The sequence below is a fragment of the Taudactylus pleione genome, unplaced genomic scaffold (assembly GCF_031769625.1).
Source record: "Taudactylus pleione unplaced genomic scaffold, aTauple2 ptg000274l, whole genome shotgun sequence".
Taxonomy (NCBI): domain Eukaryota; kingdom Metazoa; phylum Chordata; class Amphibia; order Anura; family Myobatrachidae; genus Taudactylus; species Taudactylus pleione.
Genome location: NW_028284676.1, coordinates 4,158,551 through 4,273,083, shown reverse-complemented (window position 1 = coordinate 4,273,083; position 114,533 = coordinate 4,158,551). Strand labels below are relative to the sequence as shown.

Below are 114,533 nucleotides of genomic sequence, written 5' to 3'. Positions count from 1 at the left end.
GGTGGAGTTCAGGCCCCGGTGGAAATGGTAAAAACTTTGCTGCAGAGTCCATGTTGCTACCGCTGTGTCTTCAATACATTTTAATTTTTCATTTTTTTCCCCCCTCCTACAATTCCTCTCGAATGAGCTATGTTTATTTATTCAATAGAGAGTGAGGTGACATTGAGACTGTATTTATTTTCAGTTACTGTGATATATAGATTAATGTATTTAGTGCCATTACTACGTGTGCCCGTAAATTATTATTCCTTATTTTTGTGGCGCCACCAGGTTTCTGCAGCGCCTTACAAATTAGCAAAACAATAAAACAGTGACGTACAGTACAAGACAATGCAGGACACGGACATGATTTATAAACATAGCTGCATCCGCAATCGTAACACTCAAATAAGCAGCAGGGTGGCAGCAAACAAGGGTTAGGTGTCATTGTAGGGAGTATATGATGGTATTAGTATGGGAAAGGGGAAGAGGGCCTTGCTCGTGAAAGCTTACACTTACAGGGCAAAATAAATGCACTTTCACATACAAGGTTCTTCTGGGAATTACAAAAGACAATTCAGAGGACATGTAAAAAAGTAAGTGGTTTTCCCGGACCACTAAATAAAAGGGTAACACCTCTACAATTTAAACTTGGGACGTGAATGGAGTAAGTGCACTGTGAGTGCCAGGGCTGGGGGTTTGTTTGGTAGGTTGCTTGGTACACCCAAGGAACACCAGTGCCCCTAGTCTGCATACAGCAAGTTAAAGACCAAACCTTCCAGCTGCTGGGTGGCACAGAGTTATACCTGCCATCTCCATAAACCAATGCATAGGCTGTACAGCTACTCTGGAGCTAGTGCAGGAACAACACGTGTCAGCAATAAGAGGTAAATGCAGCTGACAGTAATATAATGGAATCTATGACTCAGAACTGACTAATGTAAGGGCAAGCACTGGCAGTATGTATGCATCTCTCCAACGGATTCCTTCCCTGGTGCGGACAGGTCTGGGTGCTTTACTACAGGAATAGCAGGATAGGTAGGGTGAAGAGGGACAATGTAGGTTCTTCTGCGCTGCCATAAATCCTGGCAATACAGTGGACCTGTAACCTACACATCATCGCGGCATCCACTTTGACCGCAAAATCTGGAAAGACCACTCTGCGTTAAAAGTATCAAATTAGCTGTATGTTCTATAAATGTCATTTTTATTGCAGCTCTCCGATTATTGCCGACCCTAAACATTAAAGAAAAAAAAACTGAGCAGCGCTGATAAATTCCAATTAATAAATAAATCCACAATATAAAGAGTAATATTTAAAACATAAATCCCTGTCGGGATATGAGAAGCAGCTTGCGTTGCTACCAATTTTCTTTGGTTTCTTTCTTCATACTGCTGTTAATAATTTACAATTCTGCAGATGTTATGTGATTACTATCAGTGGCAAACGCAGGATTTCTAGAGGGGGGTTTCCAAATGCCTGATTTTAGAGCGAGTGTGGCCAATCCATGAAGAGGGCATAATTAGCACTTATCCAGCTTTAATATGAGTCATACAAACTGTATTGTGTGTCATAATTCCAGCATATAGAGGACCAGCAATCACAGTAAGCCATTAAATGCAGCAGTAGGGCCATCCTGTCTGAGCTGAATGGTTTTACTTTAGATGTGGGCACTATTCCAGAGTATTGGAGCAAGTCCGGGAGTCTGGGGGAGCAGCAGAAGAACCTAGCACTGCCCTGGACATATATGTAAATATTGGGCTTTATAGCAGTGCATCCCTAACAGTGCATGTTTTCCAAATCCCCTAATTGGTGCACAGATTATTTATTACTGGCTGATACATGTTAAAAGATCCACAGGTGGTTCTAATTATTTCATTATGATACTGAGAAGAACATGCAGCGCTAGTAAAATTCCATTATATTACTATTTCTATTGTGGTCATGGTGTGAGCTGGGGAGGGGGTTTCCAGGCAGATGGAAACCCCCCCTGCGTTTGCCTATGACTATGGCAACCGCAGGCACATGTTGCAGAGAGTCTTTGGAACACTCCTCTGAGCTCTGCATGTTTTAAATATTCAACAACTTAACTTTCCTTGCAGATTCATACAGTCGTATCAAGCACTAAATACAATCAAATGTATTCTCAGCCATATTTAAAAAAAAAAGTGACCATGAGGTTGACACATTTCTCCACATTCAGTTGTGGTTTCATCAGTTATAGATTTTCTTGCGCTGCCACACACACACCATTAAATAAAGTCTGTTTACAGCTCAACCAATTATTGGGAACCAATACCCTGCATCCTGCTGAATGGATAGGTTGCATACTCATGACTATTGGATACACACAAAATGGTGGAGGTGATAGACGCGCTAGAATAAAAAACAATTTCCGTCCAGCTAACAGACTAGCAATATATTATATATCAAGGTTGGAAATAATGATTTTTATTTGAAATAATAATTTTGTCCTTTAAACTTTGCTTTTGTCAAAGAATGCTCCTTTTGCAGCAATTACAGCATTGCAGATCTTTGTCATTCTAGCTGTTAATTTGTTGAGGTAATCCTGAAGAAATTTCACCCCACGCTTCCTGGAGCACCTCCCACAAGTTGGATTGGCTTAATAGGCACTTCTTGCGTACCATACGGTCAAGATGCTCCCACAACAGCTCAATGGGGTTGAGATCCGGTGACTGCGCTGGCCATTCCATTACAGACAGAATACCAGCTGCCTGCTTCATCCCTAAATAGTTCTTACATAATTTGGAGGTGTGCTTTGGGTCATTGTCCTGTTGGAGGAGGAAATTGGCTCCAATCAAGCGCTGTCCACAGGGTATGGCATGGCGTTGCAAAATGGAGTGATAGCCTTCCTTATTCAAAATCCCTTTTTTCCTTGTACAAATCTCCCACTTTACCAGCGCCAAAGCAGCCCCAGACCATCACATTACCTCCACCATGCTTGACAGATGGCGTCAGGCACTCTTCCAGCATTTTTTCACTTGTTCTGCGTCTCACAAATGTTCTTCTGTGTGATCCAAACACCTCAAACTTCGATTTGTCTGTCCATAACACTTTTTTCCAATCTTCCTCTGTCCAATGTCTGTGTTCTTTTGCCCATATTAGTCTTTTCTTTTTATTGGCCAGTCTCAGATATGGCTTTTTCTTTGCCACTCTGTCTAGAAGGCCAGCATCCCATACTCTCCTCTTCACTGCAGACGTTGACACTGGTGTTTTGCGGGTACCATTTAATGAAGCTACCAGTTGAGGACTTGTGAAGCGTCTATTTCTCAAACTAGAGACTCTAATGTACTTGTCTTCTTGCACAGTTGTGCATCGGGGCCTTCCACTTCTCTATCTACTCTGGTTAACGCCTGTTTGGCTGTTCTCAGAAGGGAGAAGTACACACCGTTGTAGGAAATGTTCAGTTTCTTGGCAATTTCTCGCATGGAATAACCTTCATTTCTAAGAGCAACAATAGACTGTCGAGTTTCACATGAAAGTTCTCTTTTTCTGGCCATTTGGAGAGTATAATCGAACCCACAAATGTGATGCTCCTAATACTCAATTAGCTCAAAGGAAAGACAGTTTTATGTCTTCTCTAATGAGCAAACCTGTTTTCAGCTGTGCTAACATAATTGCACAAGGGATTTCAAGGGTTTTCTAATCATCCATTAGTCTACTAAAGCGCTTAGCAAACACAATGTACCATTAGAACATTGGAGTGATGGTTGGTGGAAATGGGCCTTTATACACCTATTCCTTTAAAAACCAGACGTTTGCAGCTAGTATAGTCAATTACCACATTAACAATGTATAAAGTGTATTTCTGATTAATTTAATGTTATCTTCAATGAAAAAAAACAGTGCTTTTCTTTCAAAAATAAGGAAATTTCTAAGCGACCCCAAACGTTTGAACGGTAGTGTGTGTGTGTGTGTATATGTATATATATATATATATATATATATACACACACACAAAGAAACAGTGCACTCACACAGTGTAGATATAAATTCTTTTTATTAATTATTTCATTTCTGTCTTCTTTCAAGATACCATAATCATTATGTAAGATGGCAGATTTCTGAAAAGAGAAATAGAGAATATATTTAGTACAGTCATTGCCAGTTACTGGACACACTACTACACCATGACATGTATACACAGCACAGGTACAGTACATACAGCAGCAGTGCCAGTCTCCTCCTCACACACTACTACACCATGACATGTATACACAGCACAGGTACAGTACAGACAGCAGCAGTGCCAGTCTCCTCCTCACACACTACTACACCATGACATGTATACACAGCACAGGTACAGTACAGACAGCAGCAGTGCCAGTCTCCTCCTCCTCACACTACTACACCATGACATGTATACACAGCACAGGTACAGTACAGACAGCAGCAGTGCCAGTCTCCTCCTCCTCACACTACTACACCATGACATGTATACACAGCACAGGTACAGTACAGACAGCAGCAGTGCCAGTCTCCTCCTCACACACTACTACACCATGACATGTATACACAGCACAGGTACAGTACAGACAGCAGCAGTGACAGTCTTCTCCTCCTCACACTACTACACCATGACATGTATACACAGCATAGGTACCGTACAGACAGCAGCAGTGCCAGTCTCCTCACACACTACTACACCATGACATGTATACACAGCACAGATACAGTACAGACAGCAGAAGTGCCAGTCTCCTCACACACTACTACACCATGACATGTATACACAGCACAGGTACAGTACAGACAGCAGCAGTGCCAGTCTCCTCCTCACACACTACTACACCATGACATATATACACAGCACAGGTACGGTACAGACAGCAGCAGTGCCAGTCTCCTCACACACTACTACACCATGACATGTATACACAGCACAGGTACAGTACAGACAGCAGCAGTGCCAGTCTCCTCCTCACACACTACTACACCATGACATGTATACACAGCACAGGTACAGTACAGACAGCAGCAGTGCCAGTCTCCTCACACACTACTACACCATGACATGTATACACAGCACAGGTACAGTACAGACAGCAGTGCCAGTCTCCTCACACACTACTACACCATGACATGTATACACAGCACAGGTACAGTACAGACAGCAGTGCCAGTCTCCTCACACACTACTACACCATGACATGTATACACAGCACAGGTACGGTACAGACAGCAGCAGTGCCAGTCTCCTCACACACTACTACACCATGACATGTATACACAGCACAGGTACAGTACAGACAGCAGCAGTGCCAGTCTCCTCCTCACACACTACTACACCATGACATGTATACACAGCACAGGTACAGTACAGACAGCAGTGCCAGTCTCCTCACACACTACTACACCATGACATGTATACACAGCACAGGTACAGTACACACAGCAGCAGTGCCAGTCTCCTCCTCACACACTACTACACCATGACATGTATACACAGCACAGGTACAGTACAGACAGCAGCAGTGCCAGTCTCCTCCTCACACACTACTACACCATGACATGTATACACAGCACAGGTACAGTACAGACAGCAGCAGTGCCAGTCTCCTCCTCACACACTACTACACCATGACATGTATACACAGGTACAGTACAGACAGCAGCAGTGCCAGTCTTCTCCTCCTCACACTACTACACCATGATATGTATGCACTGGTACAGTACAGACAGCAGCAGTGCCAGTCTCCTCACACACTACTACACCATGACATGTATACACAGCACAGGTACGGTACAGACAGCAGCAGTGCCAGTCTCCTCACACACTGCTACACCATGACATGTATACACAGCACAGGTACGGTACAGACAGCAGCAGTGCCAGTCTCCTCACACACTACTACACCATGACATGTATACACAGCACAGGTACAGTACAGACAGCAGTGCCAGTCTCCTCACACACTACTACACCATGACATGTATACACAGCACAGGTACAGTACAGACAGCAGTGCCAGTCTCCTCACACACTACTACACCATGACATGTATACACAGCACAGGTACAGTACAGACAGCAGCAGTGCCAGTCTCCTCCTCACACACTACTACACCATGACATGTATACACAGCACATGTACAGTACAGACAGCAGCAGTGCCAGTCTCCTCCTCACACACTACTACACCATGACATGTATACACAGCACAGGCACAGTACAGACAGCAGCAGTGCCAGTCTCCTCCTCATACACTACTACACCATGACATGTATACACAGCACAGGTACAGTACAGATAGCAGCAGTGCCAGTCTCCTCACACACTACTACACCATGACATGTATACACAGCACATGTACAGTACAGACAGCAGCAGTGCCAGTCTCCTCCTCACACACTACTACACCATGACATGTATACACAGCACAGGTACAGTACAGAAAGCAGCAGTGCCAGTCTCCTCACACACTACTACACCATGACATGTATACACAGCACAGGTACAGTACAGACAGCAGCAGTGCCAGTCTCCTCCTCACACACTACTACACCATGACATGTATACACAGCACAGGTACAGTACAGACAGCAGCAGTGCCAGTCTCCTCCTCACACACTACTACACCATGACATGTATACACAGCACAGGTACAGTACAGACAGCAGCAGTGACAGTCTCCTCACACACTACTACACCATGACATGTATACACATCACAGGTACGGTACAGACAGCAGCAGTGCCAGTCTCCTCACACACTACTACACCATGACATGTATACACAGCACAGGTACAGTATATACAGCAGCAGTGCCAGTCTCCTCCTCACACACTACTACACCATGACATGTATACACAGCATAGGTACAGTACAGACAGCAGAAGTGCCAGTCTCCTCCTCACACACTACTACACCATGACATGTATACACAGCACAGGTACAGTACAGACAGCAGCAGTGCCAGTCTCCTCACACACTACTACACCATGACATGTATACACAGCACAGGTACAGTACAGACAGCAGCAGTGACAGTCTCCTCACACACTACTACACCATGACATGTATACACAGCACAGGTACAGTACAGACAGCAGCAGTGCCAGTCTCCTCCTCACACACTACTACACCATGACATGTATACATAGCACAGGTACAGTACAGACAGCAGCAGTGCCAGTCTCCTCCTCACACACTACTACACCATGACATGTATACACAGCACAGGTACAGTATACACAGCAGCAGTGCCAGTCTCCTCACACACTACTACACCATGACATGTATACACAGCACAGGTACAGTACAGACAGCAGCAGTGCCAGTCTCCTCCTCACACACTACTACACCATGACATGTATACACAGCACAGGTACAGTACAGACAGCAGCAGTGACAGTCTCCTCACACACTACTACACCATGACATGTATACACATCACAGGTACGGTACAGACAGCAGCAGTGCCAGTCTCCTCACACACTACTACACCATGACATGTATACACAGCACAGGTACAGTATACACAGCAGCAGTGCCAGTCTCCTCCTCACACACTACTACACCATGACATGTATACACAGCATAGGTACAGTACAGACAGCAGAAGTGCCAGTCTCCTCCTCACACACTACTACACCATGACATGTATACACAGCACAGGTACAGTACAGACAGCAGCAGTGCCAGTCTCCTCACACACTACTACACCATGACATGTATACACAGCACAGGCACAGTACAGACAGCAGCAGTGACAGTCTCCTCACACACTACTACACCATGACATGTATACACAGCACAGGTACAGTACAGACAGCAGCAGTGCCAGTCTCCTCCTCACACACTACTACACCATGACATGTATACATAGCACAGGTACAGTACAGACAGCAGCAGTGCCAGTCTCCTCCTCACACACTACTACACCATGACATGTATACACAGCACAGGTACAGTATACACAGCAGCAGTGCCAGTCTCCTCACACACTACTACACCATGACATGTATACACAGCACAGGTACAGTACAGACAGCAGCAGTATCAGTCTCCACCTCACACACTACTACACCATGACATGTATACACAACACAGGTACAGTACATACAGCAGCAGTGCCAGTCTCCTCCTCACACACTACTACACCATGACATGTATACACAGCACAGGTACAGAACAGACAGCAGCAGTGCCAGTCTCCTCCTCACACACTACTACACCATGACATGTATACACAGCACATGTACAGTACAGACAGCAGCAGTGCCAGTCTCCTCCTCACACACTACTACACCATGACATGTATACACAGCACAGGCACAGTACAGACAGCAGTAGTGCCAGTCTCCTCCTCATACACTACTACCCCATGACATGTATACACAGCACAGGTACAGTACAGACAGCAGCAGTGCCAGTCTCCTCACACACTACTACACCATGACATGTATACACAGCACATGTACAGTACAGACAGCAGCAGTGCCAGTCTCCTCCTCACACACTACTACACCATGACATGTATACACAGCACAGGTACAGTACAGAAAGCAGCAGTGCCAGTCTCCTCACACACTACTACACCATGACATGTATACACAGCACAGGTACAGTACAGACAGCAGCAGTGCCAGTCTCCTCCTCACACACTACTACACCATGACATGTATACACAGCACAGGTACAGTACAGACAGCAGCAGTGCCAGTCTCCTCCTCACACACTACTACACCATGACATGTATACACAGCACAGGTACAGTACAGACAGCAGCAGTGACAGTCTCCACACACACTACTACACCATGACATGTATACACATCACAGGTACGGTACAGACAGCAGCAGTGCCAGTCTCCTCACACACTACTACACCATGACATGTATACACAGCAAAGGTACAGTATACACAGCAGCAGTGCCAGTCTCCTCCTCACACACTACTACACCATGACATGTATACACAGCATAGGTACAGTACAGACAGCAGAAGTGCCAGTCTCCTCCTCACACACTACTACACCATGACATGTATACACAGCACAGGTACAGTACAGACAGCAGCAGTGCCAGTCTCCTCACACACTACTACACCATGACATGTATACACAGCACAGGTACAGTACAGACAGCAGCAGTGCCAGTCTCCTCCTCACACACTACTACACCATGACATGTATACACAGCACAGGTACAGTATACACAGCAGCAGTGCCAGTCTCCTCACACACTACTACACCATGACATGTATACACAGCACAGGTACAGTACAGACAGCAGCAGTGCCAGTCTCCTCCTCACACACTACTACACCATGACATGTATACACAGCACAGGTACAGTACAGACAGCAGCAGTGACAGTCTCCTCACACACTACTACACCATGACATGTATACACATCACAGGTACGGTACAGACAGCAGCAGTGCCAGTCTCCTCACACACTACTACACCATGACATGTATACACAGCACAGGTACAGTATACACAGCAGCAGTGCCAGTCTCCTCCTCACACACTACTACACCATGACATGTATACACAGCATAGGTACAGTACAGACAGCAGAAGTGCCAGTCTCCTCCTCACACACTACTACACCATGACATGTATACACAGCACAGGTACAGTACAGACAGCAGCAGTGCCAGTCTCCTCACACACTACTACACCATGACATGTATACACAGCACAGGTACAGTACAGACAGCAGCAGTGACAGTCTCCTCACACACTACTACACCATGACATGTATACACAGCACAGGTACAGTACAGACAGCAGCAGTGCCAGTCTCCTCCTCACACACTACTACACCATGACATGTATACATAGCACAGGTACAGTACAGACAGCAGCAGTGCCAGTCTCCTCCTCACACACTACTACACCATGACATGTATACACAGCACAGGTACAGTATACACAGCAGCAGTGCCAGTCTCCTCACACACTACTACACCATGACATGTATACACAGCACAGGTACAGTACAGACAGCAGCAGTATCAGTCTCCACCTCACACACTACTACACCATGACATGTATACACAACACAGGTACAGTACAGACAGCAGCAGTGCCAGTCTCCTCCTCACACACTACTACACCATGACATGTATACACAGCACAGGTACAGTACAGACAGCAGCAGTGCCAGTCTCCTCACACACTACTACACCATGACATGTATACACAGCACAGGTACAGTACAGACAGCAGCAGTGCCAGTCTCCTCCTCACACACTACTACACCATGACATGTATACACAGCACAGGTACAGTACAGACAGCAGCAGTGCCAGTCTCCTCCTCACACTACTACACCATGACATGTATACACAGCACAGGTACAGTACAGACAGCAGCAGTGCCAGTCTCCTCCTCACACACTACTACACCATGACATGTATACACAGCACAGGTACAGTACAGACAGCAGCAGTGCCAGTCTCCTCCTCACACTACTACACCATGACATGTATACACAGCACATGTACAGTACAGACAGCAGCAGTGCCAGTCTCCTCCTCACACACTACTACACCATGACATGTATACACAACACAGGTACAGTACAGACAGCAGCAGTGCCAGTCTCCTCACACACTACTACACCATGACATGTATACACAGCACATGTACAGTACAGACAGCAGCAGTGCCAGTCTCCTCCTCACACACTACTACACCATGACATGTATATACAACACAGGTACAGTACAGACAGCAGCAGTGCCAGTCTCCTCCTCACACACTACTACACCATGACATGTATACACAGCACAGGTACAGTACAGACAGCAGCAGTGCCAGTCTCCTCCTCACACACTACTACACCATGACATGTATACACAGCACATGTACAGTACAGACAGCAGCAGTGCCAGTCTCCTCCTCACACACTACTACACCATGACATGTATACACAGCACAGGCACAGTACAGACAGCAGTAGTGCCAGTCTCCTCCTCATACACTACTACACCATGACATGTATACACAGCATAGGTACAGTACAGACAGCAGAAGTGCCAGTCTCCTCCTCACACACTACTACACCATGACATGTATACACAGCACAGGTACAGTACAGACAGCAGCAGTGCCAGTCTCCTCACACACTACTACACCATGACATGTATACACAGCACAGGTACAGTACAGAAAGCAGCAGTGCCAGTCTCCTCACACACTACTACACCATGACATGTATACACAGCACAGGTACAGTACAGACAGCAGCAGTGCCAGTCTCCTCCTCACACACTACTACACCATGACATGTATACACAGCACAGGTACAGTACAGACAGCAGCAGTGCCAGTCTCCTCCTCACACACTACTACACCATGACATGTATACACAGCACAGGTACAGTACAGACAGCAGCAGTGACAGTCTCCTCACACACTACTACACCATGACATGTATACACAGCACAGGTACAGTACAGACAGCAGCAGTGCCAGTCTCCTCCTCACACACTACTACACCATGACATGTATACATAGCACAGGTACAGTACAGACAGCAGCAGTGCCAGTCTCCTCCTCACACACTACTACACCATGACATGTATACACAGCACAGGTACAGTATACACAGCAGCAGTGCCAGTCTCCTCACACACTACTACACCATGACATGTAAACACAGCACAGGTACAGTACAGACAGCAGCAGTGCCAGTCTCCTCCTCACACACTACTACACCATGACATGTATACACAGCACAGGTACAGTACAGACAGCAGCAGTGCCAGTCTCCTCACACACTACTACACCATGACATGTATACACAGCATAGGTACAGTACAGACAGCAGCAGTGACAGTCTCCTCCTCACACACTACTACACCATGACATGTATACACAGCACAGGTACAGTACAGACAGCAGCAGTGCCAGTCTCCTCCTCACACACTACTACACCATGACATGTATACACAGCACAGGTACAGTACAGACAGCAGCAGTGCCAGTCTCCTCCTCACACTACTACACCATGACATGTATACACAGCACAGGTACAGTACAGACAGCAGCAGTGCCAGTCTCCTCACACACTACTACACCATGACATGTATACACAGCACAGGTACAGTACAGACAGCAGCAGTGCCAGTCTCCTCACACACTACTACACCATGACATGTATACACAGCACATGTACGGTACAGACAGCAGCAGTGCCAGTCTCCTCCTCACACACTACTACACCATGACATGTATACACAGCACAGGTACAGTACAGACAGCAGCAGTGCCAGTCTCCTCCTCACACACTACTACACCATGACATGTATACACAGCACAGGTACAGTACAGACAGCAGCAGTGCCAGTCTCCTCCTCACACACTACTACACCATGACATGTATACACAGCACAGGTACGGTACAGACAGCAGCAGTGCCAGTCTCCTCACACACTACTACACCATGACATGTATACACAGCACAGGTACGGTACAGACAGCAGCAGTGCCAGTCTCCTCCTCACACACTACTACACCATGACATGTATACACAGCACAGGTACGGTACAGACAGCAGCAGTGCCAGTCTCCTCCTCACACACTACTACACCATGACATGTATACACAGCACAGGTACGGTACAGACAGCAGCAGTGCCAGTCTCCCCCTCACACACTACTACACCATGACATGTATACACAGCACAGGTACGGTACAGACAGCAGCAGTGCCAGTCTCCCCCTCACACACTACTACACCATGACATGTATACACAGCACAGGTACGGTACAGACAGCAGCAGTGCCAGTCTCCTCCTCACACACTACTACACCATGACATGTATATACAGCACAGGTACGGAACAGACAGCAGCAGTGCCAGTCTCCTCACACACTACTACACCATGACATGTATACACAGCACAGGTACGGTACAGACAGCAGCAGTGCCAGTCTCCTCACACACTACTACACCATGACATGTATACACAGCACAGGTACGGTACAGACAGCAGCAGTGCCAGTCTCCTCACACACTACTACACCATGACATGTATACACAGCACAGGTACGGTACAGACAGCAGCAGTGCCAGTCTCCTCACACACTACTACACCATGACATGTATACACAGCACAGGTACGGTACAGACAGCAGCAGTGCCAGTCTCCTCACACACTACTACACCATGACATGTATACACAGCACAGGTACGGTACAGACAGCAGCAGTGCCAGTCTCCTCACACACTACTACACCATGACATGTATACACAGCACAGGTACGGTACAGACAGCAGCAGTGCCAGTCTCCTCACACACTACTACTCCATAACATGTATACACAGCACAGGTACGGTACAGACAGCAGCAGTGCCAGTCTCCTCCTCACACACTACTACACCATGACATGTATACACAGCACAGGTACGGTACAGACAGTAGCAGTGCCAGTCTCCTCCTCACACACTACTACACCATGACATGTATACACAGCACAGGTACGGTACAGACAGTAGCAGTGCCAGTCTCCTCCTCACACACTACTACACCATGACATGTATACACAGCACAGGTACGGTACACACAGCAGCAGTGCCAGTCTCCTCACACACTACTACACCATGACATGTATACACAGCACAGGTACGGTACAGACAGCAGCAGTGCCAGTCTCCTCACACACTACTACACCATGACATGTATACACAGCACAGGTACGGTACAGACAGCAGCAGTGCCAGTCTCCTCCTCACACACTACTACACCATGACATGTATACACAGCACAGGTACGGTACAGACAGCAGCAGTGCCAGTCTCCTCCTCACACACTACTACACCATGACATGTATACACAGCACAGGTACGGTACAGACAGCAGCAGTGCCAGTCTCCTCCTCACACACTACTACACCATGACATGTATACACAGCACAGGTACAGTACAGACAGCAGCAGTGCCAGTCTCCTCCTCACACACTACTACACCATGACATGTATACACAGCACAGGTACAGTACAGACAGCAGCAGTGCCAGTCTCCTCCTCACACACTACTACATCATGACATGTATACACAGCACAGGTACAGTACAGACAGCAGCAGTGCCAGTCTCATCCTCACACACTACTACACCATGACATGTATACACAGCACAGGTACAGTACAGACAGCAGCAGTGCCAGTCTTCTCCTCCTCACACTACTACACCATGATATGTATACACAGCACAGGTACGGTACAGACAGCAGCAGTGCCAGTCTTCTCCTCACACACTACTACACCATGACATGTATACACAGCACAGGTACGGTACAGACAGCAGCAGTGCCAGTCTCTTCACACACTACTACACCATGACATGTATACACAGCACAGGTACGGTACAGACAGCAGCAGTGCCAGTCTCCTCACACACTACAACACCATGACATGTATACACAGCACAGGTACAGTACAGACAGCAGCAGTGCCAGTCTCCTCCTCACACACTACTACACCATGACATGTATACACAGCACAGGTACAGTACAGACAGCAGCAGTGCCAGTCTCCTCCTCACACACTACTACACCATGACATGTATACACAGCCCAGGTACAGTACAGACAGCAGCAGTGCCAGTCTCCTCACACACTACTACACCATGACATGTATACACAGCACAGGTACGGTACAGACAGCAGCAGTGCCAGTCTCCTCACACACTACTACACCATGACATGTATACACAGCACAGGTATGGTACAGACAGCAGCAGTGCCAGTCTCCTCCTCACACACTACTACACCATGACATGTATACACAGCACAGGTACGGTACAGACAGCAGCAGTGCCAGTCTCCTCACACACTACTACACCATGACATGTATACACAGCACAGGTACGGTACAGACAGCAGCAGTGCCAGTCTCCTCACACACTACTACACCATGACATGTATACACAGCACAGGTACGGTACAGACAGCAGCAGTGCCAGTCTCCTCACACACTACTACACCATGACATGTATACACAGCACAGGTACGGTACAGACAGCTGCAGTGCCAGTCTCCTCCTCACACACTACTACACCATGACTTGTATACACAGCACAGGTACGGTACAGACAGCTGCAGTGCCAGTCTCCTCCTCACACACCTACTACACCATGACATGTATACACAGCACAGGTACGGTACACACAGCAGCAGTGCCAGTCTCCTCACACACTACTACACCATGGCATGTATACACAGCACAGGTACGGTACAGACAGCAGCAGTGCCAGTCTCTTCACACACTACTACACCATGACATGTATACACAGCACAGGTACGGTACAGACAGCAGCAGTGCCAGTCTCCTCACACACTACTACACCATGACATGTATACACAGCACAGGTACGGTACAGACAGCAGCAGTGCCAGTCTCCTCACACACTACTACACCATGACATGTATACACAGCACAGGTACGGTACAGACAGCAGCAGTGCCAGTCTCCTCCTCACACACTACTACACCATGACATGTATACACAGCACAGGTACGGTACAGACAGCAGCAGTGCCAGTCTCCTCACACACTACTACACCATGACATGTATACATAGCACAGGTACGGTACACACAGCAGCAGTGCCAGTCTCCTCCTCACACACTACTACACCATGACATGTATACACAGCACAGGTACGGTACACACAGCAGCAGTGCCAGTCTCCTCCTCACACACTACTACACCATGACATGTATACACAGCACAGGTACGGTACACACAGCAGCAGTGCCAGTCTCCTCCTCACACACTACTACACCATGACATGTATACACAGCACAGGTACGGTACGGACAGCAGCAGTGCCAGTCTCCCCTCACACACTACTACACCATGACATGTATACACAGCACAGGTAGGGTACGGACAGCAGCAGTGCCAGTCTCCTCCTCACACACTACTACACCATGACATGTATACACAGCACAGGTACGGTACGGACAGCAGCAGTGCCAGTCTCCTCCTCACACACTACTACACTATGACATGTATACACAGCACAGGTACAGTACGGACAGTAGCAGTGCCAGTCTCCTCCTCACACACTACTACACCATGACATGTATACATAGCACAGGTACAGTACAGACAGCAGCAGTGCCAGTCTCCTCCTCACACACTACTACACCATGACATGTATACACAGCACAGGTACAGTACAGACAGCAGCAGTGCCAGTCTCCTCCTCACACACTACTACACCATGACATGTATACACAGCACAGGTACAGTACAGACAGCAGCAGTGCCAGTCTCCTCCTCACACACTACTACACCATGACATGTATACACAGCACAGGTACAGTACGGACAGCAGCAGTGCCAGTCTCCTCACACACTACTACACCATGACATGTATACACAGCACAGGTACGGTACAGACAGCAGCAGTGCCAGTCTCCTCCTCACACACTACTACACCATGACATGTATACACAGCACAGGTACGGTACAGACAGCAGCAGTGCCAGTCTCCTCACACACTACTACACCATGACATGTATACACAGCACAGGTACGGTACAGACAGCAGCAGTGCCAGTCTCCTCACACACTACTACACCATGACATGTATACACAGCACAGGTACGGTACAGACAGCAGCAGTGCCAGTCTCCTCACACACTACTACACCATGACATGTATACACAGCACAGGTACGGTACAGACAGCAGCAGTGCCAGTCTCCTCCTCACACACTACTACACCATGACATGTATACACAGCACAGGTACGGTACACACAGCAGCAGTGCCAGTCTCCTCCTCACACACTACTACACCATGACATGTATACACAGCACAGGTACGGTACACACAGCAGCAGTGCCAGTCTCCCCTCACACACTACTACACCATGACATGTATACACAGCACAGGTACGGTACAGACAGCAGCAGTGCCAGTCTCCTCACACACTACTACACCATGACATGTATACACAGCACAGGTACGGTACAGACAGCAGCAGTGCCAGTCTCCTCACACACTACTACACCATGACATGTATACACAGCACAGGTACGGTACAGACAGCAGCAGTGCCAGTCTCCTCACACACTACTACACCATGACATGTATACACAGCACAGGTACGGTACAGACAGCAGCAGTGCCAGTCTCCTCACACACTACTACACCATGACATGTATACACAGCACAGGTACGGTACAGACAGCAGCAGTGCCAGTCTCCTCCTCACACACTACTACACCATGACATGTATACACAGCACAGGTACGGTACACACAGCAGCAGTGCCAGTCTCCTCACACACTACTACACCATGACATGTATACACAGCACAGGTACGGTACAGACAGCAGCAGTGCCAGTCTTCTCCTCACACACTACTACACCATGACATGTATACACAGCACAGGTACAGTACACGCAGCAGCAGTGCCAGTCTTCTCCTCACACACTACTACACCATGACATGTATACACAGCACAGGTACAGTACAGACAGCAGCAGTGCCTGTCTCCTCATACACTATTACACCATGACATGTATACACAGCACAGGTATAGTACAGACAGCAGCAGTGCCAGTCTCCTCCTCACACACTACTACGCCGCCAGGACATGTATACACAGCACAAGTACAGAACACACAGCAGCAGTGCCAGTCTCCTCACACACTACTACACCATGACATGTATACACAGCACAGATACGGTACAGACAGCAGCAGTGCCAGTCTCCTCCTCACACACTACTACACCATGACATGTATACACAGCACAGGTACGGTACAGACAGCAGCAGTGCCAGTCTCCTCCTCACACACTACTACACCATGACATGTATACACAGCACAGGTACGGTACACACAGCAGCAGTGCCAGTCTCCCCTCACACACTACTACACCATGACATGTATACACAGCACAGGTACGGTCAGACAGCAGCAGTGCCAGTCTCCTCACACACTACTACACCATGACATGTATACACAGCACAGGTACGGTACACATAGCAGCAGTACCAGTCTCCTCCTCACACACTACTACACCATGACATGTATACACAGCACAGGTACGGTACAGACAGCAGCAGTGCCAGTCTCTTCACACACTACTACACCATGACATGTATACACAGCACAGGTATGGTACAGACAGCAGCAGTGCCTGTCTCCTCATACACTATTACACCATGACATGTATACACAGCACAGGTATAGTACAGACAGCAGCAGTGCCAGTCTCCTCCTCACACACTACTACGCCGCCAGGACATGTATACACAGCACAGGTACAGTACACACAGCAGCAGTGCCATTCTCCTCCTCACACACTACTACACCATGACATGTATACACAGCACAGGTACAGTACAGACAGCAGCAGTGCCAGTCTCCCCTCACACACTACTACACCATGACAGGAATACACAGCACAGGTACAGTACATACAGCAGCAGTGCCAGTCTCCTCCTCACACACTACTACACCATGACAGGAATACACAGCAGCAGTGCCAGTCTCCTCCTCACACACTACTACACCATGACATGTATACACAGCACAGGTACAGTACACACAGCAGCAGCAGTAACATTCTACTTCTGGAACCACTGCTGACGAGCTGGGCAGAAATGCCATCCTCCCCCCACTCAGAAACATCCTACTTATTAGTGGCATGTGTGACTCAGGGATAACCTGTCTCATCATGTACAGCTGCTTTTCTGGCATTATGTCTACCTGAACAGGGGGGTGATTCGATTGTATCCTCCGCTACCAACACATTTCCTGTTACAATGCAAGTTGTCAGGATTCTTCTGACTAATGTATGACAGTGGCTGGGATAATCTTGTTACACTAATATTTAATAATATATACAGTTGCCCCACCTACCTTAGTGAATACCTAATGGTATGGGCTGTCCTATCATCACGCCTATTCCACTTGGTATGTAAAGAAGTGGGCGGGGCTTTATATTGTTATTGCTCCAACTATTTTGCTGCAATTGCATCATGATGCAACGTAGGATGCAGCTTATATATTGATCCAAGCCAGTGACTTGTTATGTGGACCAGACTTTTACAGTATTAAAGCAGTGTGCCATGAGCAACTTTAAGAAACATTTATCTCCCTCTTACAACATAGATAGGGGCCGATTCAGAGGTGGACGCAGACACAGATGCGGCCGCGTCTTTTGGTGCTTGCCTCTTTGCGACTTTATGCAAATGCCGCTACAAAGCCCTTCCCGGGCGTACATCTTTGTGTATGAATGTGCAAGGAGTGAGACGCCCACTTACAGACGCAGTAATACCGAATGGTGCATCTTTAGACGTTAACATCGGATGCAACATCGCAACTTGCACCAGCCCCATGGCATGTGTAGATCTACCATCCGAGTATAGCCTCCGATGTGAATGACTGAGCCCCTGCGTACACCCATAAGACTGACCGTCTCTGCGCATCTGTTTGGCCACCTCCTTTTCATCGGCCAGTAACACCCAGCACTCACCAAGGCATCTCTGATAGAGTGCATCTCAATAGCAACAGCGCCTTTGTGCATTCGCTCTGTGTAACACATGTGCCGTAAGAGTTTTTAGGGTTTATAGAGCACAAGTAGCAGCAAAAAATCGCTCAAATCTGATTTAGGCGCATAATGCTACTTTCCAGTTTACGTACAATAAAATATAAGCAGGGAAATGCACTAAGTCTTGGAGAGTGATAAACTGGAGAACGTTAAAGTTCCAGCCAATCAGCTCCTAACTGGCATATTTCAAACACTGGCCAGCAAACTGACAGTTAGGAGCTGATTGGTTGGTACTTTATCACGCTTCACTTTATCACTCATCAAGACTTAATGCATCCCGCCCCTAGTGTTGATCACTTTCTTCTACCACCACAGTAGTGGCACGTGTGCCTGCAGATGACACTGTGCAGACATGTTGGTGAGGTCAGCAGTAGACCTCGTTGATAGATTGTGTGAGTGCTGCGCTGGGAACTATTTTTGGAACCATCACTTGTTGCGTTCTGAACCTGCCTGTTTCCACCCCTCATATCCTCTCATTCCGTCAATTAAATGTTTGGTGTGTACTGGCAAATACCCGTTTAACATTTTTTCAAGGGAGTGGAGTAAAATACATCAAAGTGAAAAATTATTGAAAAGCCCAAAAACAGACAAGTAACAAGCGGGATGTAGTTAATATGCCAGCGGACGGGATGCCGGCAGCCGGTATACCGATGCCAGAATTCCGCCACCCGACATGATGCTGACGCCGCTCTCCCGAAGGGGATCAGGACACCAGTGTCAACATCCCGACCACCGGAATCCCGAACGATGGATCCGTGTAAGTATCAGCGTTAGCCCGGGGATGGGGGAGGATAAGGTTTAGGGACCCCAGGGGGGAAATTAGAGTTAGGCATTCCCAGGGGAGGTTTAGGGTTAGGCTGTGGTGAGGGGGGGTTAGGGTTAGGCACCCCCCAGGGAGGTTAGGCTTAGGCACCACTAAGGGAGGGTTAGGGGGGAGGAGGGGGAGGCTACTTACCAGCCCGTCGAGATCTTCACTGATTGGGCTTCCGGCGTCGGCATTTGAACCGGATCCACTGGTATTTCATACCCATTCCAACACAGCACCTAATTCAGACTTGTATGCATTGCAAACCCGACGGTTTCTGTACAAATCTGATGGTGGGGTGACTGCGCATGTGCCCCCGTTTTCTAAGACAGGGTCTCTGTCTTCCAATGCAGATTTTCTGGGCTCATCTATAGTTCTGCAACGGCATCTGAGTAATCCCTTTAATTTCAGTTAGGATCAAGCTCAGAAAAAGCTATGGGCTTCAGCATCGCCGGCGAGGGATCTCCGCCTTCTACGGCAGCTGTACGATGTGCGATCGCAGGTGTTTCCCAATTCTACCCAACTGTCCTGAACTTCAGTGGGCTCTGGGGAGAGGTATCAGCCCATTGCAGCCAATCAGCTTCTGTTATTTTATAGACTGTGCTAGATAAATGGTAGCTAGAAGCTGATTGGTCATTATGTATAACTTTACAACTACATCTCCCCATACAGATTCCTGAAGGAGTAGGTACGTTTTTCAGGTGAAAAACCTATTATCAGAGTAACCATGTGGGGGTCTGTTTCAGAAATGGACAGTGCTGGTGACGCAAGAGGCCAGGAATCTGCGCCCACCGACACAGACCCTGCCTCATCCCTCCTGGAAAACAGGGGTGACACGCCCCCGTTTCCAGGAACGCTGACCAGACAGGCCCCCGCTCCGCCCCTCAAATGTCGCAGCAATCAGTCAGTCATGCTGCGGCTTGGCGGGGTCTACGAGCGAGATTGTAAGACCCGTTCTGCACGTGCGCAAAATAGGTCCTGTGCAGGTCGGGGGCCCCTCAGCATCGGAAATGTACGTTATTCATATGAATTAACGTACATCTCTGAATCGTTCCTTTGCTCTGTAACTTAATAGCTGGGCCCTGGGTGTACAGGTGTTAAGGGGTTTATCAAGCAGTGAAAAGTGTGGAGAAGTGCACCAGTGGAGAAGTTGCCGATAGCAACCAATCAGCTACTACCTATTATTTTATAGACTGTACTTGATAAATGCTACTTGAAAGCTGATTGGTTGCTATGGGCAACTTCTTCCCTGGTTCACTTCTCCACACTATTCACTGCTTGATAAATAGACCCCTAAATGAGCTGCGTGGCACAGGTGCTGGTGGCAGTTAGTCCACACGTGGTACAGGTTAACCAGGTTTTAGGTTTGTTAACCAAGTAGAATAACAAGTGGCATGTAAACACAGGGTTAAACAGGTGTAACAAGGTATTGGATGAAGCCTGGAGCATAATGGTGTTGCTGGACGTTGTAGTGCGTCGGGTGGTAAAATGGTATACACCCTAGTGGATAGTGGCGTTACGTCTACCCTACACAAGTGGTGGTGGTACAGGGTACTCGCGGTATTCATAGGGCTCTGTATGGCTGGATAACGCTAGGAGTCTCAGAGGGCATGTCCATAAGCATGGAACGCTAGGAAGTAAATATGCACGAATAAGACGCTCAGGCCTCCTGCTGAGCGATGGCGGCTCCTACGGACTGCCGACTCTGCTACTATATGGATTGAATCAGCGCAGAGCGCTCCTCATCCAACAAAACCTGGTAAGGGATCGGCCCCTAAAAGAGCAGTGGCCGCTAATGCTAGCAGCATTATAGCAGCACATCCAGCACTTCCTGGGACTCTCCCCAGTCTAATAAAAGCCGTGTGTTTCCAGACAATCTATACAAGATAAACCAGATTCATTCGGACTTCCTTCTGGACTGGGAACTGCCAAGTCTATATATCATCAGGCAGAGTTGTTGATCTGGGATACGATACTATGAGTACAACTATATCCAATGGAGATAGTGCAGCAGCTGTGTCGTATCCCATGGAAACAAAATAAATAATTGCCTGATGATCTAAAAACATGGCTTAAAGCAGAGAAGGAAGATACATAAAAATAAGGGAAACATGGAACGATGTCCTGGTAATAGTCTCAGAATTCCAAGTACATGTCAAAAATAATATAAAGTTTCTTTTAAATGGTGGAAAATCTCTTTAATTACTCCCTATAGCATAAATGGTTGCAAGTAACAAGGTCTATGAAGCATGCAGCGGTGATAAATGTAAGAAGTGTCTAACGTTAGGGTAATATAAGGATTAGGGAGAGCTTATGTCAAGCAACTCATGTGAAACAAGGGGTTAATTTCTTCCTAGGACACCAGGGGGCTGAGAGAAGCCCACTCTGGGCCCCTCCTAACCGTCTCCATTACTTGTAGGTATGGTGAGAGGCCCATAGCTGGCATCACTTACAATGGAAAGAGCTATAATTGGCCATTGTACGGAGCAAGCATCATTTTGTTATAACAAAAAGCAACCTGTGGTTCCCCAGCTATTGTGGAACTGCAAGTTCCAGCATGCCAAAGGAGGCCATGCATGCAGGGCAGTGACTAGAGGTGTTCAACCAATGCCACTAGTCATGGCGCAGTGCCCTTAGGGTGGTGCTGTCTCTGCCCACTTGGCAAACTGCATTTAAATTACAGGGTGTCTGGAACAGTACCACGCAGACTGTAGAGCTATGCAGTGGTGCCCGCAGTGCCCTTAGGATTCTCCAGACCATTGCCGTAACTAGGGTGGTGCGACCTGTGCCATGACACAGAGCACAGCAGGGCAGGGGGCGCTGTTTGGGCCTGTTAATGTTACTGTTTATTAACATTCCCACTTGTAGCTTCGTCTTCTTTTATCCCCAGCATCTCCTGGCCTCCCCTATCTCATCCCTGACCCTTCCCCATGAGGCCATGGGCCTTTTTCAGGTGCACTATCTTATGTCCAGATTTAAAAATGGGGGGAGGGGGTGCTAATGCTCTTTCTGGCACTTGGCACCATAAAGTCTAGTTACGGCTCTGCTCCAGACAGTGCTTTACTTGCTGGTATACAATTAATGGACTGCGCTAATGTGGAAACAGGTGTGTGTATATAGTATTGCTTGATTGGCAAAAAAAAAATCTAAATAATGCTTCTCTTATTTAAAACATCTAATAAGCAAAAAACACATACCATAAAATAAAATAGATCTAGCCCATAGGCTTCTATTGGATAATGCCATCATTACCCACCGGAACGAAGGTTATATTGGACACATATTGGGAAAACCCAATATTTTATGGTATGTGTTTTTTGCTTAGTAAATGTTTTTAATTAAGAGAAGTCTTATTTGGATTTTTTTGTTCCAATAAAGTAACACTATATACACACACACCTGTTTTCAAATTAGCGCAGTCCTTTATTTGGATAGATGTGTGTCTTGTCCATGCCAGCTGGTTACTGGCTAAATTGGACTAGCTGCATATTGTATATGATGTATAAACCAACTAAATTAGCATATTAAATAAAAGCACAAGGATAGTTAGCGGTTAGGTTTCTGACAAGCTATAATTGCTTCTCTTCCTGGTGCCCCTTGTCGTGACATCACATGTTCGGTTATGGCATGGGGTAAGAGAAAAAAAAACGCCCTATTACAACAGCACTGCATGCATGGTTGCACTTGTAGTTCCGCAATAGATGGAGAACCACAAATTGCCTAATGCTGGTTTAGATATTATGTGTAGGTCACAAACTCACGGCTTCATTTACTCATCATTTGAGACTCCTGTGTTACCCCCATGTATATGACTTAGCATTGCCAGCCTTCCGTGCACACGCACTCACCTAGTTTTTGGGGAATCTGTAAAATATCCTTGTATCCTTCACAGGTGGATTTATGCTTGAACTCCTCCATGCAGCCTTCTTCCAGTTGTGGAGACCTCGCTGAGAGAAGAGAAAGTATATAAGGTAAATATGAGGTAAATGGGTTATCAATGCTGCGGGAGGAGTGTGGGGGCATGTGAGACTATGCAGGAGAGATGTGTCCATGGACTGGAGAGCGGCAGAGTCCCTCCCAGCAACTATGGAAGGCTCTATGGGGGTCATTCAGACCCGCTCGCGAGCAAAGTTCACTCGCTAGCGGGTCGATGTTGTGAGACTGCGCATGCGCACGACGGAGGGAGCTCCGTTGTGCACATGCGCGAGATCCGGCGAGCGACGAGAAATACGACGCTCGGGGTCTCGCACCAAAGGGGGCGTGCTGTCGATGGTGACTGACAGCACGCCCCCTTTGGTGGGCGTGGCGGCCAGATGGAGGCATTCCCATGGGAACGCCTACCGTCTGAGTCCGGCCCCATTGACATCAGTAATGATGTCAGTGGGAGTGACTTTGGCTCTGATAGAGCCAAAATCACTCCAGGGCTTGCGGCAGCGAGACCCTACCGCAGGGTCTCGTCGCAAGCCCGATGGTCACGATGGTCTTTGACCATTGCGACCATCAACATGGACGCTCGCTATAGCTGTGGGTGGTAACCCACAGCTATGCGAGCGTCCATGAGGACGCTCCAAAAAAAGGTAGGAGGGCCCTGATTCAGAGCGAGCGCTCTGGTCAGAGCGTTCAGCTCTGAATCAGGCCCTATGTTACTTGATTGTGTCTGAGATCTGGCTCTTACAGTAGGTGGCGCTAGATTCCAGGAACAAAGCTCTGGAAGTAAAATTTGGTTGTGAGATCTTAGAGGCCAACCTTCCCCACTCTCATCTTGCCCCTCCATCCTCAACACCACTGCACACCTCGTTTTCCTCTCTTGCCCCTCTACCTCTGCTGCCCCCCTCTGCCAATGGTTCCTATACAGAATCGGGTTCAAACTTTGCTCACTAATCTTCAAACTCCTCAGCCACCCGTTTCCCCAACTACATCTCCATCCTCATTTCTACACACGCTCCCTCCCACCCATTCTGCTCTGCCAACGGCTGCCCACTCTCCTCCTCCCTGATCCCCCAATACCTTCTATTGCATTCAGGATTTCTCCCGCGCTGCTCCCAATCTCTGGAATGCCCTCCCTCGCTAAATCAAACTTCCAGCATGCTGTCATAACATATCTTTTCACAAGCCTGTCACCCCTCCATCTAAGTCTCCAGTCATTGCACCCCTCTAACACCTTGTTTTTGCCCATATTCCCCCTAGAATGTAAGCTGTCACAAGCAGGGTCCTCCCTCCTCCTGTCTGGTTCGAATGATGTAATTATGTCATTCTGTCTATTTGTAAACTAGTCTGTAACTATCCAATGTACTTTAGCTTTTGTTGTGTGTTACCCCTATATACAGTGATACCGTACCCTTGTGGTGTCATATATATAAAAAATATTATTATTAATAATAATAATAATCTTGTTATGTAAAGTGACCAGGATGACCCTTGTGCACAGATATACCTGTATCGGTTATAGGGGTAGGGAAAGTCTGCGTGTGAAAGTGTTTAAATGAAGGACTCTGTAAAAGGGTCTAACATCAATATATTCTACTGCTATGTGTATATAAATAAAAGGAGAGCTCCCATAGAGCCATATGAGCAGTTCCTGCTTGTTCCTGTGCGATGCCTGTGTTCCTGTCACCAACAAATTAAAGCCCCCACTTCAATCTCCCTGTATACTGTGTAGAGTCCAGCATCCTACGTCACCAGGTCCTTATCCAAAGTGAGTGGCCTGGAAGGATTTAGCCAGAGTCATCAGTAAGGTAGTGCTGTAGAGTATGTATGTGTGCTGCCCCTGAAATGTGAGCAGTACCAGGTCTACAAAATAAAATCTTCTATCAGAGGTCCAAATGAAATATATATATATATATATATATATATATATATATATATATATATATAGACTCTTTTTTTTTTTCTTTCTCAAGACTCTCCTTGTGCAGGTGGGAAAAAAATCAGACATATTCAAATGAAAAATCCCCTTAAAATATTACCCACACACTGCAGCCGAGCAGAGCAGAAGGACTATTGCTGGGAGTAACTTGGGGTCTGGTTCAGCAAAGGATGGAACTGCTGGGAGTAACTTGGGGTCTGGTTCAGCAAAGGACGGAACTGCTAAAGTCGCACACAAGCAGCTCTGCAATCTCCGTCCTTGCTAATATGGTAATGCAGCAGGAGGCGTCGTGCCTCCTGCATGAATTCATGATCCGAGCTGCATCCTTGGACGCATGATCGGATCATCTGCATGATCCTCAGCTGGCTGAGTGACCATGGGGTCATGGAAGGCAGCCTTCGCAGATGAGGCAAAGAGGCCAGGAAATCTCCGTCAGTCAATAAAAAAAACCCCCAAGCCCAGACTGGTTAACGTAAAGCTGGTGCCCGAGGAGGTGGGGAAGATAAAAGGTTGACAATCTCCCATAGACCATCTGCCCTCAGACTCACCAGCTTGGGCTAATTATTACTAGCAATGAGACCTGGGGATTGGATGCGGTGGGTAACTCCATCTTCTGATGGCGCTACCCTATAGTAGCCTATGAGCTTCTATCTGCAGAGTGCTGTGAAATGGATCCAATCAGAACCCTCCCAGTACCCCCCCTCCCCCCCCCCTGCGCAGTGCGTGTGTCCTTCTACGCATGCCCAGAATGACACCAGAGAGACTGCTGTGTCTTAGACCCGGAAGTCCCTCATTCGCAAAGTACAGATCTTACTGTGAGAGGGGTCCCTTATGAATTCCTTCATGCATACCGGAGTTACCAACGCCGGCGTGCATGCGAAAAGCGGCGGGGTGCATCGCGTCCCAAATGCGACGCGTCCTGCATTCCAGACATTTCGCTACTTGCCTTGTTTTGTTTTGTTTTTTTAGTTATTTTATTTGGGCAAGTTGAGTGATGGTTGTGTTGGGTTTTACATTTCCAGTGTATCGGCAATGGAATAATGAGCACAAAATGAATAAGACAGGAAGGGAGGGAAGAGGTCTTCCCACATATGACACTTACAATACAGGAGGAGCCGGGCGGTGCTATTATCTGTCTCCTTCAGGACAACACACTGAGGACAGCGGCAGGAGAACAGCTCGGTCAGTCTGTCTGGATGCCCTGCAGACATGAAACAGTTCGTTCATCACATCTCGTTACCTGAGTGCTTTATACACACAGACTGACATTTTCAGGCATTTCTGATATCTGGGCAAACATTGGGTAATATAGTTATTATCAGACCGGCTGACGAGATGCTGCCGGTCTGAATCCCACCCTGAAAGACCCACACGGGACGTAAGATAGGTGACGAAATACCGATGCCCGGAATTCAGAACGACATCAGCCCGAACAAGGTAAGTTCGGGGCGCCCTTACCTGTTAGCCACAGAGGAGGGGTGGGGGGGGGTTAATTTAGGCAGCGTAGCAGGGTTAGGGTTAGGTTTTGGGGGAAAGTTAGGGTTAGGCACCCCTAGTGGGGAGGGTTAGAGTTAGGCACCACCAAGGGTGTGGGAGGGTTAGGCACTAAGGGGGGGAGGGTTGGATTTAGGCACAAGGGGGGGGCTTAGGTACTAACGGGGTGGGGAGGGTTAAGGTTAGGCTACAAGAAGGGAGGGTTAGGGGGAGAAGGGGGAAACCAACCATCGGGATGCCGCTGTCAGTATTTTGACAGGAGGCATCCCAACAGCCGGCATTACATACCGATTCCAAACATTGTGTACCGTGTGTGACCCTGTACTTGGGTAAGCGTTGGCTCCTCTCTATATGTCTGTGAATGACTTCAGACCCAGACGCTATTTGCGGACGGTCGTTCAAAAAAAGGGGCCGGCTATTTAAATTGTGCGCTCGCTCCTTGCGGTTTGTTGACGCCTCTATGTCTGAGCGAGCGATCGAAAAATGCACTCGCTATTTTGTAAAGACGCCCCTTTGCTGTTCGCATCACACGTCATCTCCGGTATTTATTTGATTAATCGGGAACATCGAAAGGCATCTGAACTGCTCACAGTGCTTGTGGTAGGTTTTTCCTACCACAATCACTGCGAGCAGTTCAGGCTAAAAGACAACCAAGTGACGTGGTCGATGACGCTCCTTTACTAATTATGCACTCCCTTTAAACGCCGTTTTGACCGTTTGGCACGCCTGCGTTCGGATCTCCACTCCCCCGTTTTCAAGCACCTTCCCCTGTTACCACCCATAAACGGTACATTCTGTCACTCAAATTAGCAGCCCCTCGCTGTTTTGCGAGCGCTCGATTTCCGACCGCAATGACTGGTTTGCGCATGCGCATTACGACCCATACACATGCGCAGTTGTGAGAACATCGCTCAGAGCAAACGAGCGGCCGCTTACGAGCGGCTCTGAATCAGGCCCTTAGTTCACAGACATATTGCATTGGCTGTGCAGCACAGCAGATGGCCGATATATCTGCAGATATATTGGTGCAGCTGCTGGTGTGTACGGTCGACTTGCTGATCGCCCGTATACATGCTTCAGGGACCCGGCGGTGAGTAACGCAAATTTAATTACCTGCCCAGTTGTGACGTCAGGCCCGACACATCGGTCAGACGATTGGTAAGTGTATATGCACTTACCAATAGTCAAATAGGTCGGCGGATCTGCCAAACCTAGTTGATCTAGTGTGTACCCAGCATTACGCACCTTAATGAATCGGCCCCAAAGAAGCAACCGTGAGTGTGTCAAAAATTACATTTATTAAAAACACATAAAAAAATTACATAATGTAATAAACAGAACCAACATGCATATTTTCAAATATAGCTATTCAGTGCACTTCTGGATAGACCAATGGATATCCCTATGGTAGGGGCAGATATCAAACATTGACTAATCCATACAGTATCTATTTATTACCCAAAATGGGTAGATGGGCACTGTACAGTAGTATTAGTAAAATATTCAAAAGTGTCCAATATATAATGCGGTCATAATGTCGACAGTTGCAGTATATTGTTGACACCTCATGTTGACAGTTATGATGTCAACATTGTTAACAAGTCAACATTAAACATGTTGGCATCTGCAGAATGCCGACATAGTCACAATCTGCGGGGATTAAAGGGTTAGGGTTAGGCTGCGGCAGTGGAGGGTTAGGCACTATGGGAAGGGTTAGGGCTTAGCGATATGCTCACCGCTGGAAGTGCCGCTTAATGACCCGGAAGTCATCAGGACTTCACCGATGGACCCGTAAGATACTGGATCTGCCTCCGTATCCGCCGTACCAGGTAAGTCACCACCAGACATGATTTGTCAACATTCTTATCATGTCGACATTGCATCATTGTTGACATGATGAATGCTGACATGGTCCATGTCACCATGCCAAGCATATCGACATTACACCCATGTCAACTTGATGAATGTTGATAAAATGTATCACACCACCAATGTATATAGCAACACAGGCAGCTGTGATATTGAATATTGTGACTCACCACATTAATAATGCATAGTTGAATGCATGTCGGTTTTTGCAAATTTGTCTTCGGAGATGAGCGTACGCAATTAAGGTAGATACTGACTTGTGCGCAACTCAGTCACATCTTCACTTGCAACTGAAGGGGCGTGACTGCATGGTAACGGGGAGCTCTCACATAGGCGATGTTTAGCGAGGGCGAGTGGATGGAGCTGCTTGCTACGCTGAGTTGTGCCTATGTGTAAATACGCCTGTTGTCAGACATCTTTTGCACCAGTTATAAAGCTGGGGCAAGAGAGCACTCATGATAATGATGAAGGCAAGAGTACGGCTAGGGGTGGTCTGGCCTTAGAGATGCCTACAACACAGCTTATGGGCCTTTAGCTCCGTGTGCTAACTTACGTCCATCTTGTACTAAACTTTGCATTGGCCCATTGTATACACACAGTGAAGGCGCATTTAAAGTCAACATAAGGTGAATAAGGTGTTTATTACAGGTCTCAAGCTATATCGGAGGCATCATGGGGCCTGTCAGGCTGCTCAGAAAGGATGTCATGGATCCGAAACACTGGTATATATCCAGAGACCTTACAATAATTTAGGGCCTGCTTTCGAATATAGGGCCTGATTCAGAGCCGCTCGTAAGCGGCCGCTCGTTCGCTCCGAGCGATGTTTGCCCAACTGCGCATGCGTACGGATCGCAATACGCATGCGCGAACCAGTCAGTGCGGTTGAAAATCGTTTGTATGCTAAATAGCGAATGCCTGCTAATATGAGTGACAGGGGGAGGCGTATGTGGGTGGTAACAGGGGAAGGTGCTTGAAAACGGGGAGTGGAAATCAGAACGCAGGCGTGCTTAAAGGTCAAAACGGGCGTTTTAAGGGTGTGCATAATTAATACTGGAGCGTCATTGACCATGTCACTGGGTTATATTATAGCCAGAACTGCTCTCAAATTTGTGGTAGCAAACACCAACCACAAGAATAGCGAGCAGTTCATATGCTGTACGATGTACTCGATTAATCTAATAAATAGCGGACATGACGTATGGTGCGAGCGGCCAGGGGGGGTCTTTTTCAAAATTACAACCGCAAGTTTTGTTCACTCGTTCAGACATAGAGGCGTCAACAGACCGCAAAGAGCGAACAGTTCATTTGAATAGCCACCCCTTTTTGTTGAACGAACGACCACAAATAGCGACCGGCTCTGAATCAGGCCTATAGTTCAGTGAACGTTTTGACTATGACTTCATCCCATTATTTTATTCTGTAACCCCCGCATACAATCTACTTCTGTCCCTTCGGACATCCCATTTTCCCCTCTCTCACCTTCCGTCCTCAGCTCCGTACTGCCTTCAGTCAGAAGGTAAATCCACTTCCGAGGAACACATGACCCGTCTTTGCTGGAGACAAGTAGAGAGTGTAAGTACATTATGGGGAGTCACAGAAAGATTAGATTAGAGTAAGATAGGAGGCATAGAGTGGTGCATTAACCAAAATACAGAGTGACCCCTGTAAGCCACACACATATAATGTAATTGCATAGCTCCAGAAAATCTTGATTTTGGGTGGGCCTACAGAAAAGTTGGAGATACCTTTAGCATATGTGTGCTTAGTAAGAAATATGGGCAGCACAGATGGTGTAATGGTTAGCATTACTGCCTCACAGCACCGGGGTTGTGGGTTCAATTCCCACTATGGCCCTAACTGTGTGGAGTTTGTATATTCTCCCTATGCTTCCAGGTGCTCCGGTTTCGTCCCACACTCCAAAAATATACAGGAAGGTTAATTAGCTCCCAATAAAAAAAAAAAACAACTAGTGTGTATAATAAATTAATATCAGGGACTAGAATATTATGTCCTAATAGAGCACAGCGTAATGTTGGGAGATATGTAACTGCTGAAATAACAAGATCAGTTCCAGCAAGAGCTTTAGATCACAGGAGATTATTTTTGAATCAACCGTGATGCTCAAAAGGCCTGAAAGTTACTTATTAAGAGCAAACGAAATGAAGTCCTCTGCGAATGAGCAAATCTGCTATTAATGATGGGAGGAACTGCATGGGATAAACAGTATGCCTAAGCATGAAGGTAGCACCCATAGCGGTACCCACTGACCTAAAACATACTCTAATAAGTCTCTTTTTGCATCTTGGTGACTATATGGTATAATTTTAAAACACAACAGACATAACTATGCAAAAGTAACACATTGCATTATGGAAAGAAAAATGGAAATATAAATATGTGTAAGTATGTAAATGAACGAGAGGTGCAAGTTTAGAAGTGAATGACAGAAACAGAGTCAGAGGTCATCAAGACATCTGAAGATTTAGGTTAATAAGGAACACATACTGTATTTTAATTATTGGAAAGCATAGAGACATGGTCAACAAAGCAAAGGGGGTGGGAAGGTGGTGAGAGGATGTACAGGGACACAAAAGTGGTGCAGTCTAGATTTGGAGACTCAGGGGGAGATGTATCAAGCCTTAGAGAAAGATAACATGGAGAAAGATAAAATACTAACCAATCAGCTTCTGTTATTTTACAGGCTGTGTTTGAAAAATGTCAGGAGCTGATTGGTTGCTAATTTATCTCTTTTCACTTTATCGCTCTCCAAGGCTTGATAAATTGCCCCCTCAGAGTCAGAATGAGGAATGGAGAGAAAGCAGTGAGAGGGAGACAGAGACATACAGCTGGTCTCACACTCTGATGGAGGCTGTGAATTCCAGCTTCTCATTCTCCAGACCAGCTTGGACAGTGAACTGCGCGTTATCCATGACCTGGAAGATCTCCAACGCTTTTGTTCCAGGTCCTGCTGCAGCCGCCAGGAAATACCAGTTCCCCATGTACTGCAAAGGGAACTGCCAGGACTTTAGTACATACATCGTAATGTGCCATAATGTCAAACATTGAAATCCCACTAGATAACTAAAGCATTCTTACTTCTTTTTATTGGGGGGGGGGGAATTAAATTCTTTTTCTCATGCCCAACACTAGATGGCGCCCAACCGGCGGCGATTCAATTGTTCTGCTGTTTGGGCACCGAGAGCCTCAGCAGCACACATTTCTGCTCGCAGCCTCCTCAGCTGGCGAGCAGAAATGGTAGTTTGGAAGCCCTAACACAGACTTTACACAGGTTTAGCTGCTTGTGTTCTCTTAGTGCCTCAGGGGGAGATGTGCTAAGAGTGATAAAGTGGAGAGAGTTAAAGTACCAACCAATCAGCTCCTGTCATTTTTCAAACACAGACTGTAAGATCGCAGTTAGGAGCTGATTGGTTGGTACTTTATCTCTCTCTACTTTATCACTTTCCAAGGCTTTAGCACATCTCCCCCTAAGTCACAAGCCAAAAGTAGTGAAACGCGTAACCAGTCCATATGCCTTATACAATATGTTGTTTTCCTTGTCGCCTGTAGGGTGTTTGAACTAATTTACAATTAACATTTAAATAAATGTAAAGCCATTTATAAGAAGTGCTATTGACTCTTTCTATTGGTAGCACGTGCGCCAAAAAAAACCATTCCCTATTCCAAAATAAGCCCAATGTGTGCCATCTTACATAGGTGCTAAATTCAAGTGTTACTGAGGAGTGAAACATGATGGCCACGGGCAACAGATATAGGGGCAGATGTACTAAGCTCTGGGAAGTGATAAAGTGGAGAGTGATAAATGACCAACCAATCAGCTCCCAACTGTCATTTATCAAACACAGCCTGTAACATGACAGTTTGGGAGCTGATTGGTTGGTCATTTATCACTCTCCACTTTATCACTTCCCAGAGCTTCATACATCTGCCCCTGTGTGTGGGTACACAGTGGGGTCTATTCTGGCTGCAGGGTGGGCAGCGTGAGATGCCCTCTGAACACAGGGGCCCATGTGCCCAGGACACACCCTGCCCCCATCATAGACACACCACTGGGAAGTACTCTGCAAAACTAGGCACAACGGCTCTGTACTTAGAAATAGACACCAATGCTCTCTGTTCTTTGGTCAGTGAAAATCACAAATACATGCAACTTGGGAAAAATGGAGGCACATCTGTGCATACTGAGGAGCATGGCACCACCAAAGTTTTATATACTGCGCCTCTGCAATCTTGTACAGGTTGCGCAGGATTGCCTACCCTCCCGATTTGGCCGGGAGCCTCCTGATTTTCGGGAGCCGCTCCCGGCCCCCCGGAAAGGCAGGCAAGCCTCCCGACATTCCCCAACCCTCCCGACCTCCCCCCAGAATACACTGGAATCCCCTCAGCGGGGGAGGGGGAGCGGTGACGCATCACAGTGCCGAAAATAACGGCATTATGAAGAGGGGGCGGGGCCACGATGACGCGATCGTGAGGTCCCGCCCCCAACGTGTCAGAGATATTCGGACACACCCCCCACAGTTAGCCGACAATCTGCTCCCTCCCAGAAGGAGGGAGCTGATTATCGGCAAGTATGAGGTTGCGTCTCCCATATCCAAAATGTTTGGGACCAGGGGTATTTTGGATATTGGAATATTCCGTATTTTGGAATATTTGCATAAAATAATGAAATATCTTGGGAATGGGACCCAAATCTAAACACAGAGGCCCTGATTCAGAGCCGGACGCTCTGATAGAGCACTCGCTCTGAATCAGGGCCGGGCTATTTTTTTTTAGAACGGCCTCCTGGCCGCTCGCATAGCTGTGGGTGACCACCCACAGCTATAGCAAGTGGCCAGGAAGATGGTCGCGATGGTCAAGACTATCGCGACCATCGGGCTTGCGATGAGACCCTTGTGGTAGGGTCTCGTGGCTGCAAGCCCCAGAGAGATTTCGGCTCTGACACAGCCGAAATCTCTCCCACTGACAACATTCGTGATGTCAGTGGGGCCGCCTCCAAACGGAGGCGTTCACATGGGAACGCCTCCGTTTGGGCAGCCACTCCCCCGGCCCGCCCACCAAAGGGGGTTTGCTGTCACTCAACATCGACAGCACGCCCCCTTTGGTACGAGACCTGGAGCGACGGATTACCCGTCGCTATCTGGGTCTCGCGCATGTGCACGACGGAGCCGGCTCCGTCGTGCGCATGCGCTCTGGGCCACCATCGACCCGGTTGCGAGCGTTCAGCGCTTGCGACCGGGTCTGAATAAGGCCCAGAATGCATTTATGTTTTATATACACCTTATACACAGCCTGCAGGTCATTTTATGCTATATTTTTAATAATTTGTGCTTTAAACAAAGTTTGTGAACCATCAGAAAGCAAAGGTTTCACTTTCTCAGTCATGCTAAAAAATATTCAGTTTTTCGGAATATTTGGTTATGGGACACTCAACCTGTACTTCATAAACGTCCTCCGGAGTTTGGGTTGCTGTTGCTATCAGCTAATATTTATAACAACAAAAGGAACTGACAGTCAGGCTACACATGATTCTACAATAGTATGTTAATCCTGAAAACCCCTGAACCGTGCATACAGCCTCGTAAATCCTAGAAGCCCTCGACCATGGATACAGCCTCAATCACTGTGAATATTGGAGCTACACTTCTGCATGCATGACTTTTACCAGAGGCGGCCAACCTTTGACCCTTTGACTCCAGCCAGAGATGGTGGGAGGATCACAAGAGATATTATTAAGCGTAGGCTGTATTATTGAATGGTATTTGTGTAGGCTGTACAATTGAATGGTGTTTGCCTGAGTTAGACTGTTTGTTTTAATACAAATTTAATTCAAAACTAAAATTGAAGATTTTTTTTTAAACACATTGTTGATAAATGGTGAAAAGTTAGGGTTTGTTTTTAGAAGAAAATACTACTTTGTACTATTTTCTAAATGTATCATTCTAAATCTGTTCAGTGTGGTAGATAATTTGCATTAAATTAGCTACCTCTAATACAGAGTTGCCCATAATTGTGCCCAAATTCCAGGCACAATTTTTGTTTGTTAACAAAGCCGCATTTGCGACCAAATGCAAACTGCACGGCTGACACTAGGGGCGTCCCGGCCCCCTCTTTGTGATGTTTTAAATATCACGCGTGTGTGTGCATACCTCCCAACCGAAAAGGGGGCGTGGTCTGATCGTAAAGGGGGCATGTCCTTGTGACACACCCCTGTTTACATCACTAAGGGGCGTGCCCAGCATCTCGGAGATGCTGGGCTGCCCCCCGGGCTTTCCCCCCCGTGCTGTGAATAGATGCTTTGCGCATAGCATCTATTCTCGCTCTGCATACCCGCTGCTCTGCATAGCAGAGCAGCGGTGTATGCTCCCCCAACTTTCCCCCCAACCGCTGGACACTGTGGCCCGAGGGCGGGACAGTCCCAGAAAAATGTGACTGTCCCTCTGAATGCGGGACATTTGGGAGGTATGTGTGTGTGTGTTTGTGTGGGATGGCAGGATGGCCCCGGGTGCAACATTGACCAGCTTCGGCGCCAGAAACAAGTTGCTCAAGTAGAGAAGAGTAGTCGATGTGCCTGGTTTACGTCAGTCCATTACACTTACATCCCATTTGCACCCATGTTTTTTTATTTATTTGCAACATAGGCATCCACTATAAAGCATCAATTCCATTTAAAAAAAAAAAACAAATAAAAAACTCTCTAATGTAGCAGAGAACAATACACCAAAAAATATTCACGCAGAAAAATAATACACACCCGTGCTGCAAGTGATCAGCGCCAGCGGAGCATTCACATACAGCCAAACACAAGTGATTTGCTAGTGCTGGGCACCGTTATCATCATTCATCGATATATATTATATACACCTGCCCCTGACCCCCTGCAAATAACAGGGCTTTCACAGATATATCATGCTCTCTGCCCAGTCTGCATATATTTGCAATTGTACGAACATGCCCCTGCTCAGTGACGGACCTCACCTCGAAAGGGGCGTAGCTTCGCCTCACGGGAACGTGTTGCACGTCATGGGGCCTGGCCTCGCGGCACATCCTCGTCTTCCAGTATCCCCGGCCGAGCAGAGTACCGGGAGGTGGAGCTGCTCGACCGGGGTTTGATGCTGGACCGGCCCATCTGGCTATCGGCCCTCCTGGCATTTGCCAGATGGGTAGTATGGCCCTGTCTCTGCTGTACCCGGCATTCGTTAGTATGCCCCATCCTGCACGCAGTCAAATTTCTGGGCATACCAGAGCAATTTGATGCAAGATACGCTACAGCAAGAGGCACGGAACTCACTATGGCGATGTACTAAGCCTTGGTGAGAGATAAAGTGGAGAGAGATACAGTACCAGTCAGTTCCTAACTACCATGTCACAGGCTGTTTTTGAAAAATTACAGTTAGCAGCTGATTGGTTGGTGCTTTATCTCTCCCCAAGGCTTAGTACATAGAACCCTGTGCATCAGCCCCAGTGTAATTACACGGCTAGCATTGCCCTCTGTGGCCTATCCATTTCTTATTCCAAATTGGTCATGCCCTATTATCATCTGAAGACTAGTAGACTTAAGCTGGCCATACACCAGAGCGATTTTCCTCCAACCATCCAACTAGTTGGTTGGAATGAAAATCCGGTAATGCATGGGAGCAAATGACAATCAGCCGAAACACCGGAAAATGGATGACAGTTGTTGTTCCGACTAGCTGCTTAAATCAAACAGATGTAACCAACTTGTCTGAACAACCTTTTTCGTGTTTTCTGGTGTTTGGGAGCAAATGGCAAATAGTCATTTGCTCCCATGCATTACCGGATTTTCATTCCAACCAAATGGTTGTGGGAAAGTTGGTCTGGTGTATGGCCAGCTTGGAATAATGTACACCATGCAGCATTTTTGACCATTATATATGTGTTTAAAATAATGCCTGCAGTTGTCTGTTATCTACAGTAATATAATTTTGTTTTTATAAAAATTATGTTTAAGAGAATACCCCCAGACAGACGATACTACTTAATCCTAACACCCAAACTCTGAAATAGTGGATCTCAGAGGGCAGCTTTTCCCTGGATTTAATGAAACTCGCCTTAATTCATCTATGTAATACTGTCATCTGTATGTACATATATTGAAACTTAGAGCATTTTAAAACTTAAAGTGCCAAATGGTCAGACAGATGCAACATCGGATCACCTGCGTGTCCATCGGCTAGGTGAGTGACCATGGGGTCACGCCACCCGGCCGCGGCAGATAAGTAGAAGTGCGCTGCTGAGTCAGATCCTGGGTGTTTATAGTTTACCTGTGTCCTGTTGATGTGCGATGCTGAGAGATGGTCACCACCGTTACAGATGGAAAGGGAGTCAATGATCAGGCCGTACAGATGGAGGAGGTAACGCCAGGTATTGCCGATCATTGCTGCGAGGGTCTCTAGCAGACAGCTATACCACTGCGGCTGGTCTCTCCCTGTGCGGCTCTGGTATCCTCCTTGTGCCTCTTCCCTGACCTTTTATCTCCCAGAACCTTGCCCCCTTTTTTACTTTTGTTTATTTACTTCCCATTCATAGACCCTTGTTCTCTGCTCCTGACAATTATTAACTACACTCTCACTCAAGGACGATGGTCAGTTTAAAGATGACTCTACAGGAAGACTTCTAGTAATATGGCCCGATTTTCCCTATATTACTAACGCCATGACATCAAAACGTGTTTCCTGGAAGTGACTTGCAGCACATTTACTTTGATATATATAGCTATATGATATATTCCCAGGTGACCGTATTTACCTTGAAGTATAGTTATATAGGGGTAAATTTACTAATAATTGTGTTTGGTCGAGATTGCAATCTCGGGTGAGTTTAACCATTTTCTGCAATTGAGAAATTTACTAAAGGTAAACTCGGGAGAGATTTATCTTTTGAAACGGGAAATCTCGGGTGAGAATGGACACGAATCAATACACCATCGGCCAAACTCACAAGTACTTTTCATGGAAAAAATACAACTCGGGAATTTACCAAGAATCGGGATTAGTATCACGGGTGTAATTTCAGCAAACTCTGACCTAAATAGAAGTTTCAAATAGACTAGCCCCTGAGTTGCGAGTTCTGCTGAAACATACACAGATCCATCCGTGTATGATGTCCGACCTCCGATAGTGGTAGTCCGGGACATCGCAGGCTGTTCTCCTCATCGCAGGGAACCACAGCGGCACTGTACTCTGATCATACCCAGCCAGGGCGGTATCATATGCAGCTCATGCTGCACAACCTACACCAGTTAGGGTAATCTGTCCTGATTTTCCTGTGTGTGCTCTCTCATCTGGGCAGGGATTTCACTCTGCACTACGATCAGCAACAAAGGATCTCAAGCAGCCCAAATGGACATCAGAAGCAACCTATGGGCCTGATTCAGAGCCGAACGCTCTGACCAGAGCGCTCGCTCTGAATCAGGGCCCTCCTCCCTAAAAATGGAGCGGCCTCTTGGACGCTCGCATAGCTGTGGGTTACCACCCACAGCTATGCAAGCGTCCATGATGATGGTCGCGATGGTCAAGACCATCGGGCTTGCGACGAGACCCTGCGGTAGGGTCTCGGTGACCGCAAACCCTGGAGTGATTTTGGCTCTTATCAGAGACCATCGCGACCATCTTCCTGGCCGCTCGCTATAGCTGTGGGTGGTTACCCACAGCTATGCGAGTGGCCAGGAGGCCGCTCTATATAAAAAAAAAAAAACGCCCTGATTCAGAGCGAGCGCTTTGTCAGAGCGTCCGGCTCTCAATCAGGGCCAGGGTTCCAATATGGAACAGACCAGGAACTTCCCCGGCCTCGACCCAGGATAATCCAGAGTCGGCGCCATTCACACCGGAGCCAGGTCTGCAGTGACCCTGCTCTTCTGGAGTTCGGCCTGCATGTGGCGAGATCCGAGTCATCGTGACACGGATCGTGCCGTTAACACGGCAGGGTGGCACGGGAACGACCCGTGGCCAACCCTGCAAAATACCAGAGTTGGATCCCTGGACCCGGTGGATCCATTTACACCGATAAAAATCCCCAGGATTTTCAGCTCGGTGTAAAAGGGGTATAAATGGATGGACCTGGGTCACAGCCATGCCTAAAATGAGCCGATTGGTGGCTGTGGAGCAGTCACCTCCCATTTTTTATGACCTCACATGTTTAGCAGGGCAGACCCGGGTTCAGTGTGAACGGGGCTGACCCAGGAATAACACGGATCAAAGGTGCAGTATAAACGGCGTCTCCAGGTACCATAAAACATCCGGTAGGGAATAGAGTACACATTTTCCACTAAAAACCCGGGTCTGACCTGGGTTTTTGGACATGGGGCCTGATTCAGAGCCGCTCGTAAGCGGCCGCTCGTTCGCTCCGAGCGATGTTTGCCCAACTGCGCATGCATACAGATCGTAATACGCATGCGCGAACCAGTCAGTGCGGCCGAAAATCGTTTGTTCGCTAAATAGCGAATGCCTGCTATTTTGAGTGACAGAATGAGGCGTATGTGGGTGGTAACAGGGGAAGGTGCTTGAAAACGGGGAGTGGAGATCAGAACGCAGGCGTGCTTAAAGGTCAAAACGGGCGTTTTAAGGGTGTGCATAATTACAGCTGCGTCACTGACCACGTCACTGAGTTATTTTATAGTCATAACTGCTCGCAAGATTGTGGTAGCAAAAACCAACCCCAAGAATAGCGAGCAGTTCATACGCTGGTCGATGTACTCGATTAATCTAATAAATAGCGGACATGACGTAGGATGCGAGCGGCCAGTTTTCCAAAAAACGACCGCAAGTTTTGTTCGCTCATTCAGACATAGAGGCGTGAACAGACCGCAAAGAGCGAACAGTTCATTTGAATAGCCACCCCCTTTTTCTGAACGAGCGAGCGCTAATTGCGTCCTGCACTGAATCAGGCCCATGGTTCCAACCCAGGTCAGACCCGGGTTTTTAGTGGCAAATGGGTATTATATTGGGTATTATATATCAACTTGTAATATTGTGAACTAGGAGCTCTGACGTTGGCAACTCCTCAGTTAAACACACTAAAGTCTGATATGCAAATGTTTACAGATGGTTCTGCTTTGGTTTCTCTCTGGAATATGATTATCTGCATCTCTATTGTGCAAAACTCACCCTAATCTTGATGCAATAGACATTTTCTTGGGGAGGATCAGGGTTATACTGTGTATATGTGTGAAAACTGTACCTGACTTATTGAATTGAAGACTGTACCAGCCCTGTTTTCAAATATTACATGAAAATGATCTAAGAGAAGTGTATTAATATATATTTGGTAGGGATGTGCGCTGACCTCCGTGTTTTGGTTTTGGATCTGTATCTCCTTCAAGGTTTCGGATCTGGATTTGGTTTTGCAAAACCACCCTTGCATGTTTTGGTTTTGGATCTGAATTTTTTCAAAAAAATCATAAAAACAGCTGAAATCACATAATTTGGGCCTGTTTTTGTTCCTACAGTATTATTAACCTCAATAACACTCATTTCCAGTCATTTCCACTCAATTTTGACCACCTCACACAATATTGTTCACCAACACAGGGTTGCCTACCTTTAACATTCTCTTCCCGGGAAAAGCCCGGGTAAGAGATGCAGCAGGGGGGCGACGGGGGCGGGGCTTGACGATTTGCGTCATTAAGCCCCGCCCCCTCGCTGTAAAATTGCCGCGATTGGGCACAATTTACATAGGGGCGGGGCCAAATGCTGTGATTCGTGCAGAATCACAGCTTAAGCCCCGCCCCCTTCACGGAGACCGCGGGTATTCTCCTAATTCTGCCCACTTCACTAGGAAGTGGGCAGAATGCGGGAGAAATGCCTACCCTTCCGGGGGTGCGGGGGGTTACCCGAAAAATCGGGAGCCTCCCGCGAAAACCGGGAGGGTAGGCATATATGAACCAACATAGGCCAAAAGCTGGCTGGTTAAACTAAGCAACCAACAGGGCAGCGGCACAAACACACGGCAGTTATTTCTGTTTACAAATGTTTTCCAAATTAGTAATATATTAGCAATAACCAATCGAACCAACTCACAAGCAGAGGAGTAGCGTGGAACCATGGCGTCCGGAGAAAGTGCATTTCATAGCGCCCCCCCCCCCCCTGTACTGAACTGTGCCAGTGGAGTATGGCCAGCATCTAGGGGAATACTGGCTGGCCATACGCTGGGCGTAGAGGTCCAGTTGGGGGAATAGAATGCTTTGGTGTTCTGACAGTAAGGGGTAGCTCCTTTGGCACTGATTTATGTATAGCACCTAGGATCTGACTTTTATCTCCTATGAATCATTATTAGTCAATACAGGAGATTATATTATATATTCTGATCATTTAACTTTTTTTTTTTTTAGAGCGGCCTCCTGGCCGCTCGCAAAGCTGTGGGTGACCACCCACAGCTATAGCGAGCGGCCATGATGACGGTCGCGATGGTCAAGAAGACCATCACGCCCATTGGGGTTGCGACAAGACCCTTGTGGTAGGGTCTCGTTGCCACAAGCCCCAGAGAGATTTCGGCTCTAACAGAGCCAAAAGCACTCCCACTGACATCACTTGTGATGTCAGTGGGGCTGGCCCCAAACGGGAGGCGTTCTCATGGGAACGCCTCCCTTTGGGCAGCCACCCCCCCAGCCCGCCCACCAAAGGGGGCGAGCTGTCACTTAACATCGACAGCACGCTCCCATTGTTGCAAGACCCAGAGCGACGGAGTGCCCGTCGCTGTCCGGGTCTCGCACATGCGCACGACGAAGCCTGCTCCATCGTGCGCATGCGCTCTGGGCCACCATCGATCCGGTTGAGAGCGCTCACGACCAGGTCTGAATCAGGCCCTCAGGCCCATAGTGCGGGTAGGACACAATGCGGGATACAGTGAAGGTCGGATACTGGAGCCGATTCAGTGCCGCTCGCACGATGTGTATGCAGATTGCGTAGGCAGTGCTATCATACAGCAATGCATTAGTGCGCCCAGTATTTCTTAGAGAGTGATCACATAGTATATGCAGACACCCCCCAGCCTGTCTTAAGATGCCCACTTGTGCACGTCATGTCCAGGAAGTGTATGCAACCATCGGTACATCGGATGCTATCGCATCGCTTGAGGTTGACCATATACTGCTGCGAGCACTGCGAGCACTTTAGTGTAAAAACAAGCCAGGTGACGTGTACTATGATGCTATCTTATAATTATGCACACCTCTAAAGCGCAGTTGAGATGCTCAGGCACGCCTGCGTTTGCACCTCCACTCTCCCATTTTTAATGGCCAGTCTCTGTTACCACCTACAAACTGCTTCCCCTGTCACTCACTCTGCTGGGCTGTCTATGTGCAGCGAACGAACGCATTGTGAACTTACGCTAAGGTATGCGCACGCCCACTGCGATATACATGCGCACAATGCATACCATCGGCAGCAGCGAACGTTTGCATCTTAGCGAGCGGGTCTGAATGAGCTCCACAGTGTGGGTTCGATATAGTGCGGGTCGGATACAGTGCAGGATAAATACAATGCAGGTCGAATGGCATTGCATCCGTCTCTGAATCAGACCCATAGAACAGATTTGGACGCATGGTAGCAAAAATGTCTCTGGACGGCGACTAGGAAGTAACAGTACCCGATGGTGGGGTCCCCCAAAGAGAGTGTGTGGCCTCACAGGAAGGTGGCGTGACCTCACGGCACGCCCCCGTTGTCATCACTATAGGGGTGCGCCCAGCACTTTCCCTGCGGGAGACTGCGGCCCATGGGTGAGCAAACGGAACAGTCCCCAAAAAGCAGGACAGTTGGGAAGTATGCATAAAGTTTCAGGTGACTGCAGCAAAAGGTGCAGCGGTACTTCCGTATCTTTGCGGCCCTTGGTTACACTACTTGCGTTTTGCTATTCAGTGAAGATAAATAAGTAGCGTAAACTTCAGGAAATACTATTCAGACCCTTGCGGGCTCGCTTCGCTCGCCCCATGGATTTATTCCCCCTTCACTTGGATGGTAGGGAATGATGTTGGATGGTAGGGAATGATGTTGGACACTGGCTTATAAGCTTGTGTCAAACGTCATTCCCTACCATCCAAGTGGGAATGGAGGGGGAATAAATCCATGTGGTGAGCGAAGCGAGCCACCGTGTCCGCAGCGTGGCGATCGCAGAGAGCCCGCAAGGGTCCGAATAGTGTTTCCTGAAGTTTACGCTACTTCCGTATCATCAACACACATCCAGCAGGGGGCCGCAAAGATACGGAAGTACCGGTGCAGCTGTAGTCACGTCTTTATCAGAATCGTTCCCTTAATTGGGAGGGCTGCACTTGAGGTTCACCTCACCTGCTCGGGTTTGTTTGGAATGGAATTGCTAACGCAATCCGCAGTGGGAATTTCCCGCAAGATCATCTCGCTCCTAATTGAATCAACTCCTAAGAGTGATCTGGATACATAACCCAGCGGGATAACAATTGTAGCTGTTGGTGGGGAAAGTGTTTTTGGCAACTGTAAGGCTGCTGCATTATCAGCCACCGATACTGAAGCAGCTTTTGGTGACTGGCATTTCTTTGCAGCTTCCATACTATGGCCCCCATTTACTAACTAGTTTTATCACCAAAACGAGTGATAAATGTCACTGTGTATGATAAATGGTGCTCCAGCCAATCAGCTCCCAACTGTCACTGTGTATGATAAATGGTGCTCCAGCCAATCAGCTCCCAACTGTCACTGTGTATGATAAATGGTGCTCCAGCCAATCAGCTCCCAGCTGTCACTGTGTATGATAAATGGTGCTCCAGCCAATCACCTCCCAACTGTCACTGTGTATGATAAATGGTGCTCCAGCCAATCAGCTCCCAACTGTCACTGTGTATGATAAATGGTGCTCCAGCCAATCAGCTCCCAACTGTCACTGTGTATGATAAATGGTGCTCCAGCCAATCAGCTCCCAACTGTCACTGTGTATGATAAATGGTGCTCCAGCCAATCAGCTCCCAGCTGTCACTGTGTATGATAAATGGTGCTCCAGCCAATCACCTCCCAACTGTCACTGTGTATGATAAATGGTGCTCCAGCCAATCAGCTCCCAACTGTCACTTTTCTAACAGCTGACAGCTGGGAGCTGATTGGCTGGAGCACCATTATTATACAGTGACAGCTGGGAGCTGATTGGCTGGAGCACCATTTATCATACACAGTGACAGCTGGGAGCTGATTGGCTGGAGCACCATTTATCATACACAGTGACAGTTGGGAGCTGATTGAATGGAGCACCATTTATCATACACAGTGATATTTATCACTCTTTTTGGTGATAAAACTCGTTACTAAGGGCTCCATTTACTAACGAAATATAACCCCTTTAGCGCTCGCTAAAGGGGTTATACCATCTTTCTGTATTTAGTAAACAGCAGTAATATAGTAAACCGCTGTTTTTACAGCATTGCTCTCGCCATCTTTTAGATGACGAGAGCGACGCGGGCCCCATTGCCGGCAATGGAGACCCGGCGGTGCCTTTCCGGCTTCAGCAAAGCCTTCCATGCACTGCCGGGTCTCCGTGCCATGCACATGCGCAGACGGACCGTCGTGCATGCGCATAACACTAGAGCCCCGTCGCTGGCAGCGTGAGGCTGCCAGCAGCCCAGCAGAGGACCTCGCCAAGGACCTGGACTACGGCGGAATTGTGATCCTAAACGAAAATTGCCGCTGGTTTTTCGTTCGTTTGTAAATGGAGCAATAAATGAGGCCCTGTCATTTTTCTAACAGATGACAGGAGCTGATTGGCTGGAGCACCATTTATCATACACAGTGACATTTATCACTCGTTTTGGTGATAAAACTCGTTCGTAAATGAGGCCCTATGTATAGAATATCGAGAGACAATGAAAGGCAGGGACATGAGATTGAAATCTGGGACGACAGCTGCTGCCACCAAGGAGAGTAATCAGCACTAACTCAGGGGGTCATTCAGACCCGCTCGCCAGCAAAGTTCGCTCGCTAGCGGGTCGATGTTGTGAGACTGCGCATGACGGAGGGAGCTCCGTTGTGCGCATGCGCGAGACCCGGCGAGCGACGAGAAATACGTAGCTCGGGGTCTCGCACCAAAGGGGGAGTGCTGTCGATGGTGACTGACAGCACGCCCCCTTTGGTGGGCGTGCCGGGGCCGTGGCGGTCAGACGGAGGCGTTCCCATGGGAACGCCTACCATCTGAGTCCGGCCCCACTGACATCATTACTGATGTCAGTGGGAGTGACTTTGGCTCTGATAGAGCCAAAATCACTCCTGGGCTTGCGGCAGCGAGACCCTACCGCAGGGTCTCGTCGCAAGCCCAATGGTCGCGATGGTCTTTGACCATCGCGACCATCATCATGGACGCTCGCTATAGCTGTGGGTGGTAACCCACAGCTATGCGAGCGTCCATGAGGACGCTCCAAAAAAAGGTAGGAGGGCCCTGATTCAGAGCGAGCAGTCACTTTCTTTGCATTACCAGACTGCATGAGAGTACAGCCAACCAATACTAGGAGCCATTGCCTCATAAATGTTGGTCAGAAAGAACCTCTACAGTGATCCCAATGTTGCTAGTGTATAGATAGGCTGCATTTGCATATTGGTTAAGTCTACAATATGGCTGCCTCCAGTATATGTATGCAAAGGGTGCCCTTCAACTTTACAGAATAAACTATGGTTGTAATCAGTACCGCTACTGCATAGGGTGCAGTCGCTATGGAGCCAGAAGATGGGCGGGGCACAACAATGCCTTCCACAGGACTATAAAAAAAAAAAAAGTATAATACTACAGCAGTAGGCGACCTGTGGCACTCTAGATGCTGTGGAACTACATGTTCCAGCATGCCCTGCCACAGTTTTAGCATGCCCTAACAGCAAAACTGTTGCTGCTGGGACGCATAGTTCCACAGCAGCTGGAGGGCGACAGGTTGCCCGACCCTGTACTACTCTCACTCACAGTCGAGTTGGCTCACAGGTACTTTTAGAGCAGGTGCATCCAAGTGACCAGTGTACCTACAGCAGTGCAACCACCTCTCTAATGCCTTACCTGGTGGCATAATGGCAGTGGATTCCCTCCATGAGGTGACACCTGGTGCGGGTAGGGGCATCGAGGGATGTCCATCAACAATTCAAAATCATTGATGGTTTATGGCTGATGTTGAAGTTTTTTCATCGATGACAGAGAGCCAATGGTTCTTTGCCATCGACGTACGAGTAGGAGCCAATTTTTTTCCCCCCTCCTGGATGGGACAGAGCTTAGCCCCGCCCCCTGCTGTTGCTAAGGCCCCACAAACTTTCTGATTGGCCCGCGGCCCCCATTCCCAAGCACAGCGGTGTCCATCAAGGGGTGCAAACCATTGATGGTTCACCATCGATGGTAACCATTGATGGGGACCCTTCCGATGACCATCCCTAGGATGTTGTGCACGCGGAAAAATGGGGTGTGGTCTCACAGCCCGAACCCCTGTTTAAGTCACTCCGGGGGTTCTGGAGATGTGGGTTGCTCCCGGGGATAAGTCTGTTTCAAAGTGCCGACTCCCTCACTGTGTCAGGAGTCGAGTTCTGCACGTAATGCTACAGTGCAGCACCCGGCTCCTGTCACTGAGGAGGAATCGGCACTTTGGTGTCACCCCTCGTTGGAGCGGCCCGCACCTCCCTTGTGACGCCATTGCATAATGGTACACTTTATAAGTTTTGTTTTTGTCATTTGCAATACTGGATGAAAAGATTACGACAACAAATAATAAATCAGAAGAGTATGGAAAAAAAATAAAGGTACTTCTGTATCTTTGCGGCCCTCTGCTGGATGTGTGTTGAAGATACGGAAGTAGCGTAAACTTCAGGAAATACTATTCGGACCCACGGTGGCTCGCTGCCCTCGCCACATGGATTTATTCCCCCTCCATGCCCACTTGGATGGTAGGGAATGACGTTGGACACTGGCTTATAAGGGTCCAAATAGTATTTCCTGAAGTTTACGCTACTTACGAATCTTCACTGAATAGTGAAGATACGCAAGTAGCGTAACCAGGGGCCGCAAAGATACGGAAGTACCAAAGTAAACAATTAAAGGACGGAGTAGAGAGGGAAGGAAAAGGACGGGTGAAGGGAACGTATCACCTGGCTTATAACAGCTCTAATGGTGTAACTAGTGTAATGACTAACTTTATGTAATGCCTAATGTATATACAACGTATTAATGCAAGGCGATATGTTCATCACATTTCCGGTCCCTTTGTAATATGGTATTTAGACCATAACCTTAACCATTTACACACCTCCCAACATGACTTATTCCAGGAGGGACAAAATACTTTCTGAACGTCCCTCTTAATTTATGATTGCGTCACCTCTGCTGAACTAGTTAATTGATAAGAAAGATGTTTTAACAGGTGATGGCAATCATACATTAAGAGGGAAGTCCTGGAACAGGACGTTGTGTCCCTCCAAGAATGGGTCATGTTGGGAGGTAGGCATCTGCACACCGAGGATCCAGAGAAGAGATTACAGGACTGAACCCCTCAGTTTTGGGAAGATTTCCTGATAGGTTCAGTCCTGAAGGAGAGAAGATCATCTAAACCAGGGATGGGGATCCTCAGGCCCAGGGGCTGTATAAGGCCCCAAAATCATTCGGTCTGGCCCTCTGAGCTTTTTTCTGCTAGCCTCATCTGGCTAGCAGGGTGCCTAAAATAGCACCCTGCAGCCAAAATCTATGCAGCAGTGCCGCTAGGAGCGTCCTTAGAACACTTCAGATGGTCACACCGCTGCCCTTACAGCTCCAGGCATTGCTGTTATCACCGGCGTGGCCTGCACCAGGCCCCCGAATAATGTTATATATATCAAAATGGACCTCGGCAGAAAAAAGGTTCCCCACCTCTGGTCTATACAAACAGTGCAGGATTAATAACAAAGCAGCCGGGACGGTGACCCAATGCCCCCCCCCCACACATAGCGGTATCACCGGCATATGGGCACTGTGGCATATGTGAACTAGGGTATCTATGTGGCATAATGGGAACTGGGGGCACTACAGTGTGTTATAATTGCGGTGCTGGGATTACTTACACAGTATACATATAACATCGACAATTTTTAAAGTTTTTTTGGCAAGTTTGTTGCCCTGAGGCCCCCACAACCTTTATCCAGCTCTGTAAACAGAAGAGATGGAATAAGTATTACGACTTTATGGAGAGGGTTAAGGTAGAGTTCTTGACCCTCATGTCAGCTACGGGGTGTCCGATCCAGGTTTCTGTAGAGGCAGTGAGTTTTTTTAAGGAGTCCATTGGAGAAGGTACCTATCCCAAAATGCAATTGGTAGAATAAGCCTGAACCACAAATTTCATAAATTCCTGAATGAATTAAAGTTCTGTCCTCAAAAATCTCCTCTACCTGAGAAGCCTGGAGAAGGTAGGGATGGCCATCGAGGATTCATATTCATTGATGGTTTATGGCCAATGTCAAATGCTTTTGCCATCGATGGGTGAGAACCAGATGGATTCCCTCCATTGATTTCTAAGCATAACCAAATGTTGTTTTTTTTTACAAAAATTGCCAGGACACGAAGCATAGCCCCGCCTCCAGCACCCATGAAGCCTCGCCTCCAAGTTCTGATGGGCCACGGGCCAGTCAATCAAAAAACAGGGATGACCATCAGTAGGTGAAATCATCCATTGCATACTTAATAGCAATCGATGGCTACTTGCTATTTTTCCATCGATGGTAATCACACCGATGGCCATCCCTAGGAGAGGGGATGCAACTGACCATTTCGTTGCCAGTGCCGTTCCCTCCATGTCATTAGGCCTTGCCCCTGTTGTGACATAATGCCGTGGAATCACAGGTCTGTGAAGAGTAAGTGGGACTAAAACGCAATTCACATCATTTTAGACCAGGGGTGGGCAATAAGTGGCCCTCCAGCAGTTAACTACAAATACCAGCATGCCTTGCAACAGTTTTAGCTTGGGAGCCGCTTATTGCTCATACCTATTTTAGACCAACCCCCTCCATGCGGACACGTGATTCCCGGTGTTTTATCTCCCGATCCTGCCCATTTCACTAGGAAGTGGGCAGAATGCGGGTGATCCAGCCGCTCTCCAGGGGTGGTGCGGGCATACTTACCTGCTCTCCTGAAACGGCTGGTAGGCTCCGGAATATTGGGTGGCACTCCTGGCCTCCCCCAAGAAAGGGCAAGCCTCCCCAACTGGCCAACCCCCCACCGCCACACACTTACCTGGCGAAAGTGTGTGGCACAGAGGGGGCCGATGACACGATTTGCACTGAAAATTTGCGTCATTGTAGCTCAGCCCCTGCTTACAATGCTAGTAATCTCCTGGAGGGGGCAGCCAGAAAGTCAGCAAGTACGGGTACAGGGGACTACCCGAATAATCAGGAGTCTCCCGCACTTTCCGGGAGAGTAGGTATAACTCCCAATGCTAATAAAAGATGGATTCCGGGATCGATCAGCATAAACTAGTATGCCACAGCCGTATGCAAAATCACCCGCAGATGCCTCCAACTCATTCTCCAATCACAATAACCTGGGATATCATTCAGATGAATGGATAAAGCACAAACAGGTGCAGTTTGAAAATACATGAAAAAAAAAAAAATAGAGAAAAAATAACATTTAAAGATAAGCAAACATCAGTCAGAGGAGGTCTGCACATCCTGGCGGTGTGCCCATGATAAATTGGTGAGTGATTGGTCGGATGAAAGTAAGGGCGGAAGTGGCAGCAATAAGTATCATCCCGGCGTGCGTTCCAAACGCCGGAAGTGTTGCTGAGGTCATCTCAGCTGTCGCCCCGGAGACGGAAATTACAGCGAGAACCCGGAAGCGGACTGTCGGCTGCTGGCTTCGTTTCCTTTCTAGCCCTTGTCAGTTGTCCGTGTCTCAGGTCACCAAGGAGACCGGGATCGCAGGTGAGTGGCAAATAGGGTTGGGGGGCACAGGCCCAGGGCTGTACTGGCAGCTGTAACAGGACAACATGGCTCCCTTGGCATCACCCATGGGGCAGGCGGCTTTGTGTAATCCCCCTTGTCACCACGGGGTGCTCTCTATTCACGTAGAGCTCTAGCACCCGGTGTCCCTTGCTCACTTTCCCTGGCACTGCATGCCCAGCCAGCTAGATGCATGATGAGAGATGGCTCACCACCAGCTGGCATGGAACTGCCAGCTGCTTATCTCTATCCTAGGGCTCCAGATTACACCAGGCCAGCAGCCCTGGGCGCTGTTTCCCAATGGCTATATTGGCTGGAGGGTGCTCCCTTGGCTGCATCCAACCACATCCCACAGTCTCCCGCTCCTGGCGTCTCCTACCCCATAGGTGATGACCCCCACGCTGTGCCACTTGTCTGGCGTAGGTGCGGGATGGCATGGTCTTGGGAGTGTGACGCTGGCCTTTGACTTCACGGTCTATTGCTGCACTGTTAGAGCATAACCAATATGGATGGTCGGCACTCGGAAGCTTTGCAGTTCATAGATGGGGGCATCACAATGACAGCCACTGGGTGAGTGAATCGTTCAGTGGTTTTGGCGTTCCTTTGCTGACTGCCTAGTGGCAGCGCTTGCCCTGTGCAGCACCAATGCCAAATTGGTAATTGGGCCATATATAAACTTATACATGTCTAGTTAGGGCAGTAGAATATTGTACCGTACATGTAAATTTTCCTATATAATATCATAGGCACTCGGCGGGTCACTGTGTAGTAGCGTTAAGTATTCTTAAAATGGTATAAAACTTCTCGATGGGAGCCGCGAAGCCTCATGCTATGGTTTGTTATCATATATTTAAAAGACGAATATGCTAATTAGTCTTTTTATATATATATATATATATATATATATATATATATAATTTTGTACAAGGCTTGTATGTCCTGTCCATTAGACTTTTAGTAGAATTGTTAATGATAAAGTAGTTCAGATAACAACATTATATTGAGGGGACGGGCTCACTCTTGATCTTGACAGTTTATTAGATTTATGGGGTTTTGCTAGATGTCAGTCTTCTCGTCACTGACCACCGTTATTGGTGCAGCTTGACCAAATAGCCACTCGCCACACTAATATGATGCCTCCTAACACGCTTCTTGTAGCACCTCCGTGTTCTAGCTCAACCTTCCTTATTGGTTCATTCATATCAGGCTGCTGGTTATGAGGCTGGATACTGGCCTCATCACAGGATATCTGGGGAATGGACTGAAGTGTGCACATTAATCTGTTGGTCACAGAACTGCCTGATACGTGTGTCTTAAAGAATCCAAAAGCAGTTTCCAAATCTTCCATATATTCAGATAGAAAAACAGAAAGGGGAGTATCCCCTAGCATACTCAATTGTACCTGAAATAATACTTGGAAACTATATGGTAATAGAAATTCAGGGATATTTGTTGCATGTATTTGCAAGTACATGGTGAGCTGCCAGGCCACTTCACGGCTTCTCTGATACTGGCAGTCCCTACTCTGCATGATAACAGTACCCACTCTGGGCCATGTAATTTCCTGTTGCAAGGCCTCATGATAAAGGCACATACAGAAATATATCCAAATTCAGATCCAGCTTACCTGGGAGGCACCAGCTAGCACTACAAGAGCCAGCATGCCCTCCAAATGCTGGTTCATTCATGTCTCTCAAAACCACAAGCATAAAATGGAAGCTGCTCAAATCAATTTGGCAATACTCTTCCGGTGCATGAAGGGGAGGGGTCATACTAAACAGAAAGAGGAGTATCCCCTAGATATCCCCCAGCACACTGGGGGATATCTAGGGGATACCTGCAACAATACTTGAAAACTATATTGTAATAGAAATTCAGAGATATGTGTTGCATGTATTTGCAAGTACATGGTAAGCTGCCAGGCCACTTCACGTCTTTACTGATAATACTGATATCAGAGAAGCCGTGAAGTGGCCTGACAGCTTACCATGTACTTGCAAATACATGCAACACATATCTCTGAATTTCTATTACCATAAAGCACAGGTTCTTAAAACAGTGCATGTTTTTCAGGTCTCCTAACAGAATCACAAGTGAAATAATTAGCTCCACCTGTGGATCTTTTAAAATGTGTCAGTGAGTAACAGTGGCGTAACTAGGGCGGGCACGTGCCCTGGGCGCCGTGAGACCAGCGGCAAGGGGGGGAGGCCGCGGCCAGCCACGGGACACCGACCCGCCCTAGCCCTGAGCCCCTTCCCTCCCCCTGAGCGCTTGCCCAATAGCGCAAAAAGGAGGGTGGCAGGTGGGCGGGCTCAGGCTGTTCTGACACACACCGCCGCCAGTGCTGGCGGCGATTAGTGTGTGAATCAGCAGCCAGTGAGGTCAGACAGACTCTCATTGACTGCTGCAGCCACAGCGCCCACTGCAAGAGCCGGCTCCTGCAGTGGGTAATGGGAAAGACGTCATGACGTCTCTCCCATAATGCAGAGCGTGCCAGCCAGGGAGGACTGACGTGCGGGCGGCGGGAGCGTGGATTCAGGTAAGAATTTTTATTTTATTGTTTCATTTCAGTGTGTACTTATCGGGGGGGGGGCTAAGGAGGGGACTACTACTGGGGCACTGCTTCAAGGGGGGGGGGGCGGGTTCCACTACTTGGGACTACTACTGGGGGGGGATACTACTGGGGGCACTGCTTCGGGGGAGGTGGGTTCCACTACTTGGGACTACTACTGGGGGGGATACTACTGGGGCACTGCTTCAGAGGGGGGAGGTGGGTTCCACTACTTGGGACTACTACAGGGGGGGATACTACTGGGGGCACTGCTTCAGAGGGGGACCACTACTGGGGTCTACTACAGGGGGGGAGGACTGTTACTAAGGAGGGGACTACTACTGGGGGCACTGCTTCGTGGGGGGGACCACTTCTGGGGGACACTACTGGGGGGGGATACTACTGGGGGCACTGCATTGGGGGACCACTACTGGGGTCTAATACAGGGGGCACTGCATTAAGGGGAATCCTACTGGGGGGACTACTACTGGCGGGAGGACTACTATTGGGGGCACTGCATCAAGGGGGACTCCTACTGGGGCACTATATAAGGGGTTTACTACTGGGGGCACTGCACAGGGGGGACCACTACAGGGGTCACTGAAAAGGGAGAACCACTACCGGGGGCCTGCATAAGGGGGACCACTATTAGGGGCACTGCATAGGGGGGACTGTATAAGGGGCACTGTATTAAGGTGCAAATGGAAAGAAATGTTCCCAGTGACAAGAAAGGGGTGTGTCTCATGTTGACACGTCCCATTTTTCAGTGGCCACGCCCCTTCTGACCACGCCTTTTTTCTCTCGCCGCGAACATAGTGGGGGGGGGGTGGCCTCCATTTTAAAATTTGCCTTTGGCTCCAAATACACCCTGCCCTCCAGAAGGAGGGCAAATGCTCCCTGCCCTCACAGGCTGCGGGTGCCATCTTCACCCGCAGGTCGCAGTGTCCCACGGGTGGGGAAATGTGCGGTGACCCGGTCACCGCCGGAGAATAGATGACGAGCGCATGCACCCGGCATTCTATTCTCCCTGTCGGCAGCGCTTGGTGGCTGCCCGGCATGTCCTTACGTGCCGGGCACGCCCCAAAGAGTGACATAAAGGGGTCGTGTCTTATAGACACGTCCCCTTTTCGGGCGCGCGCACGGAAGTGCCCTCTAGCTCCGGTGCCCTGCCTGCCGCCTGAGCTAGAGTGAACACTACCAGATGGGTGACCTGGAAAACGCGAACTGTGTGGGGTCCTGAGGACCGAGTGTGAGAAACACTGAGATAAAGTATTCAAGTATTGTTACAGGTACAATTTAGTGTGCTGGGGGATATCTAGGGGATACTCACCTTTCTGTTTAGTATGACCCCTCCCCTTCAAGCACCTGAAGAGTATTGCCAAGTTGATTTGAACAGCTTGGAATGTTATGTCTGATATATTCAGATAGATAAACAAATAACTGGATCTGTCCTAATGGATGATGTAGGCAGGATGGCCAGTGTGGGAAGAGGGTAGACCACACTGAGCCATCCAGTCATAGCTAGAAATGACAAATGATGTGAAGTATCGTTTCCACTAGCCAGGCATGAGGACAGAGAGAGCCACTTGTAGGAATCACATAGAATATCCATCCTGATACAATAAGAGCTCTTGAGGTTTAGAATCTGCAGCCTTAACAATATACTTTGGTTGTCATGGTGACACCATCCCCATTTTGCTTGTGCTCAGAGCATATTCCCAATTGATACGTCATATGCCGTGTTGTAGAAAACGTAATAGTTGATGTGGGATTCGTGCATCACAAATATAAAAATACACTTATATTCACAGGACACACTGCCCCAGAAATATAGTTTAGTAGGCATAAAGCTATTCACTTATAATGTTTCCAGCATAATGGGGAAAGTGACCTAGCTCAGTAATGTTAACGAGATCTTTGCAATGACTCAGGAAGCTGGTACTAAGGGCCTGATTCAGAGCTGGACGCTCTGACCAGAGCACTCGCTCTGAATCAGGGCCCTCCTCCATTAAAATGGGTCGTCCTCCTGGACGCTCGTATAGCTGTGGGTCATCGCGACCATCGGACTTGCGACAGAGACCCTGCGGTAGGGTCTCCCAGCCACAAGCCCTGGAGTGATTTTGGCTCTATCAGAGCCAAAATCACTCCCACTGACATCACTAGTGATGTCAGTGGGGCCGGCTTCAGACAGTAGGTGTTCCCATGGGAACGCCTCCGTCTGGCAGGCACGCCCACCAAAGGGGGCGTGCTGTCAATCAACATCGACAGCACGCCCCCTTTGGTGCGAGACCCGGAGCGACAGCTTGGCTGTCGCAGTCCGGGTCTCGCGAATGCGCACGACGGAGCTCCCTCCGTCATGCGCAGTGGGGAACATCGACCCACTTGCGAGCGTACTGCCGCTTGCGAGTGGGTCTGAATGACCCCCTAAGACATGAACATGTGTTATCAGCCTCTCTAGATAAAGTGAGTGACCCAGTTGCTGTCCCATCTACTGCACAGTGATAATTATGCTCCTACACATACTGTAGTAAGGCTCCAATGGGCAGGTATATCTTCAATATGTAAATATACAGGTGATAAATTATTATGTAGTAATCTGATTGATTGTACTAAGTGTGGAAATTAAATATGTTACTTTGTACCCCAGAACTGAGATCTTGAATCCTGTTGTGCTTCACTACAGGACAGTACTGGAACTGAGGGCCTGATTCAGACCCGGTCGCAATCGCTGAGCGCTCGCAACCGGGTCGATGGTGGCCCACAGCGCATGCACACGACGGAGCCGGCTCCGTCGTGCTCATGCGTGAGACCCGGCTAGCGATGGGCAATCCGTCGCTCCGGGTATCTCACCAAAGGGGGCGAGCTGTCGATGTTGAGTGACAGCTCGCCCCCTATGGTGGGCGGGCTGGGAGGGTGGCTGCCCAAACGGAGGCGTTCCAATGAGAACACCTGCCGTTTGGGGGCGGCCCCACTGACATCACCCACAAGGGACTCGTCGCAAGCCCAATGGTCGCGATGGTCTTGACCATCGCGACCATCATCATGGCCGCTCGCAATAGCTGTGGGTGGTCACCCACAGCTATGCGAGCGGCCAAGAGGCCGAGCCAAAAAAACAAAAGCCCGGCCCTGATTCAGAGCGAGCGCTCTGTCAGAGCGACCGGGTCTGAATCAGGGCCTGAGTACCTTTTTAAGGTTCCTGTAACAGTCATTTGGGTGATTTTGGAGTAGAATGAGTGTTTTGGGGTTTTATGCTCCTTATATTTGCCCCTGTCACAGTATGTCACTGGTGAAATAGACCTTGTTGTCTTTTTAAGTGTTCTAAAGCTGCTGATGTGATGTAGTGATAGCAGGCCGTCCTGTCCCTGGGGAACCTGATGTCCATTTGTCTTCTCTTATGTTTTTAGGGTGAGAGATGGCAACTGATGAGAAGATGGAGGTGACTGTAAAGACGCTGGACTCTCAGACTCGGACGTTCACAGTAGAGGCTGAGGTGCGGAGAGTACATAGATCTGTTTGTGCATATCGGGAAAAAATAGAATAAAAAATGTGTTTGTCAGGGTATAAAACGTTTCGAGGCAGTGCCTGGAGGCTAGCGCACATATTGCCCTATTAGATGAGGTAGCATGGGACCGGTTCCCATGGGGACCTATTGTTGCGATCCACCGATAACTGTGTATGTTGGCAAATAGTGCTCATCGGCCAGCAGAATCGCCCTCCTCCTCTGTCTGACAGCCAAGGGGGCTGGCATACTAGGATGGCATACATCATATCTACACTGCTGAAGTGTGGACATGATAGAATGTTGACAAACCGTCCCTGGTAGTCTAGCGGTGACTTACCTGTCCCTGGTGGCAGCGGTATCTTCAGCGGTGGCTTCCTGGTCCCGGCGGTCACATAAGGAGCAGTACTGAGTCATTTCTGTCTCCCATTCCCAGATCCATAACCCTCAGCCCAGCTCCTAAATCTCCTGCATCACATCCTACACCGAATGTCTGCATTTCACCTGTCGATACTGTGAACATGTCGATATGTTGCCCGTCAACATTTCAACAATGTAAACTCAACTGTCAACACATTATTATAGTCGCCATTGTGAAAGTCGTCCTCATGGCTGCATCCCCATCCCTCAGTCCTGGTAGGAAATTGCTGGGGGCAGCACAAGTATTCATTTGGGATCAATTCTTTTGTTTGCTTTTCAGAAAAGTTGTGATGTGTCATAGAGCAATATCCTGCACTGTAAGAGAACATCATGGCAGAGGGTGCTATTCAGTATATAGAACACGCATATCAGTCTGATCACTTATAAAGGTTCCTCCAATCAGCAGCCAGCTTTAATTTACAGCTACTATGTTTTATCTCTGGGAGCATCTGTGTGTGCCAGAGATCTAAGTGGGTGCCAATACCAATTTATCTTATTTTATTTATTATTATAATCTTATTTCCATAGTCTCAGGGATATATGGAGTAGAAAGAACAATGTATGGCGTAACACATTTAAAACACATTTATTACACACATGTCCAGAAACGTACATCTAGAAGATGCTGGTAGAGCAAATCTGTACATCAGGAGTAGTACAGCAGCATAATTGGAACGGTCCAGCCACCTCAACGCGTTTCATCCTTTATGTTCAGGACTTCATCAGGAGGATATCTGTGTTAATATATTCAATTAAGAATATTACTCCATTTCACCCAGTGACTTTATTATAATTCAGGTATCTCTATATGGAATTTAAGTGAGATTATCTGTTGCCAATATTGAGATTTTAATATTTTTATATTGTATTTCTATTAACAATTTTTTTTTTGTTATTATTAAATTGGTTTTTTATACATTAAGGTTGTGTTATGCTGTTCTCTCTACTTATTACTGAATAATATAATCCAGAGGTTCCCAAACGCTGTCCTCAAGGCTCCCCAACAGTTCAGGTTTTAGAGATATCCATGGCTGAGTACAGGTGGTTAAATCAAATTGACTGAGGTACTAATTAAGTCACCGGTGCTCAACCATGGATATCTCTAAAGGCCCCCATACATCAGAGATTGATTGCAGCAATCGTGCAATTTGCAATCGATTGTGTATAAAAATCTTTCCCTTTTTTCAATCGATTGCAGGATTGCCACAATCGATTGAAAAAGGGAAAGATTTTTATACACAATCAATTGCAAATTGCACAATTGCTGCAATCAATCTCTGATGTATGGGGGCCTTTATACCTGAACTGTTGGGGGGAGCCTTGAGGACCGCGTTTGGGAACCTCTGATATAATCAATTGCCTATTAGTGCGGCTAATTCTACGTAGATTGGATTTATTTCTCATATACTTTAATTGGAGGTTGTGTAATGGAGCGTACACACGGTCAGATTTGTCAGACTTGTCAGATGAACGATTTGAACGATTGAACGATTTTTGACTGCATTAAAATGAATGGAATCGTCCAAGTCTGACTGCAAACACATCAGATGTCAGATATCGTTACCTGACAAACGGGAACGCGCATCGTTGATCGTCCATCGTTCAGGCATGTCAGATATGTCAGATTTTCCTTCAGATATGAACGACTGAACGATTTTTAAATCGTTATCGTTCATATCTGAAGGAAAAAATCTGACCGTGTGTATGCACCATTACATTGGAAACTATTAGGTGTGGTTTCTCTTTTTACCTGCATGCTATATGAATATAATAATAATAATAATTGAAGCACCTAATTTCCATACTATTTTTAGTGTAATTGAATTGCTTGATTCCGAGGCAATTTGGGAGCAGTATGTGGATGTAGGTCAGGTGCGGCGTCCATTAAATTGGTCCTCGCAGGGTTGTACAGCAGTGATGTCACTGTGAGCTATTAGGCTGCGCTCTCAGGAATATAAACCTGATCACAGAAGTCTGCTTCTGCCGTGTTAGTGACTGGGGTACTATAAAGGTTTAATATGTACTCAGTGCTGCAGTCCGTGTGCACACATGGCAGTGCTCTTCATATCTGCTATTTTAAATGAAGTACGTGTATTAAAGTGAATAAATAAAATCGTTTGAACCAGGGTTGCATATAATTAGATAAAAAAATGATTTATTTGACTTTAAATAGGTTTTTTTATTCCATTTTTTTTTTTTTTTTTAAATGTTCAAACATTTAAAACGTTTCCTTGAAATCCTATTTAAATCCCAAAAATCTGATTGAAATCAAATAAATCCGTTTTTGAGTTAGATTTATTTATTTTTTTTAAATTCAATTTTATGCAACCCTGGTTTGAATTGTGCTGCCAGGACAAGTTACACCACTGTGTACGAAGTGTTGGGTACGGGATGCTGGTGCTCAGAATACTAACAGCGGCATCCAGACAGTCAGAATCCTGACCCAATTTGGTAACTGCCCTAACCCACCTTTCCCGCAGCCTAACCCTCCCCCTCTGCAGCGCCGCGATTCTAAGCGTCTGCATTGCAACAGCCGGGATAGTAACTACATCCCATGTAAGAGAGGCTGTCGCACAGCAACAAATAATACTTCTCCTAATATTATAAGAACCTTGTGGCAGCCAGTTTGTTCCAAGTTGGTGCGAAAACGACTGAACTGAGTTCTATGAAAACGGCATCATTTTGTTTCATCTCGATCCATCAAGTTTAAAGCTGAGCAGTACATAATGTATTGGCGACGTCAATACAGGAGATTGGCGTGGCACCATGCACACGGCCGGTAGGGGGGAGAGGTGCTTTGTGCCCGCGGTCACATGAATAGGATAGGGTACATAGCATGACATTGGTGTGAGCGGTAGGTGAAAGGCGCTGTTGTCACCACTCTGTCTAGCGCGGCTGGTCACACATGGGCCACTCCAGTGACAGGGCCCCTATGCAAAGCAATACAAGTAGAACACCTCAAACGAAAAAATGTTGACAGATGTCATTTCATAGAGGGTGAAGCCGCGGTCAACAGCTAACGTGTGTGTGTGTCACTCTGAGGATGTCTAATGGTGCATAGACACGGTCAGATCTGTCAGATGAACGATTTTTACCAACTATTGAACGATTTTACAAACGATTTGAATAATTGAACGATTTCAGACGGTATTAAAATGAATGAAATCGTCCAAATCTGACTGCAAACACAGACTATGTCAGATATCGTTATCTGACATGCGGGAACGCGCATCGTTCATCATTGCAGGCTGACATGTCAGATTTTCTTTCAGATATGAACGATTTTGTTATCGTTCAGATCTGGCACAATATCTGACCCTGTGTATGCACCATTAGAGTGACGAAATGCGAGATGCGTCTGTTCTGACTGCGTACACATCATGGTTGAAGCTGCCACTAACCATGGGTTTGGTAACCCGTGGTTAGTGACAACAACCACAGATAAGTGGCTTCGCTTTTCCTTCTTTTTATTGCAAAGAAAGGAAATATCAATACACCCCCTAAAATACAACAGTAAGTTGGTCCTATAACGATGGTTAGGTCAGTGAGGTTTGTTGTGATGCCTCTTGGTTTATAGTGTGTGTGTGTCCTCCTACACATTCTTCTCCAAGCTGTCACTGTGCTACTTTTCCTCCAGATAACTGTGAAGGACTTTAAGGATCACATATCCTCTGCTGTTGGTATTCCTCCAGAGAAGCAGCGGCTCATATATCAGGGTCGCGTGCTGCAAGAAGATAAGAAACTGAAGGAATACAGTGAGTACACCTTGGTCTCTGCTTGGTTTGCTGGTTACTCTGCGGTTTCTGACGACTACTCTCCCCATTTCTGCTCAGATGTAGATGGTAAAGTCATTCATCTGGTGGAACGTGCCCCACCCCAGACAACAACCACTACTGGGGGAGCCTCAGCCTCGTCAAGCACATCTACCTCCAACATCGGCTCAGCAGCAGGTGGCACGGGATCTGGCGGCCCCGAGAGGAATGGGAACAGCTACGTGGTGATGGGAACATTTAACCTACCGGTGAGGAAACACAGGGGCTTATTCTCTTTCTAATGTCTAAGTGTAGTAACCCTTTAGACTACACAGAGAAACAAGATATGTTTGTGCGCAACTGAGTCGATGTAAATTAATTCTGCTTTGACATAAGTGTGGAGGGACGAGCTGCGTAGACCAGAGACTGGCATCCTGGCCGGCTTCTTAGGGCGCCTGTGCTGGCATCCATCCTTCAAAATTGCCGTTCATTTAAAAATATAAGCAGGTTATCTTGGTGCCCCCACGTCACATTCCAGAACGCCACCACATGGCCCTCGCTTGCTCCAAAATTCCACTCGGATCCTCCTCTTGCCATAAAATGACCCCATAACTCAGATTGCCCGTGTACTCCAAACCTACCCCACATGTCCCCTAGACCCCTCACCAATGCCGCTCGCTACCTAATCTACTAAACTTGAATACAAATATTTTTAGTCCAGCTGGGGTAGGAAGTGTGTGTGACGCAGAACACACGGCACTCCGTCTTCCTCCGATAGGATGTCACCTCCCTGTAACCGGCGGATCTGGTCATGTAATGCGGAAGCCTCCTGTTCAATTGTAAAAAAAACCCCCCAGAGAATAAGACTGAGCTGGGTGTCGCATGCAATGTCTTGCTGTGCCGCCAACCCCTGGACTAGACAGCAGCATATGGACGGAGTGGGGAGTAGCAGGAATGGGGGGGGTGGAGTGCGTTTAGCTCTACGCGGCTTAGGCCCCATTATTCTTGATCATTCATTTGCAGTTATAGAATGAGCGTGGAAGCAGGGCACACTGATTGTCGATCCGACAGATGAACCTAAGCGAGTTCTACCAGCTGGGCCAAGTTGTGCACAAGACTGGAAAAGTATTTGGACAATGGGGGTCATTCAGACCCACTCGCGAGCGGCAGTACGCTCGCAAGTGGGTCGATGGTCCCCACTGCGCATGCCAGTGGGAGTGATTTTGGCTCTGATAGAGCCAAAATTACTCCATGCCTTGCGGTTGAGAAACCCGACCACAGGGTTTCACTCGCAAGTCCGATGGTCGCGATAGTCAAGACCATCGCGACCATCTTGTTGGACGCTCGTATATGCTGTGGGTGGTGACCCACAGCTATACGAGCGTCCAGGAGGACGCTCCATTTTAATGGAGGTGGGCCCTGATTCAGAGCGAGCGCTCTGGTCAGAGCGTCCGGCTCTGAATCAGGGCCAATGTTTCTTGATTAAGCCCTCTGTATTATGCAGTATAATTCCATGTAGCACTTTGTATTTGGTTTATAAGTCTGTCCCTGTCTTGCTCATTTCCTCTCCCCTTCTTCCCCCCCCCCCCCCAGCATGTCATGTCCGGTCTTGGTGAGGCTGGCCGGGCGCCACGGGCTTCCACAGTTAGCGGGGTAAGTACATAAGCCTTCGTTCAGTTGTTTCTCTTTGTGGGTCTCCGTTCCCTGTACGTGTTCTCTCCTGTATTGCTTGCGTGATGTGTCCTCTGCTGTATTGCATGCACGCCACCTTCCTGGGTGGGCATTTTACATGTAGATTAGGAGAAGTGAAATGTACTAAACAATTCTCTGATTAATACCATTTACTGTTGCTCTCCTCTCTTCTTCACCCTCCTCTTCTTTTTTTTTTTTTCCCTTTCAACCTCGTCTGTCTTACCTTCTTTCTACTAACGCACCTGCCTTTCTGTTTCTTCTCGCCCTCTCACCTTTGTTCATTTTACCAACTTTATTTTTTTGTCTTCTCTGGCTACTTTCTGTTTTTGTTTTTTCTACATTATTTTTTTTTTTTTCCTCCTAACTTTTGTAAAAAACCCTCCTCCCCTTTCCCCGCCTACGCTGTCGCCTTCCTCCCTTCTCTGCTCAGAATGATGGCTCCTCTCTTGATGTCCATATTAACCTGGACCAGCAACTCCCCATCCAGGTATGAGAAGTAGAGATTCTGCCTCGAAGCCTGTGCCGCCTTTTATCACAGATCGTAGGTTTTATTGGTAACATGAACGCTGATGTATTTTGCTATCGAACTTCAGAAACTCATCCCGCTCTGGAGACTGGGGTCAGGTTGCGTGCAGTTATGCACTTCCTTCTGGACGTTATTCTACATAACTGCTTCTACCGTACTGAGGCCCTGATTCAGAGCCGCTTGCTCTGAATCAGGGCGGCCGCTTTTTAAAAAAAAAAAAAAGTCCTCCTGGCCGCTCGCTAAGCTGTGGTTGACCACCCACAGCTTTTGTGAGCGGCCAGGTGATGGTCGCGACCATCGGGCTTGCGACGAGACCCTTGTGGTAGGGTCTTGTCTGCTGCAAGTCCCAGTGAGCTTCCGGCTCTAATAGAGCTGGAAGCTCACTACTGACATCACCGGTGATGTCAGTAGAGCCGCCCACAAACGGCAGGCATACCTTCAGGAACGCCTCCGTTTGTCCAGCAAAACCCCCCACCCCGCCTACAAAACAAGGTGAGTTGTCAATCAACATCAATAGCTGCCCCGTTTGTAGCGAGCCCCGGAGCAAGTAAACTTTTCACTCGCTACGGGGCTTGTGCACGTCACGCCCCACCATCGACCTGCTTGCTAGCGGGTCTGAATCAGGCCCTGAGTTCAGCTCCGGAGAGGAGTCCTCCTTCTGCAATGCTGTTACAGCATAGATTGAGGCCTTATCAGACCATATTACTCATCTGTAAAAAAGGCTGTGCTATCTCTGCACTTAGGGCCTGGCTCAGAGAGAGAGACTAATCACACAGACGCTCCCCCTTTGTAAGCAGCGGCTGTGTGATTAGTCTATCTCTCTGATGCTAATGCTGCTGGAGGCGCCTCCTGCTGAATTCTCTGATCTTCTGCTGCGTCTGAAGGTGCATTATCGGCTCATCAGCATGAACATCTGTCACCAGGAGGCAATTCACGCTGCTGAAGTCATTGAAGCCACAACCAGGGATACAGCCACTAGCTTCAGCACGCCTAGAAAACATGGCCTACACGCCCCCCATTACCTGCAGCGCTGCATGTCACCGTCCCCGCTCAGCCTCTAAACAGCCGCAGCCTGGGCACTGTGAGCCATCCCTCGGAACGAGATCTGCACATGCGCAGCTCTCACGCGTAATTCGGAGATATACGGAAACCATTGGGGGTTTGCGTACATCTCTGAATTAGGCCCTTAGTGCCCAGAACACTTTGTGTTAATCACAGAGCACAGCTCCGACAGCGATAAGTTCTCTTTGCCAATAAGGACTTCCAGCAAGAAATGTACTTGGTCGCTCTGAGTTACAGCTGTTTGCCCCGTTGTCTGTGAGCCGCTTTATAAAAGTTCAGCAAGGTTTTCTTTTTACCCTGGTAGAATCTGGCTGAGATTTCCCCCCCAGTGCCCTCTGAGCTCCAAGCAGAGCTCCTCCTTGCTAAGCCGAGGCCTTGCTGGGACTTGTAGGTCCTTAGCAACCGGAGAGCGACTGCTTTCCCAGGCTTGTTGCCCAATACACAAGGGCATTGGAAATCTTCTATCGGAAGCAAAGACAAGGCTTTGTCCTCACCAGAGCATTGAAAGCGTGATCGCCAAGCCTCCCCCCGGCATATTGTTCCATGTATGTTAATGACCTTGGCCTACAATATACTGTGGTGAAAATTAATGCTTGTGAATGCTGCAACCGTTCTGTTGCAGTAGTCATTGGTAATATTTGTATGTGTCTATGGACTGTGCAATGGGAGTAAAGTAGTGAGTAGGGTGTTGGTAATCCACTTGTACCATTATGTACACACCTGAGGCTACACAATGCGTAGGGCTAGGCAGGCAAGGCAGGGTTCATGGGAGCTACACTAACATACATCTGCACTTGTTTCTGGCTCCAGCAATCTAATGCATTCTTTGTTTGTTTGCATCCTCTTATCACCTTGGCTGTCCCTGTCTCTTGCCCCTCACTGTTCTGTCATTTGCACATCCTACCATCCCTTTCTTATCTCATCTCCTCCTTTGCCGTCTGTTCTTGCTAACTCCTCTGTATCCATCGCCCTCTACTTTCCTTCTATCCCTCTATGCAGTGTGAGCCTCGTGTCCGTCTCATTCTGGCGCAGCACATGTTACAGGATATACAGTCAATACTGGATCGCCTGGAGGTAAGTGAGAATGGGGTAGGTTGTACCTATACGGCCATGGTTTAGTGTTATGTGATGGAAGATCTGCACTGCCACTGTCTGTACTGTACCTGTGCTGTGTATACATGTCATGGTGTAGTAGTGTGTGAGGAGGAGACTGGCACTGCTGCTGTGTGTACTGTACCTGTGCTGTGTATACATGTCATGGTGTAGTAGTGTGTGAGGAGGAGACTGGCACTGCTGTTGTCTGTACTGTACCTGTGCTGTGTATACATGTCATGGTGTAGTAGTGTGTGAGGAGACTGGCACTGCTGCTGTGTGTACTGTACCTGTGCTGTGTATACATGTCATGGTGTAGTAGTGTGTGAGGAGGAGACTGGCACTGCTGCTGTGTGTACTGTACCTGTGCTGTGTATACATGTCATGGTGTAGTAGTGTGTGAGGAGGAGACTGGCACTGCTGCTGCTGTGTGTACTGTACCTGTGCTGTGTATACAGGTCATGGTGTAGTAGTGTGTGAGGATGAGACTGGCACTGCTGCTGCTGTCTGTACTGTACCTGTGCTGTGTATACAGGTCATGGTGTAGTAGTGTGTGAGGAGGAGACTGATACTGCTGCTGTCTGTACCGTACCTGTGCTGTGTATACATGTCATGGTGTAGTAGTGTGTGAGGAGGAGACTGGCACTGCTGCTGTCTGTACTGTACCTGTGCTGTGTATACATGTCGCTGTCTGTACTGTACCTGTGCTGTGTATACATGTCATGGTGTAGTAGTGTGTGGAGGAGACTGGCACTGCTGCTGTCTGTACTGTACCTGTGCTGTGTATACAGGTCATGGTGTAGTAGTGTGTGAGGAGGAGACTGGCACTGCTGCTGTCTGTACTGTACCTGTGCTGTGTATACATGTCGCTGTCTGTACTGTACCTGTGCTGTGTATACATGTCATGGTGTAGTGGTGTGTGAGGAGGAGACTGGCACTGCTGCTGTGTGTACTGTACCTGTGCTGTGTATACATGTCATGGTGTAGTAGTGTGTGAGGAGGAGACTGGCACTGCTGCTGTCTGTACTGTACCTGTGCTGTGTATACATGTCATGGTGTAGTAGTGTGTGGAGGAGACTGGCACTGCTGCTGTCTGTACTGTACCTGTGCTGTGTATACATATCATGGTGTAGTAGTGTGTGAGGGGGAGACTGGCACTGCTGTTGTCTGTACTGTACCTGTGCTGTGTATACATGTCATGGTGTAGTAGTGTGTGAGGAGACTGGCACTGCTGCTGTCTGTACTGTACCTGTGCTGTGTATACATGTCATGGTGTAGTAGTGTGTGAGGGGGAGACTGGCACTGCTGCTGTCTGTACTGTACCTGTGCTGTGTATACATGTCATGGTGTAGTAGTGTGTGAGGAGGAGACTGGCACTGCTGCTGTCTGTACTGTACCTGTGCTGTGTATACATGTCATGGTGTAGTAGTGTGTGAGGAGGAGACTGGCACTGCTGCTGTCTGTACTGTACCTGTGCTGTGTATACATGTCATGGTGTAGTAGTGTGTGAGGAGACTGGCACTGCTGCTGTCTGTACTGTACCTGTGCTGTGTATACATGTCATGGTGTAGTAGTGTGTGAGGAGGAGACTGGCACTGCTGCTGTCTGTACTGTACCTGTGCTGTGTATACATGTCATGGTGTAGTAGTGTGTGAGGAGACTGGCACTGCTGCTGTCTGTACTGTACCTGTGCTGTGTATACATGTCATGGTGTAGTAGTGTGTGAGGAGGAGACTGGCACTGCTGCTGTCTGTACTGTACCTGTGCTGTGTATACATGTCATGGTGTAGTAGTGTGTTAGGAGGAGACTGGCACTGCTGCTGTCTGTACTGTACCTGTGCTGTGTATACATGTCATGGTGTAGTAGTGTGTGAGGAGGAGACTGGCACTGCTGCTGTCTGTACTGTACCTGTGCTGTGTATACATGTCATGGTGTAGTAGTGTGTTAGGAGGAGACTGGCACTGCTGCTGTCTGTACTGTACCTGTGCTGTGTATACATGTCATGGTGTAGTAGTGTGTGAGGAGGAGACTGGCACTGCTGCTGTGTGTACTGTACCTGTGCTGTGTATACAGGTCATGGTGTAGTAGTGTGTGAGGAGAAGACTGGCACTGCTGCTGTCTGTACTGTACTGTACCTGTGCTGTGTATACAGGTCATGGTGTAGTAGTGTGTGAGGAGGAGACTGGCACTGCTGCTGTGTGTACTGTACCTGTGCTGTGTATACATGTCATGGTGTAGTAGTGTGTGAGGAGGAGACTGGCACTGCTGCTGTCTGTACTGTACCTGTGCTGTGTATACATGTCATGGTGTAGTAGTGTGTTTGGAGGAGACTGGCACTGCTGCTGTCTGTACTGTACCTGTGCTGTGTATACATGTCATGGTGTAGTAGTGTGTGAGGAGGAGACTGGCACTGCTGCTGTCTGTACTGTACCTGTGCTGTGTATACATGTCATGGTGTAGTAGTGTGTTAGGAGGAGACTGGCACTGCTGCTGTCTGTACTGTACCTGTGCTGTGTATACATGTCATGGTGTAGTAGTGTGTGAGGAGGAGACTGGCACTGCTGCTGTTTGTACTGTACCTGTGCTGTGTATACAGGTCATGGTGTAGTAGTGTGTGAGGAGAAGACTGGCACTGCTGCTGTCTGTACTGTACCTGTGCTGTGTATACATGTCATGGTGTAGTAGTGTGTGAGGAGGAGACTGGCACTGCTGCTGTGTGTACTGTACCTGTGCTGTGTATACATGTCATGGTGTAGTAGTGTGTGAGGAGGAGACTGGCACTGCTGCTGCTGTCTGTACTGTACCTGTGCTGTGTATACATGTCATGGTGTAGTAGTGTGTGAGGAGGAGACTGGCACTGCTGCTGTGTGTACTGTACCTGTGCTGTGTATACATGTCATGGTGTAGTGGTGTGTGAGGAGGAGACTGGCACTGCTGCTGTGTGTTCTGTACCTGTGCTGTGTATACATGTCATGGTGCAGTAGTGTGTGAGGAGGAGACTGGCACTGCTGCTGTCTGTACTGTACCTGTGCTGTGTATACATGTCATGGTGTAGTAGTGTGTGAGGAGGAGACTGGCACTGATGCTGTCTGTACTGTACCTGTGCTGTGTATACATGTCATGGTGTAGTAGTGTGTGAGGAGGAGACTGGTACTGCTGCTGTCTGTACTGTACCTGTGCTGTGTATACATGTCATGGTGTAGTAGTGTGTGGAGGAGACTGGCACTGCTGCTGTCTGTACTGTGCCTGTGCTGTGTATACATGTCATGGTGTAGTAGTGTGTGAGGAGGAGACTGGCACTGCTGCTGTCTGTACTGTACCTGTGCTGTGTATACATGTCATGGTGTAGTAGTGTGTGAGGAGGAGACTGGCACTGCTGCTGTCTGTACTGTACCTGTGCTGTGTATACATGTCATGGTGTAGTAGTGTGTGAGGAGACTGGCACTGCTGCTGTCTGTACTGTACCTGTGCTGTGTATACAGGTCATGGTGTAGTAGTGTGTGAGGAGGAGACTGGCACTGCTGCTGTGTGTACTGTACCTGTGCTGTGTATACATGTCGCTGTCTGTACTGTACCTGTGCTGTGTATACATGTCATGGTGTAGTAGTGTGTGAGGAGGAGACTGGCACTGCTGCTGTCTGTACTGTACCTGTGCTGTGTATACATGTCATGGTGTAGTAGTGTGTGAGGAGGAGACTGGCACTGCTGCTGTCTGTACTGTACCCGTGCTGTGTATACCTGTCATGGTGTAGTAGTGTGTGAGGATGAGACTGGCACTGCTGCTGCTGTCTGTACTATACCTGTGCTGTGTATACATGTCATGGTGTAGTAGTGTGTGAGGAGACTGGCACTGCTGCTGTCTGTACTGTACCTGTGCTGTGTATACATGTCGCTGTCTGTACTGTACCTGTGCTGTGTTTACATGTCATGGTGTAGTAGTGTGTGAGGAGGAGACTGGCACTGCTGCTGTCTGTACTGTACCTGTGCTGTGTATACATGTCGCTGTCTGTACTGTACCTGTGCTGTGTATACATGTCATGGTGTAGTAGTGTGTGAGGAGGAGACTGGCACTGCTGCTGTCTGTACTGTACCTGTGCTGTGTATACATGTCATGGTGTAGTGGTGTGTGAGGAGGAGACTGGCACTGCTGCTGTGTGTACTGTACCTGTGCTGTGTATACATGTCATGGTGTAGTAGTGTGTGAGGAGGAGACTGGCACTGCTGCTGTGTGTACTGTACCTGTGCTGTGTATACATGTCATGGTGTAGTGGTGTGTGAGGAGGAGACTGGCACTGCTGCTGTGTGTACTGTACCTATGCTGTGTATACATGTCATGGTGTAGTAGTGTGTGAGGAGGAGACTGGCACTGCTGCTGTGTGTACTGTACCTGTGCTGTGTATACATGTCATGGTGTAGTAGTGTGTGAGGAGACTGGCACTGCTGCTGTGTGTACTGTACCTGTGCTGTGTATACATGTCATGGTGTAGAAGTGTGTGGAGGAGCCTGGCACTGCTGCTGTGTGTACTGTACCTGTGCTGTGTATACATGTCATGGTGTAGTAGTGTGTGAGGAGGAGACTGGCACTGCTGTTGTCTGTACTGTACCTGTGCTGTGTATACATGTCATGGTGTAGTAGTGTGTGAGGAGACTGGCACTGCTGCTGTGTGTACTGTACCTGTGCTGTGTATACATGTCATGGTGTAGTAGTGTGTGAGGAGGAGACTGGCACTGCTGCTGTGTGTACTGTACCTGTGCTGTGTATACATGTCATGGTGTAGTAGTGTGTGAGGAGGAGACTGGCACTGCTGCTGCTGTGTGTACTGTACCTGTGCTGTGTATACAGGTCATGGTGTAGTAGTGTGTGAGGATGAGACTGGCACTGCTGCTGCTGTCTGTACTGTACCTGTGCTGTGTATACAGGTCATGGTGTAGTAGTGTGTGAGGAGGAGACTGATACTGCTGCTGTCTGTACCGTACCTGTGCTGTGTATACATGTCATGGTGTAGTAGTGTGTGAGGAGGAGACTGGCACTGCTGCTGTCTGTACTGTACCTGTGCTGTGTATACATGTCGCTGTCTGTACTGTACCTGTGCTGTGTATACATGTCATGGTGTAGTAGTGTGTGGAGGAGACTGGCACTGCTGCTGTCTGTACTGTACCTGTGCTGTGTATACAGGTCATGGTGTAGTAGTGTGTGAGGAGGAGACTGGCACTGCTGCTGTCTGTACTGTACCTGTGCTGTGTATACATGTCGCTGTCTGTACTGTACCTGTGCTGTGTATACATGTCATGGTGTAGTGGTGTGTGAGGAGGAGACTGGCACTGCTGCTGTGTGTACTGTACCTGTGCTGTGTATACATGTCATGGTGTAGTAGTGTGTGAGGAGGAGACTGGCACTGCTGCTGTCTGTACTGTACCTGTGCTGTGTATACATGTCATGGTGTAGTAGTGTGTGGAGGAGACTGGCACTGCTGCTGTCTGTACTGTACCTGTGCTGTGTATACATATCATGGTGTAGTAGTGTGTGAGGGGGAGACTGGCACTGCTGTTGTCTGTACTGTACCTGTGCTGTGTATACATGTCATGGTGTAGTAGTGTGTGAGGAGACTGGCACTGCTGCTGTCTGTACTGTACCTGTGCTGTGTATACATGTCATGGTGTAGTAGTGTGTGAGGAGGAGACTGGCACTGCTGCTGTGTGTACTGTACCTGTGCTGTGTATACAGGTCATGGTGTAGTAGTGTGTGAGGAGAAGACTGGCACTGCTGCTGTCTGTACTGTACTGTACCTGTGCTGTGTATACAGGTCATGGTGTAGTAGTGTGTGAGGAGGAGACTGGCACTGCTGCTGTGTGTACTGTACCTGTGCTGTGTATACATGTCATGGTGTAGTAGTGTGTGAGGAGGAGACTGGCACTGCTGCTGTCTGTACTGTACCTGTGCTGTGTATACATGTCATGGTGTAGTAGTGTGTTTGGAGGAGACTGGCACTGCTGCTGTCTGTACTGTACCTGTGCTGTGTATACATGTCATGGTGTAGTAGTGTGTGAGGAGGAGACTGGCACTGCTGCTGTCTGTACTGTACCTGTGCTGTGTATACATGTCATGGTGTAGTAGTGTGTTAGGAGGAGACTGGCACTGCTGCTGTCTGTACTGTACCTGTGCTGTGTATACATGTCATGGTGTAGTAGTGTGTGAGGAGGAGACTGGCACTGCTGCTGTTTGTACTGTACCTGTGCTGTGTATACAGGTCATGGTGTAGTAGTGTGTGAGGAGAAGACTGGCACTGCTGCTGTCTGTACTGTACCTGTGCTGTGTATACATGTCATGGTGTAGTAGTGTGTGAGGAGGAGACTGGCACTGCTGCTGTGTGTACTGTACCTGTGCTGTGTATACATGTCATGGTGTAGTAGTGTGTGAGGAGGAGACTGGCACTGCTGCTGCTGTCTGTACTGTACCTGTGCTGTGTATACATGTCATGGTGTAGTAGTGTGTGAGGAGGAGACTGGCACTGCTGCTGTGTGTACTGTACCTGTGCTGTGTATACATGTCATGGTGTAGTGGTGTGTGAGGAGGAGACTGGCACTGCTGCTGTGTGTTCTGTACCTGTGCTGTGTATACATGTCATGGTGCAGTAGTGTGTGAGGAGGAGACTGGCACTGCTGCTGTCTGTACTGTACCTGTGCTGTGTATACATGTCATGGTGTAGTAGTGTGTGAGGAGGAGACTGGCACTGATGCTGTCTGTACTGTACCTGTGCTGTGTATACATGTCATGGTGTAGTAGTGTGTGAGGAGGAGACTGGTACTGCTGCTGTCTGTACTGTACCTGTGCTGTGTATACATGTCATGGTGTAGTAGTGTGTGGAGGAGACTGGCACTGCTGCTGTCTGTACTGTGCCTGTGCTGTGTATACATGTCATGGTGTAGTAGTGTGTGAGGAGGAGACTGGCACTGCTGCTGTCTGTACTGTACCTGTGCTGTGTATACATGTCATGGTGTAGTAGTGTGTGAGGAGGAGACTGGCACTGCTGCTGTCTGTACTGTACCTGTGCTGTGTATACATGTCATGGTGTAGTAGTGTGTGAGGAGGAGACTGGCACTGCTGCTGTCTGTACTGTACCCGTGCTGTGTATACATGTCATGGTGTAGTAGTGTGTGAGGATGAGACTGGCACTGCTGCTGCTGTCTGTACTATACCTGTGCTGTGTATACATGTCATGGTGTAGTAGTGTGTGAGGAGACTGGCACTGCTGCTGTCTGTACTGTACCTGTGCTGTGTATACATGTCGCTGTCTGTACTGTACCTGTGCTGTGTTTACATGTCATGGTGTAGTAGTGTGTGAGGAGGAGACTGGCACTGCTGCTGTCTGTACTGTACCTGTGCTGTGTATACATGTCGCTGTCTGTACTGTACCTGTGCTGTGTATACATGTCATGGTGTAGTAGTGTGTGAGGAGGAGACTGGCACTGCTGCTGTCTGTACTGTACCTGTGCTGTGTATACATGTCATGGTGTAGTGGTGTGTGAGGAGGAGACTGGCACTGCTGCTGTGTGTACTGTACCTGTGCTGTGTATACATGTCATGGTGTAGTAGTGTGTGAGGAGGAGACTGGCACTGCTGCTGTGTGTACTGTACCTGTGCTGTGTATACATGTCATGGTGTAGTGGTGTGTGAGGAGGAGACTGGCACTGCTGCTGTGTGTACTGTACCTATGCTGTGTATACATGTCATGGTGTAGTAGTGTGTGAGGAGGAGACTGGCACTGCTGCTGTGTGTACTGTACCTGTGCTGTGTATACATGTCATGGTGTAGTAGTGTGTGAGGAGACTGGCACTGCTGCTGTGTGTACTGTACCTGTGCTGTGTATACATGTCATGGTGTAGAAGTGTGTGGAGGAGCCTGGCACTGCTGCTGTGTGTACTGTACCTGTGCTGTGTATACATGTCACGGTGTAGTAGTGTGTGAGGAGGAGACTGGCACTGCTGCTGTCTGTACTGTACCTGTGCTGTGTATACATGTCATGGTGTAGTAGTGTGTGAGTAGGAGACTGGCACTGCTGCTGTCTGTACTGTACCTGTGCTGTGTATACATGACATGGTGTAGTAGTGTGTGAGTAGGAGACTGGCACTGCTGCTGTCTGTACTGTACCTGTGCTGTTTATACATGTCATGGTGTAGTAGTGTGTGAGGAGGAGACTGGCACTGCTGCTGTCTGTACTGTACCTGTGCTGTGTATACATGTCATGGTGTAGTAGTGTGTGAGGAGGAGACTGGCACTGCTGCTGTCTGTACTGTACCTGTGCTGTGTATACATGTCATGGTGTAGTAGTGTGTGAGGAGGAGACTGTCACTGCTGCTGTCTGTACTGTACCTGTGCTGTGTATACATGACATGGTGTAGTAGTGTGTGAGGGGGAGACTGGCACTGCTGCTGTCTGTACTGTACCTGTGCTGTGTATACATGTCATGGTGTAGTAGTGTGTGAGGAGGAGACTGGCACTGCTGCTGTCTGTACTGTACCTGTGCTGTGTATACATGTCATGGTGTAGTAGTGTGTGAGTAGGAGACTGGCACTGCTGCTGTGTGTACTGTACCTGTGCTGTGTATACATGTCATGGTGTAGTAGTGTGTGAGGAGGAGACTGGCACTGCTGCTGTCTGTACTGTACCTGTGCTGTGTATACATGTCACGGTGTAGTAGTGTGTGAGGAGGAGACTGGCACTGCTGCTGTGTGTACTGTACCTGTGCTGTGTATACATGTCATGGTGTAGTAGTGTGAGGAGGAGACTGGCACTGCTGCTGTCTGTACTGTACCTGTGCTGTGTATACATGTCATGGTGTAGTAGAGTGTGAGGAGACTGGCACTGCTACTGTCTGTACTGTACCTGTGCTGTGTATACATGGCATGGTGTAGTAGTGTGTGAGGAGACTGGCACTGCTGGTGTCTGTACTGTACCTGTGCTGTGTATACATGGCATGGTGTAGTAGTGTGTGAGGAGGAGACTGGCACTGCTGCTGTGTGTACTGTACCTGTGCTGTGTATACATGTCATGGTGTAGTAGTGGGTGAGGGGAGACTGGGAATGCTTTCTATACAGTACATGTGATGGGTATACTGGGTATAGTGTAGTAGTGTGTGAAGAGGAGATGACACTGTAGTCTGTACGTTATGTCACTTATATGTGTACCTATTGCAGCAGCAACCTGCCAGTGACCAGTCTGCAGAGCCTATGGAAACCTCTGTGCCTGAGGCTGAATCTGGCAATAGGGAAACACAAGCACAAGGCACCCCTCCGGCTGACGGACAAGCTGGTACAGCACCAACAGGGTAACACACAATTATCTGTATATTCATTTATATACTAATGGAGCGTACACACGGTCAGATTTGTCAGACTTGTCAGATTTGTCAGATGAACGACTGAACGATTGAACGATTTGGACGATTTGACCAAAGTTTTGAACGATTGAACGATTTTTAACTGCATTAAAATGAATGGAATCGTCCAAGTCTGACTGCAAACCCATCAGATGTCAGATATCGTTATCTGACGAACGGGAACGCGCATCGTTGATCGTCCATCGTTCAGGCATGTCAGATATGAACGATTTTCCATCAGATATGAACGACTGAACGATTTTTAAATCGTTATCGTCCATATCTGAAGAAAAAATCTGATCGTGTGTATGCACCATTACACTTCGCAGTCTGCGTCTGTTACATTTCCCTGTAATGTCTATAATGCAGTGTGTGATATCATGTCTGTTACTCTCTCTGCAGTCATCCCAGCCCTGCCGAACATGTGGAGATTCTCCAGTCCTTGTCCAGGGTGGAGGAACGTCTTGCCCCCTTTATGGAGCGCTATCGGGATATCATCAGCAATGCTGCAGATAGCGTCTATGAGAATGTAAGAGCTGCTCCATAGGGCGTCCATATTTGTGTTATCAGGATGGATTCCGGACAGCTGTGGTCTCAGCGTAACCCCCACCTGTCCTATAACTGCCTACTGATCACTTTTATAATATATTTATATATGATCTATTTATGTGCTAGAAAAGGGTCTTTTGCTGAGGTTCATAATAAGCTAAATGTTTCCTTTCCGACTATAAATAGCATCTTCATGAAAAATTTTGTTCAAGAGGTTCCATGACGCTTTCAGAATAGAGGTAGGAGCAATGGGTTAGCCTGGGGAGAATAGAGCCAGCAATAACAGCATGGACAAGCCTGGGGAGTATAGAGCCAGCAGTAGGAGCAATGGGTTAGCCTTGGTAGAACAGATCCAGCAATAGGAGCACGATTAAGCCTGTGGAGAATAGAGCTAGCATTAGGAGCAATGGGCTAGCGTGGGGAGAATAGAGCCAGCAATAGAAGCATGACAAGCCTGGGGAGAATAGAACCAGCTATATGAGCATGGGCTAGCCTAGGGAGAATAGAGCCAGCAATAGGAGCATGACAAGCCTGGGGAGAATAGAGCCAGCGGTAGGAGCATGGACAAGCCTGGGGACAATAGAGCCAGCGGTAGGAGCATGGGCTAGCCTAGGAAGAATAGAGCCAGCAATAGGAGCACGGACAAGACTGGGGAGAATAGAGCCAGCGGTAGGAGCTTGGACTTGCCTAAGGAGAATAGAGCCAGCAATAGGAGCATGGACAAGCCTGGGTAGAATAGAGCCAGCGGTAGGAGCATGGGACAAGCCTGGGTAGAATAGAGCCAGTGGTAGGAGCATGGGACAAGCCTGGGGAGAATAGAGCCAGCGGTAATAGCATGGGACAAGCCTGGGTAGAATAGAGCCAGCGGTAGGAGCATGGGACAAGCCTGGGGAGAATAGAGCCAGCGGTAGGAGCATGGGACAAGCCTGGGAGAATAGAGCCAGCGGTAGGAGCATGGGACAAGCCTGGGGAGAATAGAGCCAGCGGTAGGAGCATAGGACAAGCCTAGGGACAATATAGCCTGCAGTAGAAGCATTGGCTAGCCTGGTGAGAATAGAGCCAGCAATAGGTGCATGAGCTAGCCTGGGGTAAATAGAGGTGGTGAACATGGGAAGATTAGAGCCAGCGGTAGAAGCATGAACGAGCCTTGGGCGAGTAGGGCAGTGGTAGGAGTGTGGGTGAGCTCAGGATGCAAGATGACTAGTTATTCTGATTTCTGAGGTTGGAAGTTATTGTTTTCATTCCATTGTTTTTCCATCCACTTCCCGGTTTCTGTACCCTCATACTGGTGGATATTCTTTTGTACCGATGATCCGAAGTACAGTGCCAATCGTTCTACTTTCTGTGTCTTCCTCCAACAGGATGAGAGGGCACAAGCTCAGCGTATTATTAACCTTGTTGGGGAGTGTCTAAGGCTTCTGGGAAATGCTCTGGTCGCGGTGTCTGACTTGCGCTGTAATCTGTCCATGGCTGTACCCCGACACATGCATGTGGTCCGACCCATGTCACACTACACAGGTCCCATGTTACTCCAGCAGGCAGCCATCCCTATACAGGTAGACGTCAGTGTGTATGATCCCTCTCCTCTCACTGTCCGCTCTCACTACCCTCCTTCTCCCTTCTCTTTATCCTTTCTACATCTTAATTGTCTTTTTATTTTTCCTTTTATTTTGACATATTTCTTCATTTTGTTCATACAATAACCTTCTTTTTAGATAAATCTTGGTACCACCGTCACAATGACAGGAAATGGAGCCCATGCTGGTCAGGCAGCACCTGAAGCAACCTCCACCCCAGCAGCTCCCACCAGTGCCTCTGACCCACCGCAAGGTACCACTGAGAACCAGGGTCCTGCCACCACGGAATCCACACAGTCACAGGGCCCCTCCGCCCCTGCCCCTCCACCACACCCACGGGTTATACGTATCACACACCAGACAGTGGAGCCAGTTATGATGATGATGAATATCCAGGGTGAGCTTGTCGGCCAGTCACCCGTTGCTGCACCTCCTGTCCTCCCCACTATACTTTGACCACAGTTTATTTGTTTCCCCTTGTTAGATTCAGGATCCAATGGCTCATCAAACGTTCCCCCGCCCTCAGCGACTCATGGTGAGACACTAAGTGGTGATTGGCTGTTGTAGATTTATATCTGTATGTTGATATTCTTAGCTAGGGGTACAGTCACCTAGGGCAGTGTTGGGGTTATGTGAAGTGGTTAAAAGCAGGTGATTAGGTGCCCGTTCCATTCGTCCAGTTTATTTACGGTGTTTGGTTGCTTATACATAGTTTATGCTCTATACCCTCCAAATTCATGGCAGCTAGCCCTTAATAAGGAAGTGTCATAGAACAAGTGGTTGGACAGTGGCAGAAGAGATGACCATAGTCTTGAAGACCAGCTCAGAACCACTACTGAACTTCCCGAGTGTCTCCTCAGGCAATTAAGTGTCACGATGAGCCATGTCTGGTATATTCCACTAGTATAGGGGGTAAATTTATAGTCGAGGGCAGAGTTTCCCAAACTCTGCCATTACAGTCCAGGTTTTAAGGATATCCTTGCTTGAGCACAGGTGAATTAATTAGCCCCTCAGTCAATTTGATTTAATCGTCTGGACTCCTTTAAAACCTGCACTGTAATGGCAGAGTTTGGGAACTTCTGGTCTAGAGGAAACGTCCGGCGGATTCGGGTGATGGGGAATCTGTCATTGCCCTGATATGTTGTGCCCTTCAAGGCCCGCACTTAATTCTTGTCACTGTTGCTAACACTGTGGAGGGTTATTAGTTAAACCTTTCATAGTGCTGCAGTCTCCATAAGTTAATTTGTCAAAGTAAGGTTTTCTAGGAAAACGAGAGGTAAAAGTGCAACACTTTTTATTTTCGTTTGATTTTGTTTTTCTTCTATGCAGTGTTCATCTTTTATCCAGGCATTCTGTGTATAGCACGAGAGTTGGGTTCACTTTAAATCACTAGAGAGCAGCGCTACGTGGACTGCAGGACTGGGGGAGGGGCCGGTGGTTGTTGAATGTCAGTGCACATTAGACCACTACAGCAGGATTTTTCATTTGTGCTTGTAATAAAACCACGTCCTGAGAGCCTGTGTCCTCTGTTTAGGTGCCGGGACTCCTATCCACATGCCAGGGCTGCCTCCCGAGTTCATGCAGGCCATCTCCCATCAGATCACCCAGCAGGCCATTGCTGCTGCATCAGGTGGTATGTAACAAAATGTCAGCTCCTGGAACAAGCCAAGCATTCATCCGCCTTACATACATGGACAAGGTTTATAAACATTGGGACATCAGCACTCCTAATACCCAAATAAGCAGCGGGGGCAGCCGAAGACAAAGGTTTGGTGCCATTGTAGTCAGGTGGAGGAGATGATGATATTAGTGTGGGAAGGAAAAGCACATGAGGGAAGAGGGCCCTGCTCGTGAGGGCTTACAGTTGTAAGACATGGACAGTGTTTCTTGCTATCCATGCTGTAAGGGGGAAACAAATACAATAGTTCAGGAGATATAACACACACAGACCCCACACAAGACTAATAGATGTACAGTCCACCTACCAAGTACAAAAGGGAGTTTTGGCATAGATGCCCGTTGTTCTTTGCTGTATTTGCGTTGTGCTTGTAGCCTGCGACTGTCCATCACTATAGAATCAGAGCTGTCCTATAAACTTGAACTGCTACACTTGTGATCGTAACCTCTGTCTTATGATGACTGGCCTATACCCTTACTAGACTGATATATTGGATCTGATGCACATACATTGGCTTTGTCTGTCAATAAACCGCTGGCTAAGCCCACAGACAGCTTGCCCACATGACAGAGTATCCGCTCACCCGGAGATGGCTGCTGTGGGCGGCTCTGGCTGCTTCTGGATTAGTTGTTCAGCTCTATTTCAGATTCCTGTGTAAGGGGCATTGTAAAGCGGCGACTTATCGCAGATTGCCATAGACTTCAACCCAGTCGGTTCTTTACCACCTGTCTTTGGGTGGCCAGAAAACATGGCCCTACCATGGGTCATTCAGTCTTTACTCTCAGGGTTTTCTTCCCAGTCCCAGTAGATAAGAGGGGATCGGGCTTCTTTTTTAACTTATTTTTCGTCCAGAAACTAAACTGGCTCATTTCAACCAATTCTGAACCTAAAAAATATGTAAGCCTTTTAACTCCAGCCTGTCCAACTTGATAACCAATGGAATGGGCTGAACGAAATTTACCCAGCCCCATAATTCCATTCTTCCAGCTTCTATAATTGGTCAGGAGATGAGAGAGGCACAGCGCTGCCCATATGTACTTGTAATCGTGCGTGTACACGTACCGATTTTAAAGTGCGATTTGAACCTTATCGTTGGTTATCGTTTAAATCGCTCTTTAATAATGACCCTACCAACTTACCATCGACCAGCGATGCGCGGCCATGTATGGACAATAGCGACCTCATTCATCGGCCGTGCATGCCAGACAACTTGCTCGATATCGAGCAAGTTACTATAGGGACCTGCGACCACTGATCGCGGGGCGCTATAGTTGCTGGCAAGTTGGTGGTGTGTTGGATGATCTATATAGATCATCCAACACATCAGGGAGGGTGCAGCACGATCTGCCAGCGTTATCGAATCGCTGGCAGATCGCTACGTGTGTATGCACCATTAGCCTGTTTGGTACTTGCACAGTCCCTGGATATATCGCTGTCCCTGTGCCTTGATCATGGTCTGTGTTTCAGTGAATGTTGGAGAAAACTTTTATTTTCAGGCAATTTTTTTATCTAATTTTTTTAGCAAAATATTTTTGACGTAACCAGTGATTTGTGAATTTAGATCCGGCAGAGCGCCAGGATGCTATGGCTCTGTAATACACAATATGACGCTAGGTGACATCACTGCCACAAGTAGCCACTATATCTCTCTGTTACAGCGTGATGTCCCCACATTTGTGACTATTGGGTGAAAGTACTGTGTACACTTACCAGCACAATGTTTATTCACAGTGCAACAGATTCCCGGCTTTCCCGTTCCTCGGTTACTTTTTACAAGACCTACCGCCCCTCCTCAGCCAGCCCAATCTGGAACCCCCACCCCTCCTACAGGACCTGGTGTAGCACCCGGAACAGGACCTGGAACTACGGTAAGCAGTGATGACATTAAGATGCTACTACTGTACTACTTCTATAAGGTCTCATATGCTGGTAAATGTAAGTTCATGTCCTGACACCATACCGCCTCTCCTGTGAGTGCTAACTTTGCATCTGTATCTGCCCCAGGCTGCTCCAAACTCTCTAAGTCAGATGATCAGTGGTCTAGTGGGACAGCTTCTCATGCATCCGGTCATTGTAGGTAAGTGACTTGTCCCCGTCTTTCTAACCTTTCTGTGTCAAAACAAGAAATAGTTCCTTGGATAGCGCTAATTGTAGATGAAGCCTTATATTAGGAAGGGAAATATACATAAAATACCCATCCGGTAAAAATAAAATGATTTCTACTTCAGGGTCCATAGGGGGTCCACAGGGTTGACCTTGGGGTATAGCTGGATCTGGATCCACGGGCACCACGCAGTTAAAGCTTTTGCTGCTGCTCCCAGGATGCACTTGGGTCCATCCTCCTCTATACCCCACCCCAGAGCCACAGGCACCTCAGTTTGAGTTGGTGCCCGGCCGGAGTCGGGTCACCCTGCACAGGGGGGCTGCAGGAGCAGCCCCCAAAAGCTTTTTATTTAAAAAGAATAAGAGACTGTTAGGTTTTTTATTTTTAACAGCTCTATAGTGGCAGCGAAGGGCTGTCTGTACAGACGCCCACGCTGCCGCTCTTACTCCCCGCTGGCGCCGCGATGCCAGTATCGCACTGGGGATCGCGGCGGGAGGCCAAAGTCCGTACTAGCTGGACTCTGGGGACCTCCCTGGACTGCTGCCAGGGACAAGGTAAGCCGCGAGTCGCCGATTAGCGGCGGCTCGTGGGTCTTACTAGAAATGCAGTCCTTTGCCCCTGGTTCTAGGGGACAGACCGGTGGCGGCGGGCTCCCCCTCTGCGGAGGAATACCCCGTCAGTCCACTAGACCACCAGGGATTTTACATGGCAAGTGGGAAGCAGGCAGCCCTGGGGTTCATAGCTAGCCAGGGGAGGAAGCCTTCCCTGTTTAGCGGCTCCTCTCCTCAGCTCAGCGCGCCTTTCAGCACGTAGTCTGGCGTCGCTGAGCTGCAGTTACTCGGCCACTCCTCCTCTGAGGTCTCTGGGGGCCATTTTCTCTGTGGCAGCGCAGATACTCTCAGGGAGCACGCGGACCGGTTCCCCTGTGTACCTCTCCCCCGACAAAGACAGTGTACACAGCACTATAGCCCTCTCAGACACTGCATCTGGGAGGTTGATTGTAGTGGAAAGGTGCAGTGAGTATATCTTCTCTGCATGGTATGTGACTTTTGCTAGTGCTGCCTGTCTGTGCTTATTTCTACTTACTGTCAGCTTATACCTATCCCTTTACTTCTCCTACAAGCCCTACAGGTGTGTGGGGGAGGGGCGTTTCTACAGACCTCACCTATATAAATCACGTATTTGTGAGGTCCGTCACGTACAGTTGTGTGCTACACAGTACCATATTGTGGGCTGTTGTTCAGCACACTGGTGAGTGCGCTTGATTCGGCTCTGTTGCCAGATATATTTATTTACATAATATATTCTGTCATGTCGGACGAGGAGATTGAGCACTCCGTGGCTCCGGTGTTGGTCTCCTGCGGACGCTGTTCTGCAGGAGTGGATAGGGATGATTTGTCACAGGATGGCCTGTGTAGACTGCACCAGGTGGTTCCTGGCCCATCAAAACCTCCTATGACGCAGGAACCACCATGGGCGATGTTTTCTCAAGTGCTGGTGTCTATTGCGGACAGTCTGTCGGTCCCGACTGCTGTCCCTACTAGGGCGTTGCCCCAGCCAGCCGTCCCCCATTCACCGGGTGTCCCGCAATTATTGCGCAGCCCCTCCGGGTCTCAGTCTGTTGGTCCTTATGCGGGATTGACTATGTATATACAGGCTTCCCCTGTGACGCAGCAGTCTGTGGTGCCCTTCCAGGCCCCTGTGGCGGCTCCTCCACCCTGGGTGGATGTGCTCTCCAACTCCGCACAAAATTTGGCGGCCACGTCTTCAGCTTTTCAGTCAATGTTGCAGAATAACATGCCTTCTAGGGCGTCAAAACGCACTCTAATGGCGCAGGCGGCACATATTTCGGACTCCGAGGGGTCCTCAGATGATGGGGCGGTTCATGATGACACTGACTCGGACACATCGGTCCAGGAAGTGGATACCAAGTTGTCCATTAATGTGCGAGCGCTGGTTAGGGCGGTGCGAGCCATTCTCCTAATAGAGGATGAGGCACCAGCTCCTAAGTCGAAGTATCCTAGTTTAAAAAAAACTAAGGTGGCTTCTGCGGTGTTTCCCCTGTCTGATCAGTTGACAGATCATATGGTGGTGGCTTGGCAGGCGCCCAGTAAGAGATTCCTACCTCAGAAACGGTTGGCTTCTAATTGCCCCTTTCCTGAGGCACATTGTAAAAAATGGGAAACTCCAACGGCGGTGGATTCTCACGTCACCCGTTTAATAAGGAGCGCTACTTTGCCATTACCGTCTATATCCTCGCTGAAGGATCCCACGGACAGGAAAGTTGAGTCTTGCTTAAAGTCCATTTACTCCCTCTCAGGGGCAGGGGCCCGACCGTCCATGACCATCTCCTGGGTGGCCAAGGCCATTGAGGGTTGGGCCAACGCATTGGAAGATACCTTTCCGGACGACGCTCCGGATATCCAGAGGGCGTTGTTAGGACAGATGAGGGATGCTGCTTCCTACATTGGAGAAGCTTCTTTGGATGCTAGCCTGCTGACCTCTCGAGTATCGGCTGCAGCAGTGTCTGCCCGCCGATCCTTATGGCTGAGGTCCTGGAGAGCGGACTCCGATTCAAAGAAGGGCCTGGAGGCCTTACCTTTCAATGGAGAATTGCTATTTGGTCCGGACTTGGACAAAATAGTGGATACCCTGGCTAAATCCAAGTCAGCTTTCCTCCCTTCAGCGGCAACGCCTGCCAAGGTCCGGAGCTCAGCCTTTCGTTCCTTTCGAGTTCAGGGTAAGGCAAAAGGTCAGTCCTTCCCGAGGCAGTCGGCGCTAAGACCGCCTCTAAATCCAAGAAGCAAGCCTGGAGTGCTCGGCACCCTTCTTCCAAGCAGGTGGATAAACCTGCTGCCTGATGGGACGTGCCTCCCTCTGGGGGACCTCAGAGTGGGAGGCCGACTTCTCCAATTCGCCCAGTGTTGGCACAATACCCCACCACGGATGCCTGGGTTCGAGAAGTAAGTCTCTCGGGTACGCCCTGTCTTTTCGGGTCTGGCCGCCCCACCAGTTTTTTTTGCACGAGTCCTTCTCTGGACAAGACCAAAGCTTCCCAGATTCAGGTGGCTATACTATCCTTGCTACAAGCAGGGGTAATTGTTCCAGTTCTGCAGTCTCAACGTGGGACGGCATACTATTCTACTCTGTTTCTGGTACAGAAGCCCAATGGTTCTCATCGCCCTATCCTGAATTTGAAGTCTCTGAATAAATACCTCAGAGTTCCCAAGTTCAGGATGAAAACGTTACGTTCCATCATTCTGGCGATGGAACCCGGGGATTACATGGTCTCCCTGGATATCCAGGACACCTATTTCCATGTGTGCCCATAGCACCGGCACACCAGCGGTATCTGAGGTTTGCTATCCTGCAAAATCACTACCAGTTTCAGGCGTTGCCTTTTGGCCTTTCCACTGCTCCGAGGGTGTTCACTAAGGTGATGGCAATTATGGTCGCCCACCTTCGGGGCCAGGGTATACGGCTGCTGCCGTATCTGGACGATCTTCTGTTGGCGAGCTCCCAGGAGGTACTTCTTCGACATCTCCACCTGACCATTGCTTGTCTTCAGGCACACGGGTGGTTGATAAATTGGAAAAAGTCATCTCTGATCCCATCACAACGGATGGTTCATTTGGGAGCCCTTCTGGATTCTCGTCAGCAAAGGATTTTCCTGACTCCGGAAAAGGTGTCTTCCCTACAACTGCGGATACACAGTTGCCTGAGCAGTGCCAGGGTGTCGGTACACTCGCCCATGAGAGTCCTAGGGTCCATGGTGTCGGCATTCGACATGGTGGAATTTGCCCAGTTCCATTTCAGGCCCCTGCAGGGGCAGATTCTATCGGAATGGAACGGGTTGCCTCACCGGATCCGATCCCAGACACTGGTCTTGTCCTCGGAAGTGCGCCAGTCTCTAGCTTGGTGGCTTCAGCCAGCTCATCTCATCGAGGGTCGCCCCTTTTGGATCCCGGACTGGGTTCTGCTCACAACAGATGCCAGTCTCCGGGGTTGGGGGACAGTGACCGGCTCGTTGTCTCTACAAGGCCGTTGGTCTGCGGAGGAAGCAGTTCTTCCCATAAACGTGCTGGAACTGCGGGCCGTGTACAGTGCTCTGCTGTCAGGCACCGCTCTTCACGGAAGGGCAGTGCAGGTGCAATCTGACAACGCCACCACGGTGGCGTACATCAATCACCAGGGAGGAGCCCGCAGCAGAGCTGCGATGCCGGAGGTGTCTCAGATTCTGGCTTGGGCGGAGTGCCACCTTCCAGCAATCTCGGCAGTTTTCATCCCGGGAGTCTTCAATTGGGAGGCAGACTTCCTCAGCCGTCACGACGTGCATCCCGGGGAATGGTCGCTTCACCCAGAGGTGTTTCAACTTCTCGTGGACAAATGGGGACTGCCGGAGTTGGACCTGATGGCCTCCCGTCACAATTACAAGTTACCCGTGTACGGGTCAAGGACAAGGGGCGCATGCGCAAGCCTGGTGGACGCGCTGTCGGTGAAATGGACATTTCACCTAGCGTACCTGTTCCCTCCGATCTCCCTGCTACCTCGGGTACTAAGAAAAATCAAACAGGACGGGGGCACGTTTCTGCTAGTGGCTCCAGCGTGGCCCAGACTTCCTTGGTACTCCTATCTCAAGAGCTTGTCCGTCGATGCTCCGTTCCTTCTTCCTCAGCGTCAGGACCTGTTGTCTCAGGGGGCTTGCCTTTACCCAGATCTGGGTCGGCTGTCTTTGACGGCGTGGCTCTTGAGACAGCCGTCTTAAGGTCCCGGGGCTTTTCCAGCTCTGTCATCAGTACCATGCTGAGGGCGCGTAAACCTGCCTCTGCACGGATTTACCACAGAGTGTGGCACACTTACTTTCAGTGGTGTGAGTCCAGAAACTTTGATCCTCAGGTGTTCAGGGTTTCTAGGATTTTGGCATTTCTGCAGTCAGGTCTTGACCTGGGCTTACGTCTTGCTTCCCTGAAGGTTCATGTATCGGCTCTGTCTGTGTGGTTCCAACGTACAATCGCTACACTGCCTGACGTTCACACCTTTTTCCAGGGTGTTCTTAGAATCCAGCCTCCCTTTGTGCCTCCAGTGGCTCCGTGGGACTTGGCGGTGGTTCTTCGGGTCCTGCAGGAACCTCCTTTTGAACCTCTTGAGTCGGTGGACCTCAAGTGGTTAACACTGAAAACTGTGTTTCTCCTGGCAATTGCTTTGGCCAGGAGGGTATCCGAGTTGGGGGCACTTTCCTGTAGTCCCCCCTTCTTAATTTTTCACCAGGACAAAGCAGTGCTTCGCACTCGTCCTGAGTTTTTGCCCAAAGTTGTGTTTAAGTTCCACATCAATCAGGAACTGGTGGTGCCAGCTTTTCAGTTCCCTGATCTTACAGCTGGCGAGGCTTCATTGGACGTTGTCCGTGCTCTCAGAATTTATGTTGATCGGACTGCTTCTGTTAGAAGGTCCGATTCTTTGTTTGTCCTCTTTGGTTTTCATAAGAGGGGTTGGCCTGCCAGCAAACAAACTTTAGCCCGTTGGCTCTGTTCTGTTATTAGGGAGGCTTATATACAGGAAAGTTTACCTGTTCCAGCCTCTGTTAAGGCTCATTCCACTCGGTCTGTGGGTCCTTCTTGGGCTGCTAGACGTGGTGCCTCCGCTGTTTAGCTGTGCAAGGCAGCCACTTGGTCTTCCATTCAGACGTTTTTGAGGTTTTATGCGTTTGACACCTTTGCCTCTCAGGATGCATCCTTTGGGCGCAGGATTCTCCTTTCTGCACAGGAGCGTCCCCGCCCTTAGTTGAACTGCTTTGGGACATCCCCAAGGTCAACCCTATGGACCCTGAAGTAGAAAACAAGAGATATGGTAAGAACTTGCCTTTGTTATCTCTGTTTCTACGAAGTCCATAGGGTCCACAGGGCGCCCGCCTGGCTTCACATGGGCTGTGTTGCTGGTCACCAGTTTTCCGTCTCCCATTTCTATGAGTATGGTTTCTTGTGTGTTCCAGTCTTCCTTCTCTCTGTTTAGTCTCCTCCTCCGGCTTGGGCTGCTTACCAACTGAGGTGCCTGTGGCTCGGGGGTGGGCTATAGAGGAGGGTGGACCCAAGTGCATCCTGGGAGCAGCAGCAAAAGCTTTAACTGCGTGGTGCCCGTGGTTCCAGATCCAGCTATACCCCAAGGTCAACCCTGTGGACCCTATGGACTTCGTAGAAACAGAGATAACAAAGGTAAGTTCTTACCATATCTCTTGTTATCATTTATTTAAAATAATTTAAAAACAAGAAGAATAATAACATGGACATAAAAGTGGAATTGGGATCCAAGGTGTCAAAGTCTCACCAAATGGAGATGCTGCCGTGGGCTAGTGCTAAGGATTAGCAAAGGGTTCCGGGCCAGAATTAGCTCGGTACCACCGCAGAAAGCTTTTAATAATCCAAATGATGGCAGGATCCCAAAAAACGTTCCTCCTGGTTCACAAACTTGCACCTCCTGACTTTGACACCTTGGATCCCGATTCCTCGTTTATGTCCATGTTATTATTCTTCTTGTTTTTAAATTATTTTGAATAAATGATATCATTTTATTTTTACTGGATGGGTATTTTATGTATATTTCCCTTCCTAATATAAGGCTTCATCTACAATTAGCGCTATCCAAGGCACTATTTCTTGTTTTGTTGCATTCTTGTGAAGTTGGTATTACTTCATTCCTTGTGTGTTTGGGAGCTTCAGAATTGTATTTCTTGCGCAATTTAAGGGGTACTCACCTTTTGAAATTTTCTATTAACCTTTCTGTGTGGGTGTGTGTGTGGTCAGTCTGTATCTATCGAACTAGAAGAAAATGAGTACTAGACGCATCCAAGGTCCGTAATATACTTATAGTAACTCTTGTAATACTTTGACCTTATTTGCAGCCGGTTATGTCTTGGTCCCTCTAATTTTTTATTCATTCATTTTTTTACCTTAATATTTATTTAGAAAGCAAGAAATGAACGTAGAATATGGTGATCATCCTAACACTTGAGATCAAATAGCAGAAATATTAAGATCCTTATCAATTACAAATGTTGGGCGTAGCTAGCTTCTATCACCCAGATACTTTAGGGCTGATGCCGAGTCTATTTGCGGAGCGTTTTTTGCGCTGCACATGTTCTGTGACTGAGCGTGAGCAACCACTGCCGCATACCTCACAGGCAAATCTCTCCTTGCAGCGGGAATGGCGTAAGTTTAACGAGGGGGTGTGTAAAGGAATTACTTTCTATTGCAGAGGTGTGCGCACGTGTGAATATGCCGGTTTCTGGATGGGTCTTATGCACCCAAGTGTCTTTTTAAGAATGTTCCAAACAGTTGATTTGGCCACACCTAATGTTTTTGCTATCTCTCTGATGGGTTTGTTTTGATTTTTCAGCCTAATGATGGCTTGCTTCACTGATAGTGACAGCTCTTTGGATCTCATATTGAGAGTCGACAGCAACTGATTCCAAATGCAAATGTCACACCTAGAATCAACTCCAGACCTTTTACCTGCTTAATTGATAATGAAATAACGAGGGAATAGCCCACACCTGTCCATGAAATAGCTTTTGAGTTGATAGTCCCATTACTTTTGGCCCCTTAAAAAGTGGGAGGCACATATAGAAACCGTTGTAATTCCTACACCGTTCACCTGATTTGGATGTAATTACCCTCAAATTAAATCTGAACATCTGCAGTTAAAGCACATCTTGTTTGTTTCATTTCAAAGCCATTGTGGTGGTGAATAGAGGCCAAAATATGAAAAATTCTGTGAGTCCCAATATTTATGCACCTGACTGTATGTATGTGTATATGTATATGTATATATATATATATATATATATATATATATATATATATATATATATATATATATATATATACACACACACACTATAAGCATCTATTTCTGTGGACGGAGCACGATGGATATTGTATCCGGCTTCCGTACAAATGCATCAGCCACTTTGTCTACGGAGTCTAACTTGCCAGCTAGCGCTTAATAATTGTGTCCTCTGCCACATCCTCTTATTTACTAGCCTTTTTTCCTCCCGCCATGCAGCTCAGAGTGGCAGCACGACCTCCACCTCCTCTTCTTCATCCACTTCCACGTCCTCCTCCACGACTTCCACCACGTCCACCTTCCCGAGCACTCCTTCTGCACCATCCGCTCCATCTTCACAGCCCCCTCCAGGACCAGACCAACATTTGTCTCAGCTGCTGGGCTCGTTACTGGGCTCCGCCAGCTCGGGCGTGGCCAACATAGCTATGGGCTCACCGAGTATTGCCGTGGCGGTTCCAGGAATGCCAGCGTTTCTACAAGGAGTCACCGATATATTACAGGTATCTGTCCCATCTGTCTGTGGACTTGGGTGCGTGGTTCTTGTGGGGAGAAGGGTGTCGGTTGTTTTATATTATTATTCTGTGGTATGCAGAACTTTCTATGTTACTGATGTACTGTACTTTTATTTTACGGTTTGCTGCTGTTATGTTGTGGCATGTCAGTACAACCTTGAACTAGCGGAAACCCATTTTGGCAGCATTATACTAGTGTACATGAAGTAGCTCTGGGGACTGGGTACATGTAGGGTTATTCTGACCAATCATTAACCCTGTCTTCTATACATGGCCTTTTAGGTTTTATATAATCAATATGCCAGTGTGGTTTATACATGAACAGGTCTGCATTAAAGCTGTTTTATAGCTACAATGGAGAGGTGACCTCTTATGTGTCTCTTATGTGTAGGCAACAGGTATGTCAGAGACCACAAAGGCTATGGCCATATTCCCACTGGCGGCTGCAGGCTGTGTCAGTTCCCTAACATTATTATCTTTTATTTGTTAGGGCACCACAAGGGGTACGCAGCGCAACATAAAAAACAGTGAGGCACACAGCATAAATACGATGCTCGACAGTGAGCAGCACAAAGTATACTTACAAACAATGCTGTAAGTAAAGACATGTACGGGGGGAAGTTGCTGTAGCTAGAGTCAGGAGGTATTGGCGAGTCACCCGTGGGGGGGGCACAGCAGCTTTCAGTGATCCTGTACCCATAGTATGGGCGAGAAGTCAGTCGCTGAAGGTAGGAGTTGTCCAACAACAAAGGAGCACTGGTGGGAAGGACAGTTGGGAGAAGGGGTCTGTCTGAGAGCTTCTATTCCACAACCAGTAACTTCACCGGGACTCTAAGCGCTCTATCGGCAGAGGACACTGTAGCTCTCACTGGGCTTTGCCCTTTCTTTTTATATTAACGGGCTAATATACTTTATTCATATATTTTATACCTGTTCACATTGCAGCATAAGGGAAAGCTGTTTGTCAACATAAATGAAGTTTGGTGCAATTGTCTCCTGAAATACTTTGTGCTGCAGCGATCGTTCCGGTGGCCTGGCTGGTTTCTAAACGGGATGCACCGAACAGGTCCAAGATTAAATACAACAACGTCTCACTGTATATGATTTGTTTTATATGATGCACACAGCACAAGTTTGCAGACAATGAGATTATAGCACTCCTGCAAGATGCTAAGGGGTCTATTTACTAAGCTGTGTTAGGAGATAAAGTGAACAGTGATAAGGTACCAGCCAATCAGCTCCTAACTGACATTTTTTTTCAAACACAGCCTGTGACATGGCAGTTAGGAGCTGATTGGCTGGTACCTTATCACCGTTCACTTTATCTCCTAACACAGCTTAGTAAATTGACCCCTAAAACTGGCCACACATCTAAAGATTATCTGTCCAACCAGCCAACTAGTTGATTGGTAGGAATGAGAATCTGGCAATGTATGAAAGCAAATGACAATCAGCAATTTGCTCCCAAACGCTGGAAAATGGACAAAAAACTGTTGTTTGAACAAATAGCTTAGATCAAACATTTAACAAACTTGTCTGACGACCATTTTCATCTGTTTTCTGGCATTTAGGAGCAAATTGCTGATCATCATTTACTCCCATACGTTACCAGATTTTCATTCCAACCAATCAACTAGTTGGCTGGGTGGACAGATAATCTTTAGATGTGTGGCCAGCTTAAGTATTTGTTGTCCGATCAGTTAATCGTAAACAACTGAGCTGTTTGTCGGCCTGAAAAGATGGGTTTTAATCTGCAAACATTTCTAGAGAACAGCTCCCTGACCTTGGCAGCTCCTGAATTGATCGTTATTGTATATGCATTTGCTGTACAGCTGGCTGCACACTTCTATTGCTGAAGGTTTTACTTATATTCTGATTAAACCTATTAGTAGATCTTCTACAGTGTTTGATTAGAGTCGGTTTTATTTTTTGTTATCATTATCTGCTGTTTGTGCCCATTCACCCTATTTTGAAGTGGGCAGAGTTGGCGCAACCTGCAGCCAAATGCATAATCCGAATGGTTCTAGCAACACATTAGGTGCCCACCTCCTGGTATCGTGTGACTGGTAACTGAGGAAGGGGCTGGAAGGGACAGCAACCCAATCGTAACAGACTGAGGTACCCCAGCAGGACAGAGTAGTAATGAGTCTTCTGTCACATTGCTGGGGAAAATGTAGTGCATTTGTAGCCATTATCATAAGTCCATCTTCCATATAACTTAGTCCAACTTCCTGAAAAGGAACATTAATATCTAGTAAGAGCAGTAGAAGAAATCAGATTTAGAATAGATTTGCTTGTTGTGCAAGGGGAGAAGATTGCATTAGTGGCTGTATTTGTGTATGATATTTATGTATTTACCAGTCATTTATATAGCGCGCACATATTCCGCAGCGCTTTACAGAGAATGTATGGCCGTTCACATCAGTCCCTGCCCCAATGAAGCTTACAGTCTATACTCCCTATCACATGAACACACATACACAGTAGGGTTCATTTTTGTGGTATCTGGATGGAAGATCTAGACAGATGGTCAACACTCGGAGGTTCGACACGGAAAAGGTCCACACATGTTTTTTTTTAATGATCTTTAGGGTTAGGCACTTGGCAAAGAGTTAGGCTGCGGAAGGAGACTGTTAGGATTAGGCACTAGGGGAAGGGTTAAAAAATATAAATAAAGCATGCATTGATCATTTGTGTGTCAACATTTTGACCCTGTCGACCATCTGATCCTGTTGACTAGTGATCCCGCTGCTTTAATTAATATTGGGGCCCTACTCCACTGTTTCTGGGTCCCACCACAAATTATACTTATGAGCTCCCCAAATGCCTCCCTTCATAGCATTAGACCACCCCACATGCCCTAAACATACACCGTGGGATGTCACAATCATAATTTCAGTACATATATTGCTTATAAATACATAGCCTTGATCATACATAGCCAACAAGTGCAGTGCAGGGGGCTGAGGGTAGGCAGTAGGGATAATGCTGGGGGTGGGGTCAGGTGGCAGCTTGGGCAGGTGCAGTTGGGGTAGAGGGGGGTTAAGGGCGGGCAGCAGTTGGGATAGAGCTGGCGGCTGAAACGGGGTAGATGGGGGTAAGGGCATGTGGCAGTTGGAAGGTGGGGATAAGGGTGACCGACAAGGAAGGTGTGTGCAGAGCCTGAGGAGGAGGATGCAGAGCTGCGGAGCCACCCCCTGTATACACTGCTCAATATGATACAACCGCTGCATCCAGGAATAAAAGGTGCCAATGGTCGGCTCCTCCTTCATTTTGTATAGTCCTCCCAGCACCTCGGCTATAGGACCGGCCAGGGAGACCTAAAGGGAGCCTTGGGATTGGCCACAGCAAAGCAGGATCCACCCATTCTGTAAAAGTGATCACTGTCGACCTTACTCCATGTTGCCCTATTAACTGTCGACCATATGACCCTTTCGACCCATTGCCTGTGGACCATCTTTTATACAATACCGAATTATTCTCAGGCGCTAAGAAAGCTACTTGTTTGTTTTTGGAGTGTGGGAGGAAACCGCTATCCCCGGGGAAATCCCACACAAGCACGGGGAGAATACTCCACACAGTTAGGGCCATGGTGGGAATCAAACCCGAGACCTCAGAGCTGTGAGGCAGTAACGCAAACTATTTCTTTCCATTATGTTCCAGAACATCTTTTCTTTGATTTTGAGTTCTATATCTGTCTATACTTCTCTCCACTACAGGCTACACAAAATATCCAGGCGCCCACCGCTGCACCCCAGACATTTACTCAGCCCACACCGGCATCTCCCTCACCCCCTACTTCCTCCACCGCACCACCTCAGTCCGCTGATCCCGATTCCCTCCCCCCAGAGTTCTTCACCAGTGTGGTTCAAGGTGTCCTGTCCACCCTGCTGGGTTCTCTGAGAGCGGCTGATCAGAGCGGGACAGAGAGCATTGCAGCCTTCATCCAGCGCCTCAGCGGCTCTCGCAACATCTTCCAGCCAGACGCAGAAGGACCTGGGGGTAGGTGTCTTTTTGTCTCTCAGCACTGTGGTCTATCATCGCTACTGTTTTATGCTCCCTTTATGTATTGTGATGTTTGATGCTTTCCTCCTGTCTTCTAAACTTTTTGCTTTCGGGGGTTTCTTCCATTCCTCAAGGATTCTTCGGTGACCTCTTGTCCCTAATCTGTCATCACTTCTCATTGGTGGATATGGTTATGCTGTTACATGGCCATTCGCAGCCACTACAGAATCTTCAACCTCAGCTTCGCTCCTTCTTCCTCCAGCAGTATTTACATCAGGCCGACCCCACACCACAGAATATCCAGGTATGTTCCTTCTGTCTCTGTCACCTTGCAGTGGGGAGTACAGACATGTAGCTGGTCAATCCTATTCGGTGCAAGCAGGGCGATTTGTTATTGTATCGCAACTCACCGCCCTCACGACTACGATCTCGCCCCGGACTTGCAGATTTTTGTTCACAGCCCTGTGGGACTGCGAACAAAAACCAGGGAGCCCGTAGGTACTGTAGGTGCGGCCCATACACATGATTGAGTCACACTAGCGCTGATGTCCTCCTGCAGACTAATTTTCTGTTTAAAATAGACACAAAATCCTTAATCATTACCAGGAACTCTGAACCATTTCATATTGTACTTTCAGATGGCATCACGGAATCTTTTTAATGGACTGGAAGAGTATATTCGTGAGAGTTTTGTAAGTGTCCCTTTTTCCTGTCTTGTTTTGTGTCTCTGGCTTTATCTCCGACCTTCAATGTGACTCTTCTCTAATGATACTTCCCAAATCTAAAGCTCCCCTGCTTTTTTCATAGTTTCTCATCATCTTCTTTCTTCACATAAAGGCCTCTGCCCCTGTTCGAGATGACGTAGACATCACAAGGACAAACCTTGAGTTCTTACAGGAGCAGTTTAACCGAATCACCACACACATCCTGCATTGTGCCGGTAGGTCAACAGATTGTCTTGTATACAGTGGAGTGCTCATTCCCCTGTACTGGGACAGGTTTGTCTCTCATTTCACTTTATCTTTCTGTTTTATCTTGTAGACTCCACGTTCGGCCATCGTCTCCTGGAGATGTGCAACCAATCACTGTTTGAATGGCTTGCTCTCAATTTGTACTGTCTCAGGGGAGACCAGAATGCTCTAACATCAGTCATCAATGAGAGAATCGTAAGCTGCGCCTCTGTCCTGCCTTATATCTCACTTTTTCTCATTTTGAAAACCTAAATAAATTTATATATATATATATATATATATATATATATATATATTTTTTTTTATATAATATTTGCCTCAATTGTAACCACCAAATACTCTGAGGCACAGTGACGATGTAGGCAAAGACCTACAAAGCCGGTCAAGGCATTTTTTATTTGTGTTTTATTACTTTTTTTCCTATTTCATTCTATCGGGGGGACACTGCTATTTTGGAGTGTAAGGGCGGCCATCTTAGGAGCAGGCACACATCTTCAAACTTGGTGTTTCTGCTGTTAGCTCCTCCCTTCTACATCCCTATAGCCCAGACTGTCTCACCAATTGCCAGTTTTTAGAAGAAGCTGCCCCATCTTAATTCATTTGTCTGTATTTTCATTTTATTTTGTTTTTATTTTTTTACTTTATTTTTTATCTGAATCGGAGATTCTGTTGAAATTCCGGACCGTTGGCAGCTAGGGGCGCTTCATAATTAGAATTTTTATTTAACCAGGAGTCCTACCAGGAGCCATTGCTGGTTTAAACCTGATGCTTGATCTGAGGGACGTGGCTAGGCACCCCGGTACTGGGTTAGCTGCGGCCAGTTCCTCCCTCCCTCCCTTATGCTCCCGTGGGCAGATTGATTACAGAGGAAGCTCCAGCTTAATAGGGAGCTTCCATAAAGTTTCCTGGCTGGGTGTCATTTGAAAACGGTGAAGCGCAGTGATGAAAGGGGCGGATCTTAACAGCAATGTCCAGGTGGGCAGTTTCACATAATACCATGTTCTAAGGAAGATTTACAAAAGTGGGAGATGCCACCTTGTGTTGATGCTTCAGTTGCACGATTTTCAAAATTTTCTATTATACCTTAACCTAATGATGCATACAAGATGCTGCAGATAGGAGATGTAAAGCTATTCTGAAGTAAATTTTTTGCTGGTGCTGCCTTACATCCTGTTTTAGCATCAGCATGGACTAATAAAGCTGTAGAAAAAGGACTGAAAAATTACAGGCAGGGGTCCCTAGAACGGACTGATTGTCTTTACTGGACCATACAAAGGATGCATCAGGGTATGTGTGCAATTAGGTAATGGATGCTGCTCTAAGCCTTTCTAGAATATCTATTCTTGCTATAACAGCTCAACACACGTTATGGCTCAAATGTTGTGAGGCAGGTGCAGAGTCTGAGAAGACTCTGGAGGCTCTTCCGTTTTCAGGTTCTGTTCTGTTTGGTACAAGCTTGGACACCATAACTTCAGGGGCAACTGGAGGTAAAAATACTTTTTTACCTGTCAGATCTTCCAGACCTGTCAGTCAATGATTTTGGTCTTTTCGATGCTCAGTTTGTGAGAGAGGAGTACTGAATAGAGAATTTCTGGCAGCCTTCAGAGGAAGTCATCAGAGAGGAAGACAGGTGGGCCTCAGTCGCTGCCTAGGTCCCAAGATGCCCGAAAAACAATCTTCATGATGGGATCTTTCCCCACCCAGATTCATTGGTGGTGGGGAGCCGTCTGCGCTTCATTCTCAATCAGTGGATGGTTTCCACATCAGAAAATATTTGTACTGGCTGCAGCTCCCAGGGTTTTTACAAAAATAATGGTTGTCATGGCAAGGTTGCAGAGGAATTACAATAAGTCCTTAAGCCGACCATACACGGTGCGATATGCACCTTGCGACGCGACGGGGGATCAGACGGCCGACATATTGGGCGGTCCCCACACACGGTGTGCCCGATATGCCAGCATCACAACTGATGTGAGTCTCCAGGATTGGATGGTTCACAACTGATGTGAGTCTCCAGGGTTGGGGATCGGTAACGCTCCATCTTCATCTTCAGGGTTTGTGAAATCCATTGGAAAGAGAACTTCCAATCAATATTCTTGAGTTGAACGCAATCTTAAATGCTCTCATACAGGCTCAGGAGGTTCTTCGGGGAACTCCAGTTCTTGTTCAGTCAGACAATGTAACAGCAGTTGCATATATTAATCAACAATGCTTGGACTTGCATGTAAAAAGTATGTACCGGCAATCTCGGCAACCTTCAACCTGGGAGTCAGGAACTGGCAGGTGGATTACTTAAGCCATCATGCTATCCACCCAGGAGAATGATTACTTCATCCGCGAGTGTTCAACATCTGATTAGGAAGTGGGGTCAGTCGGAAGTAGACCTAATGGCTTCAATGTAAAACCACAAGTTACCTCTGTACAGAGCTCAATCAGGAGACCCTCTGGCGTTCATCGTCGACTCCATGATGATTCAGTGGAATTTTCATCTAGCATTTCTGTTTTCATCTATATCAGTGATTCCACAAGTTCTCAAAAAGATCAAGAAAGACCGCACACCAGTAACACGCCATATGAGGCCATATTGGCCTCAGTTAGCATGGTCCAGTAGAGCTTCTTTTTTTACATGGAAAGTATTTTTCTTAGTAGCCATTGCTTTAGCTCACCGGGTATCAAAACTTGCGGCTCTTTCTTGTCGTTCTCCATACTTAATATTTCACCAAGATAAGAGCGTTCCTGCACACTAGAACTAACTTTCCAGCTTATGGTTGTCTAGCTTTCATTTAAATCCGGACATAGATAGACCAGCATTTGCTACTAATTCAGTTTCTAATACTAAGGATTTCTCTTTGTTGGAAGTTGGTGCTGCATTACATATATATGTAAATAGGTCAGCTTATGTTAGAACAGTAGTAGCCAACTCTGGTCCTCAAGAGCTACCAAAGGTGCATGTTTTGCAGGTCTCCTCACACAATCACAAGTGATCTAATTAGCTTCACCTGTGGATCTTTTCAAATGTGTTAGCAGGTGCACAGGTGTATTCATTACTAGGTGGTCTGGAAAACGTGAACTGTTGGTAGCTCTCGAGGACCGAGGTTGGCTACCCCTGTGTTAGAACAACCGACAGTCTACTAATCCTGTATGATGCACAGAAAAGGGTCTGGCCAGCCTCTAAGCGATTTTGGGCTAGATGGATTACTACTTCCATACATCACAGGGACACCTAGTTCCTGGTTGTGCATTCCACCAGACTAGCGGGAGCATCCCAGGTGGCGCAGCCTCGTTGGTCTTCCGTTCTCTCTTTTCCAAAGTTTTATCATTTATTGTGTTTATGGCTAAGGAGGCCACTTTTGGGTGCAAGGTGTTGCAGATAGCTGTGCTTGTTAGTCTTCACCCTTAAGGAGCTGGTTTGGAAACTCCCCAAGGTAGCAGTGTCCCTCAGATAGGATGAAAGAGAAAATAGGATTTTTTTTGTTCTTACCATTAAATCTTTCTCTGAATCCATCTGGAGACCCTGCATTCCCTCTCTTTTTGTCTATGAAATGTGTTTGTTGTTATAGTAAATTTTTGTGTGGTTGATCGTTCTTGGTTGAGTGTTGGTTCTATCCATCTCTGGGCTTAATTGAGTTTAAACTGATAGTTTGAGAGAGAGTGAGTCCAGGCTGTAGGGATGTAGAGGAGGAACCAACACCAAACACTTTGAGTTTGAAGACGTGCATCTGCTTCAGGTATGCTCCCCCTACACCCCAAGGTAGCCATGTCCCTCAGATGGATTCAGAGAAAGAGATTTAACAGTGAATATCAAAATACTATTTTATTTACAAAATTTTATTGAATTTCTAGAAGAAAACAGATGGAGGAGAATGTCACCTTAGGTATGGTTGATGAGGTAGAGAAGAGCCTCCATCGTGCACTCTGAAAGTGAGGGATAAAAGATTGCGGTTAGGGCATAATTTTCATGCTACATTACTGTAACATTGAATTGCACTTATAAGATTATTGGGACTAATGTAGCAATATTATGTGAAGCTCCTGTACTATATCACCGGCATGTGCTGTTGCCCCACCAGTTCTGTCGCAGCATAAGCTGGAAACATGTAAAAGGTTCCCACGGCTGTGTAGTCACCAGAAACCTTGGTAGTGACTTATAACACTTTTGTTAGGACCTATTCTGATCTTCTGGTTTCCTCTTGTCTGTCCATCAGAGACGGCTCACCCTGGAGGTATCTCCTGAGTTAGTTTCCTGGGTAACTTCTGTCTTGTCCCTTCGACTCCAAGTTCTACTAAGCCAAATGCCAGTGACGGAAGGCGAGGTGCAGAGACATGTTCGCAGAGTTGGAGATGTTCCTCAAGTGAGTTTGGAAGCCGAAGCTAAAATGAAGGACTTGCTCGATTCATTAATAATAACACCATCACAGTATTTCTTAATTTTCTCGTGTTGATTTATAATTTTTTACTTCTCTTCCCATCTTCGTTCCCAAGCAGGTTTCTGAGCCCGTCTCGCAGGAGCAGCCAATGGAGACCTCACCGGCTGAAGCCCAGGTAAAATAGTAAACACAGTGCTCAGTAACTGCCTGGTTATTTCTTAATATATCTTTTCACTATTTCCTTATGACAGTATTGCTGTGAGATAGGCCCTCCTACTTATTAGGGACAGGAAATAGAAACTGTTTAAGCCCCTCTACACTCCCCAATCACCAGTGTATTCCTGTCTCTATTAGGCAGGTGTTGGGCAGAAAAGGTTTTTTTAATGTGGTCACTTTTTTTTTTTTTCCCCATAAGTTTCTTACATCTGCCCAGCTAATTGTCCTTGATAGTGAATGTGCGGAGAAAGGTCTGGTTTCGATTTTGAATCTGATTCTCAGGCTGGAGACCTTCTGGCATTCAACATTCTCCTTGCCAGGTGTTGGGCCGCCATCTCAGTTATGGTGCCTACACACTAGACAACTCGCAAAAGATGCAATGTCGACAACTATTTCCCATGAACTCCCATGGGCACTCCTGGACAAACTATATCTTGCATAAACTGTGCAATCTGACAAACAGTCTGACCAGCGACCTTAATCTCGTTAACGAGATTGCCAGATTTTACTGCATGTAGGTAAGATCTGAGGATACAACCAACACTTCGAAATCGTTATCGTTCGTTTACACTATACGATTTGCACGATTTGTCGTTCTAATGCGTTGGAATCTGCCAAATTATGCAAAAAATCGTCTAGTCTGTTGGCACCTTTTATAGTTGGTCTAGTAGTCTCTGATGTTCATGATGGAGAACTTGAGCCTGTAGAAGAGAAGGAACAACATTTTTCTAAGCAATAAGAAAGATTAATGTTCTCATCGACAGTGACATATCGCAGCTTAAGGCAATAAATAAGGCTGGCAGTGGAGTTTGAGCAAAGATCAAATCTACTATCATTCAGGGTGAAATGTTTGGAAGACTTTTCATAACTTAATCAAAGATGCATGAAAGATACGTGAGGGAAACTCTTTTTCTACTTCAGGGTCCATAGGGGGTCCACAGGGTTGACCTTGGGGTTATAGCTGGAACAGGATCCATGGGCACCACACAGTTAAGCTTTTAGCTCCCAGGATGCACTTGGGTCCTCCTCTATACCCCGCCCCCGAGCCACAGGCACCTCAGTGTAAGCTGGTGCCCGGCCGGACTCGGTCACCGCGCAGGGGGGCTGCAGGAGCAGCCCCCAGAAGCTTTTTATTTTCTAATAGATTTTATTTATTTTAGTTTCTCTTTTTACTACAGACGGCAGCGAAGGGCTGTCTGTACAGACGCCCACGCTGCCGCTCTGATCCCCGACTGGCGCCGCGACGCCAGTACTGATCTGGGGATCGCGGCGGGAGGACAGAGTCCGTACTAGCCGGACTCTGTCTACCTCCCAGGACTGCTGCCGGAGTCGCCGGGGATTCAGGTAAGCCGCGCGTCGCTGGCTAGCAGCGGCGTGCGGAATACCTTAAATGCAGTCCTTTAGCCTCCGGTCCTGGGGACAGACCGGAGGCTGCTGGCAGTGGCGGCGGGCCCCCCCATAACCCGTGGGACCACTAGACCACCAGGGATAACCGGCAAGCGGGAAGCCAGCATCCCTGGGGTTAATGGCCAGCCAGGGGAGGAAGCCTTCCCTGTTCAGCGGCTCCTCCCCTCAGCTCAGCGCGCTTTTCAGCCTGCATGTCTAGCGTCCCTGAGCTGCAGTTCACTCGGCCACTCCTCCTCTGAGGTCTCCAGCGGCCATTTTCCCAGTGGCAGCGCAGATCTCAGGGAGCACGCGGACCGGTCCCCCTGTGTACCTCTCCCCTGATTAAGGACAGCGTACACAGCACTATAGCCCTCCCAGACACTGAATCTGGGCAGGTTGATTGTAGTGTAAAGGTGCAGTGAGTATATCTTCCTGCATGGTATGTGAACTTTTGCTAGTGCTGCCTGTCTGTGCTTATTTTCCGCTTACTGTCAGCTTATACCTATCCCTTTACTTCTCCTACAAGCCCTACAGGTGTGTGGGGGAGGGGCGTTTCTACTGACCTCACTTATATAGATCACGTATTTGTGAGGTCCGTCACATACAGTTGTGTGCTACTCAGTGCCATATTGTGGGCTGTTGTTCAGCACACCGGTGAGTGCGTTTTACTTCTACCCTGGTGCCAGATATATAATATATTCTGTTATGTCAGACGAGGAGGTTGAGCGCTCAGTGGCTCCGGTGTTGGCCTCCTGCGGACGCTGTTCTGCAGGAGTAGATAGGGAGGATTTGTCACAGGATGGCCTGTGTAGTCGATGCCAGGTGGCTCCTGGCCCCATCCAGACCTTCTCTGGCGCAGGAACCACCGTGGGCGATGTTTTCTCAAGTGCTGGTGTCTATTGCGGACCGTCTGTCGGTCCCGACTGCTCTCCCTACTAGGGCGGTGCCCCAGCCGACCATCCCCCATTCCCCGGGTGTCCCGCAGTTATTGCGGAGTCCTCCTGGGTCTCAATCAGTTGGTCCCTATGCGGGGTTGCCTATGTATATACAGGCTTCCCCTGTGCCGCAGCAGCCTGTGGTACCTTTTCAGGCCCCTATGGCGACGCCTCCACCATGGGTGGATGTGCTCTCCAACTCCGTGCAAAATTTGGCGGCCGCTTCCTCGGCTTTTCAGTCAATGTTGCAGACTGACATGCCTTCTAGGATTTCTAAACGCCCACTCATGACACGGGCTGATCAGGTATCGGACTCAGAGGGTTCCTCAGATGATGGGGAGGTCCCTGATGACACTGACTCGGACGCCTCGGTCCAGGAAATGGATACCAAGTCATCCATTAATGTGCGAGCACTAGTTAGGGCGGTGCGAGCTATTCTTCTTATAGAGGATGAGGCACCGGTTCCTAAGTCGAAGTTTCCTAGTTTCAAAAAGACTAAGGTGGCTTCTGCAGTGTTTCCCCTGTCGGATCAGTTGACGGATCATATGGCGGTAGCTTGGCAGGCGCCCAGTAAGAGATTCCTTCCTCAGAAGCGGTTGGCTTCTAATTACCCCTTCCCTGAGGCACATTGTAAAAAATGGGAAACTCCACCGGCGGTGGATTCCCATGTCACCCGTTTAACTCGGGGCGCCACCTTACCATTACCGTCGATATCCTCGCTGAAGGATCCCACGGACAGGAAAGTTGAGACTTGCTTAAAGTCTATTTACTCCCTCTCCGGGGCGGTGGCCCGACCGTCCATGGCCATCTCCTGGGTGGCCAAGGCCATTGAGGGGTGGGCCAATGCATTGGAAGATACCTTCCCGGACGACGCTCCGGATGTCCAGCGGGCGTTGTTGGGACAAATGAGGGACGCTGCTTCTTACATTGGTGAAGCTTCTTTAGATGCTAGTCTGCTGACCTCGCGGGTATCGGCTGCAGCGGTGTCTGGCCGCCGATCCTTGTGGTTGCGGTCCTGGAGAGCGGACTCTGATTCAAAGAAGGGTCTGGAGGCCTTACCTTTCAATGGGGAATTACTATTTGGTCCGGACTTGGACAAAATAGTGGACACCCTGGCTAAATCCAAGTCGGCCTTCCTCCCTTCGGCGGCACTGCCTGCTAAGGTTCGGAGTTCGGCTTTTCGTTCCTTTCGGGTTCAGGGTAAGGCGAAGGGTCAGTCCTTCCCGAGACAGTCTGCGAGTAAGACTGCCTCTAAACCCAAGAAGCAAGTCTGGAGTGCTCGGAGCCCTTCTTCCAAGCAGGAAGATAAACCTGCGGCCTGATGGGACGGGCCTCCCTCTGGGGGACCTCAGAGTGGGAGGCCGACTTCTTCTATTTGCCCAGTGCTGGCACAATACCACCACGGATGCCTGGGTTCGAGAAGTGGTCTCCCAGGGGTACGCCCTGTCTTTTCGGCACAGACCACCCCACCAGTTTTTCTGCACAAGTCCTTCTCAGGACAGGACCAAGGCGTTACAGGTTCAGGAGGCTATAGAGTCCTTGCTGAAAGCAGGGGTCATTGTTCCCGTTCCTCTATCACAACGAGGGACGGGGTATTATTCGTCTCTGTTTCTGGTGCAGAAACCCAATGGTTCTCATCGCCCTATCCTCAACTTGAAGTCTCTGAACAGATTCCTCAGAGTTCCCAAGTTCAGGATGGAAACGTTACGTTCCATCATTCTGGCGATGGAACCGGGGGATTACATGTTGTCCCTGGACATCCAGGACGCCTACCTCCATGTTCCGATAGCATCTTCACACCAGCGGTATCTGAGGTTCGCTATCCTTCAACACCACTATCAGTTCCGGGCGCTACCCTTTGGTCTCTCCACGGCACCGAGGGTGTTCACGAAGATTATGGCGGTCATGGCCGCACATCTTCGGAACCAGAATGTACGGCTGCTGCCGTATCTGGACGACCTCCTGTTGCTAGCGAGCTCCCCGGAGGTACTGCTTCAACATCTCCACCTGACGATCGCTTGCCTGCAAGCACACGGGTGGTTGATAAATTGGAAAAAGTCCTCCCTGATTCCATCTCAGCGGATGGTTCATTTGGGAGCCCTGCTGGATTCGCGTCAGCAAAGGATCTTCCTGACTCCAGAGAAGGTCGCCTCCCTACAGCTGCGGATACACAGTTGCCTGAGCCGTTGCCGCCTGTCGGTCCATTCGGCTATGAGAGTTCTGGGGTCCATGGGGTCGACATTCGACATGGTGGAATTTGCCCAGTTTCATTCCCGGCCCCTGCAGGGGCTGATTCTATCAGAATGGAACGGGTTACCTCACCGGATCCGCTCTCAGCTGCTGGTGTTGTCTCCGGACGTTCGGCAATCTTTGGCTTGGTGGCTTCAGACAGCTCATCTGGTCGAGGGGCGCCCATTTTGGATCCCGGACTGGGTCCTGCTCACGACGGATGCCAGTCTCCGGGGTTGGGGGGCAGTGACCGGCTCTTTGTCGCTTCAGGGTCGTTGGTCAGCGGAAGAAGCACTTCTCCCCATCAACATCCTGGAACTGCGGGCAGTATACAGGGCCCTGCAGTCGTCCGGCCCCGCTCTTCACGGAAGGGCGGTACAGGTGCAGTCCGACAACGCCACCACGGTGGCGTATATCAACCACCAAGGCGGAACTCGCAGTCAGGCAGCGATGTCGGAGGTGTCTCGTATCCTGACTTGGGCGGAGGGTCACATTCCGGCGATCTCGGCGGTCTTCATCCCCGGAGTCCTCAATTGGGAGGCGGACTTCCTCAGCCGTCACGACGTGCATCCCGGGGAATGGTCGCTTCACCCAGAGGTGTTTCAGCTACTCGTGGACAGGTGGGGACTGCCGGAGCTGGACTTGATGGCCTCCCGTCACAATCACAAGTTGCCCGTTTACGGGTCAAGGACAAGAGACGCAGGCGCAAGTCTGGTGGACGCGCTGTCGGTGAAATGGACGTTTCACCTGGCGTATCTGTTTCCTCCGCTATCCCTGCTTCCTCGGGTTCTGCGGAAATTCAAGCAGGACGGCGGCATGCTCGTGCTGGTAGCTCCGGCGTGGCCCAGACGTCCTTGGTACTCCGATCTCAGGAGCCTCTCCATCGACGCTCCGTACCTTCTTCCTCAGCGTCGGGACCTGTTGTCTCAGGGGCCCTGCCTTTACCCGGATCTGGGTCGGCTGTCTTTGACGGCGTGGCTCTTGAGACAGCCGTCTTGAGGTCTCGGGGCTTCTCCAGTTCGGTTATTGGTACCATGCTCCGGGCACGCAAGCCTGCTTCAGCACGGATTTATCACAGAGTGTGGCACACTTACTTTCAGTGGTGTGAGTCCAGACATTATGATCCTCAGGTGTTCCGAGTTTCTAGGATCTTGGAATTTCTTCAGTCAGGATTGGATCTCGGATTACGCCTTGCATCTCTGATGGTTCATGTGTCCGCCTTGTCCGTGTGGTTTCAACGGCGGATTGCAATACTACCAGACGTTCACACCTTTTTCCAGGGTGTTCTCAGGATCCAGCCTCCCTTTGTGCCTCCTGTGGCTCCTTGGGACTTGGCGGTGGTGCTACGGGTCCTGCAGGGTCCTCCGTTTGAGCCTCTTGAGGCGGTGGAGCTCAAGTGGCTGACATTTAAGACGGTTTTTCTCCTGGCAATTGCTTCGGCCAGGAGGGTGTCTGAATTGGGGGCGCTTTCCTGTCGCCCTCCTTTCCTGATTTTTCACCAGGACAGAGCGGTGCTCCGCACTCGTCCTGAGTTTTTGCCCAAAGTGGTCTCGAAGTTCCACATTAATCAGGAACTTGTTGTGCCAGCTTTTCAGTCCCCTGGTCTTTCAGCTGGTGAGACTTCCTTAGAATTTATGTAGACCGGACGGCTTCGGTTAGGAAGTCTGATTCCTTGTTTATCCTCTTTGGTTTTCACAAGAGGGGTTGGCCTGCCAACAAACAAACATTAGCCCGTTGGCTTCGTTCCGTTATTTGTGAGGCTTATGCACAAGAGGGTTTACCTGTGCCAGCCTCTGTTAAGGCTCATTCCACTCGTTCTGTGGGTCCCTCTTGGGCTGCTAGACGTGGCGCTTCTGCTGTTCAGCTGTGTAAGGCGGCCACTTGGTCTTCTATTCAAACGTTTTTGAGGTTCTATGCGTTTGACACCTTCGCCTCTCAGGATGCTTCCTTTGGGCGCCGGGTGCTCCTTTCAGCACAGGAGCGTCCCCGCCCTTAGTTGAACTGCTTTGGGACATCCCCAAGGTCAACCCTGTGGACCCCCTATGGACCCTGAAGTAGAAAACAAGAGATATGGTAAGAACTTACCTTTGTTATCTCTGTTTCTACGAAGTCCATAGGGTCCACAAGGCGCCCGCCCTGACGCACCTGGCTTCAAATGGGCTGTGTGGCTGGTCACCGGTTTTCCGTCTCCTATTGCTGTGAGTATGGTTTCTTGTGTGTTCCAGTCTTCCTTCTCTCAGTTCCATATTCTTCTCCGGCCTAGGCTGCTTACCAACTGAGGTGCCTGTGGCTCGGGGGCGGGGTATAGAGGAGGACCCAAGTGCATCCTGGGAGCTAAAAGCTTAACTGTGTGGTGCCCATGGATCCTGTTCCAGCTATAACCCCAAGGTCAACCCTGTGGACCCTATGGACTTCGTAGAAACAGAGATAACAAAGGTAAGTTCTTACCATATCTCTTGTTATTCCTAAATCTTATAAGAGCAGATATCCCTTTGAGCCTGGAAACAATGCCTTAGATTTGGCGCAGCAGTTGCCAATTTTTCTGAAAAAGTCTTCGGTCCTGTTTGTAGATGGGGAAATGCTTGGACGTCCAATCTGCAAAGGTGGCAAAAAAGGGTGCTTGGAAAAATACTACAGACTTTTGATAGTCTAAAATATTTTCCCAAGATATGGATGGACCACCTGAAGGACAAGACTATGGAGCATTTTTTTCCCCTCACTCCCTCTTCTAAAGAGCGCTGTAGACTGTACATGTAACCTGTATCAGCTCGTTTAGTCCGTCTCTAATTCTGCTAATAATTGTCTTGCTGGGGAACGCAAGATCTGAATCCAGACTTTGCACCACCATAATGGAACAGGACTAGGTCATTAATTTGAGAGAGTTTGAATACAAGAAAGGCTCAAACACCAATGGTATGGGCAGCGCCAGCAGGCAGTGTGGTTGCTTTGGCAAAGACATCTCCCGCGTAGGAGCAAAATTCCAGTGAAAATGATGCTAATTTTGGAGAGGTGAGATGGATTTAGACCATTACTGGCCAAATGGAGGAAGATTACACAAACGTATAAACGTATATATGGTTTTTTTTTTTTTACTACCACTTGTCAGACAACACCTGTGAAGAAATTATAGAGCACATTCAGGAACCTATCATACCAGCGAGTCCTAGTATAGTGCACCTTTCATACTACGAGATGGGATTTTACTCTACCATGTTCCTGGTATTGAAAACCAATGGCCTCTACAGGAACATCATCACACTTCAGCCTCTAAACAGGTTATTTATATACAGAGGGTTCAAAAATGGAGACCTGCTCATAGACCATAACCTTAGACTTGTAGGGTGTCTATCATATCTCAATTTATGCTACTGAAGATAATTTATTAATGGCAACAGTTCTGAGGAGTCCCTGGGCTCATCATTTTCATGTTCTAGTCCTTCCTTCTGGCTTTTCACAGCACAGAGGAATATTTACAAAGATCACATATTTGCATTATTAGTACCCAAGCCACTTTCTGCTCATCCATTCCCAGAAATACGTACTGCTGGCTGTAGAGAGAGAGAGAAAGAGGTTCCTGTCCAGCAGGTCAACAAAGTTAGTTTGTCTATTTACATTTGGATGACTGATCAATTGGTAGAAGTCAATCCCTTTGCGATCCAGGCTTGTTTTCTGGTGGTCCTGCTGGACATGGAGCAACTAATGCCCTTTCTATGGCTGAAAGGTATCATCCTTCTATATAGAAGGCTCCGTTCTTTCAGGGAGGTGATGTCTGTTTTAGGTCTGATGACCGCTAGGTTATAAAGGGCCAAAAGCCCAATCCAGGACGCTTGAGGATGCAATGCTGGGCTCTTGGGATGGACAAGCAGATTTCCTGGACCAGCTCAGTCCTTGCAAATAAAACTTTCCCTGAATTAGAGGTGAACCTGAATGAAAGGTATCCCATGAATTCTTCAAGACCCAGGGGTAAATTTACTAAAGTGAGAGTTTTTAGAAATGAGTTTTAGAAGAGATGTTGCCCATAGCAACCAGTCTAATTCTTCTTAACATTTAACTAGCACCTTCTAGAAGATAGTAGCTAGAATCTGATTGGTTGCTATGGGCAACATCTCTTCTAAAACTCACTTCTAAAAACTCTCACTTTAGTAAATTAACCCCTAGTATAGTGATTACCATGGATGTCAGTCACTGGGGGAAGGAATCACATCTAGCAGTGCTGCTCTACTTTTCAGAACATAGAAGAGGCTTCTATCTAGAGAGCGCTGTCTGTGTTAGAAATATAGAAAAGAATATACTAATTCAGGCGCAAACCACACATAAAATAGCTAGTAAATAAATAAATCTCTTAGGACAAAGCAGCTTGTAAAAAAGGGGCTGTATTCTGATTCCCCTCAAGTCCAGCAGAAAGAAAATATAATATTCTAAATCAGATAAGTAAATAGATATTAAATGGTTTTAAAAAGCACCCCGATATATAAATGAACTGATAAAAAAAGGAGCGCTTAATAAAAAGTATAAATTTATTACTTGAAAATGTCACACTCAATAAATAAAATCCACAATAGAATAAATTATGTTATACAGTACAATTGATCAGGACAGGCTATCGGAAAAATATTACATCTATCTATACAGAACTTAATAACCACACACAGATATGTTTTACCTTTGTTATTGGACTCCTATCCTTCTGCAGTAGGTCTCCATATATAAAAATATTGTGTTATCTGTGCAGTGAAGAACTGGATATCTGCTCTGAGGTATTGGTCTTTCAGCCCTCCTGTCTGGTAGCAGTCACTACAGAAAACTTAGAGATCAGTAAAACTCATAAACTAAAAAATATATTTTGGCTTAGGAAAAAAATCGTATAGATGTTATTTGGCAACAATGTCCTGATGTATTCAGGATGGCATCCAAATATGTGTTTAGCCGATATTGTAATCCACTGCTATCACGTAATGATTAAATTACAGTCTTTTGTAGTGTGCACACTTACTCGTTTGGGAGCTATTCACTACTGGCAGTCTTGCAGGAAACAATTCAACGATGATGTTTAATGTTGGATATCCTGAATATAGTAGTCACCAAAACCTTGATCAGACAGAGGAACAAAACAGGTGAACGATAAACCGTTTTTGGCTGCCGGTTGTCACCCGCAGCTGATGCCTGCATTCAGTGCCGGTTCCCCGTATAAGCGGTGTTTCTCGGAGCAGCTCTCGAGGATAGCCCAATAACACAGAGATTAAAACATAACTATATGTGGTTAAGTTCTGTATAGATAGATGTAATATTTTTTCGATAGCCTGTCCTGGTCAATTGTACTGTATAATATAATTTATTCTATTGTGGATTTTATTTATCAAGTGTGATAATTTAATGTAATAAATGTATACTTTTTATTAAGCGCTCCTTTTATATCAGTTCATTTATATATTGTGTTAAGGGGCCTATCCATTAGCAGATAAATTTGAACGATATATCGTTCAGTTTATCTGTGATGGATAGGCCCTGAACGATGACAGATGCGCACTCCCGTGGCCGACAAATTGTGACTTTTGTCTCCAACATGTTGGTTAATTATCGCTGATAGAAATTTCTGTCAGTTTATAAGCGGTAAACAAATGATATTTTTAATGAAAATTAATAGAAACATAAAAAAAAACCCACTCCCTGAATGATGTCATGCAGTATCGTTCGTCGTTTGCAAAAATCTGTCATGTACATGACAGATATCTGTCACCGCAGTCCCTGGAATTTTCAAGGGATAAATCTGTTGCCTTTCATCGTATAGAAAGATCTGCTAATGAATAGGCCCCTTTAGAAATGCTCTGAAAGTCTCCAGAAAATACATTACTGAATTCTTTCTGACAATGTCACAGCTGTGATGTATTTGAACTCTCACAGAAGTACCTGGCAGCAAAGATGATGAGTTTGGCCAAGGAAAATATCATCTTCCTGTCTGTGGTTCCTCCTGTAGGGTTCTCTGAACATCCCAAACATTTACTTGGCAAGAGATCTACCTGGGGGTTAGTGCTCAAGTTAAAACGCTTTGAAGCAAGTTATTTATATGCCACCAGAGCAAACCAGAAAACTACAAAGGGCCCTTCCCTGAATCCCAAGGAGAATCCATCCCAGTGGGAGGAACGATCTAAACAAGGGTTAGCATATGCTGGTCTATGCTTTTTCTCTTCGCACTCTCACCCTTAGAGGGTTAAGAAGAAAATCTTAGAACAGAGCAGGAGCCATAATAGGCTGTTTTCTGGCCAAAGAGGACCTGGTTTGCACTGTTTTTAAATTGTCTGTCTTGAAATCAATCTACAATTCCACATGGTCAAGACAGACTGTCTACAAGCAACTCGCCAAGGAGAGTAGTGCCGATACACACTTTCTCCACGAGGCAATCTCATTTGACATAATATGCTTTCTCCAAAAGCTGAAGGTTATGGAAACCTGGCAGAGGGACATCCGCCTATTGCTCCAGTTATAGAGAAGAAATAAGGCTCTAAGGCCATGTACATGATGGATGAAGTCCTAAGAAAGACACCTGCAGAACTAGATACCTCTTGAGCCATTGTGGGGATCTGTTACACGGGTTATAAAATGGATGTTTTGGCAAATTGGGGACTTGTGTTTTTGGTGCCTCCTTAAATTCTCTGCTGATACCTCTTTGTGATGCTGTAATGGGGATACAGCGGAGTCAGGAAAACGCTCACCGGTAATTGTTTCTATGACGCCTTCATGACAGCACCATGATCCCTCCTGATAAAGAATACATTTTAGCTTTGCATAAGGATTATATGTCTATGTAGTCATATGTCATTTACTGGTGATTGGAGAGTGGGCTAGGGCTTTTAACCCTTTCTATTTCCTGTCCCCTAATAGGGAGGAGGGCCTACCTCTCAGTGGTGCTGTCATGGAGGATTAATGGAAACGGATTTACTGGTAAGAGTAATCCAGACTAATCTCCCCTTGGCTTACAATGTGTCATGTGACCTCAACCACTTCCTTTTATATTGTTATTCCATGCAACTTTGCTGGGTTTCTAAGACTTCACCTTCCCTAGGGTAGCAAGTATGTAGTGAGAGGTCCGTTTTTCGGTTGTATAGTAAGTGTGTAGTGAGAGGTCCGGTTTCGGTTGCAGAGTAAGTGTGTAGTGAGAGGTCCGGTTTCGGTTGCAGAGTAAGTGTGTAGTGAGAGGTCCGGTTTCGGTTGCAGAGTAAGTGTGTAGTGAGAGGTCCGGTTTCGGTTGCAGAGTAAGTGTGTAGTGAGAGGTCCAGTTTCGGTTGCAGAGTAAGTGTGTAGTGAGAGGTCCGGTTTCGGTTGCAGAGTAAGTGTGTAGTGAGAGGTCCGGTTTCGGTTGCAGAGTAAGTGTGTAGTGAGAGGTCCGTTTTTCAATAGAGCTAATGATGCTGTTTTAGTAAACCCTGCATACCATGAAAGATTGGGTATGGGATGCCAGCACTCAGGATTCCAGCGATCAGATTCCTGACGCTGGCATCCTACAGGGTTAGGATACCGACACCTAACCCTACCGCCTAAACCTAACAATACCCCCCCTGCAGCCTAACCGTAACCCTCCCCCTAACCCCAATACTTACCGTCGGGATAACGATGCTGGTATTGTGATTGGTGTCTGGATTCTGGCTCTGGCATCCCAACCGCTGGCATGTGAACTACATCTCGCCAGGAAAATCCCCCAGATAGATGATGTTACCTCCTTCCTATTCTAAGCTGCCAGTGACCACTATTTTCAGTCCTATTTATTTCTTTATTGGGGGCGAAGGCAAACCAGGAATGCCCACTTCTGGTTATGTTTTATCTCACAATTCTATTTGGTTTTGCTTGTTCCCAGTCTGTGACTTCAGATATTTTGTTCCCACCTTATTTTGTCCACTAATACAGAAAATCAAAATGTATGTAACAGAGTCATTCATGTTTCCTCCTCTCTCTTTATCTGTCCAGCAGCCGGGTGCCTCCTCTCCAGTGCCTGCTACCACAGTGGAGGAGGTTCTCTTCCTTCCCCCTCAAAGTTCAGCACCAACACTGTGCCCAGACTCCGAGCTTCCCCCACAAGAAGAGGCTGGATCCGAGCCATGGGCAGCTGCTGTGCCGCCAGTGAGTGCCTACCGCTGGTCACTTTTGTACTCTCATAACCCCCTTCATCCTCTTTCGTCTGCTTCCATGTGTGGTGTCTCACTAAATAGAGAATTTGTTTGTGAGTCTTTGGTTTTTGTCGTGTGCTTCTCCCCCCAACCATAGGAATGGGTTCCGGTTATTAGGCAGGATATACAGAGCCAGAGAAAGCAAAAACAACAACAGCCGCCTCTGAGCGACGCCTACCTGAGTGGGATGCCCGCTAAACGACGTAAGGTAAGCATCTGGCCGGTATTCTGCATGGGTGGCATGAGGAGCTCTGTTTGCCTCATGCAACCTGTCTGCCTCTGCTCCTAATCTCTCACCGTCTACTTCCAGACAATGCAGGGTGAGGGTCCCCACCTCTCCCTCTCAGAGGCTGTGAATCGAGCGATGAGATTTACAGGAGCCAAACCCGAGAGCAGCGCAGAGAGTCTGAGGAGAGAGCTAGACAACAGTGAGGTACAAATGAGGTACCGAGAACAGGTGAGGAAAAAAACGTGGGGCAAGGAATTATGCGTAAATCCATTAAACAAGATGGCAGGAGCAAGTGTGCCAGCAGTGTGTGTGGGTGAATTAACAAGGAGTTATAGGAGTTTGGGGGAGGCAGATAATTAATTACGGATGGAATTAATTTGAAAGAAAATCACTTCCTGTCTCTATCATGTCAAGATGGAATTCTTATAGATGCAAATGTTCAGAAACGTGCTTTGACGTTCATTTTATGGCATTGCCCGACACACACATTATTCATGGTAGAGATGGGCGGTTCATTTTTGGTTCGGATCTCAGAACGAGGTAAAACAACATCTTCATCACAGATGTCCGAGAGAGGTCACGTTCTGCCTCGTTCTGAAATCCAGACATGATGGAAAGATCTGACCCGAAACCGAACCGCTCATCTCTAATTATTGGTACGTAGAATTTTAGAATATGGTATCTTATAAGATGTGAAGACTCTGTATTATACAATAGCTATTACAGCGTGCTTATACACTACATACGATGTGCGTTGGAAGACTTCTTAATGTCCTCTAATGAAATGTTTTGCTCTTAGCTTTGTCAGGATATCCAGAAAATTATTGAAGATAACGAGTCCAACAGCACCCAGAGATTCCCGAACACACAGAGAGTGTTTAAGGGAGACCCCTAGACACTGTAACCCTCATCGTGATCCTGGAAAATGCCCCTTGCCTGTGTATTTCTATATATGTTCTACAGAGTAAAATAACCTTTACTTAAGCGTACCTCAAATCTATTGTATGGATATTGCTTATGACTGAACTCCAGAAAGTATCTTTCGGAGACTTGATACATGTCCTTGTGTCCCCCCCCCCCCCCCCCCCCAAGTAATCTCACTGAATCCTGATGTGCTACAAGACTTAAAGCGTCTGGGAGGCTGCACCTAGAACTTGAAATTGGACCTAATCATCTGACCCCTTCGAAATTGTGCGCAATTCGTTGTCGCCAGATTTGTCTGCTTACGACATGAAACCTTTTATGAATTTTCTTACTGCCTTGATGACATAAGAGTTCCAAGCCCATTTTACCAGAAGCAACGCAAGGTCCCCCTGCACTCCCTCAAAAATACTGAAACCTCGAATAAAAGTCTTAGTGCAAATGACTGTGGATGTGTGTTACATCGGAAATGGAGTGATTCACTGTGGTTTATTGTGACAAAACCCTGAAACGCGTCGCTCTACTTTACTAAATCAGTATGTTTCCTGGCTGTTCACAGCACTACATAGATGAGTATAATACTTACCAGCAAAACAAAGATTATAGTATCTGGTATTTGTCTACTTTTCACAGTCCTAAAGCTACGTAATTATTATTTTGGAAAAGCCACATGCCCAATGTGAACTTGACTTTTGTCACATTGCACTTCTGCTGTGTGTTGTAGCCTGGCTCATAGCCTTGCCTAGATGAGATAGGATTCTGGTGTCTCCCCCTAATGTGTTTATCTAGGTTTTGGGTTAGACTAATCTCTTGTTTGCTGGGGTCTAAGAGCTGGGTCATTCCATGTGACTCATGTTACATTCCATGTTAATTTTTAGACATTTAAATGAACCATGCACAAAAATTAAGCTGAAATTCAACATTTTAAAAATATGACAATAATATATGGGGTAGGTAGTCATAACTAATGTTTAAAATGCAGGAAGAAACACTCTTAGTAGTTACATTTTATTGTTTACATGTGGGACATAGCGACTGAGTGGACTTATACATTTATTTAAACCTGCTCTCCTAATTATTTTTACAATATGATTGCTATACACTTATAAAACCTAAGCTTATGATTGGCACACAAACAAAAAACTGAATGTTAACCATAACTATACTTAAAATTGATTTTGACATGTGACTCATGTTACATATTGAAGGTGACTCACGTTACATGTTTGTCTCCAGTCAAAGGGCTCTGATGCTAATTATTTAAACCTGTAGAATAGGCCTGTTTATCTACTGTGAAGATGTATAAAATATTTCATCTGGTGATGATGGCCATTTCCAGTTGCCAGCTTGCTCCATTGTGCTCACTAAGTAGTCACCATCTCTGATGTCCTTGGCCTCACCTGGGTAATGGTGCCTACACACATGGCAATATTTTACCTGATCTGGCCGATTCCGACGCATCGGAATGACAGATCGTGTAAAATATGCCCAAATCGTGAGTACCCACTCACGATGCGATGCACGTCCCCGCAGGTCCCACATCGCATCTTCAGATCTGCCGTGCTGTAGGGCAGATCTGACAATCTCAAGTCACGATGCACTGGAGTAGTTAGGAGGCACGATAGATTGGGTGCCAAATTGGCAGCTTTTTCAGACCAATTGTGCCCACGACTGCCGGGGAGAGTTCAGGGGGAAATCGTACACATCGTGGGATTGTGAGCACATCGCTATGTGTGTAGGCACCTTTACTCTTTCCATCATATTCAACATAGATCCAGTCACCAACATTAACTACATCAGCTGAAGTGACAGTTCCATTTATATACTATGACATTTTTAACAACATAAACCTATTAAAATGTTAGTGAATTATGTGAAATTTAATTTTCATGTATTGTGTCCCTATATTTCATGGAATGACCCAGCTGTTTTTTAGGTTGACCTGTACTGCGGAGCTCTTATTATTGGACTGTGTTGATTTTAATGTATGTACTAATGTTACTAAAGCTCAGGACATTTTACCTGTACTGGATCCTGCTGCTGTTTGTTACTCCCTCGTGGGTATGGCTGCTTTATCCCCAAAACTAAAGGAGCCAGAGAATGGACGGGCTAATGAAAAGCGACATAAAATCTCTGATTAAACTTTTGTTCCTGCTGTAGTACCCAATCTGTCAGTTGCTCAGATTATTTAACACTTATTACTGTAAATTCCAGGTATTAATATTGAAATAATTGCCAATATTTTTTATATACTTTCCATGGGTTCTTTGGGGTACACTGCTACACCTTGGGGGTATAGAGGGCGCTAGAGCACGGCACAACTACGTTACAGGACTTGTTGGTCTCTGACTCCTCCTTTCTCCTCTGGAAGGACTTATTTTCATTATCGCATCCTCTATC

General features: G+C 47.7%; 2 protein-coding genes across 12 annotated transcripts; one reads left to right on the top strand and one right to left on the bottom strand.

Annotated features, from left to right (window-relative positions):
• Nucleotides 1-3,984: 3,984 nt before the first annotated feature.
• Nucleotides 3,985-37,986, bottom strand: APOM (apolipoprotein M). Its single transcript, XM_088481567.1, has 6 exons — nt 37,870-37,986; nt 32,426-32,583; nt 31,049-31,122; nt 27,309-27,407; nt 24,189-24,287; nt 3,985-4,065 (listed from the first exon to the last, which is right to left on the bottom strand). The coding sequence occupies exons 1-6, from the start codon at nt 37,981-37,983 to the stop codon at nt 4,046-4,048; spliced, it is 564 nt and encodes a 187-aa protein (XP_088337693.1). The 5' UTR covers nt 37,984-37,986; the 3' UTR covers nt 3,985-4,045.
• A 12,361-nt stretch (nt 37,987-50,347) lies between these two features.
• On the top strand, nt 50,348-112,575 carry BAG6 (BAG cochaperone 6). 11 transcript variants are annotated; one of them, XM_088481527.1, is made up of 28 exons: nt 50,348-50,466; nt 56,440-56,525; nt 60,592-60,709; nt 60,788-60,975; nt 62,300-62,359; nt 62,829-62,885; nt 64,986-65,060; nt 74,278-74,405; nt 74,859-74,985; nt 76,367-76,561; nt 76,721-76,979; nt 77,067-77,117; nt 78,117-78,215; nt 79,992-80,128; nt 80,265-80,337; nt 88,423-88,703; nt 92,435-92,717; nt 92,855-93,024; nt 93,359-93,412; nt 93,558-93,660; nt 93,762-93,886; nt 97,897-98,043; nt 98,174-98,233; nt 109,704-109,763; nt 110,784-110,936; nt 111,081-111,191; nt 111,294-111,440; nt 112,012-112,575. In XM_088481527.1, exons 2-28 carry the CDS (start codon nt 56,448-56,450, stop codon nt 112,105-112,107), a joined length of 3,435 nt encoding a protein of 1,144 aa, XP_088337653.1. In that variant the 5' UTR covers nt 50,348-50,466; nt 56,440-56,447; the 3' UTR covers nt 112,108-112,575. The 11 variants fall into 11 exon arrangements, with proteins under 11 accessions (XP_088337653.1, XP_088337654.1, XP_088337651.1 ...); XM_088481528.1 differs by having other exon boundaries at nt 74,275-74,405; nt 110,787-110,936; XM_088481525.1 differs by having other exon boundaries at nt 74,275-74,405.
• Nucleotides 112,576-114,533: the final 1,958 nt, after the last annotated feature.

Coding starts and splice junctions, on each gene's coding strand:
- APOM (XM_088481567.1), bottom strand. CDS start 37,983: ATGATCGGCAATACCTGGCGTTACCTCCTCCATCTGTACGGCCTGATC. Junction 32,584..37,869: donor CGCACATCAACAGGACACAG/GTAAACTATAAA, acceptor AAGTCCTGGCAG/TTCCCTTTGCAGTACATGGG. Junction 4,066..24,188: donor ACAGATTCCCCAAAAACTAG/GTGAGTGCGTGT, acceptor TTCTCTTTTCAG/AAATCTGCCATCTTACATAA.
- BAG6 (XM_088481525.1), top strand. CDS start 56,448: ATGGCAACTGATGAGAAGATGGAGGTGACTGTAAAGACGCTGGACTCT. Junction 76,980..77,066: donor GATGATGATGAATATCCAGG/GTGAGCTTGTCG, acceptor TCCCCTTGTTAG/ATTCAGGATCCAATGGCTCA. Junction 109,764..110,783: donor TAATGGAAACGGATTTACTG/GTAAGAGTAATC, acceptor TTATCTGTCCAG/CAGCCGGGTGCCTCCTCTCC.